At 46.5% G+C, this 130,000-nt stretch overlaps 11 protein-coding genes across 17 annotated transcripts in view; 7 read left to right on the top strand and 4 right to left on the bottom strand.

The window, feature by feature from the left end:
* LOC311313277 (WD repeat-containing protein 37-like) overlaps positions 1-10,265 on the bottom strand; it is a 28,987-nt gene extending 18,722 nt beyond the window's left edge. For 2 of the 3 annotated variants that reach the window (XM_084443387.1, XM_084443389.1), the window contains exons 1-3: positions 10,175-10,265; positions 9,107-9,295; positions 3,093-3,189 (exon numbers count right to left, since the gene is read on the bottom strand). In XM_084443387.1, coding sequence (XP_084299513.1) covers positions 3,093-3,189; positions 9,107-9,247 — 238 coding nt within the window. In that variant the 5' untranslated portion in view covers positions 9,248-9,295; positions 10,175-10,265. Of the gene's footprint in view, positions 1-3,092; positions 3,190-9,106; positions 9,353-10,174 lie in introns of all 3 variants that reach the window. The other variant, XM_084443388.1, reaches the window with a different exon arrangement.
* A 343-nt stretch (positions 10,266-10,608) lies between these two features.
* idi1 (isopentenyl-diphosphate delta isomerase 1) lies at positions 10,609-13,551 on the top strand. Its single transcript, XM_084443041.1, has 5 exons — positions 10,609-10,747; positions 11,022-11,194; positions 12,198-12,290; positions 12,453-12,583; positions 13,068-13,551. The coding sequence occupies exons 1-5, from the start codon at positions 10,617-10,619 to the stop codon at positions 13,383-13,385; spliced, it is 846 nt and encodes a 281-aa protein (XP_084299167.1). The 5' UTR covers positions 10,609-10,616; the 3' UTR covers positions 13,386-13,551.
* A 2,865-nt stretch (positions 13,552-16,416) lies between these two features.
* On the top strand, positions 16,417-22,559 carry sec22c (SEC22 homolog C, vesicle trafficking protein). The gene is made up of 8 exons (XM_084443064.1): positions 16,417-16,536; positions 16,815-17,068; positions 17,289-17,503; positions 17,947-18,110; positions 18,570-18,752; positions 19,259-19,377; positions 19,844-19,909; positions 21,413-22,559. Exons 3-8 carry the CDS (start codon positions 17,322-17,324, stop codon positions 21,611-21,613), a joined length of 915 nt encoding a protein of 304 aa, XP_084299190.1. The 5' UTR covers positions 16,417-16,536; positions 16,815-17,068; positions 17,289-17,321; the 3' UTR covers positions 21,614-22,559.
* A 3,286-nt stretch (positions 22,560-25,845) lies between these two features.
* Positions 25,846-28,224, top strand: LOC311313041 (peroxiredoxin-like). The gene is made up of 8 exons (XM_084443065.1): positions 25,846-26,006; positions 26,187-26,319; positions 26,514-26,630; positions 26,765-26,887; positions 27,069-27,199; positions 27,668-27,702; positions 27,900-27,946; positions 28,137-28,224. The coding sequence occupies exons 1-8, from the start codon at positions 25,874-25,876 to the stop codon at positions 28,138-28,140; spliced, it is 723 nt and encodes a 240-aa protein (XP_084299191.1). The 5' UTR covers positions 25,846-25,873; the 3' UTR covers positions 28,141-28,224.
* A 1,550-nt stretch (positions 28,225-29,774) lies between these two features.
* On the bottom strand, positions 29,775-36,509 carry acot9.1 (acyl-CoA thioesterase 9, tandem duplicate 1). The gene is made up of 16 exons (XM_084443696.1): positions 36,433-36,509; positions 35,670-35,764; positions 34,880-34,906; positions 34,007-34,052; positions 33,379-33,549; positions 33,258-33,295; positions 33,027-33,110; positions 32,573-32,676; positions 32,374-32,447; positions 32,034-32,101; positions 31,773-31,884; positions 31,046-31,136; positions 30,861-30,946; positions 30,683-30,770; positions 30,373-30,523; positions 29,775-29,865 (listed from the first exon to the last, which is right to left on the bottom strand). Exons 1-16 carry the CDS (start codon positions 36,444-36,446, stop codon positions 29,807-29,809), a joined length of 1,308 nt encoding a protein of 435 aa, XP_084299822.1. The 5' UTR covers positions 36,447-36,509; the 3' UTR covers positions 29,775-29,806.
* An 8,390-nt stretch (positions 36,510-44,899) lies between these two features.
* LOC311313079 (diamine acetyltransferase 1-like) lies at positions 44,900-47,642 on the top strand. Its single transcript, XM_084443115.1, has 6 exons — positions 44,900-45,125; positions 45,488-45,539; positions 45,637-45,717; positions 46,205-46,306; positions 46,405-46,445; positions 46,910-47,642. The coding sequence occupies exons 1-6, from the start codon at positions 45,060-45,062 to the stop codon at positions 47,084-47,086; spliced, it is 519 nt and encodes a 172-aa protein (XP_084299241.1). The 5' UTR covers positions 44,900-45,059; the 3' UTR covers positions 47,087-47,642.
* A 1,241-nt stretch (positions 47,643-48,883) lies between these two features.
* Positions 48,884-58,856, bottom strand: apoob (apolipoprotein O, b). The gene is made up of 8 exons (XM_084443045.1): positions 58,815-58,856; positions 58,307-58,411; positions 57,871-57,993; positions 57,700-57,732; positions 55,584-55,734; positions 51,338-51,429; positions 50,051-50,137; positions 48,884-49,580 (listed from the first exon to the last, which is right to left on the bottom strand). Exons 1-8 carry the CDS (start codon positions 58,833-58,835, stop codon positions 49,536-49,538), a joined length of 657 nt encoding a protein of 218 aa, XP_084299171.1. The 5' UTR covers positions 58,836-58,856; the 3' UTR covers positions 48,884-49,535.
* Positions 58,857-61,439: 2,583 nt separating this feature from the next.
* Positions 61,440-68,003, bottom strand: klhl15 (kelch-like family member 15). Of its 5 annotated transcripts, none has more exons than XM_084443032.1 (9): positions 67,856-68,003; positions 67,113-67,212; positions 65,851-65,989; positions 65,377-65,565; positions 64,561-64,785; positions 63,897-64,058; positions 63,604-63,813; positions 62,503-62,693; positions 61,440-62,391 (listed from the first exon to the last, which is right to left on the bottom strand). In XM_084443032.1, the coding sequence occupies exons 1-9, from the start codon at positions 67,914-67,916 to the stop codon at positions 61,593-61,595; spliced, it is 2,076 nt and encodes a 691-aa protein (XP_084299158.1). In that variant the 5' UTR covers positions 67,917-68,003; the 3' UTR covers positions 61,440-61,592. The 5 variants fall into 5 exon arrangements, with proteins under 5 accessions (XP_084299158.1, XP_084299161.1, XP_084299159.1 ...); XM_084443035.1 differs by having other exon boundaries at positions 67,140-67,212; XM_084443033.1 differs by having other exon boundaries at positions 65,851-66,024; positions 67,160-67,212.
* A 2,271-nt stretch (positions 68,004-70,274) lies between these two features.
* Positions 70,275-75,491, top strand: eif2s3 (eukaryotic translation initiation factor 2, subunit 3 gamma; the record flags this gene model as incomplete). The annotated part of the gene is made up of 12 exons (XM_084443052.1): positions 70,275-70,343; positions 70,841-70,904; positions 71,017-71,144; positions 71,323-71,444; positions 71,672-71,766; positions 72,074-72,232; positions 73,105-73,239; positions 73,372-73,466; positions 73,582-73,726; positions 73,926-74,095; positions 74,464-74,636; positions 74,794-75,491. 12 exons carry the CDS (start codon positions 70,275-70,277, stop codon positions 74,855-74,857), a joined length of 1,419 nt encoding a protein of 472 aa, XP_084299178.1. The 3' UTR covers positions 74,858-75,491.
* A 610-nt stretch (positions 75,492-76,101) lies between these two features.
* On the top strand, positions 76,102-80,879 carry lrrc31 (leucine rich repeat containing 31; the record flags this gene model as incomplete). Its single annotated transcript, XM_084442809.1, has 10 exons — positions 76,102-76,114; positions 76,474-76,662; positions 76,783-76,938; positions 77,341-77,508; positions 77,633-77,797; positions 78,357-78,545; positions 78,673-78,840; positions 79,003-79,167; positions 79,319-79,474; positions 80,506-80,879. The coding sequence occupies 10 exons, from the start codon at positions 76,102-76,104 to the stop codon at positions 80,877-80,879; spliced, it is 1,743 nt and encodes a 580-aa protein (XP_084298935.1).
* A 16,384-nt stretch (positions 80,880-97,263) lies between these two features.
* cul2 (cullin 2) lies at positions 97,264-110,798 on the top strand. Its single transcript, XM_084443188.1, has 21 exons — positions 97,264-97,358; positions 98,717-98,875; positions 99,094-99,196; positions 99,307-99,401; positions 99,611-99,716; positions 99,919-100,001; positions 100,245-100,341; positions 100,643-100,753; positions 101,716-101,878; positions 102,375-102,499; positions 103,655-103,762; positions 104,206-104,265; positions 104,404-104,532; positions 105,616-105,702; positions 106,298-106,450; positions 107,203-107,280; positions 107,372-107,438; positions 107,971-108,173; positions 108,389-108,490; positions 108,666-108,782; positions 110,163-110,798. The coding sequence occupies exons 2-21, from the start codon at positions 98,757-98,759 to the stop codon at positions 110,292-110,294; spliced, it is 2,238 nt and encodes a 745-aa protein (XP_084299314.1). The 5' UTR covers positions 97,264-97,358; positions 98,717-98,756; the 3' UTR covers positions 110,295-110,798.
* The last annotated feature ends 19,202 nt before the right edge of the window (positions 110,799-130,000 follow it).

The following is a 130,000-nucleotide window of genomic DNA, read 5'->3' as shown; positions in this document are numbered from 1 at the left end:
TAGGCAGAATAATGACCTGAAAGGGATAGCGGTTGGAAATGAAGTACACATCATTGGGCTTTTTGCTGATGATGTGATATGTTATTTAGAGGATCCCGATATAAGTCTTCCTATTCTAATCAGTCAGCTTAAAATGTTTGGTTTCTACTCTGGATAGAAATTGAATTTAGCAAAGACACAGATTTTGACTTTGAATTACCGCCCATCCACAATAACTCGACTAAAATATGATTTGAATTGGAGTTCTGAGAAGATGAGATATCTTGGGGTTACTATAACAAAAGGGATTGATAAATTATATAAAGCTAATTACATCAAAGTAGATCAGGATATCAGGAGGGATATTGAGAGGTGGGCTGTGCTTCCGCTGGACTTCAGCTCTCGAATAGACACTATAAAGATGAACATACTTCCTCGTCTGCTCTACTTATTCCAAGCACTACCAGTTGAGATCCCTGAGAAACAGTTTAGAACCTGGAATAAATTGATTTCAAGGTTTGTTTGGAATGGTCAGAGACCGAGAGTTAGGTTCGAAACATTACAGATTGGTAAACATCAAGGAGGTATGGCGCTGCCCAACCTTAGGGAGTATTACCATGCAGCACAGATTAGACCAGTCATTTATTGGTGTGCTACAGACTGTGAGGCGAAATGGAAAATGTTTGAGAGTTATGTAGAGGGAAGGGAGATTCAAAGCATTATAGGAGACAGGGAGGTGGCGAAAGATCTTTTTGAAAAGGTAGATGCTGTGACTCGATTCACATTAAAATTATGGTTTCATCTAGTAGAAAAATATAAGCTGGGGAAAGAACTCAGACTTCTTAGATGGATAGCCTATGACAGACAGTTTACACCGAGCATTCTTGATCAGAGGTTCAAACATTGGATTACTTGTGGTATAACAGCACTGAGTACGGTACTAAAGGACGGGGGAATAATGAGTTTTCAGGAGCTGAAAGAGAACTTCTCATTGACCAATCAGGACTTCTTTAGATATCTCTAACTTAGGGATTATTATGATAAGGAAATACGACACAACATGAATCTGGATGGGAATGGAGTAATTAAGGTCATAACTGAGGTTTACAAATCAAAGAAACACAGAATAATATCTACACTATACCAACAGTTAATGGAGAGAAGAGGTGTTTCAACATTATATGTTAAGTGTAAATGGGAAAAGGAACTAGATATTAGTATTGCAGATGATGAATGGTTGGATATCTGGGAAACCCAACAATCTACAACATCCTCACGTACATGGAGAGAACACTGTTGGAAAAATGTAATAAAATTCTTTATTACTCCCAAAATTAAGAGCAAATGCTTATCTAGAACACAACCATGTTGGAGACTATGTGGGACGATGAATGTAGATCACTCTCATGTATTCTGGCTCTGTCCTGAAATTGTGCAATTTTGGAGGAACGTTCATGAAACAATTGTAAAAGTTCTGAGATATGGTATACCAATGTCCTGTAAAGTGTTGTATTTTGGGAAGATGACTGAGGATACTGTGAGGAAGGAGGACAGATACCTGTTGAAAATCCTCTTGGCAGCCTGTAAGAAGGCTATTACTAGGAGATGGCACAACACAGACTCTCCTACACTTGAAGAATGGGTGAGGATTGTGGACGAAATATATGGCATGGAACTGTTGACTCACAGGATAAGAACACAGGAGGAGCGATGTGAAGGACAGTGGATGAAGTGGACAGAGTTCAAATACGGAATATGAAACTACGGGACTAGTCAGACTTTCTCATGTTAAGAATCACATGTCAACGACCAGTTACAGATACCTTTTGATCAATGTACATAATATGACTTTTTTGTGGAGAAAGCAATCCAAACCCTGGTTCTTTTGTATTTACTTTTCTTTGTGTATGTGTGTATTTGTATGTTACTGATAAAACAAGAAAAATAAAGTGTTAAAAAAAACAAAACATGAATGACAGAGCCATATTATGGAATTTATTCATCTCACCCTGTTAACAGCTAATCTTTACCCCCGATTGTGTGATCTTGTTATGCGTGAACCTATGATAAACAGCCTAATACAGTATCTTTTAACTGTGTGACTCCTTTGACTGACCAGTCCTTTGACCACCTAGTGCTGTAACCAGGTGTGAAGTTCCATGTTTTGAACTATTGGAGTGTAATAAATGAAGTGTTTGACCATATTATGACCGTCTGCCAACTGACAGTCTGAAAGGGGGCTTGAGGGAGTTTGAGAGCCAGCCTGTATGAAACACAAACTGTACCTCCTTGTCTCTTCTAGCTTGTATCCTTTTTTTAGGGAGTTTAGCATGTTATAATCTTAGAAGGCCGAGATTAACAGCAAACGCTTCCCTCAGCGTCTCGTCAGTGACAAGTTGCTTCAGACTGATAAGTGAGTTGTTGACATCCACCTGTTCGGGTGAGTGTGCATTCCTCACAGTGGGTCTAAGATTACTGTTGGTCTCTTGTATAAATACATGCTAAAACTGTTATCACTTTTGGAGCACTTCTGAACTCTGCGTAGTGATGACTTGCTTCCTGTGAGCTCACATTAAAGACTCAGACTGGCGTCTGGTTGGTATCTCTCATTTTATTGATTGATTGGCCTCAACAGCCACCAACACCATCTCAGTATCATCAAAAACAATTTAAACGGGTCAAAGGTGGGGTTCCATTGTCCTGCTTTGATTAATACTGCTGACTATCTAAATATATAAATAGTAAATTTAAAATTAAGTAATAAGTAAAATAACAAAGCCTTTAGCCTTTCCTACTCTTACTCTGAAAATGTAATTTAATGTAATTTATTGCTTTATAAATGTTCTTAGCCGTTAGACAAACAGGGTCAGGGAAGAATTTTTCCAGCTCACTTTTCTGGTCCCCGGGTGATACTGTTTTTTTTGCTTCCCTCTGGAATATGTAGAGGTGGGTCGTATGCCCACCTCCCTTGTTCTCTGTAAAGCGCATTGTGTTGCCTCTGTGTATGAAATGTACTATATAAATAAAGCTTTGATTGATTTGATTGATTGAACAAAGGCCCACATTTGTATTCAACAAAACCAACAGTCGTCATTGATTTTCATATAACTTACAGTCTAAGTTTTCGATGTAGAGATTCTCAAACTCGCGCTCAATCTGGCCAAACAGGTCAAGTAGATTGTTCCGCAAAGACAGAGGCAGCTTGGAATCCTGCACACAGGGAAAAACACAAAGACACACACACACACACACACACACACACACACACACACACACACACACACACACACACACCAACTGTCAAATATCTTTCTACTGTCAGCCTACGCAGTCTGATTTTGAAAAAATAAGCAATTGTTTGACTTCATATGAATGAAATTCATTAATATTATGTTTTTTTTAATTAATTTTAAAAAAGCGCTATATAAGTGGTCCATTTAGCACTGTAAAACAATGAGTAAACAAGCCAGGAATCCTTTTCTTTTATCAAAAATCTGGATTTGAAAAGTAGAAGTGTCCCTCAATAGAATAGACTATCCATCCATCCATCCATCTTCATCCGATCATCCGGGGTCGGGTCGCGGAGGCAGCAGTTCCAGCAGGGGGCCCCATACATCCCTTTCCCTGGAGGCATCAACCACCTCTGCCTGGGGAATCTTTAGCCACTCCCAGGCCAGTGCGGAGATGTAATCCCGCCACCTGGTCCTGGGTCTATAGAATAGACTATACTTTTACTGAAATACATAGCATACTAGTTTCACTGCTCAAATCTTAATGTACTGGCAATGGGAAAAACAACTTATAACGAGTACTACTATGTGAGCTCTAACCAGCTCATGTGGTTGATGATGCTGGTCAAGCTAAAAAGCCCCTGGCTAGAATGGAGAGTGCCTACACTGAGACACTTACAGTTTTTTGTGTAGAAAGCAACGACGGATGAGCGCCTTTTTAATGGTAAATGGTAAATGGACTGCACTTATATAGCGCTTTTATCCAAAGCGCTTTACAATGAAGGCCTCTCATTCACCCATTCACACACACATACACACAGCTGCCATGAAAGGTGCTCGTCTGCTCATTGGGAGGTTCAATTTGGGGTTTAGTGTCTTGCTCAAGGACAATTCGACATGTCGTCAGGAAGAGCTGGGATTCGAACCGCCGAGCCTACGATCATTGGACGACCCGCTCTACCTCCTGAGCTATACAGCCGCCATATAACAGCCAACAAGTCCATGCACCTGTATGGTCAAAAGTTCTATAAGGGATGTTGAAATACAGACATATCTACTAATGTCTAGTTACTAGTGCTACTAATGTCACATCATGTGTATCAATGATTGACCAAAGTAAGCTCTCTAAAAACCATGGTAGAGTGAATAAGAGGACAATAATGTCTCCTACCATAACGTCATCTAGTGGGCAAACAAGTCCATGCACCTATATGGTCAAAAGTCCTATAATGAATGTTGAAATACAGACATATCTAGCTCTACTAAACACCTCAAGCTCTACCCTCTGTGGATGTAGAAAGGACATGGTTTCCCTAGTCTAGACTATACTGAGACACCAAGCATAGTTTTTGATGTAAAAATCTAAATGTACTTGTCAATGGAAACATGCATTGGAAAGGCGGCGCTTTTGTGGTGGATTCTGGTACTACGGGGAGACTGACTGGCTGACTGACTGACTGGCTGACTGACTGGCTGACTGACTGACTGACGACTGACTGACTGACTGACTGACTGACTGACTGACTGGCTGACTGGCTGACTGGCTGACTGACGAACGGACGACATGACACCTCTCTCTCTCTCCAGAGCGGTAGCCTGGGTCCAGACTTTCAAATACAGTATGCCCATTGCCCACTCCACCGAAGTTGACTGATTCTTGAAGATTACAGGAGTGTAACAAGCTGACATTCTGTCTGATATCAGACTACCACACACCACCTCCCCACAACAATATATATTATTTAGTAGCATGGTCATCGCCTGATATCACATTGACGTAACTTACCGAAAAAGTAAGTTACGTCAATGTAGCGGTTACCGCAAGTGTGATTTCAGTTGGGAGTCAAGCTGAGCTGAGCTGTGCACTCCAGGCCATGCTGTCATCACAGCTTATAGGCTCTACCCTTGACCTAACTTTGAGGACATCTACAGTACCGCAACGTGTGAAAACTCCTTTTCAACACTTAGAAACGTTTTTTCCTGGGCATCAGCATAATATGTTGCACAAACACAAGTTCAACGTAGCATCAACCTCTGGTTGCAAAAGAGCAAAAAGGAGAGCAAAAGAGCTCAGTATAATAAGGATGCATCAGTGCTGCACAAATACAATGATAGTATTATCAGAATGATAGTATTATCAGAAATTGTTAATAATAATTGTCATTGGCTCTGCCTAGCGACCGCTGGCGGAGGGTATCTTTTCGGTCGTGTGTTATTTCGTTCGTTTGTTTGTTCGTTCGTTCGTTCGTCACATAGCAAGATTATACAAAAACAAGAGTGATTTTCATGAAACTCGATGGAGGGGTGTAGCATGGGCTAAGTTAGAACACATTAAATACACATTAAATTTTAGTGCGGCTCAGAATCACTGGGCGGATACACAAATTAAAAGAAAACATTTGCCATACTTGGACCGGCTTCCTTCCCTTTATGTCTACTTCTCCTGCCGGGTTTAATACACCACCGGTGGCCGAGCGGTCGTATGTATCTGTATCAGTCAAACAATGCTGTTTGAGAGTTTAACATGTTTTTGAAAGATTTTTCAAGGTGCCCACCCACATCCATTGTATGACCAAAACGGTGGTAGAGCAATTATCAGACTTTCTCAAAGGTGCTAGTTTTGTCAACTTTTTGATCTGAACCATTGTATATGATCATAAGTAACCTTAAAACAGGGCTGAACATGATTTTTTTTTACTACTCCTTTAATGATCTTAACATAGGCCAGTTTCAAGCTTTTTTTCCTCACCCGTTTTTCACACCACAAACAGTAACAATTGTACACATTTTATGGCTTCTATGACACTTAATTTGCTATCTCTTTTAATCATTTGTGAATCATTATGTTTCAAGAATGAGTGAGTTAGCTCCGCTAACGTGAGAGTTGTGAATGTGTGCGAATAAACCTAGCCTATTGGTTTATTTAAAAACAGTATTAGTTTTCATTAAATATGATGGCCTTTTACAATATTATTTAAACATATTTTTGATACATTTAACAAAAATACCATTAAAAAAAATCTTTAAACACTTTCCCAAAGACCCCTGTAATTATGCAAGGGACCACAGGAGGTCCATGGACCCCTGGTTGAGAAACACTGGTCTAGAAAATGAGTCATGGTTATAGCCCTAAAACAAACTGAGTAGAAAAACTAGCCGCAATCCATCCTCCTTTCCTGTTTAGTCTGACTGACTGACGGACTGCCTGACTGACTGACTGACTGATAAAAATTATCAAATTATCAACTAGTTTGGAGGACAGGTTTTTTATCAGTGCTGCTACACCAGTAGAGTTGTTTAGCTAGGTCTCAACTAAAAACATACAATGAAAATTATTTTCAACTAGCCTATCAGATCCATAACTAAAAAGGAATTGTTAGCCAATGAGATTCAGATACAACACATTTCCTGATCACCATAATAAATGGTGGAACAACCTGAAACAAAGGGACCTTCTCTAAAGGGAAAGTCAATGAAGCATTTGGAATACAGTCCAAAACACAACGAATTGACACCAGCATTAAGCATTGTTATACTGCAGGGAGTCTGTAACAAGACACAGACAGAGATCTTTGGATCACACTGCCACTGAACAAGCTAGGTTACTGACCAAAACTAGCAAAGACATTGAACTATAATATTGTGTCACTTAACAACAACCACAACAACAACACAACATAATTCAGACTCACCTCCATAATCTACGTGTGAAAGGTCCCAGTAATGTGTTTTACAGGCAGTCTACAGAGTATGCACAAACAACAAAAGCAGTCCACCATGACGACAATGGATTCAAACCTGGTTTTGACAGCTTGCTCTGAGTGTTCCTGTCACTGTACCTTCACTGACAGACACATGATGATTATCTCTCTCTCCCTCTCTCTCTCTCTCTCTCTCTCTCCCTCCCTCTCATTCTCTCTCTCTCCCTCCCTCTCACTCTCTCTCCCCCTCTCTCTCTCAAAATAATGCCTAAAGCACCAGTGTTTTTGAACAAGGTTTACCGTTCTCCATTCTGTCAGCGTCATGTAAACACACACTGAAAAAAAGAGGCAATTAGCAAACAACAGACCGCCCCTTCTTCTGTCAAAGCTGCTCAATCATGTGCCTAAAAAGTAAAGATCTCCTTGGTTACTGGACATAATGACTGCATTGAGAGAGTGGAAGGCCAACAGGCCTAATCACTATGGGCAGTCTAGTGTGCGTGTGTTTGCACACGCGTGTGTGTGTGTGTGTGTGTGTGTGTGTGTGTGTGTGTGTGTGTGTGTAGGAGGTACAGTACTGTCCCCCCAATGTACTGCCGATGGATAAAGAGGCCTGATGAAAGGAATAATCAGACCTGAACAGCCACCCTGTATTAAAAGTTGATGAGCAGCGGTCTAATGCTTCTCTGCTGCCCCATGCACACTATCCTATCCACAGGTGTTCCCATGGTCTGTTATCTAATACTCATCCAATAACTGCTAGTTTCAGTGGCCCAAGCGATTTCAGAAAAAGCACAACCGAGAATGTAACCACTATACACTGTTCCTCTTTCCCAGTGTACAGTACAGTAGTTTCAATAACGCAACACACAGTGCATGTTTAGGTTTCTCTAGATGCTGTGTTGCTGGCCTCTCCTCGCGGCTAACAGACCGATATCCTGGGTGAACCTTGATCAAACAGAGAGAGGCTGTTCTATTATGGCACCACGCGGACACAGGACAGACGCCAGTGTTGGTTTGCATCGGGAGCGGCCGCTTATCAACTGGGCTCGTCTCCATCTCTCGGTCTCTAAGCATTTCCTTGCGCATGGCGTCTGTGCCAAGTCACTCCGAACACCAGCGCCTCCTTCCCTAGTCTGTTGGTGAGGGTTGGTTAATGGTTCATCTCTAATTTGGCTTTAGCAGAATCGATCATTTTTTTCCGAACTGAGACAGCTCCCTTTGTTAATGAACAATCAAAAATGTATAGGAAATACTAGAACCACGTCTGCACGCCAAACAGCTTCTTCCCTACGGCCATCAGCCTCTTCAACAGGGCCCTCTGACCACCCCCACCCCCCCCCCCCACCCCCAACACGGACTCCAGCACCGTTGAGAAACACTGTCAGTAGACACTAGCACATGACCTGAATGTATGTATAGGACGCTCCGCACTCACACATCACGCCACACACACACACACACTCGGCATACTCGCTGTACATACACTGACTGCACTACTTTTTCTTAGCTTATCCTTTTCCGCATTTTGTACTCGCCCTTTGCACTCTCCTGTCTTTGCACTGTCCTGTCTCGTCCCTGCACCCTGTCCAAAGTTGTCTCCATGTTATGCACCACGACCAAAAGTAAATTGCTTGTACGTTTTAAAACTGCATAGTAACAAATGCATTCTGGTTCTGGTTCTGATAACAAAATCAATTTAATTACATTTCAGTAGTATCATCGGGTACAAAACACTCTGCAAGGGCTAGTTATACCATACCTATAGGCCTAAACCAAGCTAAACACACAGACCAATGTGTCAACAACACTTTCTCTCAGAAAGTACAGCTCCTAGCCTAAACATAGTATGCTAGTTCCATTAATATGTTGCAACACCAGATAGGAAACCTCAGCAATGTTGAAAAACCAGCTCGTACTGTACTCTCCCCCACAGAAACCACGCATACAACAGAGTGATGATCAAAATACTAAGCAGCTGTATGCTGTTTATAATAATAATAATAATAATGATAATAATAAATAATAATAATAATAATAATAATAATAACATACATAAATAAAGTTGATGATTATTATTATAAGTGGCACACCAGCGAAAATTACATATATAGGTTGTATGTGTGTGTGTGTGTGTGTGTGTGTGTGTGTGTGTGTGTGCGTGTGTATGTGTGTATGTGCGCCCGCGTCGCTTACCTGCCCCTCCAGCATGTCTCTCTGCATGCCCGCCCTATCCTGCTCCGTGCTGTTGCTGCGTCGTAAGGACAGGCTGTGGGACTTGCGCTTGTGCTTGGGGTGGCGGCCAGTGGCACTGCCGCTCCCACTCTCTCCGGGCATCTCCTCTGTGGGCCGGCCCCCTTACTCACCACCACCTCCTTCCTGGGGCTGGGCAAACACACACACACACACACACACACAGCAGGCCGGGGGTTAACCCAACCTCTGACACACACACACACACACATACATACACACACACACACACACCTCTGCTGTAGTGCTGGCGCTGAGGTCTGGCTGGTATAGACTGGCTCCATTGTTCACGCTCTGCAGTGGTTAAACAAGGCCCCCACAGGTACTGACAGTCTGTTTGCTGATCTTAAGACCTCTGGTTGATAGGATATTGATCAAAATGGGCAGGTATGAATGCAAAGATCAGCCTAGGTCGTCTGGTTACAACGGACTTTGTATTTGGAAGGGTATGCCACTGATTAAGCAGGTTAGTGAATGTGCTGTCTGCTTTACACAGCAGGTGTGGAAAACATTGTCCACACAGAGTAATTGTCTTACTAAGAAATTACATTATTCGTGGTTATTCAGACACACTAAATGCTTGTCCCTAATGTGGACAGTCGCCGCAAAGTGGTGTCTACCAGTTGATCTATCCGCGGACAGGAAACCACACTATAGATGCCCTTCAAAAAATCTCAAATTTAAGATGTGGAAAATGGTGGTACATAGGAAGATACTGTACCAATCCGCTCAAATGACAGCTTCTGTCACAGCCAGATTCCCATCCAAGTCAACCCAGCACTTATCTACAGTATCATATGCACTATCAGAGATGACGTGTCTATGAAAAGGGAAGTATTTGGCACTAGCTAAGCGTATTGGAATTATCGGTTGACCTTTCGAGAGCTAAAGTTAGCTAACGTTATACTCCCTTCAAAAACAGAATGCGCAAAATATGGAACGCCATACGCTAAGGCCCTTGGCTTGGGTCATGGCTATCGAGACAGAATCAAGCGAAATAATTCAAATTACCGGATTGCAGTAAAGCAGACTAATTTGTTTGTCTAGTTAGATATCCTCCAGGCTGTTACATGGCATCATTTTTGGTCCTGTTGTCATTCCGTGCCACATGGCATCTGTGAGCCAATCAGAACGCCGCTACCGTCACAGCCAATGAACGACTTTGGCGTCACACAGTCACGCCCATGCGGAAGTGGGCTCATCATCGTCGTCATCCTCGTCAGCAAAATTACACGAAATACATTGAAAACATCCATCATAAAACTTGAGATACGACTGGAATTTTGAAAGCAATCGCACCCTCTTATCGGCGGTGCAGTGGAGTAAGATCCCACCTGGGGGTAAAACACTATCTTACATTCAATCCCCTTTGAGAGAAGCTGGGTGGTTCGATGGCGCGTTGCCGCCTCCAGACGGCGTGATTGGTGTGATTGGTCCGGCCTGTAGTCTGGCGATGCTGGGGGCTGTGCTCCGGACGGTGTCCTGTGAGGGACCTGCTTTATTCAAGCTGAACAGACTGGTGTCGAGAGGCAGAATAAGACGGCTATTCCTTCCCGCAACTATTTCTTCGAGACATTTATCAGGGTAGGTTTTTAATGGTTTCATTCATCGCGTTTTCGTTATCTTCTATTGCAGTGTTTAGACCAACTCTAGCTAGCTATGGTTAGCTAATCTCATTTAATCTGCGACTACAGTATTAACATGGTCTATTGATGGAACGCTTAGCCAGAGACCATGGCTTCATGGCTCACTTTAGGCTAATGTTGTTACATGTTTAGTTTTTGGCTATTTTTTCATAGATAGATAACAGTTCATGTCCAATGATTTGCCCACCCATCTAATATTATTCTGTTTACAGACAAGCGAAAGATCTGCGAACTGCTGCCAGGATGCCCGAAATAAACACCGACAATCTGGACGAGAAGCAGGTGCAGCTCTTGGCAGAGATGTGCATCCTCATCGACGAGAACGACCGCAAGACAGGAGCGGACAGCAAGAAAAACTGTCACCTCAATTCAAATATTGACAAAGGTACCTGTCTGCAAGGTTATAATAGTTTTGCTTTTGTCATTAGTCTTTATTTTTATATCGTTTTAACTTTTTGTTTTCAATTTCAGTTTAGTTTTGATTAGTTTTAAAGCAGGTTTGCTAGTTTAGTTTCGTTTTTATTTTTGGAAAATGCTTAGTTTTAGTTTAGTTTTTATTAGTTTCAGTATTAGTTTTCTTTTTTTTTCTTCTGCGCTAGCCTCATGAGACTATCCTGATCTCGCGAGCTCACATTGTTTCACTCCGTGTGAAACAAGCCATCTGGCGCACGTCAGGTTACTTCTGCGCAGGGGCACAGCTAAGAAAAAATGGAGGATAGATTTCATATCCACCCAAAATATTAGGCTTATGTATGAAATGAAAAAGACTAAAACTAAGGACATTTTCTCAATAATTTTAGTTTATTTTAGTTAGTTTTGTAAACACACAATACAGTTTTAGTTAGTTATCGTTTTTTTGTAATGTCTAGTTTTTATTTTTATTTCAGTTAACTTAAATGTTTTTTCACACCTAGTTTTAGTTTTTTAGTTAGTTTTCGTTAACTATAATAACCTTGCCTGTCTGACAACGATAAGTACAAAGTAACATACAACCTTTCTCTCTCTTTCTTGGTCCAAGCATAACATATTGTAGCAGCCCACTTGGTCGTTTGTGTTCTGTGTTCTTGTGTGCTGTTAGGTCATTATTATAATTATTATAAGTCTCCTGTAGTTGGTGGGACAGAGTGGGGCTGGGCACCATGTATCAATCTCCTTGCTTCGCATTGTCCTGTCTCGTCTCTGGGTTCGGTTATCCAACTAATAGGTTCCGAACCGAGTTGTTTTGCCACAGGCTGCATTTAAACAGTAGCCTGTTCAGTTACTTGAATAAACCAGTGGGATTGAGAACGCTGTCCAGACCTTCTGTTACTCATGAACACATTAACAGAGGTCATTACAATTTGCTACACAACTAAATAATTATAATCACCTGATTATTTATGTTCCAGGTTTACTGCATCGTGCGTTTAGCGTCTTCCTGTTCAACAGTGAAAACAAGCTGCTTTTACAACAGAGGTCTGATGCTAAGATCACCTTTCCAGGTGAGGCACGAACCTTAGCCTAGAGAGCCTTATCTCAAACTCCGTCAAACAGACATTTATGACTAGCAGTTCAGTATTGATACAGTGACCTTTCCATTCTGTGTGTGTGTGTGTGTGTGTGTGTGTGTGTGTGTGTGTGTGTGTGTGTGTGTGTGTGTATAGGGTGTTTTACCAACACTTGCTGCAGTCATCCCTTGCACACAGCCAGTGAGCTGGAGGAGCAGGATACTATTGGGGTGAGGAGAGCCGCACAAAGACGACTCAAAGCTGAACTGGGAATCCCCATGGATCAGGTAACGTGTGTGTGTGTGTGTGTGTGTGTGTGTGTGTGTGTGTGTGTGTGTGTGTGTGTGTGTGTGTGTGTGTGTGTGCATGCTCCTGTCCTGTATGCAGTGTGCACGTTCCTTTAACAATTCAGAACAAATGTCTCTTTAAGCTTTCATTTATTATTTTTTTTATTTTTTTTTAAAGGATATCACAATAGATGTTTAAACGTGTTTGCTAGCACCTTTGCTCACCATTGGGAGATGGAACAGTCGACCTGGTTCCTCAGATAGGGAGCGGTAGATAGCTCAGTGGTTGGAGCACCCAACCAGCGACCGAAAGGAGTTTGAGACCGGGCCAGGCCATTTGACATGTGATTTCTCATCAGTCATTGCCTACCATTGTGCTCTTTGAGCAAAGTCGCTTGCCCCCAACACTAACTCAGTCAGTAAGTCACTTTGGATGAGCAGTACAGTGTTAACCCTCTATGATCTCTGGCGTTCTCATCCTCAGGTTCCCCCAGAAGAGATGACCTACCTGACCCGGATCCACTACAAGGCCCAGTCGGACGGCGTGTGGGGCGAGCACGAGATCGACTACATCCTGTTCATGCAGAAGGACGTGTCGCTGGACCCGGACGCCAACGAGATCCAGAGCCACTGCTACGTCACCAAGGAGGAGTTGAAGGACATGCTGGAGAAGGCCAAGAGTGGAGAGCTGTTGATCACGCCCTGGTTCAGCCTAATCGCAGAGACCTTCCTCTTCAAGTGGTGGGACAACCTCCAGAACCTGAAGCAGTTCATGGACCACGACAACATCCACCGCATGTGATGATAACAGTGATGATGGTGTTGTCATTGTTAGTGTAGTAGGCCCCTGTTGGAATACTATTAAAAAGAACATCTTTAATTCTCAACCCTTCCTTTAGTGAAACTCTGCTCTGGTGTGATTGTACTGGTGAAGGCGTGGTCTATGCAGCTGTTACCAGTCAGACGGTATTCCCTCAGTGATGTATCAAAGAACTGTGGAGGGAAGGGGGGGGGCGGGGGGTGTTATGACTATTCAGGTGGAGTCTAGGTTTTGAGGCTACTAATGAGAGACATAGAGGGGCACTTCTCCAAGTCAAGCTGGTTCTGTTGTCTGTTCATTTTTCAGTTTATCAATCAATTGACCAGAATGTAAGCTTTTACCAGTCAAGCCCTTAGAGACTTAAGTTGAAATGACTGAAGTGGAATTAGACCGTTTTGACCTTGAGTGGTTACAAGACTGGCTATTGGAAGACATGTTTCATATTGATTACTCCTTGTATTATATAGCATATTTTTATATAGAAGCTCTCTATATAAAGTGCCTGATAATCAAAGGAACTATGCTGTGAGAAATGTTTTATGTACAGTACAAACTTAAATTCCGAAAAAGTTGGAATGCAATGTAAAAATCTAAAATATCAATAAAAACAATGCAATGCAATGATTTGCAATTCATTTTGGCGTATATTCAGTTGAATACAGTACTGTCACAAACCGGCCCGTGTATGGCCGTGACAAAGGAGGGGGACGCACACCAAACTAAGGATTAACAATAGGATTTAATTAAACTAAATGCAAACAATACATGAAGTACATAAACCAAACATGGGATGTGCGGTCAGTCATCAGTGGTGTAAGTGAGTGCATGAGTGAGTGAAGGGTGTATGAGTACAGTGTTGAGTAGTGAAGAGTGTACAGGTGCAGTGTTGAGTAGTGCAAAACCAGGTTCAAACTACAAAGCAAGACAAAGCAATCAGTGTCCCCCCGGGAGGAGGAAGGGCAGCAACTGAGCTCCCAGCTCTTCTGGGAGAGCCCTGACACCGGGCCCAGGTGTGCCAGGGTAGCTGCTGATGACGGCCACGCCCACCTCAGGAACCTGCTAGGACAGACACACTGAACAGACAGTGAACACACGACACACCCAGACAGGCAAATGGAGTAGGCGAGGCTGTCACAGTACAAAGACAATTTTAATGTTCAAAATGATGAACTTTATTGTTTTTTTTGTGTAAATATACACTCATTTCTGAATCTGATGCCTGCAACATGTTCTCAAAAAGTTGGGACAAGGGCATGTTTACCACTGTGTTCCATCACCTTTTCTTTTAACAAAACTCGTTTGGGAACTGAGGACACTATAACATGTTTTTTAACGTTTTGAAACCAACCCCTACCTTCACGAAGAGCTGTGCCATGTGAAACAGAAACAACCGATGACTCACTTGAAGTTCATGGAGACACTCACTGCTGAACTTCTGGTTGTTTGTTGGACGACATACATGCCCCACTATCTACACACCATCTACACTACATCTACACACCATCTACACCATCTACACACCATCTACACACCATCTACACACCATATACACACCATCTACACACCATCTACAACATCTATGCACCATCTACACCATCTACACACCATCTACACACCATCTACACACCATCTACAACATCTACACACCATCTACACACCATCTACACCATCTACACACCATCTACACACCATCTACACACCATCTACACCATCTACACACCATATACACACCATCTACACACCATCTACACACCATCTACACCATCTACACCATCTACACACCATCTACACCATCTACACACCATCTACACCATCTACACACCATCTACAACATCTACACCATCTACACACCATCTACACACCATATACACACCATCTACACACCATCTACACACCATCTACAACATCTACACACCATCTACACACCATCTACACACCATCTACACACCATATACACACCATCTACACACCATCTACACACCATCTACAACATCTACACACCATCTACACACCATCTACACACCATCTACAACATCTACACACCATCTACACACCATCTACACACCATCTACACACCATATACACACCATCTACACACCATCTACACCATCTACAACATCTACACACCATCTACACACCATTTACACCATCTACACCATCTACACACCATCTACACCATCTACACACCATCTACACCATCTACACACCATCTACACACCATCTACACACCATCTACACCATCTTCACCATCTACACACCATCTACACACCATCTACACACCATCTACACCATCTATACCACCTACACACCATCTACACACCATCTACACACCATCTACACCATCTACACACCATCTACGCACCATCTACACACCATCCACACCATCCACACCATCTACACACCATCTACACACAATCTACACACCATCTGTGGCTATAGACCCAGATGCGTGGAAGTGGAAAAAGGCCTCAGAAGGAAGACTTTCCTGTGTTCAGTGCAAAAACAAAGACATGCATGGAAGTGTAGGCAGTGTGCCTGTTTTTAAACAGAACCTGCTTTGTTGACCAGTACGACTGGTGCCTCTGCATTGTGAAATGGCTTCCTAGAGTTGATGTGCACATTAGTGTGTAGAGAAACCTGTAGAATACCTAGTGAAGAGGTTGGTTTTTCCAACACTTGTGGGCACTCAGAAAAATGACTTCTTTTTTTTTTAAAATTTTTGTAACATAAATTATCAAGGAAATTCAACTAGCGTTTTTTTAAATGATATTATAAGTGTTATACTATACAAAATACATGTTTGAGTTCTCCCTAAAGGGGAGTGGTGCAGGTGCAGTGAAAAATGAGCCCACGGTGTGGCAGGCTACCTCACTGTCTGGACAAATCCAGTTCATACTATCACCACCAGGTGGCAGCAAACAATCGCTTTGTAGGTGAACTAGCTAGGAAGTAAACAGAGCGCTAGCTAGCTATGCTAACGTTACAGCACCTGAGAATCTGGAGCTAGACCATTGATCTATCTGATGGGAATAATAATCGTCCAGTCAGCAAACGTTAGATAACCTGCACATTTTGCACCACACAAAACATATGAGCTCAGCAGCAATATCATACGTCAAAGGATGATGATCAGGTAAGGTAGTGCTGGGCTTGCTGTTTAGCTAGCGTATTAGTTGTTAGCATCGTTAGCATTAGGTTAACGTTATGAAAATGTAGCTAGCTAAAGTTCTAGTACTTGGTGTACTACAGGTGTGAATAAGTCAGCTAGCCAGTATTGCACATTATGGACATTTTGTAGCTATGTTAGCAGCACCTTTTCTAACAGATAGGTTGGGTCAGCAAGCTAGCTATTTTGTCCGAATCCAACAGTATTGACCTAACGTTAGGTACTGTACGTTTGTTTTGGTAAAGGTCCGTCCCGCGGTGCACAGGGCGATGGATACGCCCACCCGCGTGACGGGGCGGGGCCTTGGCCAGTCCCATCAGCAAGTGATTCGGTCAGGTTGCTATAGGACACGTCAACACTCAATAAATGTCCTAGCGTAGTTGTTAGGCACAAACTAGACGGCGTCACATCACATTGGAAACAGACCAACAATCCTTTATCTCTGGCCTGTCTGGATTTTTGTGACTGTTGACTGGCTGCCTAGCTATGCTAACTATTAGTAAGTAACTTACTGCTTATTCAGACCGCAGAGTCTTTGGTCACACCTTGGTCTTGTCCTCTAGTTTGTGCTGCCGACTGCTGAGAGTAAAACCGTATTCATCTTTAGTGGACTCTGCTGACCACCTGTGTGATTGGCACACCCTTGTGTTGACTCTACAGAAAATGACCATGCTGACAGTGATCTCTCTGGCCCCTCTCTCCCTCGGCCCCTCTCTCAGGCTGTGTGTCCCCCAGGGGCCCGCCGCTGGATCATGTCTCTGATCCTGTTCGCCTTCGTGGTGCGGGTCAGGGATGGGCTACCCCTCTCGGCCTCCACGGACTTCCAGCACGGCCGGGAGCTACAGGAGCGCAAGCAGCAGCTGAGGAGCATCTCCAAGGCTCTGGGCCTGTTCCCTGACCGAGGGACCGTCAAGGGCCGCGACCTCAACATCTAGTGAGGAGACCAACCCCCCCCCCCCCCCCCCCCCAAACAAAGACAAAACCACACCTTCTCACCAGTGCTGTTCTAAAACAGAAATCAAATCCCCCACACTTTCATTAGAATAAGACAATGAGTCAGAGCTGGAGAGTTTTTTAAACTAATCAACTCCTCTCCTCAACTCTCCCATCCCCTCTTCTCCTTAACTCTCCCCCCCTCTCCACACCTCTTCCCTCCCTTCCTCTCTTCTCCTCCCCTCCGCTCTCCACTCCTCTTCCCTCCTCTCTTCTCCTCTCCCCCCCTCTCCACACCTCTTCCCTCCCTTCCTCTCTTCTCCTCCCCTCCCCTCTCCACTCCTCTCCCCTCCTCTTCCCTCCTCTCTTCTCCTCCCCTCTCCACTCCTCTTCCCTCCCCTCCTCTTTTCTCCTCTCCCCTCCTCTCCTCCTCTCCTCCTGTAGCTTCATCTGCTGTGAGGGTGTGTCCTACATGACGGTGTGTCACTGCAGTCTGCCGGCCGCCATGGCCTTCTGCTTCCTGGAGGACCTTCGCTGGGAGTTCTCAGCATGCTTCAACGCTGCCAAGGTCGCCATGGCGGCCAGGCCATACCCCTTCTTGGAATTTGGTAAGCTCCAGCAAAATGACAAGGAAGGGAATGTAAACATTGTGGGGTTTGGGATATAGAATAGAGCAAGAGTTAGAAAAATAGAATAATTATTAGTAGGTAGTGGTGGTGTTGGGGGTATACCAGCTATCTTGATATTAGATGTGGCGGCTGTATAGCTCAGGAGGTAGAGCGGGTCGTCCAATGATCACAGGATCGGAGGTTCGAATCCCAGCTCCTCCTGACAACATGTCGAAGTGTCCTTGGGTGAGACAATGAACCCCAAAGAGCAGGCTACCACCTTGCCATTGGTGTGTGTATGTGTGTGTGAATGGGTGAATCAGAGGCCTTCATTGTAAAGCGCTTTGGATCAAAGCGCAGATCTAAGTGCAGTCCATTTACCATATGTGAGCAATTGATTCAGATCGCCCCAAAGCTCTTTAAACAAATAATGTCCGATCAATGTCTCGTGACGGACAGACGGCACCGTCCAGAAGCTGAAGCAGCAGTACAACCAGAACGGCGGGCCGGCCCTGGACATCACGCTGGCCGAGGTGCAGGAGGACCTCAGGACACGCCCCCCGCAGGTGCTCACCCTGGAGGAGGTGGAGCTTACCAATGGAGCGACCAATGGGCACGTCTCACAACAGCTTCCTGGTTCAGGTGAGAGAGATTTCTAAGTGTTTAGCAATGTGAAATATAAGGCTGTACAATAGGGATGTTAACAGTTAAACGACTATCGATTAATTGTCGATAAGAATTTACTCGACTCGACTAATTGCTTGTTAATGGAACAGAACTTTTTTTTTTTGAACGAACGTTATCAACGGGAGTTGTGTGAAATGTAATCATGATTTAAGGTTCTGACTGTAGTGAAAGCTAATTGGGATGCCGGGAAATTTCAACGACACAGCGGAAGAAGACAAAAAAATGAAGCGAGCAAAGCGCAGTCCAGCGCGGGACGTTCTTATCAATTAATCGACTATCGTTTGTTAAGGTTAACAGTTATCGATTAATGAAATTCCTTGAAATTTGCAACCCTACTGTGCAATAAAATCGATACAGCAATACATTGCAATACTTCTAAAATGTATCAACCCCCTTTCATAATAGCATGAACTTTGCTACATTGAAGCAGTTGAACAGTGTGTTTGTGTGTCCTCGTCCAGGTCAGACCCAGAGACTGGAGCGCGTCACGGCTCCCGGCATCCTGTCCATGGTCCTGAACATCATGTGTGCTTCTCTGAACCTGATCCGGGGCATCCACCTCATAGAGTACACATTCCAGGTATTAACCTGTACCACCAGAGACCACCTCATAGAGTACACATTCCAGGTATTAACCTGTACCACCAGAGACCACCTCATAGAGTACACATTCCAGGTATTAACCTGTACCACCAGAGACCACCTCATAGAGTACACATTCCAGGTATTATACCGCCAGAGAACACCTCATAGAGTACACATTCCAGGTATTAACCTGTACCACCAGAGACCACCTCATAGAGTACACATTCTAGGTATTAATCTGTACCACCAGAGACCACCTCATAGAGTACACATTCCGGGTATTAACCTGTACCACCAGAGACTCCTTCATAATCACTTGAAAACAAGTTTGTCGGTATTAGCTGTTTCCTAATCCCTACGACGGCGGTGGGGGGCATTAAGATTATTGCTGAATGTTGTAACTTTGACATATTTTTATTGTCAGATTTGCCACTTTTTTTTCTGTTGTATTTTTTGCACAGGATGACTATGAAGGGATCTGGAATGTTGTGGCGTTTCTGATGGCGTTTGTCTGCTGTGTTTGTCAGGTAAGTGTTTCCTACACGCTCAACACACTCTGATCTCGTCTTTCATCACAGTCAGTCAAGATTCAAGATTAACTTTATTGTTCCAAGGATTGAACATTTGTCTTGGTCTTTCACTCAAGCTGCATCCGTAAAAGACAAGCATGCACATACAATACAGATAATACAAATATGTTGGTACATAAAAGTGCATCCATGCCAACATGAGACAGTTCAAATACAATACGCAATACAAATACATTGCGAAGACACCCCTGTAAGGACTATAAATATCCTCATCTCCCCTGTTCTTGTCACTACTTCATCTGCCGCTATTTAAATGTTTTACCGACACAGGGATAAACAAATTCTTATATGTATTCAGTCTGCAGTGAGGAACCCTGACCCTCCTCCCAGGGGGCAGTAGCTGGTACTCAACAGTGCAGAGCGTGGGAGGGGTCAGAAACAATGTTATTGGTTTGCCTTAGGGTCGCCTGTTCATAGGTACAGTAGACTGCAGGGATGGATGCTCCTTTACTTCTAGAATTGTCCATGTAGTTTGCATCAGTCGGACTAGATGCACTGAAGGATTACTGAACCAAGCTGTGAGGTCATATCTGATAAGGCTCTCTACGACTGCCTGATAAAACATCAACTTTTGGTCAAGCCCATGGACCTGTATTTGTATGATGTGACCTGTGCGATGGTTTCGTGGTGGACAACCACAGGTCAGTCGTGAGCTGTGCTAGTTGACCAAACTATGCTCGTCCATCGTTATGGTTACCTAATGGTCAGCTGTCTGAGCTGTTCTTCTGTGTTTGGACAGTGTTCTTCTGTGTTTGGACAGTGTTTTTATGGACAGTGTTCTTCTGTGTTTGGACAGTGTTTTTATGGACAGTGTTCTTCTGTGTTTGGACAGTGTTCTTCTATGTTTGGACAGTGTTCTTCTGTGGTTGGACAGTGTTTTTCTGGACAGTGTTTTTCTGTGTTTGGACAGTGTTCTTCTATGTTTGGACAGTGTTCTTCTATGTTTGGACAGTGTTCTTCTATGTTTGGACAGTGTTCTTCTATGTTTGGACAGTGTTCTTCTGTGGTTGGACAGTGTTCTTCTGTGGTTGGACAGTGTTTTTCTGTGTTTGGACAGTGTTCTTCTGTGGTTGGACAGTGTTCTTCTGTGGTTGGACAGTGTTCTTCTATGTTTGGACAGTGTTCTTCTATGTTTGGACAGTGTTCTTCTATGTTTGGACAGTGTTCTTCTATGTTTGGACAGTGTTCTTCTGTGGTTGGACAGTGTTCTTCTGTGTTTGGACAGTGTTCTTCTGTGTTTGGACAGTGTTCTTCTGTGTTTGGACAGTGTTTTTCTGGACAGTGTTTTTCTGTGTTTGGACAGTGTTTGGACAGTGTTTTTCTGTGTTTGGACAGTGTTTTTCTGTGTTTGGACAGTGTTCTTCTGTGTTTGGACAGTGTTTTTCTGTGTTTGGACAGTGTTTTTCTCTGTTTGGACAGTGTTTTTCTGTGTTTGGACAGTGCCACCTGTACCTGTTCCACTCGTCTCTGAAGAAGGTCAAGTCCTTCAGCCTGCTGAGTGTGATCATCCTCTGCAACGTCTTCCTCTATGGCCTGAGGAACATCTGGCAGCTGCTCTTCCACATGTCCGTGGCCTCTCTCTCCACCCTCCTCACACTCGCCCGCAAACTCCAGGACAGAACCAATGACTGCAGGGTCTGACGGACAGGGGACCGTTGAGTAGGGTGCACCATTTCCTCTAAATCCTTGCCTGTGTAAGTGAACGAGGAAGGAGTAGACACTCGATCCACATTAAGACATCAGCCTAAACCCACTGGAATGTGGCTTTTTAAGAAGAAAGTAATTTGATTATTTAGATTATTAGTTGTTTGATAGGGCCAGAAAATAATCTTTCCTTTGTTTACATTGTGTCCAAAACTCGTATGAAGAATAGGACAGGGTAAACTCTGGAATGTTGTCTGACACTAACCGTCAGACCTTCTCTTAGAAATGGAAGTTAATAATTTAGAGTGAATCAATGTAGACTTGAGATACTGATAGGCTAAGGACTTAGTAAAGGGAATTTGTGTGATTTACAGTGATCAATATTGGAAGGTACCGTCATGGTCTTTTCTCCATCCGGCCGAACAAGAGCTTCCCAGGCGCTCGGTAACTAACAGACTGGGTGTGCTGAGCACCGGGATGTTTCATCAGCATTTCTCACCAAAGTTGTCTTTTTTTATTTGTTGAAAGTGTTACACTTTTCACAAGGGTAGTGCTTGGCCATGACCATGTTCTACAAGCGGACATATTTCCCTTCAGGCTGGTGAGTTTTATGTTTTTGCAGTTCACGGTTTGTCAGAGTTTACATTGCTAAGTGAGGTACCATTATTGATGCACTATATCAATTTGAAGTACATTATTGCAAAATATTGAACAGTTGTTATATTGCAGTTTTATGTATATTGCTTTGTTGCTCATTGTTTACTCCAAAAGTGGTGGACATAAAGCTACATAATATATCATGCCTTACTGTATCACTGCAGACATCTATAATACTATAATATCTCTCTAGTTCTTTAAAGGAAAATGCTCGTTTTTGACAACCTGGACCTTATTTACGACATATTATAAGAAGTTTGACTCACCCAGATCACTTTTGTGTTGTTCGGAGGCCTGTAGAAGAAATTTAAAATCCAGCGCGAGCCAGTATATCCATGTAATGGCGGCGCACGGGGCAAAGGGAATGCAGTTTCTCAAAATCCATTTTCGGCCGCTAAACGGTTGTTTTCATCAATCAGATTGCATGAATCGACAGTAGAGATTCCTCTACGCGAGCCATTCTTTCGGTTTTCAAATACGTGGTCTGTAGCCTCTGTAATATGATCTTTACACTGGCTATTCTCCCTCACATTCTCTGCGCTACGATCGGATTGTTGCTGACGAATGACGACGACAATATTCTCGGCACCAACTACGATCGTAGCGCAGAGAATGTGAGGGAGAATATCCAGTCTGCGCGCTGGCCTGTGCGCATGCGTGCTGGAGCAAGTGGGGGAGAGGCGTGTAAAGATCATATTACAGAGGCTACAGACCACGTATTTGAAAACCGAAAGAATGGCTCGCGTAGAGGAATCTCTACTGTCGATTCATGCAATCTGATTGATGAAAACAACCGTTTAGCGGCCGAAAATGGATTTTGAGAAACTGCATTCTCAGTGCCCCGTGCGCCGCCATTACATGGATATACTGGCTCGCGCTGGATTTTAAATTTCTTCTACAGGCCTCCGAACAACACAAAAGTGATCTGGGTGAGTCAAACTTCTTATAATATGTCGTAAATAAGGTCCAGGTTGTCAAAAACGAGCATTTTCCTTTAAGTTGAGCTGTTGTAACAAGGTCACAGGTTGAGGTCAGATTCACTGCCTAGTGCTTGGCCTGTTTATTTCCCATGTAAGGGCTCTTTTCTTATTGAAAGACATAGACTGAAAGATATCTTGTGCACAGGAGATGCATGCAGTGAAAATTCGCAGCAAGTGCTTCTCTTTAAGTATTTTTTATCTGGAAAGTCATGATCAAATGGCTAAAAAACACTTTTTGCTCGATGAAAATTTTGTAAATGATGCGGCCCCTTTGTACTGAAACCCACACAGCGCTCTTAAGCCGAAGGTTTAGATGCTTGAAAGTTGTACTGGTTAGTAACTTGTTAGATAAAGGGAACTCTAATATTTCTATATCTGAGTAGGTCTACAATGACTTTGCACTACTGGTAGATTTATAATGTGAGCTACTGACGAGACTGCAGAAATGACTTTTAATTCTGGTAATGAAATTGATTGTAGTGTAATGTAATCTAACCATGAGTTCATCTTTTTTCACTGTCCTTATCAATCAGATGTAGACAATGTTGCTGCTAGAATTACTAGACCAATGTTGATGTCTTTTAATTTATTTATGTTCGATTTTAAGCATATTTTGTATAAACGTCTACCTAGTTCTTTAGAGTTCGATTTGAATCAAGGACTTGTGTATGAGAGAATAATGTATACTACCATTTCAATCAAAAGCATTACAATTTATATACGGTTGAGCTTTTCTGACAGCATATCAAATATACCAGTGTATCTTTCGTGATGTTTCAATGGTGTAGCCGTGGTTACTACTATTGTAATGTGCATAACCATTATGCTGACCAAATGAATGACGCTAGTGATCGTTGCCATAAGGATGCATGTCCACCGACAAGCTGTATTTTAGAGCTGGCGCTGTTTTCTCGTTGTTTCTGCGCTCTGGAGACGAGAGCTGTGGTCCAAGCGCTTTTAGCGCAGCGCCATGAGCTCTAGGCTTTTTGCGGTTGAAAAAAAATAGAGGAAATTTTGTAACTCTGTAAAACGCTGTTCTGATGACGAGGACGATCGGTTTTGGGCAAACCCAAATCGGTAGCCTAGCCAGCTCTAAACTCCAGCTCTAGTGTACGGAAGAGCATTAGGGCCAACAACTGAGTTTATTATTTGTTTAAGCTTCTCAGTTTAAAGTCAGAATTTCTGACTTTAAAGTCAGAATTTCTGACTTTAAAGTCAGAATTTCTGAGAAAAAAGTCAGAAATAACTTCTGAGATAGAAGTCAGAATTTCTGAGAAAAGAACTCGGAATTTCTGAGAAAAAAGTCTGAAATAACTTCTGAGAAAAAAGTCAGAATTTCTGACTTTAAACTCAGAAGCTTAAAAAAAAAAACTCTGCAGTTGGCCCTAATGCTCTTCCGTACTAGTGCGCTCTATGCAGCTGTAAACCTGGCGCTGTTCAGCTACATAGGCTACAGCTTGCCGGTGGACACACCCCGAAATACTACATTTAGAACCCAGTCATGAGGTGGAGAATTTTAGACTCCTGGTAAATATATGAGTATATAATAACAGTTATTTATATTGTTCTGATTGCAATGCTTTTTTTAAATGAAGGGTGAAAATTATTGCTTAATGCATACAGCGTGACAGTAATTGAAATATGTATTTGATTGCACTGTAGACTAATTGTGTGTTCAGCAGGAACATGTTGTTCTGGAAGTTCCCTTTTGTATCTCCCTCGAATGTCTTAATTGAACAAAAAGATGAACAAATTAGTCTGTAAATTCAGACTAGTGCTGTCAATTTGACTAGTTGAAAATGTGGGTACATTTCCTGGATGTAGTGCCTGACCGGAACTGAAATGGCTCCAGTGAGAGGGAGCTCAGCCTGGATCTCATGTTCGGAAGAGGTCTCCTCTCCCAATTAGGCAAAACAAACAATTGGGAGGAGAGAAGATATTGTTTTGTAATCAAATCATGCTTTATTAACTACTTTCCCATGAAAATATTATTAAGGAACTTTTGGGAGACAAAGTAGGCTAGCTGGTGGTTTTGTAGTCAGTCCGGTCACTGTAACTGCCAAATACACAGACGTTGACTTGGCTTGATGTTATTCCTCTATTGGCTAAATTGACATGTCATTAATAAATACAGCATCTTTTTGCACATGTGGATATTATTTTTCTCCTGATGTTTATATTGTTCAATTGACACACATGACAGACAGAGAAGGTATACAATTAACCCTAGGTTTTCTGGATAAAAGGTTATATCACCGGAATACAGGTGAAGACAGTTTCCTTCTACTGCAAATGAAATCAATGAGCGTTGATACTGGAGGGGAATCAGACGGTCTGCTCTCACCTGCAATGTGAGCTCGGCGGAAAAAGGAAGCCAGAAAAGAGACACGGCTCAAAGTCCAGGGAAAAAATCTATATTTCCCCAGCTGCTGCCGCCACCAAGCGCACGTCCCCTGTTAGTTCTCAGTGTGTCCAGCAGCGTTAGTTCTCTGTGTCCAGCAGCGTTAGTTCTCTGTGTCCAGCAGCGTTAGTTCTCTGTGTCCAGCAGTGTTAGTTCTGTCCAGCAGCGTTAGTTCTCTGTGTCCAGCAGTGTTGGTTCGTGTGTCCAGCAGCCTCAGACATGGCGTTCCGTCTGCGCTGTGCGACCTGTTCGCTGCTTCTGCAAATTCAGCTCGTTGCCACGGCGACGGGGACCCAAAGGGAACTTGGCAGTCACCCCAGAGAGCCCTCGCCGCACCCGAGCACGGCAGAGAGTAGGCCGCACACCTGCAACCTCACACTGTAGTGTCAAGAGACAGATCAGACTGAGAGAATTACTTATGATGCCAGGTGGGAATGGAGTATGGGTTTGTTAATATTCTCTCTCTCTCTCTCTCTCTCTCTCTCTCTCTCTCTCCCTCTCTCCCTCCCTCCCTCCCTCCCTCTCTCTCTAGTCTCCCTCCCTCTAGTCTCCAGGCCTGCTCCTGACTGGGAGGCTACAGCCGTGATCGAAGGGGAGTTCAAACGTTTGCGTCTGTCTGACTACAGAGGGAGATACCTTGTCCTCCTCTTCTACCCTCTGGACTTGTGAGTAGCGCAAACCAGCGTGTCCGAACCGCGCCCTTTACCTCCGGAGCGAACACCGCCACGGACGCCAGCAAGCAAACGCCTCCATCTGGACCAAGCACATGCGCATCATTCATTAGTGAAATACGCGTTGTAATAAAAGTGTTCTAAGTATGTCATGGATGGTTAATATACATCTTTTGTCTGTTCTACAGCTCGTTTGTCTGCCCCACGGAGGTGATATCGTTCAGCGAGCGCGTGCAGGAGTTCAGGGATACAGGGGCTGAGGTGGTCGCTTGCTCCACAGACTCCCAGTACTCACACCTGGCCTGGTACCCCTCACCTCTCACCCTTCACCTTTCACCTTTCTCACATGAAGGCCTCTACCTGATGGTTTCGTTGTTTGACAGATTTACATTGTGTTTCTGTCCTCTGCGGTTTGATTGGCCTTTTCTTTGCCCAACAGGATCAACACGCCCAGGAGGCAGGGCGGTCTCGGACCAATGAGAATCCCGCTTCTTTCTGACCTCACACATCAGATCGCCAAGGACTACGGAGTATACATGGAGGACGCGGGGCACTCGCTGAGGTAAGACACACACAGTTTGTTTTTATATCCTCGTGGGGCCCCATAAACCAAAATGTAGCCATAAAACGTAAACCTAATCCTAAACATAACCTTTGACCCCTAAGCTTAACCACACACACACGCACTGGCCTCTCTCTCTGTCCATCTCTATGTGACTACTACTCCACCTCCTCTTCTTCAGGGGCCTCTTCATCATAGATGGCCGTGGGGTTGTGAGGCAGGTGACCCTGAACGACCTGCCGGTGGGGCGATCTGTGGAGGAGACTCTGCGCCTGGTCCAGGCCCTGCAGCACACCGACAAACACGGGACAGGTGGGTTTATTTATAAACAGAGGCAGCCCACAGAGATTGTTAATCTATAGGGCCCAGAATTTTGTGGAACGCCCCTGCAGACAGGTGCAGTGAAGGCTCACTGATAGCCCTTTTCCACCAAAGTAACTGGTTCGTGAACCGGTTCGGTTCAGAATTCTTGGAACCTTGGTTCTATCTAGGCCGGGAACGGGACCGCGTTTCGACTAGTTTTGAGCGGAACCGTTGTACGTCATTATATCATCACGGTTCGCGCTGAAAAACCTATTTTTTGGTGCCGGTTCGGAACCGACTTTGGGGTTCCCGAACTCATTTATTTTTGGTCGAAATGATTGGAACCGTTCAAAATTAGGTTTGCGAACCGTCACTGAACCGGTTCCTTCTTGGTGGAAAAGGGCTATGAGGGGACAGCCAAGTTCCCTCTGGTGGGTCCTCTTCTATGTCCATGTATCTCTCACTTTCTTGTTGCAGTGTGTCCAGCTGGATGGAAGCCAGGTGAAGACACAGTGAGTACAGTTACTAATACACATTACACAATGTATTGGGATTTATATTGGATTTATATTCGATTTATATTCAATTTATATTCAAGATATTTATTTAATCAGAAACTATGCCAGAGATACACAGCAGCCCGGGGTGTGTTCTGAACATTATGTTGTTATGTATAAAAACAGTACCATTTCATTTCTTAAACAATCAGATTCGCCGTGAGGAAGCTTTGAGATCCAGATGGCCAAAGCAGGAACTGTGAGTTAAACAGTAAAATGGTCCAGTGGTTATAAGAATCCTGTCATGATCTTCCGTCCCCTTTTGTCATCTGCATTTACCCCACACCACCACAAGGTGGCAGTATTTCTTTGGTCAGTTATTTGATGACATGGCAATGTTGCGTCAGTCTACTGTAAATATTTTTTCACTCACCATGGTGTCTTCACAGATAATCCCAGATCATTTCATAAAGATGGAGTTACCGAACCGAACGTATCACACCAGAAGACCAACTGCAATTCCTCCCACTGTCATCATCACTCTCAACTCAGACTCAACAACCTAAATAAATCCAACTTAATCAAACTCAGTTTGGATCTATTGCTGTTATGTATGATATGTTGCTCTTATGTATCTGAATTAAGATTTTGTTAAGTGTGTTAGTGCACAAGTCTCGTAAATTTGAAACTGGCATCAGGTGTCCGGTAGGAGGGATTGATGAAGGAGCAGAGAACCGGCACTCATGGAACAAATAGTATTTATATTTTTATAGGGCAGGTGTTTCAACCTCAAGATGCTTATGATGGCTTAAGGACGGAACATGTCCGTTATAAAAATATAAAACCATTTGTTCTGTGAGTGCCAGGCCTCTGCTCCTTCCTGGATCTGTGTTCTGTGTGGAGACTAAACAAAGTTAAATGCGAGGAAAATAATGTATACATTTATACTGTAGGTTAAATATCAGTTCATTTATTGCATTTCAACAACATTATCATGAATGAATCCTGCAAATATGGCACCTCCACTCAGCTCACACACACGCACGCACGCACACACACAGTACATGAGTATAAAATGTAAAATTAAACTCAAACACAAGAAATAAAGGATTAATAATAAAGATTATTGGTAGCTGCAAAAGATACATTTGTGCACATAAGGTTCAGGCGAAGACCGCGTACTGGCAAAGGCATGTCATGGCTTGTGAGGTACAGTGGGGGAAATAAGTATTGAACACATCAACATTTTTCCCAATAAATGTATTTCCAATGAGGCCATTCAAGTGAAGTCCATATGTAAATAAAGTTGTCTGGTGCAAATTTCACTTGAATGGCCTCATTGGAAATACATTTATTGGGAAAAATGTTAATGTGTTCAATACTTATTGCCCCCATTGTATATCCCTCTAACAATTATTCCCAAAATGTAAACATGCACCAGGAAAATAAGTAATAAATGTGTAATAAATGTACTCCAAACCGTTGTCATGCATATACAATGTACATAGTGTTTATAAAAAAAACAATAGTTGAGTGATCATCTGCTCTCTCTCACACACACACACGCACACTATGGCCGGATTCATAGTCGACGCAAACTACATAAGCGCAAGCAACGCAAGCTTCGCAAGGCCACGCAAGATCTCGTTGCGTCCTTGCGTGTGTCATGCCGAAATTTGTCACTTGACGCAAGCAATAGTGCAATTCCTTGCGTTTCCACAAAACAAAACAGAACGCAAGCTCTCGAGTCATGTTGGAGCTTGCGTTCACAACGTAGCTTGTGTTGTTTACGTCGACTATGAATCAGGCCTATCTCTCTCTCTCTCTCTCTCTCTCTCACACACACACACACACACACACACAAACACACCAAGTTAGGGAGGGCCTGTGCATAGGTTCCTGGATAGATTAAAGCCTGCGGTATACTTGCTGTTTAGCAACGCGTACGCATAGACGTGCGCATATATTGTGGCACGTTAATTTCTGCGTACTCAGCCGACGCTCCAGCGGAACGCAGGAAGATGCGTGGGAGACTCGCACGCATAGATACCAGCGAGGATACCGCGGGCTCAAGGCTTCGGCAGGCAGTTCTGTTGGTTCCATCAGAGCCCGTCTGGTCTCAGCGGGACTCTATGGTCTGGTTAAAGTGCCTCTTCCCATCCAGGTACAGCATGGACTCTACAGAGATAAAAACGTTACAGCAACGTTAGATGGACTCTACAGAGATAAACGTTACAGCAACGTTAGATGGACTCTACAGAGATAAACGTTACAGCAACGTTAGATGGACTCTACAGAGATAAACGTTACAGCAACGTTAGATGGACTCTACAGAGATAAACGTTACAGCAGCGTTACATGGACTCTACAGAGATAAACGTTACAGCAACGTTAGATGGACTCTACAGAGCGCAGATAAATGTTACAGCCACGTTACATGGACTCTACAGAGATAGTCTAAAAACGTTACAGTAACATTAGATGAACCCTACAGAGATAAACGTTACAGTAATGTTAGATGGAGATCAGATTAAAGGGTAACGTTTGAGTAACATTAGAATAAATAAGACAAAAATCCTTACAATAATATACCAAGAGAATCTACAAATACAAAATGTGGACAGCCACGGTTAGGGGTTCGAGAGGCTGTTGAAGTGGAGCGAGGTGAAAGGTCGGGGGACTGACCTCCGTAGCTCTGGGGGACGATGTTGGGGACGTCCCTTTCGGAGGCAAAGGTGAAGTGAAAGACATTGGTGGTGTTGTGCTGCCGGGTCAGGGGGTCGAGCACCTCTGTGTGAACTCTGACCTGGATGAACTTCCCCTCGGTGTAGCACACCTGGAGACGGAAGTGGCTGTTATCATGAGAACTGATAACTCTGTGAAGGCTGAGTGGTTATCACATACAATAGGTGCTTGCGCATGCACACGCACGCTCACACGCACACACACACACATACACGCTCACACACGCTCACACACGCTCACACACACTAACCTGTGAGGACAGCAGTAACAGGGAGCCGATTTCTACTGGCTTCTGGAACAGGATATCGTCAACAGCAAGCAGGCTGGGTCTACTCCCACTACAAGACAGACAGAATAAAAAGTTATTTCTATATAGGTGGAGGTGAACTAGCACGCACGCACATGCGCACACACACACACACACTTACCCATAAGCACAGGCGTTAGCCCAGCCCAGCTCGTAGGCTTTCCTCATCAGGAAACCTCCAAAGATCCTGTTGAAGATGTTCCTCTCCTGCCGAGCACACAGACAGACTGGGCATCACACACTGCCCGCACACGCGCACACACACACACACACGCTCACACCCTCCTCTCTTCCAGCTTGCCTCACCTGTGGGTGGCAGATCTCCAGGCCTTTCACCTTGGCCTCCTCCATCCAGACAGAGTTAGGAGGCAGAACTCTGCTACGAAAACTCACCGTCCTACAAGAGAGAGGACACAAAGTCTTTAGAAATGTATACAAGGCCATCAGAGGAAAGCTTCCCCTATAACCTTGTAGCCTAGTTTGCTTTTCCTCTAGTAGCTACCACACCAGGTCCGCTACTAGATGGCTACTTCTAAACAGTAGGCTACTCTATGTTTTGGTGTTTTTATGGGATGAATTGCATATTTTATTGTTGCTGTTGTCTTGTTGCTGAGACCTGGCCAGGTCTCCCTTGTAAAAGAGAGCTGGTATCTCTTGGACTTCCTGGATAAATAAAGGTTAAGAAACATTGAACGATCGTATTGCTTCAGCTTATCCTCACAGAGTGTCATTTCCAAAGGTCAGGCGCAACCCCAGAAGTGAACTACTACCAACTAGTTTGGCCACTGCCTCGCGCATAGTGTAGATTGTTTGATAACCCCCCCCAAAAAACATGTATGCTTGCAACCCAGTCTCACACACAGGCTTCAACACTTTAAGGGGATTTATTTCATCTGCATCCTGACATGTCAGAAAGACCACATACTGAACAATCGTATTGCTTCGGCATTTTTTGCCAAGTCTGCGGAGTTGTGGCACACGCATCATCGGGTGTATGAACTAGAGTGTGTGTGTGTGTGAGTGTGTGTCGTACTTGGGGTCCAGAGTGTTGAGGAACAGGCTGTGAATGATCTTCCTCTCCTCAGCGGTGGGAGCCACCTTCAGTAGAGACGCTGTACTCAGCTCCACCCGACGGGTCTTATTGACTAGAGGGGAGAGGGGAAACGATTACACACACACACTCGCACACACACACACACACACACGCACACACGCACACACAACCACGCACACTTGTACAAATCATTGACCCACAGACGTGATGACATGATTATGTGTGATCTCTCTCTCTTACTCTCTCCCTCCTGGAAGAGTCTCTCCTCCTCCGGACCCTCGGGTTTCAGCGGGTTCACAAACGCCGCCCTGGGAGGGAGAGACGTTCCAAGTACAGGTCATCTAAACTAAATGGCTCCAATTATGAAACGCTTAGGAAGACAGAGATATACATTACAAACTGGATGGATGGATGGATGGATGGATGGATGGATGGATGGGTGGGTGGGTGGATGGATGGATGGGTGGGTGGGTGGGTGGGAGGGAGGGGTGGGTGGGTGGGAGGGAGGGATGGATGGGTGGGAGGGAGGGATGGGTGGGTGGGTGGGAGGGAGGGATAGATGGATGGAGCTGCATCCTACCTCTTGTTTTCTGGGTCTCGGGCCACCATGACGAAAGTAGCATCCAGAACAGGAGAGTAGGCCCCGTCATGATACTACACAAAGCGACACAAGTATATTCCTCAAACCACTGTACTGGAAAACCTACTGTAGCTTCTCCATGGTTCTGTGTGTGTGTGTGTGTGTGTGTGTGTGTGTGTGTGTGTGTGTGTGTGTGTACCTGAGACATGTGCATCTTTGCCTCGATGGATGTCTTCCCAACCCACGTCACGTGACCGGTGAACTTAATGTCGCAGTCCGGATAGATGATGTTTTTCCTCATGTCTGTGACATCACAAACAGAACTGTCGTCACGTTCCATCAACACAATCTTAACAGCTGCACAATTAGCGATGGCAATTTCTGGTCCTAGAGATTGACAGAACTAGAATATCTGCTCCAGCCCAGCAGTGGCACACATTCTATTGTATTGTATTGCATATAGGAACATATTTTATTTTCCTCCCCTCTATTGTATTTTGCTCTGTCCGGTCTTGTCCCTTGCACCTTGGTTTTTTGTTGTCTGTCTATTGTTATGCACCAATAGTCCCCCAAAAAATCCTCATATGTGTGAAAACCTAGCTGGCCAAAATAAATCAGATATGTGATTTTGTGCTCCCTCCTGGGCGTCCTACCTATCTTGTCCACCAGGGCGGTGACTATGGACAGAGGGGACCTCTTCAGCGCCTCGTTGTGGGTGTGGGAGTAACAGATGAGCACTGGGGAGGAGGGCAGCAGAGAGACACTGTAGATCAGGATCAGCTGGATGAAGGTGCTGTACATAAGCCTGCAGTCAGGGTGGCATCAGCAATGTATGACATCACGCTGTGACACCTTCAGCAATATATGACATCACGCTGTGATACCTGCCAAACTGTCCAGGTCCTCCAGGATTCGTCCAAACCTGAGTAGAGAAAAGTATCAATTAGCGTGACACCACTGTAGTAGAGCCGTGTGTGTGTGTGCGCGCGTGTGTGTGTATTGTACCTGACACTGTTGAGGAAGGTGAGGTATTTCTCCCTGAGCTGTGGCTGTGTCCCCAGGGGCAGGTGAACCTCAATGTAGCTGTCCCTCATCCTCCTGGCGGGCAGCTCGTCCTGAGAGGCCGCCAGCTGAGAGGCCAGCGACAAGCGCTCGGCCAGCGCCTGCTGGTGGTCCCTACACAGAAAGGAGAAAAGACGGGGGCGTTTACACCTTCAGAACATGAGTCACAATCTGGATCATTTGTGATGTCACGATGGCTGTGGCGCGTCGGCTGTCATAATGTGCACGACAATCAAAAATGTTTCCGATGTCACAATGCATGCAGAAAAACACTGACGGAATGATATCTCAATGTTTGCACTGTCTGTGTTGTCATAATGAATGTGGAGTTCTATGGTGAATGATGTCACAACGCTGTACACACTACAATAGGATGAGGTCACAATATGTGCAAGTGTGGATTCTCACAATGTATAAACAAGGTAATATTGAGTGCATTTGGATCTGTATAGTGTTCACAAATATCTATGACTCGTAAACAAGTCTGTTTTTCTGAGAGTCCGGTATCAACCCCATGTTGTTGTGGTGGCCACAGTATTTATGGGATAAAAGCACAAAGTAGCTATGATACCTCCAGTTGGTGGATGCTCCCACGATCGCCCTCAGTCTGTTGCGCACTGAAAAACAACAATACCATGAGAACCCTGCACGCATGCGTGTGTGTGTGTGTGTGTGTGTGTGGGTGTGGACTGAGAACAGAACGTACCAGGATGAGTTTAATATTGTCTCAAACAGAATAACATCATTCTGTGAGCTGCTCTTAGTGACATGGCACAAACAGAATAGTAGGGCGTTCGTGTGGGTGGGGTGATGACAAACAGAATAGTAGGGCGTTCGTGTGGGTGGGGTGATGAGAAAGGTGGAGCTAATGTATATTGTCCCTGACACGCTATTCTCCATATTTTGAACAACTTGTGTCAGCGACCATTATAATCCCCCTATTAATGCCCTTTGAGATTTTGAAGTGCATTTTATATAATTCGATGATTCACCATCTGCATGGCTTTGCTGTGATGTCATAATGTTGAGACGATATTAAAGGAGACTGGCAGAGAGGTCACAGAGAGGTCACAGAGAGGGAGAGGCAGCCCTGAGTCACCGAGGCAGCGGCCAGACGACGACTACAGGGACATCTGTAGGCAAGCACAGTAGCTCTCAGAGTCTCCTATGAGCTGCCAGCACCTGTAAGAGGACCTGGCTCTTGTTGGCACAACGATGCGTTTACAGGAAACAGGAACTCCAGGCCAGCTCAACAGCGATACTAGAGAAGGGTGCTGGATGTGAGAAACTTTGTGTGAAAGTGTATTTAAGTGAAAGAGAGAGCGTGTGAAGCTATTAACTCAGCGAGTAACAATAACATGCGGACAGGATTGCACTGAATTAGGACTGAATTAGAAGGGTGGTTATATACTGTAAGGATTTGTCTTGGTTTACCAACACACACCATTGGTCACAAGCAAGTGCTCATTTCCTGTGGAGACACAAAACAGGGTCAGGGGTCAGGGGTGAGGGGTCAGGGCAGGAGACTGGATGGCGAGAGACTAAGGCCAGGTTCGCATACAACTGCTGAAGCGGCTTTAAGTCGTTTTACAACAAAATTCTATTGAAATTTGATTAAATTTGATGCCAATTTGGAATGTTGACATTTCTAAAACTGATGTTTTTAATTTAATTTAATTTAATCTAATGGAAAGACTCACAACAAGATGGACTGCCTAAAACTAGCACTTTGTCTCGGCTGTTGTATGTGAACATAGTCTACAATCATTCTTAGAACAAGTTGCTTAAATTGAGTGTGATGCTCTTGATCTACAACCTGTATATCTAGCCTAGTCTCTGGACCAAGTCTAAATGATAAATGGACTGCACTTATGTAGCACTTTTATCCAAAGCGCTTTACAATGGCCTCTCACTCACCCATTCACACACCAATGGGGGCAGCTGCCATGCAAGGTGCTAGCCTGCTCATTGGGAGCAATTTGGGTTCAGTGTCTTGCTCAAGGACACTTTGACATATGGACAGGAGGAGCCGGAATCGAACCTCCGACCCTACGATCACTGGGCGACCCTCTCTACCTCCTCAGCCACAGCCACCCCTACAAATCTCCATGCTATACTGATGTCAGGGGGCCAGGTCAGGGGTCAAAGAGGTTTATCATATTCACAACTGTTTCTAATCAATTAATCGAACACATACACAATCAATCAATCAATCAAGCCTGTGCGCCCCTTACCCTCCGCCATGTCTGGAGCCTTGCCCTGTGAGGACACGCCCCCCAGAGAGAGCGCCCTGGTCGCCATAGACGCCGCAGGCCTCAGTAACGGGATCCTGTGAAGTGGAAGGGACATGATGGTAGGTTACCTCACAACTCCACTGACAGGGAGTTCAGATTGCAACTGTCTGTACCTATTTATAAACTTCACTGGGCATCTCGGAAGACCCTGGCACATGGCCTGGAGATATGGGCCATGTTATGGTGCCAGCTTCTGGGGGGGACATGGGGTCAGTGGCAATTGCCTCAAAGGGCAGACAGGTCTTGTCAGCTGAGCGGGCTATCGTTGCAACGTGGGTTAGACAGTGTGCTACTGATTAGTGTACGATAAAGAAGTCATCCCGCTCGTTGAGTTGTGTTGTAACAAGACACGCCTTACTGTGTACACAAATCTCCACCCTAACTCTTGGGTTCCCAACAAAATAAGCTACCTAATGTTAGCCAGGTTAGCTGACCTCTTGGAAATGATCTAGCTAGGAAGCAGCACGTCGTCATTTGAACGTTAAGCAGAGCCGTATCAGCAATGACTGAACCACACTACAAGAGGATGCTGCAGCTAGAGCTCTATGTGACTATGGCTAGACAAGCTGGTGTTTTGGCTATGCTAGTGCTAGCTATAAGCTATAGCTAATCATACTCTAGTGAATTTGAAAGCTGTCACCAATGCAGCTGCCTTCCTTATCCCTGTAAGTGTGCTAGCCTATAGTAGACCTATAGCACTAACCTTGTTGAGAGCATTTCTATGTTCACTTGCTAGCAACAGTAGCTGGAGAGGTTTGTCGGCCCGGTGCAAACAGAGTGAGCGCAGCCTTCCGATGCCAGGGAGAGGGTTGAGGAGGTCGACCCTAGAATCCACTTCCTTGGTCGTAATTACGAACGTATACGTGCATCGTAATTCATAGTTTTCTGTCACGTGACTGGAGCCATGGAGGGTTCAGTAGGGGATAGTTGCTTCCAGTCAATATCCAGTCCCTTAAATATAGGCTAGCCTACTAAATGTTTTGTTGAGGTTGAATGTGGGATTCTATGTGTGAAATTATGTTACATGTAAAAGTAATGGTACGCATTTAGTGTGTGTGTGTGTGTGTGGGTGTGTGTGTGTGTGTGTGTGTGTGTGTGTGTGTGTGTGTGTGTGTGTGTCTCCATAGGTGTCTCGTCTCACTATGTGTGTGTGTGTGTGTGTGTGTGTGTGTGTGTGTGTGTGTGTGTGTGTGTGTGTGTGTGTGTGTGTTATAACAACATGACCAGGTAACATTAGCGAGATGATTGTGGACTTCAGGAAAGGAGGAAGGAGCCCCCCACCATCATCATTAACGGAGAGGAAGTGGAGAGAGTGAGCCTCTTCAAATTACTATGGGATGCAGTCAGACATAAATTACCTGACCTGGACATACAACACAGATGCCATCCTAAAGAAGGCACTTTCTGAGGTGCCTGCAGAGGTGGGGCATGGGCACACAAACACTTGAACTTCTACCGCAGCATCATTGAAACCTATACAATAAACACAATAACAATTTACTCTTGCCTATACAATAGACAATAACAACTGACTCAATGATTGATGTACAACTGTATACTTCAATCTTAATAATTGCACTGCCTGTATTACGGTCACTGTCATCCATGATTGGATGGAATAAGTAGACAAGGGTCAATTTGATAGACTGCTAGCCTACAGATTAGGAACCTTATTGATCAAGATCAAGATTCCTTTTATTGGTCACATGTAATGTACGGTGTACAGTCACAGTGAAATGTTGCACAGTGAAATAAACCAGGCCAGGTCCAGCCTGGCTTATGTGCGTGGCTGGCTTGTTTCTGTTCAGGACTGGTAGAACGGAAGCTAGTCATGCCACTGAAATAGCTGTGAATTGAAATGACATGAAATAATGTCTGATAAAATAAGATAGGTATTGTCGCCTGGACACATCAGTTTCAATGCTTTCAATGCTAATCCAGCACAATAAGAGAAGGATGAGCTCACAACAACTAGCAGCAGCTTCCATAACATTAATGGTAGCGGTCAGTGGCTAAAGCAGTTACACTGATGATTCCTGTAACATTAGCTATTTTGCTGCAATTGGTTCAACTTCTGTTTCTGGACAAAGGTAAAGGATAAAAAGTTTGGAGTGAAAGTATGAACGTGTGGAGGTTTGGGGTATAGTCCCATCAGTGGTGTATTTAGGCATGGGTGACATGGGCAGCCGCCCAGGGCGGCATCTCACAGGGGGCGGGAAAAGGAGCAGAAAAAGAAAACAGAAAAAAACAAAGTCAGCGAGAAAAAAACAAACTCCTCGTCCGTCCGTGAATATGTTTGTACGATGTGTACATTTGCAATTGTTTAATAAACACATTTTCAGCACTATTAACCCATGTCTGTCGCTCTATTTCAATGTATTGCTTTTTCATCTGTATGCAGCTGTGTGTGCTGCTATTTTGGCCAGGACTCACCTGAAAAAGAGATGTAAATCTCAGTGTGACTGGTTAAATTGCAGAACAACTGAACAACATACTTCCTGTTAAAATGCTATATGGCATGACTATATTCTTAGATGTTTGTCAAATTGGCATACCCATAGGGCCGTAGGGGATGGGTGGGTGACGGGGGTTTGCCCAGGGAGGCATATACGCTAGAAACGCCACTGAGCACCATAAAGTCACCCCCACCGGGGCCCTGAACCCCGGTCTCCCGGGTAGGATTCCTATGCCCTCACCACTACTCTACTTGTGCAGTGGAGATCGATGGGTTGGTTTTGGTGTCCTTCTTCCAGTCCCTAGTGTGGGTTGGGGTTAGAATAAGGGTTGGGGTTGGGATAGGATCTGACCTCTAAGGAAAGGAGTGTGGGAAAATAGAGATATATTACATTCTACTTGCAAAAAAAAAGTTCAACCTTTCAGATGGTGTTGTAGGAGTACTTTGGAGAAGAAAATATAGTGTTTAAAAAAAAAAAAGTTTTTGTAAGGTTTTATGGAAATGTTGTAATATTACAACGTTGGGTGAATCGGGTAGCAGAATTTCCTATAGGCCATTTTTACTCATTGTCAGAATAACATGGCAAATGTATATATACTTCACTAAAACAACTAAAGGGTTCATTTATATGGTTATGGTTTAGTGTTCATTATTTGGCCTCAGAACAGTATGCATTATGAATAATAACATCAATGTAAGCCATATTTTTAAGAATTGTGATTTTATTAAAAGAACAACAAAATGAAAAACAATACATACAATAAATGTACTAAAGAAACCTAATTACAATATATACACTGGTCACACAATACTGTCTGGCCAACTCTGATTATCATTGTTAAAGGGATGCAAACAGCCCTCCACCCAAGACCACAGCCTGAACATTCACACCTGCTCCACCCTCCCATCTTCCAAGTGACTGCAAATCACTTTGAACACCATTTAAAATCACTTGCTTATTTGCAGTGATAGTCCCAGAAACAGTTCCTGTCATCTGAAAAACACAGACGAACATCACACTTGTGGCATAGTGTGTTGGTGTTCCCTGGACAGCCACCATTCCTGCAGCGCCCTCTCTGTGTCTTCCATGGGAGATGTCCCACTTGATCCTTGCGCACATCCGATGGCGGATGTTGACGTGATGTCTTGGGTGGAGTGCGGTTTGGACTCTCTTCCAGTTGTCTCTTCTGAGCTGAAGATGGCCGTCCCCTCTTTGGCGTTTTGACTGCAGTGTCCACCTGATTAGAACAGAATAAATTAATGTACATGTCAAAGATTCATCAGGATACAAGTCTGAGATATTGCAAACATTTAAATATTAAAATGACAAATGGTAACCGAACTTGATTCTTACCAGAATGAGAGAGGACGCAAGCTGTGCCTGGAACAGTCTCAGTCCCAGGATGCCTTTCTGCGGGACCTTGAGAGCTTCGCAGTCACGTTTGTAGAGGAGCCAGGCGTTGACCACAGCAAGGGTGTTGGTGTGCCAGAAGATGTACATGTACCAGCGACGGGCTTTCAGGAGGAACTTGTACTTGGCTGTGAAGGAGTCCAACAAATCCACACCACCCATGTACTTGTAGGTACCCACAATGTACAGCCTTTGAACTTCAATGTAGGTCTTGTTGGCTTTGTCCCAGCGTTGAGTCGCCTCCACAGGTTCTGTTCCAGCAAAGGATGACACAAGTGTGAGCGCCTTGTTGTCATACCACTTGACCGCAGTGATGTTGTGGTTTTTCTCCACTCTGTAGTCAAAGGCACCTCTCCCCTTCTTCTTCAAGCTCTTCATCTTCGAGGTTGCAGTTGGGTAGGCGCACCTGAGTGATTGATTGAATGAATGAATGGTTTTATTAGTAAGTTTGGCATATGGTACAGAAGCACATATACAGAAGCAATACTAAAAGGATAACACAAAAAGCATAGGGCTTGTTTCCATTGTGGTCCTTACCTGCCAGGCTGTTCTCACATAATGGATGCCGTGACCAAGGAGCTTCTCTAGCAGTGGAACAGATGTAAAGAAGTTGTCTGCGTAGATTTTATATTTCTGACCCGTTGGCAGTGCTTCATCACAACATCCCCTGACAAGCCAAGTTCAGATTTGGCTCGTATTCCATCGCTGCTCCCTTGGTAAACATCAAAGTGTTATGGTTCGGGCCGGGTCCACCCCGGCTCACCCCCTGCTCCCAGTCTGGACCCGCGTCCCTGCCCCAGACCGCTGATTCGCCCCGGACCTCTGGTTCGCCCCGGACCCCTGTGTTCGGTCTTGTGTTCGTTGTCTTGTCTGTTGTCTTGTCTTCTATGTTGGTTTGTGTCTTCCCAGCTCTAGACACCTGTCCCCTCACTAGTCTCACGTCACTCCTGGCCCTCTAGTTCCCCCCTCTAGTTCTATGTCCCAGCCTCGTTCCCTGTTCCCTTCCCTTGTGTCCTTGTTCCTCTGTCCTTGTGTTGGTGTGTTGTTGGTATCCCTCCATGTCCTTGTCTGGGTGATTGTCTGCACCTGTGTCTCGTTATGTCTTGTTGCACACCTGTACGTTGTTCCTTGATTGTTCTCCCAGAGTATACAGGATATGCCCTCCTGTTTCCTTTGTTCTCTGTCGGTTCATTGTCAATGTTAGTGTTTCCTCCCGGTGTTCCTCTGTTTTTTGGTTATTAAAACCTATATTTTGAACCTGCGCTGCTTGCCTGCCGTCTGCTTATGGGTCCTACCTCCATCTACCAGCCTCAAACCCTAACACAAAGTCACACATCATGCCAGATATGCCAGTTGTCACCCATACTTTGAAGCCCCATGGGTGTGGCTTGCCTCGCATGTATTGCTTGATGCTGCTGAATCTCCTCTTGAACGGTATCATCATCTCATCCACAGAGTTGTGCTCTTCTGGTACCACCTGGCACTTCTCTCTGAACGAATCAAGCCAGGGTCTGATTTTCCAGAGTTTGTCCTTCTTTTCCCTCTCTGGCACTGTCAAGTTGTCAACTAGATGTAAGGACGTCAACACAGACTGAAATCTGTTGCGTGGCATCACATCAGCTACAGGGGCGTGTTGTGTGTCGGCTTCCCAGTACATTCGGCATCCATTCATTTGTACAAGGCCCATCTTCAGGTACATGCCCATCATTTGCTTTAATTTCTTTTCTACTTGTGTTTACTGATGTTCTTTTTGTTTGAAGGCTGTACACATTTGTGTTTGTTGTCAGATACTCAATCATGTCTTCGGACACAAACTGGCGGAAGTATTGCAGTGTGTGGCGAGAACTCACATCTTCAGTTAGAGGTGGACCAGAAAAATCTGTATTAGGGCTGTTTAAATTATTTTTCTGCCACTGATATCTTTCAAGGGGCTGGGCATGTTTGGCCGGTTGGGGTGGCTGAATGTTTGCATCTACTGGGCAGTCAGTGGGTTTAGTGGGTGCTTGATTTTCTCCACAGGCCTCTTCATCTGACTCTTCGTCAGTTTCAGTGAAGTCGATATCCACATCACTTTCTCTATTCTGTACAGCATCCAACACATCCCTTGCAGTAAAGCGAGGCTCGCTCCTTGCTTGTGGCATTCTGAAATGAAAATAAAAAACTTTAGTACATTAGGAGTGTTTACACATCTCAATGCAGTACACATTTCACAAGTCACACAATACTATCTGGCCGACCGATTGTGCTTTGCTTATCCTCACAAAGGGAGTGATGATGGTCCTAAGTGGGCGATCCCCACCAACCCTCACATGAACAGTGATGATGGTCCAAAGTGAGCAACACCCACATGAACATCACCACCTTTGCATCACAAAATGCAAATGGCTTCCTCCAGGAACTAACTTTAACCAACTGAAACATTATTTGATATCTACAAACAGAAGTAGATACTGATCTGTTGAAAGTGATTACTAAAACATTGTAAGCAATGCAATTTTATAAGCTAATGCAGTATATTTGTCTTCGAGTACAATTGGTTACAAATATTATTGGAAATTAGAAATTAAAGTAAAAATGCACATATAGCCTACATTATATATAATGAGGTATGCAATGTGGGGAAAATATGAATAACTGTATAAATGTATTGTGAAAACTATAAGACTCCACTTAGCCAGGTATGTAAACTAACAGTACCACATGGATATTTGCTACCACACTGTCCCATTGTTGTAAAAATGCAACAAATATAAAACATGCTCTAATTTACATTTGGGGGAAATGTTTCACAATAATAACATATGTACATGTTCTAGACATTCTAATGATCACCCAACAAATATTACAGGCATTTTACTTACTTATATGTGATGAATTCAGTCCAGTGAAACAGAGTTGTTGCTCAGTCAAGAATTTTGATGTTTCCTGGCCCTGTGGGGGGTACTTATATGCAAATATCCTGGCCAATAGCATTGCAAGACTAAACAATAGGATCCAATGACGATGTTTATGTGAAAAAAGAACAAGAAAACAAATTATTTATACCCTTTTTTAGATAAAATACGAATGTTGTAATATTACAACAGTGGGTCTTCCAGGGATAAAGGTTGGGGTTGGGACAGGATCTGACCTATAAGGCAAGGGGTAAAGGTCAGAGTGAAAGGATGAACATGTGGAGGTTTGGGGTATAGTCCCATAAAATCATCCCCACCGGGTCTTGATCCCCGGTCTCCTGTGGGAGTCCATTGCTCTCACCACTACTCTACGGCCCAGTCCCAATGTCCCCCCTAAACCCTCAAGCCCTGAGCCCTCACAGACTTATTGACGTCACCTGGTAAAGTGGTTGAGTGCGCGAGGCTGCAAGGGCTCGAAGTGGTATAAAAAGGAATGGGACAGCACTTGTGACATCACATTACGTTGACGTGAAAACATATGTCTTACTATTGTGGGTGTGGGGCTTTTTATCAATTTGTCAATTTTACATGTTTTTCTTGTAGGCCTTCATGTAAATTAATTTTGGCCTGAGTCAAATCCCCTTTACATTATCCGAAATCTGTGTTACCCTCAAAACATGTCTGTTCAACTTGTTGAAATCATTTCATTTTGTGGTCATATGCGAACTACATTACTGCCTGTGATTCTTGTTTGTGATGAATCCAAAAGTATTTACTTAAGAATGATAATACACGTTCCTGCACCTCACAACTCTTTCCATATTCATGTTGGAAATCTCAATTCAAAGAACACTGCACCGAAATGGGTGATTAATGTCATACTGCTTTTAACTGGGAAATCATATGATTTAGAGCAACAGAAATCGATGTAATTTATAACCATAGCCTACATATTTTTACACAAATCACATTATACAAACCCATGGGGTTAATAACCCATACTTAAAAATAATGAAACCAAAATAATTATAAGGCTACTTGTGCAGATAAGCAAGTCCAGCTAAAAACATGAAAACATTTTGTTTTGTAACGTGAACATTAGGGTTGGTTGATCTGTCCGTGCTTGTTTATTGGCTGTTCTTCAGGTAACCCCGTGTTTCACGTCACAACGATATGAACTGTGGGTAATTCCCTTAGGCTAAGTCTGCTGAAATGCAGACTTACGGGAAGGGGCCATAAAGGGCTCAAAATGGCTGCCGGAGAGCCCTCACGCACTTGCCGAGTTGACATTGGGACACCCCTAAGCCCTCGCGGACTTCGCGGGAGCGCGCTCTTAAGTCTGCGAGTCTGCAAGGGTGGACATTGGGACTGGGCCTACTTGTGCAGTGGAGATCGGCGAGTTGATTTTGGTGTCCTTCTTTATTTTGGTGTGCTGGGACTACTGCTTCTTGTGGTGCCAACCGAGAAATGCAGGTCAACATTTAACAGAGGGAGGGAGGGAGTGATAACCAGACAAACGCTATCCTAGGTGTGCTGGCTTACAGCCATGCACAAAAAGAGGGGGCATGGGTGAGCTATGTAGGCCTACATGCTATAGCTATAGTGAGGGGGGCTGCTCACCTTATTGGGAACCTTATGCTTATTCCTAGGAACTGGAATGAGGAATTAATTAGTGCCAATAAGATATTGTAAGGACAAGTAATAATAATTGCAGCTGTAGCTATCTGTCCTGGTAATATATGGAAAATAAACTTTGTATTCTATTATTTTCTATTCTGTGTGTGTGTGTGTGTGTGTGTGTGTGTGTGTGTGTGTGTGTGTGCGCGCGCGCGCGCGCGCGCGTGAGTGAGTGAGTGAGTGACTGACTGAAATCTCTATTAACACTTTCCACATTGTGCGAGCTATTTTGGTTTGGCTCTAGGGCTATGAGATCTCTACGTCGCTTTCGCATGAAGGTTACACGGGGTGAGTGCAATGAGATTTCACTAATGGAACGTTAGGTTCAAATAACATCTGCTTCCTGGATGAAACCAACACTATAGGCAAAGTGGGTCACCCCTCGACAAGACAATTAAACAGTGTAATTTTAGTAATTTTAAATGTGATTGAATAAATACATTAACACTTATTCCATACAGATACACTTGAAATGTGAAACATACTAGCCCTGTATGACCTCATTTATGTTTGGAGGATAGGGTCAACTTCGTGATATTATACACAGCAAAAACGTTTTTTTTTTCTCAAGCCTAAATTTAGTGTACGAGTTGTCGTTATTATTTATGCGGAGTGACGTACCGTCAACGCGCCGTTTCTATTGGCCTAAAACGGGACAGACTTTACCAACCCCCACCGGTCCGTATAAATGTGAAGTGAAAACAAAGGCCAGCTCAGTACAGCTGATTCAGACCCAGCCAGTCTTTGCTGCATGCAACTCTCCCGACAGCAGCGTCAGGATCCCAGACTGACTGCGGAGGATAAACTCCTGGGAAGCGAATGAAGAAACTTTTACTGCTTCACTTCACATACAGAGGATTAGTGAGAAAAGGAAAAAAGAGTAAAAGAAGAAAATGGCAAACTTTAAATTACGGAAAGCGGAACCCAAAGACGTGCCAGACCTATTGCGCCTCATAAAGGTAGGCCTTTGTCACAAGGCTGTTTAATTTAGGCTTGAAGTCGAATTTAAACGAGTTTTTAGGCCTAACGGTACATAAACGGTTAGTATAGTTAGAGGACAACCGTTCTGATCACTGCCTATGTTTTGTATTGAGGACGGATGTAGGCTTGGGGTGATGTATAACTACTGCACTGTAAAAACAGTTTCCGCTGGAAATCCGTCTGTCTTTATAGTTGGTCTGCACTGCGTCGGCAGGATAACCCGGTTTCCTCCGCTTTGATGATGCGTTGTCGTTAAATTAGCCTATTTTCTATTTATGGAAATGTCAAATCAACTAAGTGCGTTATATTCCTCGTTAACAATAACACTTTGTTTCTCTAGGAACTTGCGAAATATGAAGAAATGGAAGATCAAGTGTTACTGACTGAGAAAGGTGAGTCTGATTTGATTGATTTGAACTCAACTGGATGTGACGGTGTAGCGCAGCGCCTACTGTCTGCTCTCTTGATAAATCGTTAATCCGCTCTCAGACCTGCTGGAGGATGGATTCGGTGACCACCCGTTCTACCACTGCGTCGTGGCGGAGTTCACAGGAGAGCAGAGCAACAACGGTCAGTTATTTTCTGTGTCCAGTCATCAGGACACACGCACAACCTGCTTTCCTCGAATTTGTGAGTTTGGACAGATATTAACAGCAGCTCAGCTCTAACCCCCTCTGTTCATATCTGGGGCGTATGCCTGGCTTGTGTTCGCGGTGAATAGCCTACTTCCTGTGTAAAATATTAGAAACTGTATGTGAAGTGTCTGCATCTGTGGCGTGGTTTGCATTTTGAGATGCATGCATGCATGCATACATACACACACACACACACACACCAACTAACTTCCGGATACATACATATATACACACACACACACAAACCAACTTCCGGTATAGTTGTTTTTGTGGCTCAGCCTGTGCAGCTCAGCCTGTGCAGCAAGCGCCTCCTCCACACGCTCCCCCAACACGTATGTTCTCTCAGCGGGTGATATGTAACGGCTTGAGATGAAGGCTCCTGACTTTTTGCGTTGTGTGTGTGTATGCGTGCGCCTTCCTAGGTCCTGCAGTGATTGGCTTTGCCATGTACTACTTCACCTACGACCCCTGGATTGGAAAGCTGCTGTACCTGGAGGACTTCTTTGTGATGACGGAGTACAGGGGTGAGTTGCCCCCCTCCATCCCTCTTCATCTCTCACCTGATTTGATCGGTTCTCTTCAGTTCCTTCAACTTGATTTCTATTTTCTACCCCCCTTACAGGGTTTGGCATCGGATCTGAAATCTTGAAGCTCCTCAGTCATGTGAGTAGAATTGGATTTTGACTGATGGCATCATGTGACTTTAGCGTTGCTATACACTGGACCTTGGCCAGAGTCCCTCAGTTGAGTGAGGTGAAACGATTTTTAAAAAGGTGACTGCTTCGCTGCTTTGTGAGGAGCAGGGGAGCAGAACTGTGTGTCTGTCTGACTTGTTTTCTTTCATCTCTTCCCCTTTCACCTCCTCTGATGTTCCTCCCATCCCCTCCTCTCTCCCTCCTCTCTCTTCTTCCATTCCCCTCCTCTCCTCTCTGTTCCTCCTCTCTCTCTCTCTCTGTTCCTCCTCTCTCTCTCTGTTCCTCCTCTCTCTCTCTGTTCCTCCTCTCTCTCTCTCTCTCTGTTCCTCCTCTCTCTCTCTCTTTCTCTCTCTCTTTCTCTCTCTTTCTCTCTCTTTCTCTCTCTTTCTCTCTCTCTCTCTCTCTCTCTCTCTCTCTCTCTCTCTCTCACAGACAGCAGTGAAGACTCGCTGCAGCAGCATGCACTTCATCGTCGCCGAGGGCAACAAGGCGTCTATAGAGTTCTATAAGCGTCGCGGGGCTGCGGACCTCTCTCTGGAGGAGGGCTGGAGGCTCTTCAGGATCGACAAGGAGTGTCTCCTCAAGATGTCCTCCCCAGCAGAGGAGTGAGCTGGCCCCCGGCCCCAGCTACCGGGAGAGGGGAGAGGGAAAGGGGCCGGTCAGATTCAGACACGGGACGGAGAGTTTGGTCATCACTGTTACGAACGGCTTGACGGAAGCTCTGAAGCGGTTTAATTTTAAGGTCAGGTTCATGCCGCGTTTACGTTCTAAATTTGCAGAGCTTTACAGGCTCACTGGCCGAGTGGCCGGCGCTCTGTGGCGTTCTGTGGCTGGCCAAACTCTCTGCTGACTGCTCTGACCGGCACCTTTGCCTGTCTAGGTTCAGAGTGGAGACGGATATCATGTAGGTTCTTGTTCAGAAGCACATTCATTTTATTTGTGTGATCTCTTGATTTTAGTCTCTCAGCATTTATTCATATTTGGCTAAAAATACTTTCTGTACTCAAATCCATTTTCTTGTCTTCCACTTTCCTTATAGTTTAGGAGAAGTAACCCTGTGATACGAAGTGACCATTTTAATTTAATTGTGGTGCTTATAAACTCTAAATTGCACAGCTACGTTTCTTTTTGTTTGTAAAAAAACAATTAAAACTTAAACACTCTTCATCCTTGTTCCCTCTTTCACTTTGGAACCATTTCCGTGTGATGACATCATCAGGAAACTCATGACCACTGCCATGTCTTCTCTGTGAGGGGCCTGTGTGCTCTCAGTAAGAAGAGCTCATTTGAGAGACGCACAACACTGCTACATCTACTGCACTGACCCTGGAAAACACAACAATCTAGCACAAAGTATCTAGAACATTCTCTCGCACACATACGTTTACAAAGAGACTTTTCTAGAAATCAGTGTCTTTTCTCAGACTGAAACCACGCACACGTACACAATGAAACAAGTGATTCATCAACAGCCACGTACGTCAAGAGGCATTCATTGTTTAACAGCCATTAACTAGAAGGAGAATATGGAGGAAGACTATCCCATATTTACAGACAAATCACAATATTTTGGTCCCAGACTCCCATGTACACAACTGACCTTGGAACTGGTCTTGTTTGTGTTCTTAAACCGCTGGTTACTTATTAACCATTGGCTGAGGGGGGGCAGGTAATTAGGCAATGAGATGCCTAAATACCTCATGACACCGACACCATTTAGAATATATTTTACTATGACTAAAACGGTCTCAGGACAGTCTATATCACAGACTACTTAAGATATACAACCACAATAAATACATTTCTCAACTCAGAAACACGCACACCACCCCAGACACAATCTCTCACAAATGCCAACATGACACTGGATATACCCTTTCTGCGTTGAAAGGAATGCCACGGTCAAGGGGTTAAACTCCACTTCCCCTCTGAACTCCCTGACCAGGGTTTACGGTCTCGGGAGGGCGGTGGGGGTTGATGTCTGCAGTGTTCGCTGCACAGAGGCCCACTGCTCCTTTAACAGCAAGAAGAGGACAGCTCATTGTTACCCTGCCCTGTCAGACTAGTCTCAGTGCACCACACTCCTAGACTAAACTATGTTAGCCTAGGCTTGGACGCTTTCAGGAGGTAAACAGTGGATTCCATGTGGGTTGTACTTGGGCGTTCTAAACCAGACTTTTATCCAGGCCTCCTGTGTAACAATGAAACCATTCTACTTACATAACACTGGTATTATTGTCATCTACAGTGTGCCTGGATGATAACCAGATTGGAACCTGACTGAACACTGGAGTTCATAGTTACAGTGAATATGTGCAACTCACAATTATACTAAGTCACTATACTTTTGAAATAATAAAGACATTGACTCAGTCATACAGTATATTTTCATATTGGTTTGTTTGGTTTTATTTGGACCATATCTTGTACACTATACTACTGGGCAGCAGGAATTAAAACAATCAGTCATTCATTCAACAATTATATACATATATTACTGTAAGGACCACGGTGCTCTCTATTATGTATCAATGACAAGGAAGTGCTGTCTCAGTGAATAAATATACAAATACGGTCAAAGCAATGTAGGAGGACATTGGCCTGACATACTGTAACACCAGGAGGAAAAGGCATAATGTTGTTGGGCAGGTTTATGTGTTGGCACGGAGTGGGTGGTTCATGTAACACAGCAAAAAAAAAAAAAGAATTCCTGGAGGACAAAGCTCTTCAATCCATTGCAATTTGACCGGACAGTTGCTGTAGAAAGTTGAGTTAATCATTTTCAAGGTATTTCCCCCCATTCACGGAGCCACGTAAAGCGTCACGTTACAAATAACACTGGCATGACGACGTCACATCTGTGATATGAGGTGAAACTTAAAACCTGTATCCCAATGACTTTGACATTTGCTAAACTCAATGTGTGTCTCTCCGAGAGAGAGAAAGAGCTGTCCGGGTTCGATATCTACACAGGTCATAGACGTGCGTGGCAGACATGGGGACAGGTCACAGGTGGCCGTGTAGCGTGTGTGTGTGTGTGTCCGCTGGAGTCTCTCTTTCAGCTGGAAGGACTACTTCCATCTGTCTTCGCCTCCTTCGCAACCTGGGGGGTCAAACACGGTACACAAGCTCTGACTCTCATCCCATGACTCACAGCACTGTGGACACACACAGTATACAGTACACTAACTACCTAGTTTGCGGAAGTTTACACACGTATGTGCTGCGACTAAATAGTTTTATGCTAAATATTTAAAAAAGCCTTTCCAGATGATCTAGAATCTTACTTTATGGCGAATTATATGTCAGAACGCCAACTAACACCTCTGTGAGTTTCTTGTCTTTGAAATTGAGAGTTTAACATGTTTTTGAATGATTTTTCAAGGTGCCCACCCACATCCATTGTATGACCAAAACGGTGGTAGAGCAATTATCAGACTTTCTCAAAAGTGCTAGTTTTGTCAACTTTTTGATCTGAACCATTGTATATGATCATAAGTAACCTTAAAACAGGGCTAAACATGATTTTTCCCTTTACTACTCCTTTAACGAGACCTTGCTTGCCGGGCTCACCTTTTTACCAAATGGCTGCTGTTTCCATAGCGTCTCCATGGTAGCGCGTCCGCGCAAGCCCCAAGCGTACACAGAGTCTCTGCTCACCTGGGAGACAAAGAGAACAACGATGCTACTGATGCACCAGGAGAGAGCACGCACACGCACACACACACACACACACACAAGCTATAAAGAGGGCTAGAGCTAATGACTGTATGGAAACAAGCAGCATGAGAGAGGTCCGGAGGTCAAACTCACAATACAATCCAACACAAATCATCCATAAATAACCCAGTCCGCACCAATATTCCACACCGTCGCCAACATGAAATAGGCCACTAGCCGCCAATAAACTACAAAGCAACAGCCCAGCGGTCACATGTTTCCAACCCAAACCTTTGAGCTCCTGTGCAGTCATCACTTCTACATCCTCCTGTTCCTATTTTCATCCCATCTGTTTTCATATCTGCATCCTCCACTCTGTCTGGTGTCTGTGTGTGAGTGTGTGTGTGCTGTCTGGTGTGTGTGTGTGTGTGTGCAGGGCTTGACATTCAGGCATATTTGCAGAGCCAGAACCATTTGAAATTTTTCTGGTCGGAATGCGTAAATAAATGACTAGCCCAGGATCGTCTCTCTCTGAGGGTTAAGAGAACGGGAAACAGAGTTTGATCGATCCGTTTAGTCTCATACTGGGCCACAGCTTACAGTGTGTACTAGTGTGCATCTCAACATTGGCAACACCAGGCCCGGTAGGAATCTGCCTCCTCTACGTCCGCACTTCATACGTGTTTGTGTCATGTTCAGCGATGTGATGTGATCCTCTAGAGCTCTGTTCCACGATCAGGTGGCCCAGCTCACGAATATGCGGTCTGGCGCACAAAACCTTGGTGGAAATAACCGCGGGAGGAAATGACCCGAGGTCACTTCTCTAGCCCCGGTGGTTCTCCAACCTACGTCTGGCCAGCTGGCAAAATAGGTTGTCAAGCCTTGCTGTGTGTGTGTGTGTGTGTGTGTGTGTGTGTGTGATGGGTGTGCTGACTTTCACACCTATGTAAAGTTGAAAACACAGACCCGAAATATCCATCTCACACCTGGCTGACTGCGCAAGGCCAACGGGAAGAGGGCAAAGTAAAACACACACACACATGCCCGCACACACACACATGCACGCACACACACACACACACACACACATACACACGCACACACACACCTTCCTGCAGGAAACCGGCGCCCCTCCAGATAAGAGGAGGGGAACGCCCCACATCATCGCAAACACACACACCCATGCCGCGGGGCCGTTACCTTGGCGATTTGGGCAGCCTCCTGGGGGTAGAACATGGAGGCGCTGAGAGCCATCAGTCCCAGAGGAAACGCTAGCCGCTTCACCCTAGAGCCTGCCACGCAGAGACAACACCACAGAGGGGGGTCAAACGTCAATACCGGTCTCCTTAAACTAGTCACCCAACGTGTATCACATTACCGCAATCCATTTTCTGAAGTAAAGCTCATGTTAAAAGATGTTTGCATTTTCGTGTTTTACTTACATTTCAAAAGTTGAACATGACGGCTTTAAAACGTAATTTTTAAGTTGTTCCCTCGTTGCGCTGACAAACTCGTCCCAGTTACTTTCAAAACATTTTCAGTAGTTTTCATGTTATATTATTTTCGTTCGAATTCGTTGAACTCATGCGCTATATTCTCTAATCCACCTACGCTAGATTCTCTACCCAGCGCTCCTAGCAACGGCTGCCATGTAAACAGGAAGAAGACAGACCGTTGGCATAGGCCAGGCCCCAAGGATTCAAAATCTTAAGTGAAGCCCTATTGAACCACGCCATCTTTGACAAAAACACGTCACTGATACCTTTGACATGCGCAGTCAAAGGTATCAATTACGCGTTCTTGTAGTCCACGAACAGATTGCGTTCGTGTTCTCTCCCCGCTGAGTTAGCGATGAAAAGCGGCTTGCTTATTAATCTACTTTCGTCAAATATATCCGTTGGAAAACATATTTTGTCATCCAGGCATCTTAGTTTTAACAGTATAATTGTGACTCAACATGATTTGTTTGCTAGTAGGTGGTATTCATTCTGTTCACAACAATGCGATGGGCAGCCAGGCGAAAAGCTCCAGGGGACCTTGTCCCAGGCGAGTTGAACAGCTGTCCACCCAGAGACGGGATCTCTCGTTGCGGCATGAAGTTCGCGGCTAACCCACCGAGCTCGAAACAGAATGAATACCACCTACTAGCAAACAAAACATGTTGCGGACTAGCTCACATAACTTCCCTTTAAAATTCACCGCCACTGTTACTACTACTTTTCGTTTTCTGATTCCGTCTGGCAGAACATCAGAGGATCTTTGGTGTTTCCTGATTCCGTCTGGCAGAACGTCAGAGGATCTTTGTTGTTTTCTGATTCCGTCTGGCAGAACGTCAGAGGATCTTTGGTGTTTTCTGATTCCGTCTGGCAGAACGTCTGGGGATCTTTGGTGTTTTCTGATTCCGTCTGGCAGAACGTCAGAGGATCTTTGGTGTTTTCTGATTCCGTCTGGCAGAACGTCAGAGGATCTTTGGTGTTTTCTGATTCCGTCTGGCAGAACGTCAGAGGATCTGTGGTGTTTTCTGATTCCGTCTGGCAGAACGTCAGACACTACTCCAGCCCCCACCTCCTACTCCCAACTCCTCCCTTCTCCCTGATGATTTCGCCAACTTCTTTGACAAGAAAGTTAACGATATCAGATCCTCTTTCCCCCCTCCCCCGGTCAACGCTCCATGCACGAAACTCACCCCCCCATCCCCACCCTCTCTCCACTCCCTGCTCCCCCCCTCCTCTCCACGCCCAACCATATCCCACTTTTCTCCCCTCTCCCCCAACGAGGCCCTCAACCTTGTAACATCTAACCGCCCCACCACGTGCTCCCTAGACCCTGTTCCCTCGACTCTCCTTCAGTCTGTTACACCCGAACTCCTTCCCTTCCTAACCCACCTCATCAATGCATCTCTTGTATCAGGATGTTTTCCCTCTGCTTTCAAGACTGCCAGAGTCACCCCCCTCCTAAAGAAACCATCTCTCGACCCCTCTGATGTCAAAAACTACAGACCGGTTTCCCTTCTATCCTTTCTATCCAAAACACTTGAACATGCTATCTTTAACCAACTGTCTTCGTACCTCCACCAGAACGACCTCCTAGATCCCCACCAATCCGGGTTCAAGGCTGGCCACTCGACAGAGACAGCCCTCCTTGCAGTAACAGAGTCACTCCATGCCGCTAGAGCGAACTCTCTCTCCTCTGTCCTGTTACTCCTAGACCTGTCAGCAGCATTTGATACGGTAGACCACCAGATCCTCCTCTCCACCCTCGAGGAGAAAGGCATCGATGGCTCTGCACACTCCCTGTTTGCATCCTACCTGACGGGCCGCTCCTACCAGGTGACATGGAGAGGGTCGACGTCGGAACCGCGTAGTCTGACTACGGGGGTTCCACAAGGGTCTGTCCTGGGTCCTCTCCTGTTTTCCCTCTACACTACATCTCTGGGCTCTGTCATTCGCTCGCATGGCTTCTCCTATCACTGCTATGCCGATGACACCCAACTGGTTCTGTCATTTCCCCCTTCTGATACAGAAGTGGAGACACGCATAGCTGGGTGCTTGGCTGACATTTCGGAGTGGATGACGACACATCACCTCAAGCTCAATCTGGACAAGACTGAGCTGCTGTTCCTCCCGGGGAAGGGCTGTCCGCACCGGGACCTGGCCATCACCATTGAAGACACAGTGGTGACCCCGACTCGGACTGCGAGGAATCTGGGTGTGACCCTGGATGACCAACTGTCATTTTCCTCACATGTCACATCCGTCACACGTTCCTGCAGATTCATGCTCTACAACATCAGGAGGATTCGCCCTTTCCTCACTAATGAAACGGCGCAGGTACTCATCCAGGCCTTGGTCATCTCCCGCCTGGACTACTGCAACTCCCTCCTCGCGGGGGCACCGGCGTCAGCCATTAAACCTCTGGAACTTGTCCAGAAAGCTGCTGCTCGCCTGGTGTTCAACCACCCCAAATTCTCCCACACAACTTCCCTCCTCCGTTCCCTATTGATGAAAATGTATAGAGCTGGCTGTATCAAGAAATGTTCATCTGAATATGTGTAAGCCTGGTTATAGGGAGAGGACGTGTCTCCACCGGACAGATTTACATGTTACCTAGGTCAAGGGTGACATGCTCACATGTGGTGTACAAACACCGACTGTTTTAGATACTGGGGCGTCAGGCGCCTCATCCTATCTTTGCTTCAAGGCCGTCTTTCGAGAAGAGAGAGACAGCTTTGTGTAGAAGGAAGGAGGGGGGTGTGGGACACCCCCCCTTCTCCAAGTGTTAAAACCACTATTCAGTTTGCATATGCTTTGATTTGGGTTCAGACAGCATACAGAGAGGTCAACTGTACACTAGGCATGCCATCGTCTTTTGTATGTAAAACCTTCTGGAATAAACCGCGTTTGCTGAGGCTCAAATCCCGTGTTGGAGAGATTCATTTGGAACACCTGAGAAAGGAGACACTGGACTGTGTGGTATATCTAGAGATTGGGGGTCCGTCTTTTATTGGAAACGAGAAAACACAACGCAGAGCTAATCAAGGACAATAATAAAAGACAAAGAGATTCAACACTACACTGGCTCCCTGTAGCGGCTCGCATCCAGTTTAAAACTCTGGTGCTAACCTACAGGGCAATGAAAGGAACAGCCCCCTCCTACCTCCAGGCCATGGTCAAACCCTACATCCCCTCCCGACCACTACGCTCTGCTACCTCAGGGCGACTGGTTGCCCCGTCACTCCGAGGCTCCTGCGGTCGATCGACACGGTCACGGCTCTTCTCTGTCCTGGCCCCGCAGTGGTGGAATGAGCTGCCCACTGATGTCAGGACAGCAGAGTCGCTGCCCATCTTTCGTCGCAGGCTCAAAACTCATCTCTTCAAGAAGTACTACAACAATCCTCCCACCTAAGCACTTATTATATTGCACTGTACTTTAGATTGTGATTCTTGCACTTTGCCTTCAGCACTAGATTATGCTCTTAGTCACTTGTTTTAGAAAGAAGATGCACTTGTGAGTTCTGGCAAGTAGTAGTACATTGGCTCTTCCTACGTTAAATGCAATTATTGTTAGTCGCTTTGGATAAAAGCATCTGCTAAATGACTGTAATGTAATGTAAATTTAATGTAATGTCAGAGGATCTTTGGTGTTTTCTGATTCCGTCTGGCAGAACGTCAGAGGATCTTTGGTGTTTTTTGATTCCGTCTGGCAGAACGTCAGAGGATCTGTGGTGTTTTCTGATTCCGTCTGGCAGAACGTCAGAGGATCTTTGGTGTTTTCGTTGGGTATTATAGTCTGCATGCGCTCAAGGCCTAGGGAGACGCGTACAAACGACGCACCAAACGACCACGGGACACGCGAGGCAGCCATCTGGAGAATGCGTACACGTACTAGTGTGAAGTATATTTAAGCCGTCTTTACTGGTGTGTGTGTGTGTGTGTGTGTGTGTTACCTTTGGCCAGGTAGAGTCCCAGGATGCCAGAGAAGCCAACCACCCCAACACTGGGGTACAGGTCCTGAGGAGGATCGCTCAGGAACTCGTAGACTCCCGTCACGGTTTGAACACCGCCACTCACAGTGGGCTCCACGGTCCTGTAGACCTCCTGGGTGCAACAGGATATGACATCACAAAAGATGGGGGGGGTCAGAGGATGAGTAAGGTTCTATTAATACACCCATGGTAAGGTAAGGTTAGGTTAGGTTATAAGTGTCCTCCATTCTTCAAGTCCTCTCTACTTTTCTCCTCCTCAGAGCTACTTAGACAAGAGGAGATGATGGCGAGGAACCTCCAAATCTTCTTTTCCAACATTTGGTGGAGAGGGGGGGGAGAGAGGCGGTGAGGAATTTGAAGACATTTGAGACAGCACCACCTGAACTTACCTTATCTCTGATACTCAACCTGGAAAAAGACAAGACTTTGGGGCGAATTCACTAAAGGATTGCGCAGCTTTTCCTGACGCAAAGCCTGTGCAAATAAGTCAAAAATTATGTTTGCTATTCACAAAGCCCTCGCAAAGGGTGAAATACGGTGTTAACTGCGTTGCGTTCGTCATTGCGTTCCTCTGCGCCGGTGTTATTAGCTCATATTTAAATTAGGTAATATGGGCGGAGAATGTTCCCCTTTCTATGCAAATGAACATTATTGCAAAACCCGCCCAATTCACAAAGATCGGCGCAAATTGCCTCACGCAGTAAAAGTGAAATTAATACCGTTTTCAGAAACGTGGTGGTATTTAAGCGCAAGGGGTGTCATGGCCAGCCTTTCCACTGATCATGGCAGCAGTGATTGTTGCGAGGCGAATTCGGCATCGCAATGCCAGTCATGTTGTTCGTGAGAGAATATTTAGAAGAAGGTCACTTTTTGATTTAACACTAGAACCACCGTGGTAGCTGTTTGGACACCAGAGCGCGCAGCTCTTCAGCCAACTGGAGGAAGTCGCGTCTGGGGAGGCTCAGTTGACTATGCGTCTCTCCACCCGTCCCCAGCGAGTCCAAGCTCCCCCAATGAATAATAGGCTACTTATTTATAATAGCCTACATAGCGCGAAACTGTGCGTATAATAGTCTATACGCGAAACTGCGCATTCCCTATAGCTGTTCATTGAATATAGAATTTATACCGATATAGGTATAAATAAATAAAAACATAGCCTACACAATATTTTTTTTATTTGAATGGTCTTGAAAATATTTTGCTTTTGTATGACGGCAGGTATCATCTTCAGCCATGGATGATGACTCCCGTGCGTAATCCTTCCAACGTTGGAGAGGCGGCGTACAACCGGGCTCACATCAGGACGCGCGGTGTGATTGAGTGCACATTTGGAATCCTGAAAAGCCGTTTAGATGCCTAGATCGTACCGGTGGGGCAATGTTATACACTCCCCCAAAAGTATGCCAGATCATCGTGCTGCAACTTGCATAACATAAAATGACAATTTTTCCTTTGTTCGTCTTTTCAAATCATTCCACCTCCGTTTGCAGTCTTCCGCGTTTACACACACAAATGGCACTGACTGATTGGAAAATTAAACCCCAAATATGATTTTTTGCTGCAGTCGTGATATTTTTTGCGGAGAGCTGTGAGACATGTTTTTGAACCTCGTCCGTGAGGCCTTCAAGTTCGCTGTCTGAAAATCGTATCTTTCTTTTTCTGTCTGCCATCGTCCAATGATATGCTTTCGAGTTGTATGCGCTGTATGCGCAGTATTTATAGTCATTTCCTATATCAGCAGCAAATTGCACTCAGCCGCAAACACCGAATGGGCGTGTTTGCGCTGGGATATTATTAGCGCAATGTCTTTAGTGAATAGGTTTTTAAAACGGAGCACATAGCGGGCGCAACTGACGCGCAATATAATGGTGCAATTAGCGGGCGCAATTTGCTTTAGTGAATTCGCCCCTTTGAGTTCACCTGATGTTCTTCTTCTATGGTTTGCATGAGTATGTCAGTTCTTCTTCTATGTTTTGCATGAGTGGGTAGGGAAGGATACAGTCTAGCAGACAGCTGGACTGAATGTGTGTCTCATACAGTAGAATACGGATGTAACCGACAGCGTGTTACATACCTCGGCTTTCTCCAGAGCAGACACACCTGTTTCCTGAAAGAAAACAGAAAGACAAGTGAAACGTACTCACAGATGGATCTCTCCCTCTCTCAAATCTAACACACAAACCCCCAGGAACAAGTCAGGTTCCGGGGTGTACCTTATCCTGTAGAACGCCCTTGGGTATTATACCTGGCATTGATTTGTGTAAGGCTCCGCCCATTTTCTCAGTGATGCTACGCTCTGTTCCACTGGCCCCGCCTCTGGCTCCACGTAGCGGAACTGTGGCTCAGGCGCTGTGTAGAGGGAAGGTAGCTGCGAAACACACACACACACACACACACACACACATTATATTTATCAGCTCCAAAACCGCTCAGTGCATTCATTGTAAATCCCCGTCTACTCAGGACACACAAATTAATCGAACTTCAGCTAGGTTAGTGGATAACTTTACCCCCAGATCCCACCCCTGAAAAAGGCCTTGCCACCCCAGTTGCCGCCCTATTTGTATAGGGGAGATGACCTCTGCCCCCCCCCCCCCAGCTGGAACCCCCGCCACCCTCTTGCCACCCCAGGTGAAACTTGCAAGAACTGCTACTCCTAGGGTGAGCAGCGGCATAGCTACCTCCTCAAGACCCAAAGCCGCGGTTGTCTTCTTGACCTCCCCGGCGGCCCACACAGTCCCCGTCATCAACCCTAGGAGCCCAGGAACTGCGACCGGCAGCGCCATCTGGTGGTGGGAGATATGTACAACAGAGCGAGAGGTCACTGTTAGTCTGCCTGCCTCATGGTGCCGTTACACAATTAATCATCAACGAGAATGCTTAACGAGAGCCTCCGGAGAATGTAACATGGTATATTTGTGATCCGACAATAACTTCGATTTGCCTAGGCTAGAGTAGCCATCTCTGCCAGTGTGGTCCATCCTTAAGGTTAGCTAGCTAGTTAGCTAACATAACCCTTAGCTAGCGCGTTAGCTAGTCGGCTAGAAAGCCAAGGCAGGCTTTTCCAGGTGTGCACAACTGCCAAATATCAATTTGTCATTCTGTCGTCTGTCAACAGCAACTATCTGCTTCCCACTTAGAGTGTTCTGTAATTTAACTATTGAAATATACAGTAGCCAGTTAGCCTACCAGTTTCCCAAGGTTTGACATTTCCTTTCTGAAGATTTGATGCTTTTCTACGGCAAGACTGTAGGGGCAAAACACATTCTCGTGCATACGCGCATGATACAGACACACGCACACACAAAATAAGAGAGACCAATGGTGGAAAGTTGAACAATATGAACATTTATTTCCTTCAAGAAATTACAAATTGTTCCAAATGTATCCTACTCAGATTATACGTTATGTCGATTTGATTTCCTTTTTCTTTTTCAAATACAGTCATCGTACAGGGTATGATTTTATTTTTTATCCTTGATACTCTATTATTTTAACCTACTGAAATACGGAAGGAGGATGACAGAGGGTTAAAAATGCTGAGATATGACAGGCCGTGCCCCAAATAAAAATGACAGTAGTATTGGATGCACAGTTTGACCTGCAATAAGCAGTTTGAAGACTTGGGTTTTGGCATATATTATAGTTTGATATTGAGACAGTAATTCAGACATATTAACAAATAATGACACATAGGCGACATAAACAGGAAGGGGCTGATGACAGAAGGCCATTCTCTACCCAAACCTGCCTTCGCCATGTTAATGCAGTGTGTCTGATTACAAGCTGCTACTACCCGTGAACAGACATGTCACACTTACAGCCGAGGATATCCACCTGTGAGGGGGTTCAAGATAGTACAGTACTTTAACCAGTCAGCCATTTTCTTTGACCACAAATATATTAAGCACAGTGCTGGACTTGGGCAGGATCTCACCAGGGCAGAGCACCAACAGCTCAAATGTTCTACTGCTTGAGTTCCTGTTCCTATTAGAGAATATCAGCTCAACGGTACTGAGCTCCTGCGGCAAAATCAAAACAGCACTGGATGAGCACTATTTCAGTCCAAGTCAAGCACTGGATTAGCATGTTTAAATGGGACCGTGTGAACACTGCACTGCTGGTTTGATTAAATTAGCTTTGGCAGGAGGGATGACAAGACAAGAGCCATCCATCCAATCAACACCCACGCTGAGACGCTGAGGACAGGGGAGGAGAGGAAAGATGACTGAAGAGGTTTTGAAACACAAAATACAGAATCTCTCTTTTTTTTAAGTGTCACAAAGTCAGATGAATGATCTAGAAAGCGACATGTACAGGGACACTGATGCTGTTTAAGGCATCAAAACATGGATGACATAACTGCATTAGTATGTGATTTAGCCCTTTTCATAGTTGCTCAATGAAAAGTTGAATGAATGAGAGAGAGAGAGACAGACAGAGTGATGGCTCGGTCCTCCAGACACACATCTGCTGGATAAACTGGACTGGATTTTATGAAGAAGAATCTGAGCTAGCCGTCTTAAGACATGAAATGAAAAAGGCTCCAGCCCACTGTCTTCATTCAAACATTTTTCTTACTGACAAAGGTTCAAGTACCGGAGCGTTGCAGTAATACAATTTGTTAAAATTTACATCACAAGACGTGTGCAGGAGCCTTTTATCCTTAAATGCATTTCCCTCCAACGCACCTGTCCACAAGACAACTCAGGTGTGCATAGAACCCCCAAATCATTCATCACCATCACTTCAATCATATGCCCATATAAGGATACAATAACATTAAGAAAGACTATCCAGGAAAGTTAGCTCAAAGATCCTGCTGTAAAAGACAGACTCAAGGAGGCTCATCCAAACCCCACAGAGTAAGAAAAGCATAAATAACGTATATAAAGTAATCGTTCTGTGACAGGGGTCCTCTCAACACATCGAGTGACCCCTGAACTCTCACCTTTGACTTCTTCAATCTGAGTAACACCTGAACCCTCACCTTTGACCTCTGGACTCTTGAGTGACCCCTGAAACTTTGCCACTGACCTCTCGAGTCTAAGTGACCCCTGAACCCTCACCTCTGACCTCTTGACTCTGGCATACAGCAGCGGAAAAACATTGCAATAGTGCAGTCATGACATCATCATTCCCAGTATGAGGTCACTAAAACCTCACATGACCAGTAGTGTTTTTTCTCTTCTAATCTCTCAGCTGCACACACCCACATACACACCCCCACATACACGCGCGCACACCCCCACACACACACCCACATACACGCACGCACACCCCCCCACACACACCCCCACACACACACCCACGCACACCCACATACACACCCCCACATACACGCGCGCACACCCCCACACACACACCCACATACACGCGCGCACACCCCCCCACACACACCCCCACACACACACCCACGCACGCACGCACACCCACATACACGCGCGCACACCCACATACACACACACACACATACTTGCAAACACACACACACACATTTTAGCTACCCAAACTCAGACTCAAGGAGGTGGACATAGACTCCATGACATCACATGAACATGAACACATAGTGAATATATAGGGGTTTACAGGAGAGTAAGACTCCTAGAACTGACTGAATAAATACAGTAGAATAGGAAACTGACCATAGTCCAAAAATAAACTAGCAGAATGCAAACTTTTTTTTCCTCACTTTTTTTTTTTTAAACCGTTTTTTCTGACAAAGCTAATATCTTTGAAAAGAATCCACCACAACTTGACCACTAACGAAACACCGTTTCCCATCATCGAGGACAGAAAACTATGGCATGTTTGGTTTCATCTTTGTTCTTAAATAAGCACTGGTCTCTAGTTTTAAAAGCTTGAGCATTAGAGTATTAGTTTCACACCTGTAAACAATGGGAGGAGTCAGCCCTAAAAGTGGGAGTTCCTAGAGCAGAAAAAAAAGGAGGTTTGTTCAAACCGACTTCAGCTGCAACGCCTGACGTGCTCGAGCACATACTCTGGGAAGTGCAGACTGCACACCTGCAGCCCGTCCAGTTTGCAAGGCATTCTGGGATACTCGTCCTCCTTCCACTTGTTCTCTTCCGGGTCGAAGGTGAGGATGGAGTCACTGTAGTGGCCGTTGTAACACAGGCCGCCCAGCACCATGATCTGTCTGTCCAGCACGGCCACCCCGTGTCCGCTGCGCCCGATGGGCATGGATGCCAGGATGGTCCACTCGTCCGTCTCCGGGTCGTACACCTCGGTGGACGGGCAGCCCTGGGACTCGAAGGACGCCCTCAGGATCACGCACACGCCGCCGAACACGTAAAGCTTCCCATTGTGGGAGATCATCTTGTGGAAGCAGCGGGCGTAGTTCATCTTCGACTTGTTCTCCCAGCAGTTGGCGTGCGCGCTGGGGAGGAGCGGGCTGCGTCCCGCCCGCGTCCTGTGAGTGTCCGCTCCCCCCGAGCCCCCGACCCCCCCGCACACGCTCCCTCCCCCTCCCCCTCCCCCGCCGCCGCCGCCACCCCCCGCCTCCCGCCCGGGGTCGAACACGCACACCTGCTTGGAGGTGGAGGACGAAGTGATGCCGCCGGTGATGTACAGCTTGCCGTTGAGGACCGTCCCCTCGTGGCCGTACTTGTTGACCGGGTACGGGTCCACGAACTCCCAGCGGTCCTCGGTGATGTCGTAGCGCTCCGTGGAGTAGAAGGTCTCGTCGCGCGTGCGGCCCGCCACGGCGTAGATGAACTTGCCGATGACTCCCACGGCGAACTCCGACCTGGGAGATTGACACAAATGAAGAAGAAGAAGAGAGTTCGTCTTTTTAAGTCTGCTACGATGACCTGGTTTTTCGAAATCGAAATGAACGAAGCGCGGAGGCGGCGCGGACCTGGGCACGGACATGTCGGCCATGCGGAGCCAGGAGTTCTGGCGCGGGTCGTAGCGGTAGACCTTGGAGGAGGCGTGGAACTCGCCGTCTGGGCCCAGCTCCTCCCCGCCCAGCAGGAAGGCGAAGTTGTTGACGATGGCCAGGCAGTCCGGCCGCAGGGGCACCTGAGGACCCTCCAGCTCCCACCACACCTGGGGGAACACACACGCACACACACACACACACAACACCACGATCGGCGTCCATCATATTCTAAGTCATCTTCTATATCCTCAAAATCTGATAAATATTCAGGCATATTGAACACAACATTCCAGGCACCAACGTAGCGTAGAGAATGTGAGCCCCCAGTGTAGCCTACAGACGGAGAATAGCCAGTCTGCGCGTTGTGCGCATGCGTGCTGGAGCAAGTGGGGAAGCTAATTGGTTTCTAAAGACGTTTCTAAAGATCATATTACAGAGGCATGTGAAAAACCACAACAAGCCCTCGCTCTATGTAAGCACAACTAGCGATTCATAAAGACAGATTGATGAAAACCGTTTTGCGGCAGAAAATTGATTTTTTAGAAGCTGCATTCTCAGTGCCCCGTCCGCCGCCATTACATGGATATACTTGGCTCGCGCTGGATTTTAAATTTCTTCTACAGGCCTCCGAATTACACCAAAGTTATCTCGGTGAGTGAAACATCTTATAATATGCCGTAAATAAGGTCCAGGTTGTCAAAAACGAGCATTCTCCTTTAAGACATTGAGATGACACGCCAGAGATCATACGCCACACACACCAGACCACCCCCCCACCCCCCCGACACACACACACACACACACACCTCACCTTAAAACAAACCGCAGACCTTATTTCAAAAGATGTTAAGGCACTGAGATGACACGCCAAACACACCAGACCTACGGCGCGCACGCGCACACACACACACCACACCACACCACACCACACCACACCACACCACACCACACCACACACACCTTAATACAAACCGTAGACCTCATGATTTCAAAAGATGTAAAAATACAGAGGACACGCCACACACACCAGACCAATGCCACACACACACACACACGCACACACACACGCACACACACCTTGGGCCGGTGCAGGAGCAGGATCTTGCTGTTGACCATGCTGTGTCCGATCATGCCCCTGAACACGGCGGTCTGCGTCCGGAGCGAGCGGATGCGGTTGGAGCGCGTCTCCACCAGCGGCTGCTCATTGACGTCGTGGAAGTAGCTGAGCGCCTGGTCCACCTCCTGCCTCAGCTGCCGCGAGTAGCGGTAGAACTCCGAGGTCTTCACCTGCAAGGGTGCAGGGGTCGAAGGTCAAACTAACCCGGTACGTGGGGGGAAAAAATCAATTGCTGTGTGGGCGTGTCTTTCACCTTTTCAAAGACGTTGTTGGGGGTCATGAGACAGAAGCGCAGGGATTGGACGATGGTGTCGGTGTGCCTCCAGCGGCGCCGGTCGTGTCGTAGCCAGGCCTGCACCGCCTCGTACAGCTCGATCTCCGGGAAGCGGCTCAGAGCGTCGCTGTCGAGGTACGCCTGGCGAGAGGGAGGGAGAGATACAGCAGCCCTTACATGTGGTGATGTACATTCAGCTACATAATACTTCATACAAACACAACACGATACTACAAACTTTGGCAACTAATTAAGATTGCACATTCTTTATTTATGACTATGGACCAATACATCAAAATGGTAAATGGACTGCACTTATATACCACCTTAGCGGCACTCAAAGCGCTTTACAATGGCCTCTCGTTCACCCATTCACGCACCAATGGCGGTAGCTGCCATGCAAGGTGCTAACCAGCTCATTGGGAGCAATTTGGGGTTAGGCGTCTTGCTCAAGGACACTTCGACATGTGGACAGTCGGAGCTGGGATTCGAACCGCTGACCCTTCGATCATTGAACGACCCGCTCTACCGACTGAGCTACAGCCGCCCCGTAATAGTGTCAGAAGTAGGAATTCTAGAGCAGACAGAAGAGAGAGAATCCAAACCGATCTGGGACGCCAACGCCAACTACAACTCTCCGCACCTGCAGTCTCTCCAGGCTCAGGTAGGACAGGAAGTCAGGCCTGCTCATCAGCGGGACGAAGTTCTCCAGCAGGAAGTTGTCGAGCTGCTCCTGGACGCCCTCCACGCCGACGCTGAAGTCCTCCAGGAGGCGCATGACCTCGGCGCAGTTCTCCAGGCAGATCTTGGCCAGCAGGAAGGAGCAGCAGAACTCCACCGCCTCGGTCAGCTGCACGTACATGGCCGCCTGGGGGGGGGGGGGGGGATGGATGGAGAGATGGATGGACGGAGGGAGGGAGGGGGGGAGAGGGAGGGATGGATAGAGGGATTGATGGATGGATGGAGGAGGGTGGAGGGATGGATGACGGGAGAGATGGAGGGAGGGGGGGTGGAGGGATGGATGTAAGGAGAGATGGATGGAGGGAGGGAGGGAGGGAGGGGGGGTGGAGGGAGGGAGGGAGGGAGGGAGGGAAGGGGGTGGATGGAGGGAGGGAGGGAGGGAGGGGGGGTGGAGGGAGGGAGGGAGGAAGGGAGGGAGGGAGGGAAGGGGGTGGAGGGAGAGATGGAGGGAGGGATGGATGGACAGAGGGAGGGGATGGAGGGATGGATGGAGGGATTGATGGAGGGATGGATGGACGAATGGAGAGATGGAGGGAGGGGAGAGATAAAGAGAGAAATAAGCATGGTGAACTTCCCCACTGTATACTGTCTAATGTTAGTGTACAGCGCTTTGTGTCTGACAAAACCGCCAACTGAATTCAATGTATTCCCCCTCTTATTACTGAGGTGTGTGTGCGCTTGTGTGTGTGCGCGTGCGTGTGTGTGTGGTGTACAGCACCTGTAGGATCTCCTGGACCGTAGGCATGCTGAGCTCCAGGGAGCCGTAGTACATGAACCTCAGGACGTGGCCGAAGCCGGCGGCCGTCAGGCCCTTCATGTGGATCTTGTCCTGGTCCCTCTCCCGCATGTCTGCCGTGAACATGACCCGGAAGTAGTCGCTCTGGGTGGCCAGCAGGGCCTTGTGGGCCTGGGAACGAGGAGGGCCAAGCGTTAACGCAACGTTATTTGACATTTACACCATATATGTACACATAACCGCCATGACTTCTCACTGTGTTCTTCTACTGTATGTACTATGTATGTTACACCTGTCTGGTGTAGTGTTTGTGTTTTGACTGAGTGTGTGTGTGTGTGTGTGTGTGTTGTGTACGAGTGTGTGTGAATGTGCATGTGCGTTTTGTGTGTGTGTTTTGTGAGTGTGTATGTGTGTGTTTTGAGTGTGTGTGGGGGGGGGGGGCGTGGCCATTGCTACCTGGAAGTGGTGCTCTTCGATCAGCAACGTGACGTCCAGCAAAAGACGCTCCTCGTACAGCGCCCTGAACCCCGAGGACACACTCCCATCATGCACCTGGGACAGGTACACCTCCACATCCCCCCCCGACATCACACACCTGGACAGGGGGCCGGACGAAGCAGGGGGAGACGCAAGAGGAGAGAGAATGAGGGAGAGGATGAGGGGGAGGATGAGGGAGAGGAGGTGTCAGGACAAGTCAGAGGAAGCAGTGATCTGGGTCCCCGTTTACGCTTGCTCATCATCTTAAGATTTTGTGTGTGGGTGTTTGGGTGTGCGCGTTTGCGTGCATGTGTGTGAATATCTCTATTTCACACCTCAGCCCTTCGGTAGCGGCAAACGTAAATTCTCTCTCACTGTCACACACCCATTCACACATTATTAGACACGCGTGCAAACTCTCGCACATTAGCAGCACACAAACGCTACTACACACTGACAGACAGACATGCCTGCAGACGCATATGGTTCCACAAACCAGAACATAGGCTATATATAACCTACACAAACACCTGCATGCACAATCACCTGTGTACTACACACACACAAACACACACGCGCATACACACGCGTGACAAACACACAAACGCATGCATATACACACACAATGCACACTCACCTCTGATTGGCCACGGGCATGTCAGAGGGGGGTGTCCGAGCCAATCAGAGGACAGTGCCCCTTGTGTCCGGGAGAAACTAACAATGGCACTTTTCTGAGGAGTGAATCACCTAGACAACAAACCCAACACAACCCCCCCCCCTCCCCATATTAAAGCATGAATGTCTGCAGTCATAAAAAAATATATATATATATATATATATATATATATATATATATAAAAAACCTTAATGTGTTGAAATCAAGCACCTACCCTGGTTTACACACTGATTACACGTGATTCTCTTAAATCATAACCTCTGAACCTATACCCTAGCCAGGCAAGTTGTGTTTAGATAGAAATCCAAGCAGGAAAGATAGCCCTTGCTCCTGACATAACTAGGTAAGAGACAGACAATATGATGGAAGCCCTAGTTGAGAGGGGATGCATTCACACCAGAAAACATCTGAATATCACCTATACAAAGCATTATAGTTCAACTAAAATTATATGAATGAAGTCCTGCACACTCCATGCAGTGTTCACCTTTCTAATTAGGCTATGTCAAGTGAGTGGCGTTTCTAGTTTTGGAAGGGGGGACTGAGGGAGAGGTGATGATAAAACGTATGGTCAGCTGTTACCTTTTTGGGCCCGGGTGGACAGGGCTTCACAGACAGCGCGCTGAGGGGCCGCTCACATTTCCTCTGCTTGTGTTTGCCTTGATCTGGTGAGAGAGAGAGCGATCAAACTAGTGAGGACAAGGGCACCCTGCCACGAGTTCTTCTAGACCGGTACAGTAATACTCACGCCACACATAAAACAATAAGATGTTGGCTGTCTACAACTCTGACAGACAACTGGAACACATGAAGTGAATTCGAGTGTGGTCATACAAAGTGGTGACATTCAATCAATAAAGCCGCCACCGCGCAAGGAAAACAAAGGCGTTAATATGCTACACTTTTCAATTCCGTGGGATCATTTGCACAATGCCGTAGAGCTGACGATGCTTTAGCAAGCTAACAGCAATGAACGGCATTTTCCGCCAAGCTAGATATCTCTGCTTGAGCTCACGACTGGCTAAGCACTGTGCACTTTAACTATCATTAACATTAATTAGCTGCCACTGACATTAACTAGCTAGGTAGCTAGCTAAGCTGGCTAGCGGCAGATTTCTCTTTTCACAAGGCCATTCGTGGGATATTCAGTGTAGTATGACATGCAACTAGCTAGACAGTCTGATGATACAAGACACTTGTATTGTGTTATTGCACACACGAACCGTAACGGTGACGAGTTACAAATGTGTCCAGACGGCATCCTGATCTTTGGTAGTCGCCTACTAGCTGGCTGGCTAAAGGTCTCACCTCGGCGATGCGAGTCCCCACAACCCCTCTTCGACCAGGCAGCTCTGGGTCCTTCGGACATGGGTTGTGGGTCTGAATCCGGGATCAAGAAAACGGACAGTAAAAACGCATTTCCTTATAGTCAATTAGAACACTCCATATTCTTCAATTTGGCTTTAATTGTATTCAATATCAACACACTACTTGTCTACGGAGTCTATATCCATCGCCGACGCCATATTATTCTCTGCACTAGCGTCATATCCCGTTGGAACGGAACTGAAGGGCGTTGTGCTGCAGTGAACCTGCTGTCCATCTCAACTCTTCAACTGGTCAACATCAGGACCAGTCACAATAATGATGAATAGACTGGTTACTGCCAGGTGAATGAGACAATTCTCTACTGTTGAGCAAGCTAAATTTAGGCGTTAGCGCATAAACGTCATGCAATCAATGGCATCTTGGCTTTGTTCCAAGAGTGTATTGCAGTTTGCTAGTGATGCTGCTTTGATGCCAGTGCTGGTGTCATCGCATACAGCGCTAGACTGATCCTGGGTCTGGAAGGAGCTATGAGCCTCCTCCATAACGGATTTACATCCTTAAATCTGATGTCAATCGATGTCGCAAACCATGTAGCAAACCATTTATTAATCAAACGTGGATGCTTGATATGGAAATGCAGACCATAACAGAAATCACACCACACATTGGAAAGGCCAGCCCTAGAATTAGATGACCAACAGGCTCCACAAAACTGGGAGGGGCCTCCTGTAATCTGAGGAAGCTAAATTAGATGGTGTTCAAGTTTTTATTTTTCATATGCAACAAGTAGGCCTACATGTAAATTGGAATTATTAGCCCTGCTCCTCTCCACAGTTGCTTATTAGTTCCTAAATTCCTGACTAAACAATATACTATAAAAATGGAAGATGCTCGCACACTGACATGAGACAAAGAGAATGTCCACACTGAGGGATGCAAAAATATATTCTCATTATTTTCAAAATACGGTGCTGTACAAAAAATTTGTGCTACCAAAGAGTGAGAAAAAAGAGAGACGGGAAACGTTTCGATAGGATTACCTTCGTCAGTCTGCAATTAAGGCAGGGCACAAACCATCCCTATTTATCCCAGCAGGGCTACCAATTAGCAGGTTCTTAAAGGTACAGGACCAAGAGCAATGACCAATGGCAAAGGGATAATGATCCAGTTACAATGTTACAGGGCATAACAATAATAGATCGCCACACAGAAAAAAGTAGGCTATTTTCAAGTCTCAATATAGGCTACTGTATGCAGTAGCCTAAATGAATGAGGTAGGCTACAGCAGTAAATGAATGTACTTAGCCTACTTACAACATAGTCACAATATATAGCCTAATCTTTAGCATTATCGATTGTTATTTCAAAAGAGGCAGCACCCAGTTCAGTGACTTGCACATAATGATTTAGGAGTGTTACCAACAACAGAACAGTAAATGTAGGTTAAATGTATTAAATCAAGAAGTTTCAATAACAGCTTGTCATTAAGGCATGCAAGGTGAAGCGTTTTGAAAATCCATTTGCACTCAGCCTGTAGCAGACGTTGCACCTTCCATTTTTATCTTATATGCTTTTGGCTCACACACCTGATAAATAAAAATATATGTATTTTGTATATATAAGTTGAAAAGAGTGCAAACTATTTTTCTACTTTTTAAACAATATAATATAAATGTGAAAAAATATATAATATTAACTTTAACCTAAAAATAAAGACTAGATATGAATAGGCTATAATACAGTTATATCCTAACCCCAATAGGTCTATATAAATATTAACCTGAATCTAAAAAAAATACCTAAACCTAAGTCTAAATCTAAAAATATTATAAGGATATGAATATAATACAGCAACTGCAGGCTACATGTGCAACGTCATGTTATTTATTATCTTATTGTAATGTAATTATAGTCCAGAATCTGGGAAAACTCATGATGGCCCAAAAGGACCAGCAGTAGGCAGCAGAAAACTAAACTACAAATTCATTTTGATGACATCACCACAAAGGGACGGACCCGACACACGTACCCGTTGTTCTCCTTATTTATTTTCTGATAAAGAAATTAAACAAATATATCCACACGTGCATTCGTATTTTATATCACAGTTTTGCACTGCCCGAAGTCAGTAAGACCTTTTATTCTGTAAAGAATTTGTGAAATAAGAATATTGCATCATCCATTAAGAAAGGACCCCTGTCCTCTCTTTCATTCATCAGTTTAGGAACACATTATACACCTCGTTCAAAATATATTATATGATTTATATAACCATTTATTACAACTAGCCATTTGTAAATACTGAGGTTTCCGAGAAAATTACACGCGGATGATATTGTTGTTCATTAAATGATTGAGGCAATCGCTGCTGCCTGCTCAAATTCCTTTTTCGTTCAAGATGGCGGGCGACGAGTCTGGAATAACGCTGGGTCAGCCTCATCTTTCCAAACAAGATCTAAGTACTCTGGTGAGTGTTCATCTATTTGTTATCGATCCTATGGATGGCAGGGATTAGGTATCAATAAACTCGACAGAGAAACACGAGTTGCCGTGTAGTTGCCAGGCTCCGGGAAGCCGGTGTAGAACCACCGCCCGGCACATGACAGCAGTGGACGGCGTGCGGATGCTATTAGCTATTCCCGTTCATTGTCAGTGGCGGTAGCTACTGGCTAGCATAACGTTAGTAGTAAGCTAACGTCATCATGTACATTTTAATCGTTATCCCAAAGACCGATGATTTGGCTAGTTTTAACAGTTGTTTACGTGTAGTTGTCAAACCTTACTAAGTAAAGCAGCTGTTCACTGTTTATAATCTTGACTTCTTCAGAGTATTGTCAAATTAGCCACAACTCGAACCAGCCTGGCTGTGTCTTTGCCACACACACACATTGCGATGTTTCAGTAATTTATCTTAACACATTTAGAAATCATGCAAATATAATACTTTTTTTTCTCTCAAATCAGGATGTTTCCAAACTGACCCCACTCTCGCAAGAGATCATTAGCAGACAGGCCACTATCAATATTGGTAAGAGAATCTCACCACTTCCCTAATTATTCCACTCCCCATGCACACCTTTTACTTTTCCAAAATGTCCCACTGAACACTCCTCCTCACCTGTGTCCCCGTCTCCCCGTAGGCACCATCGGTCATGTGGCCCACGGGAAGTCTACTGTGGTCAAGGCCATCTCAGGCGTGCACACGGTCAGGTTCAAGAATGAACTGGAGAGGAACATCACCATCAAGCTAGGCTATGCTAATGCAAAGGTAAGCGCTGACGGAAGGTAATTTCACAGATAATTAAAATGCTCTTAACCGGCATAATTATATACTCAACAGATCAATCCGAAATGTCACTTGAATTTACCTCTTCGAAAATGTTCCTTTCCTTTGCCGTCTTCCCTCCGTGTCCTCGTCCCCTCCCTCTCTCCTCCACCCCTCTCAGGTGTATAAGCTGGACGACCCCGGCTGTCCCAGGCCAGAGTGCTACAGGTCATGTGGTAGCAGCACTCCTGATGAGTTCCCCACAGACATCCCCGGCACCAAGGGCAACTTCAAACTGGTCAGGTAAGACTCAACAGAAAGACAGCTTGACATGCTGCACAAATGGAGGACTGAGCTTTCATGTAACTGAGATCTTTGTTTTCATGTTAACATACTGAACATATGACCTCATGAAAATGTGGAAAAAAGGTCTAGTTGTGAAAAAGCTTCCTTTCAGTAACATCCTACCCGCCATCTCCCATCTCTCTCTCTCTCTCTCTCTCTCTCTCTCTCTGTATCGACCCCCCTAGGCATGTGTCCTTCGTGGACTGTCCTGGTCACGACATTCTGATGGCCACCATGTTGAACGGCGCCGCTGTCATGGACGCAGCTCTCCTCCTGATTGGTGAGACTTCCCCCCCGGATCTATAGACATCTAACCCTCATCGGTGGCAGTAGGCCTAACTCCGTTGACGGCTGCCCTGTGAATGAGGATCCATTTCTAGAATTGGTACATGGCTGACTTTGAATATTTCACTGCAAAAAAGGTCTCACGATCTCAAGCGTCGTTCTTATCATTGAAGAGGATTTCGGGCTCAGGTTTTATTTGTTGCATGTAACGTACAGTGTACAATCACAGTAAAATGCTGGATCTGTCCTGTCCTCCTCTCCCCTCTGCCCCCCTGCTCTCTCTCCTCTCCCCCCTCTCTCAGCGGGGAACGAGTCGTGTCCCCAGCCCCAGACGTCGGAGCACCTGGCGGCCATAGAGATCATGAAGCTCAAGCACATTCTGATCCTGCAGAACAAGATCGACCTGGTGAAGGAGAGCCAGGCCAAGGAGCAGTACGAACAGATCCTCGCCTTCGTACAGGGTCAGCGCGCTCACGCTTTCATAAACACTTGAAACACGCTCAGTTGTGTGTGTGTGTGTGTGTGTGTGTGTGTGTGTTCAAAGAATTTCATTAATCGATAACTGTTTACCTTAACAAAGAATAGTCGATTAATTGATAAGAACGTCCCACGCTGGACTGCGCTTTGCTAGCTTCATTTTTGTTTCTTCTTCCACTGTTTTGTTGAAATTTCCCGGCATCCCAATTAGCCTCCACTACATGGTGTGGCGCCCTCATCTGCAGTCAGACCCTAAATCATGATTACATTTCACGCAACTCCTGTTAATAACGTCTGTTCGTTCAAAGAAAAAAAGCTCCATTCCAATAACAAACAATTAATCGAGTAACCAAATCTTAATCGAGTAAATTCTTATCGGCAATTAATCGATAGTCGATTAACTGTTAACATCCCTACCTTTGAGTATGCTTGCCATCCCTACCTTTGAGTATGCTTGCCCCCTCACTCCAGGCCTTTCTCATTGAAACACTGCTCTTTGTGTGCATGCCTCCTCTCTGCCATGCTTTGTTTATCCCATGTTCACCCAATTTTCTAGCCTATTGACCCTGACAATCCTCCCCCCACTACTAACTGTTGTTGGTGTCGGGGATGCGAAGGAGAGAGACGACTCTTTCAGCTCATGTGATTCCACCACCAGACAGGGTCGCCGTAGCGCGGCCAACCCCTCGAGCCGAGGTCAGACTAACCATCCTCAGGGAGCGGCCACACTCGGATCTGGCGAGACCGGGGCGCCAACCGCAGGTCCCCGGGGGGAGGGCGGCCGCACCGAAACCGCCGCCGCCGCGCTCGTCTGCGCACGCGTGTAACCCGTCACCTCCGTCTCCTCTCTCCGCAGGGACCGTGGCGGAGGGCGCTCCTATCATTCCCATCTCCGCCCAGCTCAAATACAACATCGAGGTGGTGTGCGAGTACATCGTCAAAAAGATCCCAGTGCCCATCAGAGACTTCACCTCCGAGCCCAGACTCATCGGTAAGAACCTGTGTGTGTGCGCGCGCAGTCAGCCGAGTACCCGTCTACTAAATCAAATCAAAATGTATTTATGAAGCATGTTTTGTTGCACTACTGCGTGTCTTGGAAGCTTATGGAATGCGTGTGTTGTAGTGATCAGATCGTTTGACGTGAACAAGCCGGGATGTGAGGTGGATGACCTGAAAGGGGGCGTGGCAGGAGGCAGTATTCTGAAGGGAGTGTTGAAGGTGAGATCACTCTTCCCCTGGACAGTCACAAAAGTAGGGATTTCATTTCAGGCACACTTTTAAAAAAACATTTTTTATTTTATTAAACTTGCCTCTCTGTCTCGGTGTCCCCCAGGTGGGTCAGGAGTTGGAGGTGCGTCCCGGCATCGTGTCCAAAGACCACGAGGGGAAGCTCATGTGTAAACCCATCTTCTCCAAGATCGTCTCTCTGTTTGCCGAGCACAACGACCTGCAGTACGCTGCACCAGGGGGACTCATCGGTACGAGTTCTCTGTCTGTCTGTCTTTTCTCTGTCTGTCTGTCTGATCATTACGCATGACAGGTGCATCTCTGGGTGCAGTCTGGGATTTTTCTGCCGATTGACGTTCTGCGGGGTTGTGATTCCCGTGTGTATGCTCTGGTGGGATGCCAGGTTCAGTCGCGTGGATGTGTACTTCTAAGTCGCTGTGTGTGTTCCAGGCGTGGGCACCAAGATCGACCCGACGCTGTGCCGAGCGGACCGCATGGTGGGCCAGGTGCTGGGCGCGGTCGGGGCGCTGCCAGAGATATTCACCGAGCTGGAGATCTCGTACTTCCTGCTCAGGAGGCTGCTGGGAGTCCGCACGGAGGGGGACAAAAAGGCCGCCAAGGTGAGCGGTGCATCCTGGGATCTGAAGTCGTTTGATTGATGAGCCTGTGAGGGCTTGAAACACATGAAGAAGAGCCTGCGAGGCCTCCAAACATATTTTTCGAAATGTTAGAATTTTATCCAAAAAAAATTGGGAGCTGCCAACATCGTTGCGAGACTTCCTGCATGACATCAGTTGCCTTTTTTGACTCGGCACCTGGAAAAGAGATGTGCATGTATACTCTGATTTCTCTGAAAAGGAGAAGGAGTACAATTTGGGGGTTTTGTGAGTGGTTCTTCTGGTTTCTGAATGAGGCAGATGGATGTAGAGAGGGATTGAGAGGCTGAGCAGCTCTCACTGTGTGTGTGTGTGCGCGTGTGCCCCTGCAGGTCCAGAAGCTGTCTAAAAACGAGGTGCTGATGGTGAACATCGGCTCACTGTCAACAGGCGGCCGCGTCAGTGCCGTGAAGGCCGACCTCGGCAAGATCGTACTGACCAACCCGGTCTGCACCGAGGTGGGCGAGAAGATCGCCCTCAGCCGCCGTGTGGAGAAACATTGGCGGTGAGTCTAGGAGGGAGAGGCCTCTTCATACAATTCAACTTGGGCACAATGTTGTACACACACACACACACACACTGATGTATAGACACAATTTTTATAGAAGTATCCTGAGCCCTTTTCATGCTTGTGTCTCATTGGCCCTCTCCTCACTCTCTAGTCTGATTGGCTGGGGCCAGATCAGGAGGGGCGTGACCATCACACCCACAGTGGACGATGACTGAGTAGCCAATCAGGGAGTTTGTGTCACCATGGCGACGCTCCTTTCAACGGAATGACACACCCATCTTCACACTTCATTCTTGCTGCCGACGGACGTAGGGAGGGCGGAAACGCGAGGGTCTTTCTCAGTAGTCTACAGCGGTTTCCTCGCTTTGTCTCCATTCCTGCATCAGGCTTGAAGCATCACAGACTGGCTCGGAATCAATTCCGCCGACTCTAGGCTAGGTTGCTTTCACTTGTCCTGTGTTTTCGGACAAGTCCAGAGGAAGGAGTAGACAAATTGAGGAGGCCACCCACGACTATTGAGATGTTCCCTCAGGAGGGGGGTGTATGGCAGGTCCTGGGTTTTTAAGAGGAGTATCTCCCAAAGCAGTGCTTGGGCCTACTCTGTTGGAAGCAACGCTCACATCATTGGACCGAAATGCAGCTTATAGGGCCTATATTATTCACCATTTATTCTGCATGAGAATTGTATCGGTTCTACTATTATGCTGCATTTCTATCCAAATGTTCTGTAACATTGCACCCACCAGTGTAGGCCTATGGTCTGGTTTCTACTTAACACAGACGAGAGGGGAACCAGTGCTCTTTATGCTGTGCTGTCTACAGCTTTCAGTGGAATCTAATAAAATACATTTGGAAGAAATGTCTGTCTTTGTGGTCTGTCCAGCTCTGTGAATCGTCTATAAAATATATTTTTTTATTTATTTTGACAATCATATTCGTGAGGTGGTCCCGTTATTTACATACCGCCATGGTTGTTTACCAAAGGAGTTGAGAAGTTTGAACACTTCCGGGAGGATCCACCTGAGGAGCACGAGACGGGCCGACGTCACTGGTGAAGAAGCTCTGCTCGCTCTTTGATACTAACGTTACCGCTGATCATCTTGTCCATATTTGGACAAAATTGCACGCTCAATTCACCTGAGGAGGTACTTGATTAATGCATTATAGGCTATTTGACGCTAGTTTTGTCTTATCCGACTTCGCTGTTACTGGGCTTAGTGCAGGCGTGCGCGGTTACGGCATCAAAGTCCGATTTGCACGAGTACCGAAGAAACAGCGAAACGGGTTCAGCTGACTACTGGTCTCTGATGTTTTTTTATGACCTTTTAATTCCTGGTTTGTGTGCAGATGCTCTCAATATTGTCACTACACTTTTAAACATTCTGTAGCCTAGGCTACAGTGAGAGATTCAAATGCTGGTGTTGTCGCTGCAGGGCGCTGCCAAGGTGGAGGTTGGAGAATGGAGTCTGCAGGTATGTTGAACTCTTCAAAAATAAGAAGAGTTAAACCTTCCTTGTGCTATGAATATTATGGAGATTTAAGTCTTCATATTTTGATTTGTGCTTGCTTTGACCAGCACCTCCCTCCATGGATAACGAGTGCTCTCTCTTTGCTCTTAGACAACTGGCTACGTCATCATCCATCAGTAATAAGTAACCTGTTAATAAGTATATAAATAGAAGATGGGTCTAGGATTGTTTCCAAATTCATAGTGTGGAAAAACGGACTCAAAAGCAACTGCTTCCATACACCCCCATCACCTCAGGGTCTGTGCCGTTGTCAAGGTCAGTCACGTGATTTGTGATGGGCTCGTCTAACTCTGATTGGTCAGATGGGCAGCGAGGGAAGGAGGCGGGCCAGAAGCGTTCTCCCTTCGACCTCATCATGAACCAGATCCGCCGCAAGCGCCCCAGCTCTGACAGGAAGACGCCCTCCTCCTCCGGCCGCTTCCTGTCCCGCCTGGCGGAGGGCGGAGCGCTTCCTGAGGACGCGGAGGAGAAAGAACGAGGAGAGGGGACAGGTGAGAGGAGGAGGGAGGAGGAGAGAAGGGAGACGTGATAGTGTCCTGAATTATGGGATTATCATACAAACTCTGATTATACACAACGATAATCAGTCATATTTCGTCAATGTGTCCCAGGTGTCTCTCCGGACGCGGCGGACACACAGGAGAGTGTTTACGCCAGAGGATGGGGGCGTGTCTGTGTGTTTGTCCAGAGGCTGGGGAAGAAAGCTGACAGCGGGAGTCTGAGTCTGGCTCACTGTGACCTCACTGCTACGGACACACTGGAGCTGGGTGAGTTATGTACACACACACACACACATATACATACAGGACAAGAGTCATACATTAGTTTCACGCGTTAATATGTTTTCGATAACTCTTTATTTGAAGGTGTGTGCATAAGACTGACATGACACTTTTTTTGTGCGCGTGCGTGAGGCAAACCGTGCACATGAACGATTCATGCCCACAACAGGGCTTGAGACTGTGACCATAATGGTTGCACATGCAAGAGTGTGCAAGTAAAAAACGCGAGTGCACAATGATCGTGGCTGTTTTCGTGCATATTTCCATATCAGAAGATTCCTACATGGGTCATGTCATGGTTATGACAGTGTCATGACAGTCTTCAAATAAAGTTTTCTAGCCAGACTTTACTCATCATTTGTGCTCTGTTTCCTCCCCCTCTCTCAGCTACGCTACTCCAGTTCTTGCCTCAGCTGGAAGAGATGGACCTGTCCTGGAATGAACTGGTTGGAGGTTCACTGCGGGCCGTGACCTCTCACCTCCAGAGTGTGGGCGGGCTCAGAACGCTGAGGCTTTGCAGCTGTAGGCTGAATGATGATGACATCAGTGCTCTGGGTGGGGCTAAAAACTCTGATCACACTTTTACATAACGTGTTTAATTGACGGCATAAAATTGTCTTTGCATGTGGATAAACCCACGTGTGTGTCTGTGTGCGCGCGTGTGTGCGCCTGTGTGTAGGGGATGCTCTGGAATATGTCCCTTTATTGGAGGCTGTGGACCTATCCTGGAACATTGGTGTTGGGGGCGGGACTTTGCCAGGCTTATTGGGTAAACTCCCCCCATCTCTGAGAGAGCTCCATCTGGTGGCCTGCCAACTCACTGCAGCTGACACAACAGCACTGGGTAGGAGACCCGAACCTACTTGGGTATATACATGAAAGCCAAAATGTCACATTGCTTTAAATGTGATATAGATAACATTTTTATGTAGACTAATCATTAAAAAATATATATAAATATAGATTTTCTTTAATCCACAGAGCTTTTAGAGAATAGAGCATTTAGAAAGAATTGGAATAAAAGTATTGCTTCCCCCCCCCCAAGAAATGCTTGACTATTAATCATTTAAAAAAAATGGATAGGTCCAGTATGAATGTTGTGTTTATCTGTCTGAGATACAAGGCTTGTTAGCCAATAGTGTTACACCGTTGGTACCCACACGGTATCTCTGTGTCGGGAGCGATCATGTTTCCTAATACTAGTCTTGTTAGAGTTTTTTTTTATTAATTAATTTTTTTAAATTTATGATTGTCTATATAAGAGCGTTATCTACTGTGTATCACCTGTAAGGACCAGCACAGGACATTGCTCTTCTTTCTCAAGCTGTATGGTTAATGATCTCTATAATATATATCTAGTATCAACCGTTCTCTCTCTCTCTCTCTCTCTCTTCCTGATCTAGGTGGTATGGGAAGTGGTTTTCCCGACCTGTGTGTGTTAGACGTGTCCTGTAACCCTCTACTGGTTGAGACAGAGGACGGAGATGCTGGGGGTGTGGGGGGGCTCGCCTCCTTCCTCTCTCACTCTCCCTCGCTCACAACCCTGCGATTACACGCTTGTGGCCTGACACCAAACACCTTAAACATTCTGGGTAAGGGGCCAGTTATTCTGTGTTTGAGAGTATGAATGAATCCTCTTATATTATGAATGTATAGATAGGAAAGCCTCAGTAATCCTAAAATGCTGTGACGGATGTTGTTTGCCCCACTTTCGCAAAGGTGGTTCGCTCCACTGCCTCCCCTCCCTGCGGGAGTTGGACCTGTCCAGTAACAAGTACCTGGCAGGAGGGTTGTCACTTCTTACCCCTCACCTGGCGCACCTCACACACCTTGAGAGCCTCAACCTACACCTCTGCTGTCTCACAAACGCAGACCTGGGTTCCCTAAGTGAGTCTGGTTTGTGTGTTTGTGTGTGTGCGCGCTTGTGTTTGTGTGTGTGCGCGCGCTTGTGCGCCTCTGTGAAAGAGAAAGTCTGTATGTGTATGTACCAAAACTTCCCACTTCGAATGTACACTCATATGTGAGCAAGCCTATTGTTTTGGTCTGTAGTCCAGGTGCTCCCCTCTCTCTCAGAGTTGACAGAGCTGGATGTGTCGTCCAATAAGGAGGTCGGAGGGGCGGTCAGCTCTCTGGTCTCCACCCTACCGCTGTTACAGATGAGACGCCTCCCACTCAACAGCTGCTGCCTAAACGAGGATTCCTTCACCGCACTCGGTACTCACCTAGCAATGTCTGAATTATTTTCAGATTTATTCAAAGATCTCCAAGCACCTGGATTTACGTAATATGCTACAGATGTGTCTCAACAACATACATATTCTTCAGATCTCATATCAGTGTATGTGTGTGTGTGTGTGTGTGACAGCCTTGGCAGTACCACATCTGCGAGCGGTGGATGTTTCTTGGTGTAAGGTGGTGGGGGGACGCCTCGCGCTGCTGTTGGGCTCCCTGCAACCGTCGGCCATCCAGGAGCTAGGCCTCAGCAGCTGTGACCTCACCACCAGCGACCTGCATCAGCTAGGTGACACGAACACACCCAGTCACACACACTCCTCAACAATGCACACACCCAGTCACACACACTCCTCAACAACGCACACACCCAGTCACACACACTCCTCAACAACGAACACACCCAGTCACACACACTCCTCAACAACGAACACACCCAGTCACACACACTCCTCAACAACGCACACACCCAGTCACACACACTCCTTAACAACGCACACACTCAGTCACACACACTCCTCAACAACGCACACACCCAGTCACACACACTCCTCAACAACGCACACACCCAGTCACACACACTCCTCAACAACGCACACACCCAGTCACACACACTCCTCAACAACGAACACACTCAGTCACACACACTCCTCAACAACGAACACACTCAGTCACACACACTCCTCAACAACGAACACACCCAGTCACACACACACCTTAACAACGAACACACCCAGTCACACACACTCCTCAACAACGAACACACCCAGTCACACACACTCCTCAACAACGCACACACCCAGTCACACACACTCCTCAACAACGAACACACCCAGTCACACACACTCCTCAACAACGAACACACCCAGTCACACACACTCCTCAACAACGAACACACCCAGTCACACACACTCCTCAACAACGCACACACCCAGTCACACACACTCCTCAACAACGAACACACCCAGTCACACACACTCCTCAACAACGCACACACCCAGTCACACACACTCCTCAACAACGAACACACCCAGTCACACACACTCCTCAACAACGCACACACCCAGTCACACACACTCCTCAACAACGCACACACCCAGTCACACACACTCCTCAACAACGCACACACCCAGTCACACACACTCCTCAACAACGAACACACCCAGTCACACACACTCCTCAACAACGCACACACCCAGTCACACACACTCCTCAACAACGCACACACCCAGTCACACACACTCTTCAACATTCGTTCTAGTCTCCGCTACTCTAATCTCGCGTGTCTCTCCACCTCCCATCTTCCTCCCGTCTCTGCAGCGGCCGTGGGTAGGCGGGGCTGTCTCTCCTCCCTCCGCGTGTTGGACCTCTCCTATAACGGCAAGGTGAGGGACGAGGGCTGGGCGGCGCTGTTCGGGGCAGGCGGGGGCCTGGGGTCACTGGAGGAGCTCGACCTCAGCCTACGACCTCTGGCCTCTGCCCCCGCTACGACCTGGCTCCCCTCGCTGCTCTGCGCTCTGCCACGCCTCGCGGCGCTGGCTCGTCTGGGCATGCAGCGGTGGACCCTGACAGCCCAGGGGAGGGACCGGCTAAGCCACGCCCTCAGGAAGAGGAGCATCCTATTAGAGTGGGACACGCCCATGTCGTCCTCGTCCGTTAAGGACGGGCTGGATGAGATGCACACAGAAGAGTAGGGAGAGAGCACCTGGCTATGATTTGAAATAGAATAGATGTTTTTTTTCCACATTTGTCACTTAACGCTGATCACATATATGAGATTCTTATTAACACCCAAGTAATATAATTATACAAAATGCATGCACTTATTTTCATACACATCACAATTTTCACTGTAATGGATTTACCGATACTTGTTTGTCTGTGCCGACATTTGAAAAGTTTATTATTATGTAATGCAAAAATAAATATAACTGATTGTTACTGAACCAAGCGTGTTCTTATCTTATTGATGACTGCTAAATGTACATCTCACCAGTGTAGTGCAGCTGCTGCAGGAGTCTAATAAAGTTGAACCTACAAAGGCATGAAGGACAGGTAGCCTACTGTAAGTGTGTCTCACAGGATTTAAAGGTCAGTGACAATCCATACCCTTCACTAAGCTCACAGTAAATGTCCAGGCCAGGTATAGACAAAACATTAAAAACTATATATCTATATATAAAAAATATATAAAATAAATAACACCTACTTTATAGCCTGCTGCTAGCCTGGTATGACCATCCCGATCTAGCGAGCTCACTGCTTGGGTCCGCAATATCGGTCTGGCCTCCGCCCCATAGAGAGCGATTTCGTGGGTGGGTGTACTTGCCTTGACAGAAAAACACCTTCAGCCAATCAGCGTTCAGCAAACTTTTGCCAAATAGCTTTTATACTAAGTTAGAAATTGCAAGGCTACGTTTGAATTAACGGACAATTACTTCTATCAGCCGCAGCCGGCCCCGTTACGGGGAGACGCCGAGATCTGCGCTCAGTGCTTGAACGTAGCCTACCGATAACCATGCGAACCCCTTCGCGCCTCTTCGTTCATTCCCGCGACGTCCGCGTTTGTTCTCCCTGGACCTCTGCCACGGAGGGCATGGGCATGTTATGTACATGCTACAGCTATAATAAATAATCACGAGGGATTGACGTTTGCATTTGTGGTTATGTTATGTACACTGGATGCTCTAGATTGAGTCATTCAGGTGTCGGATGGCTTGCGAGAAGAAGTGTTTATCCCATCCTCAAGGGGAAGCCATCGTTCATGGCGCCCGGGGACCAAGTCCTGGGGCCTCATTTATCATTGAGGTACGCCTTCTTTTACACGGTCTTTTTCGCGATTTCAGGCGTACGCCATTTGCCCCCCCCACATTGCGATTTATCAAGCCGAAAGGGCGGAAATTTAGTCGCCTTTCTCCGCGCTTTTGTACGACACCTCTCAAGTTGTCGTACCGATTTACACGGTGTTCTACGCCCTCTTTGAACACAGGGGGAACTGGCGACGCAGGTGGTGCGTCGGTGAATTACTATGTTTGACGGAGAGAATAAGAGCGACAGTTCATGAACGCACAAACATGTAGGCTAATAGCCCAATTCAGCACAAACATATATCGCAATGCAAGATTAGACGTGTCCTCTAACCGGCTCATTCATGCTCCGATATGGATTTGTTCCCCAAACTCAACCTATGCGCTGTCCCAAACCCTTCCGCGCTATATGTCACACACTTAATGCAGGCACTCCATCAAACGGCAATAATTGACCAATTAGATTGTCATCAATATGTGATCATGTGCAGCTGTTTGCTGCCCGCTAGGCATATAAATGACAGTCCCCCTGTGCGTAAAGCTAGACAACATGAATCCTGCACTACTAGTACTGCTAGTTGAGAATGCACGCGCCGATGGTGGGAGGAGGAGGATTAGGAGGGAGCGGGTGTTCCGCGACCAACACGATCTGCTGGCCCATGATGATGACTGGCTAATAAGCCGATATAGACTACCAAGAGCCGTGCTCTTGGAGCTATGTGCTGAACTGGGTCCAGCATTGGAACGGAGCACCCGGCGCACCCACGCAACATCCGTGCCAACACAGGTAGGCCTACGGACCACATACCATATAGAATAATGATGCCAAGGCAGCACTCCCAATAATAATGAAGAATGTGCTGTGAACATTTGGACATGATGAAGTGATGTAAATCCACTTGTCCTGGCACAGGTACTGACCACGCTGGGTTTCCTGGCAACCGGGACATACCAGCGGGAACTAGCCGACAGGTGTGTAATGTGTCTGATAACTCAACATTAGTTTGCTCATCCTTGGCCCCTGCTGGGTATGATCTAATCCTGCTAAATATTTCCCCCATAGGTCTGGAATATCTCAGCCGTCACTGAGCGCCATCATGCCTGCAGTCTGGGATGGCATCCTCAGGATGCACGCTAGGTACATCCGGTTCCCTTACTCTGTGGAGGAGCAGGCCGACACCAAAAGGCGATTTGCAGCAATGGCCGGTCTCCCCAATGTGATTGGGGCCATTGACTGCACCCACATATTGATAAGGGCACCATCCAATAATGAATACGTCTATGTGAATCGGAAAAATGTGCACACCATAAATGCCCAAATCATATGTGACGCCGACATGATCATCACAGGTGTAGTGGCACGGTGGCCTGGCTCCACACATGATTCGTTCATCCTGGCACACAGCAGGGTAGGGGCTAGACTGGAGGCAGGCGCTGCGCGTGACGGCTGGCTTGTCGGTGAGTGCATATGCCAATATACATATTCAAACCTGATAAGAATGAGAACCAGTTCTGACTGATGATTCTGTCACCCACAGGCGACAGTGGCTACTACCTGAGGGAGTGGCTGCTGGTTCCCTTCCCGGCCCCTCAGACTGAGCAGGAGACCCAGTTCAATGAGGTACATGCCCGGACACGGAATGTCGTGGAGCGCACCATCGGCCTCCTCAAGGGCCGATGGCGCTGCCTGGATTCGTCGGGTGGTAGACTCCTCTACCACCCGACCAAGGTCTGTACCATCATCCGGGCATGTACCATCCTCCACAACGTGGCAGTACGGCGCGGAGTGCACCTCCCTCCGGCCCTCCTCCCACGCCAGAATGTGGACCCAGCCCCTCTGCCTCCTCCACGTCATGAGGGGTACCAGCGGGGCCAAAGGGCCCGCGCTGAGGCAATGCAACAACTATGACCACCTGACAAGTAAGATTCACATTAACCATTTTATTGGGGGTTGGTGAGTGACTGTGTGAGGTGTGTGAGTGCCTTTGTGAGTGACTGTGTGAGGTCTGTGAGTGTGGCAGTGAGTGACTGTGAGGTCCGTGAGTGTGGAAGTGACTGACTGTGTGTGGGCTGTGACAGCATGTGTGAGTGTATGAAGTGCAGTGAGAATGTCCTGTTGGCCCTGGTGGAGAACTGTTGTGACCTCCACCAACTGCTGCACAACCGCCCCAATCCCTTCTGCCATGTCCCTCTGGGCCCCTAGGGCGTCCGTCTGGGCCTCCAGCACCGCGTCAGAGAGGGAGCCCAGACGGTCTTCCCCAGGGACAGGGACGCTGGCAGCAGGGACCGGGGCGCTGGAGCCAGTGGTGGAGGTGTGGACCGGGAAGTGGAGGCGTGGATGTGGGCGGTGGAGGCGTGGACCGGGCGGTGGAGGCGTGGACCGGGCGGTGGAGGCGTGGACCGGGCGGGGGAGGCGTGGACCGGGCGGTGGAGGCATGGACCAGGCGGTGGAGCCAGAGGTGGAGGCGTGGGCGGTGAAGGACGCCATGCTGGAGACGGAGGCGCTGGAGGCACTGGTGGTGGAGATGGCACTGGAGGTGGAGGCCGGCGCGCTGGAGGTGGAGGCTGCAACCGGCGGGGGCACGACCGTCAGGTCCAGGATCATTGCAGACTCCCCCTCCTCTGAGTCCCACCCCACGTCAGAGTCTGGGAAAACATGATTTAATTTAGTTGGGGTTTTTCAGTTAACCTTATTTACCAAGACACCTATGGTGAAGCCATATGTATTAGTTATGTTTGTCTGTTGCCAGCTTAATAAATGGTTAAGTGTGATTTACCGGGGTCGTCTGCAGTGACTGTCCTGTCCGACTCCTCCCCCTCCCCCTCGTCCGCCGGGACGACACCATCCGTGCATTCACGGCCATCCGTGCATTCACGGCCTATGATCACCTCGATGGTGTCGTCCAACGGCGTGGGAGGGGGTGCTGCCGGGCCCCCACCGGTGCGCACTACTGCCTGTCTGTAGTCAGTAATGCGCTTCTTGGCCTCCCTCTGTAACAATGCTAGTGTTAACATTGCACTACACACGTTGTGGTAGGAGGGTACACATGGGTATGAGATTAGATGTAGGCTATTACAGGAATGACACCCACCTTCAGGTCCGTCCACTTCTTCCTGACCTCCGTGGCACTCCTCCCTGTGGCGCCGGCCTCGTTGACCGCCCTCGCCACCTCCAACCACTCAGTGCCTTTGCGCTTGTTGGTGAGGCCCGGGCCATAGCTGATTAGTTGGGAGAGTATTAATCTCCCATGGGGGACAATGTCTAATGTGGTCCAACATTATGAAGTGATCATCTGGGGTTATTGTTCCATGTTTGTGGTCCTAAATCAATCATAGCCGGCCACATGATGTTGGGAATGTTTGCTTCCCTCGCAGCCACATGTTACAGTATGTCCGTGTATGCCCAATCCTAGATGCACAACACGTAGCTAAACTAGGCTACTAAGCTGTAGGAGCAAACAGACAAAGGTAGGCGATTTATACCTTCCGAAGAGGATTGCCTTCCTCGCGTGGACCTCACCAACTAGCACATGCACCTCCGTCTCCGAAAACTTCCGCTTTTTACCCCTTCGTTCCATGTTTCAATGTCCCGCCTGGGTGCTCCACGCTAGCCTTTTAAGCCGATTCCTTCCGGGAAACCACGTTTGGCCACTCATGGTTTTGACCATATATGGTTGGATTAGGGCGTGGCGAGGGCGGAACACGGGGCGCGTGCGCGTACGCTCTCTTCCCCGCCAGTCTCGGATTTCTCGTGCAGAAAAGGGCGTACGACCTTTTTGATAGATCCGAAAAGCGTGTATATATTCTCGTCGTACGCTCGATTTCGCATTTTCCGCGTTTTCGTCGTACGCCCTCTTTTACACCGGAATTTACACGCTCTTTGATAAATGAGGCCCCTGGTTTGTTTTGATTCTGTTTGATGTTTGTCCTTTAGTTATGTTACATGTGAAGCTTCTGTATTTTGTTGTCCATTTACCTTAGTTGTCAGCCTACTTTAGTTGTGTTATGTTTGTTAAATCTCTTGTTTTTGCACACAGGGACAAGTGAGAATAGGAAGATACCCTGGGGTCTACATCTTAACATCACGTAGGTTTACCTGTTGTTACAACCCTAGGTTAGAGTGAGCACCACCCACTGTACTTAAGGGTGCTTAGCACCTGCCAAGGGGGGTGGGGTTATTATTTCTTTTTGTCTTTTCTTTGGTGCCACTGATAGTTCTCCTTGATCCCTGTCTTGCTGATTACATTATATTAATACACCTTCTTGATTTATTATTGGTTTCTTTTTGTGTTGCTGCACCCTCACCTGCTATCTGTTGCCTTATGTTGCGCCCTTCCTCCCCGAGCCACCTTGTGGGGGCGTAACAGACCTGCTACTACAACAACCACAACAGGTGAAAGAGGCACTTGAATACTAATTGTTCTGAGCCATTCAGACCGGGAGGGAGTGATACTGCTCAACAATAAGCGTGATGGCGAAATTAACACATCTGGCTACTATCATTTTTTAAATATGATCCAAATGTCTTAGCCCCTCATGTGTTTGCCCTAGAATCAAGATGCAAGATTTATTTGTCACATGTAACGTAGGCCTACGTGTACAGTCACTAGGTGTGTAACGATACACTAATCTCACGATACGATACACGATATTGGGTTGACGATAACAATACGATACGATACACCAAGGGCAGGTGTGAAGCGTTGCAGTAGTGCTGCTGTTCACACCAATAGTGCATTTCTCCACATTTCTACTCCAATACACTTTGTGAATTTAGAGCTTAACTGTTGTAATATCATGGATAGGCCTAGAAAAAAGACGTGTTTGTTACCAACGTTGTATAACCAGTGTTCACTGATATACAATAAACATATCACAATATTGTTTTCACCTTGACGATACGTATTGTGACCTTTCTGTATCGTGATAAATTGTGGAACGATATATTGTTACACCCCTAATGTGATGTGAATCAAGATGCAAGATTTCTTTATTTGTCACATGTAACGTAGGCCTACGTGTACAGTCACAGTGAAATGTTGCTGCCGATTCCAAGATGATGCTCAATAACAGATACACTCCAATACTCAATTTACAAATGTACAAATAACACAGTAAATACAATTTCTATACAGTATAAACGGAGTAAGATAGATACCGGTCTGGATGGATTATGTGCATGCTATATATGGATATGAATGGACTTTAGTCATTTATATGGACTTTAGTCAACACGTTACTGGAGCCACTCACAACCGAGGTCACACCCTTTACCTTGTGATCACAAAGGGGTCTTACGACTGTGGTATCTTCTATCAGTCAATCAATCAATCAATCAAAGCTTTATTTGTATAGCGCATTTCATACCCAGAGGCAACACAATGCGCTTTACAGAGAACAAGGGAGGTGGGCATACGACCCACCCCTACATATTCCAGAGGGAAGCAAAAAACCAGTATCACCCGGGGGCCAGATAAGTGAGCTGTAAAAATCCTTCCCTGACCCCTCTCAACAAGGCGATCGAGCAAGCTCCAGGAGTATGTTTGTCTACCGGCTAAGAACATTTATAAAGCAATACATTGCATTAAATTACATTTCAGAGTAAGAGAAGCTAAAAGCATCATAGGAGAGAGAATATTCTACGGACATGCTACATCATCCACAGCAGACACAGGGGTATCTATCGGACTCCGGGAGGTCTGCTGGTGACAGTGGGGCATCCACTGGACCTGGTTAGAAGATAGGAGGGAGAGAGAGAGGCACTAGGGAGAGGGAAGGCAGAGGGAAGGCAGAGCAGGGTTAGTAGCACATAGAGCCATACAGACCACACAGTAATTGAAACAGGCAACCTGGGGCAAGCTCCTGGAATATATTTGTCTAATGGCTAAGAACATTTAAAGAACAATAAATAACATTAAATAAAATTTTAGGAGCAAGAAAGGCTAAGAGCATCAGGTCCAGGCCTAAGCCGGATGTGGACTGATGTGTGTCTGTTTGTACGTGTGTGTGTGTACTAAATACTACGATATCCACAGCTCCGCAGCTGACACTGGACCTGGTTAGAGGATAGGAGGGAGAGAGAGAGGCACAATGTATACAGAGGACCTTGGCGATCAGTGACCTTGGCGTTACTGAGTACTTTTGCATTTTCTTCACAGCACCGATTCCCAAAGATGAGATTAGCACACAACGCTTTCCAAACTCGGTAGCAGCAAATATTGATGAACTCAAATAGTGTAACAACACTCGAAGTGGGGCTTTCACATCTTAATAATCTAGTGGCCACTTTTCATACCAAATTGAATGCTGCCATTGACTCTGTAGCACCTTTGAAACTGAAAAAGGTTGCGGCCAAACAGAATGCTCCATGGAGGAATGAGGAGATCAATCAACTTAAGAGAACATGCAGAAGAGCTGAGAGCACAGGAAGGAAGACAAAGCTGCAGGTTCACCATGACATTCTCAAAGAACATCTCTTTATAGAATGCTAGGAGAGATCACTTCTTGAAATTGATCTCCAGAAATCATAAGAATTACAGGGTGTTTTTCTCAACAATTGACAGCTTGACAAGTGCGGTGAGTTTCTTGTCTTTGAAATCAAGAGTTTAACATGTTTTTGAAAGGTTTTTCAAGGTGCCCATCCACATCCATTGTATGACCAAAACGGTGGTAGAGCAATTATCAGACTTTCTCAAAAGTTCTAGTTTTGATCGTTTTGATCTGAACCATTGTATATGATCATAAGTAACCTTAAAACAGGGCTAAACATGCATTTCCCCTTTACTACTCCTTTAATATTGTAACTCAATTTTAGTCAGTGTCCAATTACTTTTTCTTAGATTCACTTTATCCTCTCCTTTTGTCAATGATGATAGTATTGATGTACTTTGATATAAGGGGTATTTTTCTCTGGTTGCACAACAATTCTATAAGAATGAATGAGTCTATTCACTTGTTAATGATGGGAGGTACTGGTGTACTAATCGAATATCAACTAGGATGAAATAATCCAGCGTTTCATGACTTGGGTCATCTTGACCCAAGCGGCAGCTAATTGGAGCTGTGTAGGCCTGAGCACAGTGGAGGTGCAGTTGAAGATGTGTCCACAAGGGGAAGGGCATTCCCTAAAAATCAAAACATTCATCAGTCTGGTACAATAGGCTCTGTGCACCAGCTCCGCTACTTCCTGAAAGGAAGTGGGCATCTTTATTTCCTGTCCTATACTATTGGATTAAGTGATTGATCAGGTGTGCGGCACACCCAGTGCACACCTGATAAATCACTTAATCCAATAGTATAGGACAGGAAATAAAGATGCCAACTTCCTTTCAGGAAGTAGTGGAGCTGGTGCACAGAGCCTATGACCACTAGAATGACTCACAGCCTACATTTTAGTATTTTTTTTAAAATTAAATTCAAACTGTTTCAAGTTTACATTAGTTTACCTCAGAAAGCCAGCAGCGTACCGCGATACAGGCCTATATTTTCTTCAGGAAATGTAATTTTCTTACGGTGTGTGTAGGGTTGTTTCCATCCCCGGAGAGGGCACCACTCACGTCTTTTGTCTCCAGACAGAGTGGAGGTCCAGTGTGTTTCGGGGCAGGAAGCCTGTCTCACAAAGGTGTCCTTGTGTGTAAAGTCTGTTCTGCCTGAGGAAGTCCTCGACCAGAGACCCTTCCTCTCCAGCGGGCTCCACTGAGTCACCATGTGACCTCTTCACATGTCCTCTCACTGTCTCCTCTCACATGTCCTCTCACTCTGTCTCCTCTCACATGCACATGTCCCCTCACTCTGTCTCCTCTCACATGTCCTCTCACTCTGTCTCCTCTCACATGTCCTCTAACTCTGTCTCCTCTCACATGTCCTCTCACTCTGTCTCTTCACGTCCTCTCACTCTGTCTCCTCTCACATCTCCTCTCACTGTCTCCTCTCACATGCACATGTCCTCTCACTCCCTCTCCTCTCACATGTCCTCTCACTCCCTCTCCTCTCACATGCACATGTCCCCTCACTCTGTCTCCTCTCACATGTCCTCTCAGTCTGTCTCCTCTCACATGTCCTCTCACTCTGTCTCCTCTCACATGTCCCCTCACTCTGTCTCCTCTCACATGTCCTCTCACTCTGTCTCCTCTCACATGTCCTCTCACTCTGTCTCCTCTCACATGTCCTCTCACTCTGTCTCCTCTCACATGTCCTTTCACTCTGTCTCCTCTCACATGCACATGTCCCCTCTCACATGTCCTCTCACATGTCCTCTCACTCTGTCTCCTCTCACATGTCCTCTCACTCTGTCTCCTCTCACATGTCCTCTCACTCTGTCTCCTCTCACATGTCCTCTCACTCCGTCTCCTCTCACATGTCCTCTCACTCTGTCTCCTCTTCACATGTCCTCTCACTCCGTCTCCTCTCACATGTCCTCTCACTCTGCCTCCTCCCACATGCACATGTCCTCTCACTCCGTCTCCTCTCACATGTCCTCTCACTCTGCCTCCTCCCACATGCACATGTCCTCTCACTCCGTCTCCTCTCACATGTCCTCTCACTCCGTCTCCTCTCACATGTCCTCTCACTCTGTCTCCTCTCACATGTACAAGGGCGCATGTTAAACCTCACAGCACAGGCCCAGGACTAACGAACTCCTTCGGTAATCTCAACCCACATGGTTTTTAGAACTATGCTTAATCCGTTGCATGGAGACTGGCACCACACTCAGTTTGTGCATATAAAGATTAGTATGCTCATACATTGTTCATAGAGAGCACAGCAGAGTGGCTATACTGTAAAGGATTGTAGTAAACAGGGGAGGGGTGGAGATGACCTCTGTGTTCATGACAGCCAGTGACCTTCACAGCACTACAATCAAGCCAGTCCATTCAGAGCAGCACAACATGTACTGCCAAGAAGACCGTCTGTCAAGAAAACCAAGGTTGAGAATCAGAGTTGAACATCCTCCACCCAACTCAACATGCAGTAGGAATACATAAGAAAGTTTTGAGGCAGAACATGTTTAGTTCCTAGATGAATAACTTTGTTTTTACTGAACAATACAATATGCATTATATACAATTAGCATGCTATATGTTCTGTTGAGTGGTTGTATGTCTGATCACAGTATCCATTAGGCAAACACACAAAGAGTAAAATCAGAATGCTAGGCACACATTTGGTTTATTTCAAATTGTACAATCAATGCAATATGAAACATGTTTGAATTAAAAGTGGACCATTTCATCTAAATCCAACAGAACATACATGCCTATTATCCAAACACAGAGAGAAAGATGTCCATATGGTCTCAGCATGTTGTGATGAGAATTGTGCTCTGTGACATTGTAGAAATACATTCCTCTACATTCAGACAAGAAGTCTAATTTTTGGATAGAACATTCAGAAACACACCCAAATGCAAATACAGAATCTATAATGTTAAAGCTTTATAACACTGACAGACAACCAAATAAATATTCATTCAATAGAACAATAATATTTTTCAAAAGATTAGACCTCTTCCTTTGGCTTTGCACCAAAGACTTTCTGGTAGTACTGAAGGTTCTCCATCAGCTTCTTATTGGCCACCTTCAGCATGGTGAGGCGACTCTCCAGAAGGCAGATGTACTCCCTCTTCCTCCTCCGACACTCTTTGGCAGCCTCCCTGAAAAAGAGCACCCCATAATACTCACTGACTCCAGAGCTGACCACAAGGTCTAGTATTGCAAATCATGGTCAGACACATGGACACACTGTACAATCATTATCTCAGCCCAAAGAACAGACCGTGTTTGTGGTTTGTGTGTGTGTGTGTGTTGGTGTGTGTGACTGTACTGATGTTGGACATAAAGTGGATTCTCCCAGAGGACCCTTGTGGCGGTGTGTAAACGGCACGCACACCAAAGACCTCAGCAGTCTATAAATCACACAGGACCGGACCCATGGTCACTCGGGCTTGTGGCGATAGTTGCCTTTCAGAGCTCTGAGTTCCTCAATGAGAGTCTTATTTTGGGTTTCGAGCACAGCAACGCGGTTTTCCAGACATTTCACATATTCCTTCTTCTTCCTCCGACAGTCCCGGGCGGCCTCTCTGAAAGTGACAACAGACAGCGGCCGTGAGCAGACGGCTCTCCACGCCGAGGCCCAGACCTTCACAGCACAGCGACAGCCAGAGACAAGTCACACGCGCCCAGTGGATAACACAACATGCGGCTGGGAATGCAAGCTATAGCCAGCTATTACGACACAGCACTACAATGCGCCGATCGCAAAACACAACCACAAGCCTAGTGAACAAAGGAAAAGCGCCATGCGAGAGACTAGAACAGCAGATCTATCAGCCCATGCGGAATCGTCAAAGAAAGGATGGCCAGATGGTAGTTATTTACCACCAAACAAAGTGCACTAAAAAGGTCCAAGCACAAGAAAAGCAAACCTGCTCCTGGGCCAGAGGAGCACAAGGCACACGCGACTGTTAGCTACTCAACAGAGACGAGGGCGGAGAGTGAAGCGGACAGGCGAGGGAGGGAGGTCCAATCAGAATACCCGGGCAGCAGCGGCGTACAGAGAGCGAGTGGAGCTGTTAGCGCTGTTGACCGTTGGCGGCGGACCCCCCCGAGCGGTGATGCGGTGTGAGGGCGAGCGGGGCGGAATGAGGCGGTGGTTCTGAGGCGGGGCGTCGCCGTCCCTCTACCTGTTCTTCATCAGGCGGAGCTCCCTCTTGCGCCTGGCCTCCTCTCCCAGCGGCGAGGGGTTGTGCGGGGCTCGGGGGGAACCCGCCATCACCACGCCCTGGGGCAGGTTGGAGGTGGGTGGGCACAGCTGGTAGCCCGACATCTCACCTGTGGCAGGTGGGGAACACACAAAGGGGGTCAGTGCACAGGTAGGGTTGGCATACAAGTTATTATTATTATTATTACTACAGCGGCAGGAGGAGTGCCCTGCCCCAATCTGAAGAGTTGCAGACTGCAAGCAAGCTGCGGACCGACATGCAGAAGCCTATTCCATTGGGAGAACGACGTTAAGATCACAGACCGCAGACATAATGTGAGAGCTTTGAAGACTGTGACACACATATGATGACCTCAGACCGTTCCCTGTGTAATTGATGGTTTATAAGCTAACTGCAAAGATGCGTATTGACAGTGGATTACACAGTGAAGTTATGCTGTTAGGTGTGAACGCTGATGTTAAAGTTTAAACAATCTTTATACATTCCCTGAAGACACACTGTGATGTGTCTTTGCACTGTCAATGCAAATGAAGATTTATGTAATGTGTGTGATAAGTACTGTAATACATACGACAATAGTAGTCAATCTCATGCTGTATTCAAAAACATTTGTATGTCATTGTTTAATGAAAACAAAACACCCAGCATTGTGATATTCCTCTTATTCTAATGACTTGGTTTTAAGTAAGTTCAGACAAGGTTGTTTCAGTCCACAGGACCAGCTACTGAAAGAGCTGTTCTGATTAGAGTCAACAGTAGATTTGATCATCCTTATCTGTTTCCCCAGTACCGGGGAGCTGCACATCACCACCTAACATGGTGAGTCACTCTGTAACGTCTTGCTTTCGCAAAAGGAACTGCTTGTAATCACAGCGTGGTGGGGACTGACGTCAACGTGCGTCTCACTGCCTGGTTGGCTTCCCTGCTGGGGGCCTGTTCCAGGAAAGACAGTGACGTCAGCCACTGTGTGCTTTGAGTGGGCAGAGCATTATAGCATTTCACAGAGAGAGAGAGAGAGAGAGAGAGAGAGGGGGGAGAGAGAGAGGGAGAGAGAGGAGCTGAGCTGAAACTGAAAATATTTTCAATCATGTTCACCCAGTTAGTCATAATTCTATCTCTAAAAGAATAAGGCGATTTATCAAGTGCTGATTTTCTGTATAACTAACTAACCAAGATCAGCGCTCTATGATCTTCCTTGCCAAAGAAAATCCCATGTGCAATTCAACACATTCTCCACACATCAACAGCATCTGTGGTATGAAAAGCCAAGCTCTCAGGATATCATCGGCTGTTCCTCTGTTGTTCTTATACCTCTATGAATGGTATGTTTGCAATCTATTTCACCCATTCAATAAACTAATAGTGAAGTAACCAGAGACAATGAACTAAGATACCTATCATGAGTAGATAGCTCTCTCTACAGTTAAACATTATTATTCAAAAAGATGTGAGACTTCACTGAGCGAACACACAGTGTATAGCAATAATAGAGGAATTGTACCTTTACAATATAAATAAAGTCCAGTTAGACATACCTGACTCTGTGTCATCCCCAGTCACAGCCATATCTACTGTCAAGTGTTCAAAGAGGAATCCTCTCCTCTCTGGTGGAAATATTTCCAAAAGCAGCAGCTACGTGTCCAATTACAATTATGGGCATTGACATCACTATGACATCATTGGTCTCCGTCAGTGCCATGACTAGCTGTGTGAGCCCTCCCCCTACTTTGGTCAAAAGCTCTGGCTGTTAGTCTTGGCTCTCTACAGATGTGTTTGCTAGAGATCATTATTAAATAAATTTAGGACCTCTTTCTTACCAACCGCGTGGCCAGATAGCTTATTTCCAAGACTTCAGCATGTTCACAGCATGAGGAGTGATTATCCAATTGTTGTAGGTCAAATTTGAAAGAAGTCTCTGTTATCTTGTCTCTGTTATTATCCTATGTTATGTTTGCCAAAGAGAACATGCATATTATATCACAGGGAAGAACTTAATGAAGACTAATAAAAATATCATAGTGATTCCACATCAATGATGAGTATGTGGCTCCCTCTGCTGGCATATAATATATATATATATATATATATATATATATATATATATATATATATATATATATATATATATATTATATAAAGGGAAAGTAGGGAAAATATAAAGGGAAAGTGGGAAAATTAATGTATGTTCAAGGCCTGAATGACCATGCCTGAATTATTGTAAAATATATACATTTTAATTGATGTAGTAAATAAGGTGGAACATGGATATTACATGGATAGCTCAGGAAGTAGAGCAGCCGACTGGGAATCACAAGGTCCCCGGTTCAATCCCAGCAGTGTGCCAAAGTGTCCTTGAGCAAGACACTGAACCCCAAAATCGCTCACGGTGGTGCAGTACCTAGTACTGTCGCCTCACATCAAGAAGGTTTCCAGGCCTTTCTGTGCATTTTCTCCTTCCCAAGATCCCAATACAAGAAACATGCAGAAGAACAGATGCTCTTCAGTCCTGTCCCTGACTTGGACTGAGCACTTGGTCCCCGGGCACCATGAACGACGGCTGCCCGCTGCCCCTGGAGGAGGACGGCTTGGCAACCCCCGGAGTTGTGTGTGTTGTGTGCTATGTTATCACTCACTGTGTGTCAAGGTGTGGCCAATTAAAGCCCCGCCCCCCTCAGGTCCTCTAATTATGAATGACAGACCTAAAATGCCTTGCCCTGGAATAGCTGGCACCTGACCCAACAAGCTACTGTAGTAATGTTCAGTGTTTGGCCCACCTTGTACCATCACCTTGTTGCCCGGCATATCATATAACTGCTGAGCGCCATCTCTTGGCTGTCCTGGGCTGGTCATGGCCAGAGAAATCTCAGAAATATAATTGGCACCTCCCGGAGTGAACACAACTATAAGTAAACAAAAATAAGCACAAACAAACAATACATATTTTAAGGTATAACATGTGCTATAGGCATTTAAACAAGCAATAATTTATATGATAATTGAGAGGGATCAGTCAATGAGGTCCTCCGCGAAAACCTCTGCTACAGAAATTTCTAAAATTCCCAGAATTTATTGTTAGAATTAGTGCAGGACGAAGGGTTGGCTAAAACTAACGATAGCCTGTGCCAAAAAACGACTGCACCCCCTTTCTCGGTATAGCAAGTCTGACATTGACCTAATTCGCTTTAAACCTACACTTGTCATTGTCAGCCTTTGCAATCCTGAGTTGGGGAGGGGGGGGGGGGGTTATTCCGGCGGTTGCTTGCTACCCTCCCCTTCCCAAATCAGGTTTGCGTGTTCTGAGTGGAGTGGACACACAACCAACACTAACTAACACTTAAGAAATAAGTATTCTTAGTAAGATGCTATATTATCAGGACAGCTTGAGACTGATCAGAATATGATCAGATCAGAAGTTATCAATTACGCTACCAGCTGACAAAATATAATCCGGCTCTAAATATTAGAATTGTCTGTGATTCGGCGTTCACGTCGGGTGCGCAGTCTTTTTTTCACCGCCAGGTGAAATGTAGCTAACGTAGAACCGCACTAACGAGATTATTTGATACAAATACCAACATACTTTTGGAGCTGGTAGGCTAATTCCTGTAGCTAGAGAAAATGTACTTGATTCTGATTCTAGGTTAGCTGGCGTTAGTAACGTTAACGTTAGCTACTCCCTAGCACTAGCTTAACTTACACAGCCGTTGACTTGCCATCCCTGTTATACAGGCCTAACCGTTATTATTCAAAAAAAGCGCGTGATGCATTGAAGGGCCTGTTTTGATTCAAAGTAAAAAATGATTGACAGTTGACCCGCCCCCTCGAAAGTCTCCGGGCCTGCAGAGATACCCTTCTCCGATCTTCTGTCGATACCACAAAAATATTATGGATCACTGACTAAAAAATAAATAAATAAATAATCATCACTATTACTACAAGGTTATTTTCTGGTCTTCACTTGATCTGAGTATTAGGTGTTGAATGGATATTGGATCCTATGTGCTATTTTAGGTGCACAAAAGTGCTTTAAATATCTACAAAAGGTGGGGGTGAAAGTCAAGTCACCTCGGAAAAAAGGCTTTCAGAGACCATGGATGTATTAGTCAGAGACGGACAAAAACGATATTCAATAGGAACGACGTTCCTATAACGTGAATCTTTCCGCAGTATAGGGCTCTTCACACACGCCCGCATAACGCTGCAAATTGTATTTTACACACCTTTGCACCATTTCCCAAACTGGTACGGGTACAGTATGTTAAACGCAACCACATTGAAAATGCGATTCAATAATTTGTTGATGGGCCCCCGTAGTTTTAGGGAAACGAAAACCAAAAAGTCTAAAATAGGGATGCCGGCTATTTACATGTTGTTTTAAAATACGTATTATAGTGTGCTTTCATAATAAATGTGACTACAACCCAAAGTTATGTGATATTGTGTGTGTTATTCGTTAAGTTTCTAAAAATCACGATAATTAACGTGAGGAGTCAAGTTGCGAAGTACGGAACTGTCCCATACACCCCTCCAGCTGATCCAAAGGTACAGTCCAAGTGGTAGGGTAATGGAAGATCTGTAAGTGGAAGAGATCAAGCTTGTGACAGCGGAGAAACTTGAGTTTTAATAACAAGTACAAATTGACTAGGGTATGTATCACACATAAATCCTCGCTTGACCTTGTGAACATGCATTTGTAAACAATAATACTATGTTGCTCTGTGTTGTCAGGAAAAAAAGAATGTAAGAAAGTCTGAGCAGGGAAGCTCGCTAAGCTAGGCTAGCCTAGCTAGTTAGTGCTACCGTAGCTAGCTAGCTAACTCGGTCGGTGCTCTCCACAAATTCGCATGACAGCGACTGGCTAGCTTGTAATGTTACTGATTGGAGAGCTAATGTTAGCTAGCTGTCGGGGATATAGCTGTGGAGTCTGTAGAGAAATACAAGAGAAAATGACTGCTCCGTTTTAGTGAGTAAGCAAAATGTAGCTTCAAATGTTGCAATGTTGTCTGGGACTGTTAGCTAGCCACCCAACTATGCTAGCTAGCTAGATTGTTTGAATGACGAATTGAATGATATTGGAGCTAGCACTAGCTGGCTAGCTAAACCAAACAGGCCCTCGGACATGATCTTCGCAGGTAAAGCGATAGCTACGCTCTGACGTTAGCTACATAGTTGGCTAATGCTAAACTCGCCTTCCTTCATATGACATCAAATCAACTACTTGCTCTTAAGCTAATGGTATGTTGAATAATGTAGGCTATAGCTCGCTAACTACGCAAATGGTAGATGTTAGTGAGGCCTATGCATTATACCCAAAAACAAGTCATAATGGCAGTACCATGACTTGGTACTGATTCGGCCAATGTTGACGCTCTTAAGTGGAGGGTCAGTGACAACCAATGAACAGTCTCAATGAACATGAACGTTAGCTAGCTAGCAGGCCGCTTGTTTTTACACTCACCACGAGCGAGAGAATGGAATGTAACGTTAATGTGTGTTTGTTTGTTTGATTTAGATCCCCATTAGCTTTTGCAAAGCAGCAGCTATTCATACTGGGGTATATATTCTTTCAACGTGACAATACAATGTTCAAATACACAGACAACATGAAAACACAATTACGTACTGTAAATACACAACACATTTACAAGGTCCCATCGCTGAATTTGTATCATGACAGCAATATAGCTATTGATTTGACTAACATTCGCTACATAGTTTGTGCAGGTACAGCTATACTGTACTTCTCCTTCCATTGGCTATCCATCAGCTGTCATATGTCTTGCGGACGAGCTATTTCATTGCTAAATCGTAACTGGCCGAATGTCGCCAGCTAATGCACGCCCATTTCCGTCCTACTGTATATCAACCATCCCCATCTTATCTGGATCTGCAACAGAGGTTGCCTTCAAACATAATTTCAGTATGTCTTGACACATAACGTGCCAATATAGATGCGCTTCACAGATATGTCATGAGCACCCCCTTTTTTTCTTCCCATGCCCAGCCATTTTCTCCCTACTGCAGCTTGAAGAAGAAGCCATAAGATGTCCTTGAAGCCACGGGTGGTGGATTTTGATGAGACTTGGAACAAGCTACTGACCACAATCAAGGCAGTTGTGATGCTTGACTATGTGGAGAGGGCCACGTGGAATGACCGTTTTTCGTATCCTTCTATCATTGCTTCTGCTTTTCGACAAGTTCTCCAATGTAACTAATCTGGCTCTGATGTGTGTATCAGTTACATTGTGAAGTCATGAAAGCTTTACTTTCCCCCCATGCAAAATCAGTTACCACATCTCAAATAGGGGAAGACCAAAGAGTTGATAACCTGCTTTTCCCACTAACACCAAAAGGTTTGCTTTCCTTAAACATTAATATCAGTGACATTTACGCCTTGTGTGTCGCTTACCCCGAGCCCCTGGGTGAAAGATTGTACACAGAGACCAAGGTGTTTCTGGAAAACCATGTCCGGCAGTTGTACAAGGTAAACATCGCTCATCATCCAGCAAAGTCCACCCCAGCTGTATGTTAGTAACATAGGCTCCTTTTTATGTTCTCTTGGTAACAGGTGTTGTTGCTTTCTCTGTGTTTCAGAAAGTACTGGAGTCAGAGGAGAAGGTTTTAGTGATGTATCATAGATACTGGGAGGAGTACAGCAAGGGAGCAGACTACATGGATTGCTTGTACAGGTAATATCCCAAAAATTGTATATAATATTTGAATGTGATACTTGTCAGCTTTTTCTGAAACCTCCTCCTTTACATGGCGGCAGCCTAGTGGACATGGGGGGGGTTCGAACTGGCGCATTGGTGGTGATTCTTACATTAGGGAGTGTTATTACTGTGATATTACATGTCAGGGATCGATGTCTCACTGTCCCCTCCCCTTTCTGATTCAGGTACCTCAACACACAGTTCATTAAGAAGAATAAACTCACCGAGGCAGACTTGCAGTACGGCTACGGCGGGGTTGACATGAACGAGCCACTCATGGAGATTGGGGAGGTAAACTATTCTGCCCTTTAGTTGTCGGCCACCAACGGCTACAAACCAGCAGCAGCTTCATTTACCCTGTGAGGAACGCGTGCTGTTCCCGATGAGAGTGGAGACTTACTGCACATAGACTGTACTGTATGGAGACTTACTGCACATAGACTGCACTGTATGGAAGTGATTTGTGTGTTTGTGATCCCATGTGACATTGCAGCTAGCCCTAGACATGTGGAGGAAACTGATGATCGAGCCCCTTCAAGCTGTCCTGATAAGGATGCTACTGAACGAAATCAAGAAGTTAGTTCATGATTCTTCATATTCTGTGTTGGTTAGTTAGCCCTTAACTGCCTGATGAAGGGCTTAAAGAAAGGTGATACTCAATTTTGGGATGCGCATAACAGATAAACAGTGAATTTTCTTTTGGAAAACATGTCTGCCTTTACTGTGATATTTTACTTTGATGACCCCTTATTGCAAATGCTTAGCATTTTTGTACAGTCAATCACCCTTAAAAAATACCTGTTTTATCTCTCCTACCAGTGACCGTTGTGGTGAAGACCCAAACCAGAAGGTCATCCATGGGGTTATCAACTCCTTTGTTCATGTTGAACAGTACAAGAAAAAGTTTCCCCTAAAGGTAAGACAATGTAATCAACATCACAAAACAAATATGATACTCCTGATCCAATCAAGACTATTTACCATGATTAAGAGGCCTGTACTTTTCTATTCTGAGGATAAGGATCCTAGACTGTTTACACTTAGTTTGCACTAATTGTGTAGTTTACACGTAATTGTGTAAAACTTACACTTAATTGAGTATCCTGGCATATTCTTACCAGTGGCTTAAAGTTTAAAATGCAGGCCTGTATCAGAACAGGGCAGTACGTGTGTATTCTCTCTATTCACTTGCGACGCGCTCTCTTTTCCTGTTCTAGTTTTATCAGGAAATCTTCGAAGGGCCATTTTTGACGAAAACAGGGGAGTACTACAAACAGGAAGCCTCCAATTTACTGCAAGAGTCCAACTGTTCACAGTATATGGAAAAGGTAAGATGGCAGTGGTTAGTTGTGTTCCTGTTTTTACCTGCTGCTCTCTTGGTCCATTGAGCTCATATCAGGAGTTGATCACTGGTAACAAACCAGTTTGTTTTTTGGCATTTTACTAGTATTTGCATGTGTCTGTTTTTTCTGTTCTTATTTCATGTTTGAGACCCCTTTGATTTTCAGACCAGCTTTGCGCAGTCAGCGTTCTGAGGAAACCTGCGGAGCAACCAGCTGTTGTCTCTTATGGGGAAGTGTGTGTGTGTGCGTGTGCGTGTGTGTGTGTGTGCGCGTGTGTGTGTGTGTGTGCGTGTGTGTGTGTGTGTGTGTGCGTGTGTGCGTGTGTGGGAGGGGGGGGCAGGAGGCCCAATCCATTACCATAAGGTTTCATAATTGGGCGCTGAGTGCGGTTAAGTGTGGCCCTGCTGTGAAGCAAGGGTGTTTGAGAGGTTGTGATATGAAGCCCAGATCTGTGGATCACAGTGCCTGTATAGACAGAGACCCCAACCCCCTTAGGTCAGGGCCTGTATAGACAGAGACCCCCAACCCCCCTTAAGTCAGTTCACAAACATGGCTGCCAGCTATCTGTCCTCACACGACACCACCTGTAAACCATAGCCAATGATCAGATTCATCCACCAGCCCTTTAAGGGGGATAATCACCCAGGCAGGTTAGGATGGAGCTGGGGAGGCACATACCTCGTTGGGTAGAGCAGCCGGCTGGGGGTCGGAAGGTCCCCGGTTCGCCCCTAGCTGACGGCAGTGCGTCGTAGCGTCCTTGAGCAAGACACTGCGCCCCAAATGACCCGTGGTTGGCACAGTGGCTCGGCGCGTCGCCTCACAGCAAGAAGGTCCTGGGTTCGATTCCCGCATGGGGCCTCCCGATCTCCCGGGCCTTTCTGTGTTGAATTGGCCCGTTCTGCCCCTGCTCACTCGGGTTCCCTCCTTCCTCCCGGCCTCCCTCGCAGGTTTTGGGACGGTTGAAAGACGAGGAGGTGCGATGCCGGAAGTACCTGCACCCCAGCTCCTACGCCAAAGTCATCCACGAAGGCCAGCAGAGGATGGTGGCCGACCACCTGCACTTCCTCCACGGGGAGTGCCAGAACATCATTAGGCAGGAGAAGAGAGAAGGTGAGTCACACACACACACACACACACACACACACACACACACACACACACTCTCTCTCTCTCTCCCCCCCCCCCCCCCTCTCTCTCTCTCTCTCTCTCTCACACACACTTTATACAGTTGTATGATCTTACATGCCCTCGTAATTTTGGTTTTCTGTAGACACCTAATGTTGTGTACTTATATTTTGCTACTCTTGCACTTTGGCTTCAGCACTAGATTACACTCTTAGTCACTTGTTTAGAATGATGATGCACTTGAGTCCTGGCAAGTAGTAGTACATTGACTGTCTACGTTAAATGCTATTATTGTAAGTCGCTTTGGGTAAGAGTGTCTGCTAAATGACTAATGTAGTGAGTTGTGTTGTGAGCTGTGTTCATTGGCAAACGACACACACACACACACACACACACACACACACACACACACACACACTCCTTATCTAGTTGTGTGATCTAACTACCTCAGCTGCTGTGTGCGTGTGTGTGTTTCCTGCAGACATGGCTAATATGTACACCCTACTGCGAGCCGTGTCGAGCGGCTTACCTCACATGATCCAGGAGCTGCAGGTCCACATTCACGACGAGGGCCTCCGAGCCACCAGTAACCTCTCTCAGGAAAACGTCAGTCTGTCCCCCGCCCCAGCTCACCTGCACACACACTGTCACTCTCTCTGTCCCCCGCCCTAGCTCACCTGCACACACACTGTCACTCTCTCTGTCCCCTACCCCAGCTCACCTGCACACACACTGTCACTCTCTCTGTCCCCCGCCCTAGCTCACCTGCACACACACTGTCACTCTCTCTGTCCCCTACCCCAGCTCACCTGCACACACACTGTCACTCTCTCTGTCCCCTACCCCAGCTCACCTGCACACACACTGTCACTCTCTCTGTCCCCCGCCCTAGCTCACCTGCACACACACTGTCACACTCTGTCCCCTACCCCAGCTCACCTGCACACACACTGTCACACTCTCTGTCCCCTACCCCAGCTCACCTGCACACACACTGTCACACTCTGTCCCCTACCCCAGCTCACCTGCACACACACTGTCACACTCTGTCCCCTACCCCAGCTCACCTGCACACACACTGTCACACCCTGTCCCCTGCCCCAGCTCACCTGCACACACACTGTCACACTCTGTCCCCTACCCCAGCTCACCTGCACACACACTGTCACACTCTCTGTCCCCTACCCCAGCTCACCTGCACACACACTGTCACACTCTCTGTCCCCTACCCCAGCTCACCTGCACACACACTGTCACACCCTGTCCCCTGCCCCAGCTCACCTGCACACACACTGTCACACTCTGCCAGTGACAGGAACACGCTATCAACACACTGGGCAAGGCAAAGACCCACTTAAGAATTATAGACGCGTTATGTTACAAAGGTGTAGCTATACTTGATTTGATGCCAAATATGTTTCCATAACTTCAGATGAACAACATGTTTTAAATTAAATCTCTTCGTTATTCTACATGTACTGAATGCCCCCCACACTCCTCTTTTATAGTTATAGTTTGCTATTTTAGAGCTTTTATTGTAATTTTATAGTTCTTATCATAATGTTTATAGTTAACATCTATCATTTGTACACTGCTATTGCGTTTGTTTATATATTAATTATGTGCTCTTGATTCTTGTTCTTATTCTGCACTTATTCTGCACTTCTGTCTTTTTTGTGCTGCTGTAATACTGGTGATTATTACTGCTGTAATACTGGTGATTATTAAAGTCTTATCTTTCCCCCTCCCCTGTCCCCCCAGATGCCAACCCTGTTCGTGGAGTCCGTGTTGGAGGTTCACAGTAAATTCGTTCAGCTCATTAACACCGTGCTGAACGGGGATCAACACTTCATGAGTGCCCTTGATAAGGTATTATTAGTAGGTAGCCCAGTGGTTCCAGCATCTGACCAGTAACCAGAAGGTTGCTGGTCAAGAACGCGCCAGACCACTTGCCTATCGATAAATATGCATCTGTATGCGCCGTTGTGCAAGGTATAACACTAGCTCAAAACATTTTAAGGTGCAGAAAAGTGTCAACTAAATAAACTCATTTTAAATGAAAATAGCGTATTGGAATAAAGGCAGAACACCTCTGTCCAGTAGAGGGCGCCAATGAGAGAGTTGCATATTATTGAGTTAACGTTAGCTATGCCACATCTAAAGATCCCTATATAATCTATGCATTCAAAAACATGTTTGCAGTATATAATCGATTAATTCATACATGTATTTTAACTGAATGCCTTGTCTGGATATATATGAGCTTTTCATTGTTCCTGTGTAAAGATTGCTGTGTTGTTTTCTTCTCCAAGGCTTTGACCTCAGTGGTGAACTACAGGGAGCCCAAATCCATCTGCAAAGCCCCTGAACTGGTGAGTGGTCACACACGCACACACACACACACACACACACACACACACACACACACACACACACACACACACACACACACACACACACACACACACACACACAGCATTCCCCAGTGACATGTTGTTTTCCTTGCACAGCTGGCCAAGTACTGTGACAATCTGCTGAAGAAGTCGGCGAAGGGAATGACAGAGAATGAGGTGGAGGACAAGCTGAGCAGCTTCATCACAGTGTTCAAGTACATAGACGACAAGGATGTGTTCCAGAAGGTGACTGTCCTGTCACCGCCACTCTTATCACACCCTCTCTCACAGTCACAACCACTTCATAGGCCAGGTAGTTTTACACATACTAGGAATTTGTTCTTGTCAGTTGATGCATAACGCTGACGGAGACATACAGTATAGTATATGTACAGAGTATATAATGTGTGAGATGTTTTCTATATATACAGGGTGTGTGCCGTTGTGATATGTGTGGGTGCATTGAGAGCCCATGTCCAGAACAGTCAGCGGTCGTGTGCAAGTGGTGCAGAGGGGACAGAGTCAGACGGCACAGAGTCAGAGGGGACAGAGTCAGAGGGGACAGAGTCAGAGGGGACAGAGTCAGAGGGGACAGATTCAGAGGGGACAGTCAGAGGGGACAGAGTCAGGGGGGACGGGGACAGAGTCAGAGAGGACACAGTCAGAGAGGACACAGTCAGAGAGGACACAGTCAGAGAGGACACAGTCAGAGAGGACACAGTCAGAGGGGACAGAGTCAGAGGGGACAGAGTCAGAGGGGACAGAGTCAGAGGGGACAGAGTCAGAGGGGACAGAGTCAGAGGGGACAGAGTCAGAGGGGACAGAGTCAGAGGGGACAGAGTCAGAGAGGACAGAGTCAGAGAGGACAGAGTCAGAGAGGACAGAGTCAGAGAGGACAGAGTCAGAGAGGACAGAGTCAGAGAGGACAGAGTCAGAGAGGACAGAGTCCGAGGGGGACAGAGTCAGCTCAGTTACATGGGCATCGTTGTTGTTGTCGCCATCACTTTCCCAATTTGAAAGTTCTCTCCATATCTTCCCTTTTGCCTCGGGCGCTGGTTTGTGTGTTTTTCTCGATAAAGACAAGGCCACTCAGTGGTGGTTATTCGGAATGAACCCCCCCCCCCCCCCACCCCCCATCTCAGACGTCCCTGACTATCTTCTGCCAAGGGCCTTGTGTATCTTTTCAGGAGCCGTGGCGGCCGTGACTGATGCTGTCATTTTGTTTCTCTCTCTCTCTCTCTCCCTCTCTCTCTCTCTCTCTCTCCCCCCCTCTCTCTGTCTCTCTCTCCCTCTCTCTCTCTCTCTCTCTCTCTCTCCCTCCCCCTGCAGTTTTACGCCAGAATGCTGGCGAAGAGGTTAATACACGGCCTGTCTCTGTCCATGGACTCAGAAGAAGCCATGATCAACAAGCTGAAGGTGTGCTTTTCAACCATGCTGTCATGGACCCCGGTTCTGGTGGCACTGCCAGTTTAGCCTATAGGAGCCCGGCCCACATAGCACTGAGACCGGTGCTCTGAGCATGGGACTCGGCCTGTAGTTAAAGGTGTGGAGCTGACGGATTATTAACGTGCTTATTAAACTACATGCCTCTACTCCTCCCTCCTCTCTCTCTCCCTCCTCTCTCTCCCTCCTATCTCTCTCCCTCTCTCTCTCTCTTTCCCTCTCTCTCTCCCTCCCCCCTCTCTCTCCCTCCTCTCTCTCCCTCTCTCTCTCTCTCTCCCTCCTCTCTCTCTCCCTCTTCCCTCTCTCTCTCTCTCTCTCTCTCCATCCTCTCTCTCCCTCCCTCCTCTCCCTTCCTCCTCTCTCCCTCCTCTCCCTCCTCTCCCTCCCTCCTCTCTCCCTCCTCTCTCCCTCCTCTCTCCCTCCCTCCTCTCTCCCTCTCTCTCCCTCTCCCTCCTCTCTCCCTCCCTCCTCTCTCCCTCTCTCTCTCTCTCGCTCTCCCTCCCTCCCTCTCTTTCTCCTGCACTCTGCGCAACCCTGTGGTCTTGCTCTCTCTCTCTCTCCTCTGCAGCAAGCGTGCGGCTACGAGTTCACAAGCAAGCTCCACCGAATGTACACAGACATGAGCGTCAGCGCCGACCTCAACAACAAATTCAACAACTTCATCAAGACCCAGGAGACGGTGGTGGACCTGGGCATCAGCTTCCAGATCTACGTATTACAGGTGAGGGATGGAGGCTAACCTTCACTGTCAATAGCAGAGGCTGTGTGGAACAGCTAGCTAGCAGAGGTTCTGAAATGACACAATATTGCCTTGGAATTCATTTTTGTTCTAGTGGTAGATCTTGGGGTTCCCACGCGTAAGGTGGGACATTAACACCTGTTGCAAAAAGGCAAAAACTTCTTTATTTGATCAAATTTCAATCCACAGTAATTTGTCTAAATGTTCTGTGTTGAGGGTCCGGCCCATCTTTCTTTCTACCTCTCCATCAGTGGAATGATCTCAGAAGCCACCGAGGTGTTTTTCACACGCATACGGGCTGTTGTTGTCACAGTCATGGTGGGGGACATTCATGTACTTTCCCACACTTCACTACGGGGATCGGAAAGGTTACCCAACTCCCGGCAAGTTTGTAATGTGATGCTCAGGGCTATAAAGGTGGAGTCTCACTCTGTGTGTGTGTGTGTGTGCGTGTGTGCGTGTGTGTGCGTGTGTGTGTGTGTGTGCGTGTGTGTGCGTGTGTGTGCGTGTGTGGGTGTGTGGGTGTGTGTGCGTGTGTGTGTGGGTGTGGGTGGGTGGGGGTTTGTGTGGGTGTGTGTGTGTGTGGATGTGTTTGTGGATGTGTGTGTGGGTGTGTGGATGTGTGTGTGTGTCTGTGTGCGTGTGTGTGGTGGGGTGTGTGTGTGTGCGTGTGTTTGTGTGTGTGTGTGTGTGTGTGTGGTGTGTGTGCGGTCGTGGGTGTCATGTCATTGCAGGCAGGAGCCTGGCCACTCACACACGTCCCCTCCTCCACCTTCGCCATCCCCCAGGAGCTGGAGAAGAGTGTTCAGATGGTGAGCTCCTGTTCTCCGCTGGGTTCAAGCTCCGCCTGAGATTTTGATAAGGATGTTGTTACTGACGATGTGGTGCAATGTTTCCCAACAGTTCGAGATGTTCTATAATCAACACTTCAGCGGGAGAAAGTTGACCTGGCTGCACTATCTCTGCACAGGTAAACGCGCGCACACACACACACACACACACACACACACACACACACACACACACACACACACACACACACACACACACACACACACTGGCTGCACTGTCTCTGTACAGGAAAACACACAAACAGTACACAATCCCAATCAGTGTGACGTCTTGTGAGACACCATGTTGTGTTAGCGTCAGCGGTTCTACCCAACGATGCACCTGGAAGTTCTTGATAATCCATCCAATCACAGAGCAGTAATCCTGGGACAGCGTTCTCCCCGGGCGCAGCCCCCTCTAACACTGCAATTAAAGGATTGGGGCCTAATCCCAACACATTCGAGAATGCCTGAGGACCACATTGGAAGGGGGGGATTACGGTGTCTGGTCGGTTCCAGGTCTGAAACAGCCAATCAGAAGGGGCTGTTTTCGGTTATATTAGCATAATGTTACAGAAAGACTGTTCACGGTGTAATGATTATGACGATGATGAAGACCGATATGCTGTGGATGTTGATGTTGTCGCCCCTGTCTCGCCCCCCCCCCCCCAGGTGAGGTGAAGATGAATTACCTGTCCAAGCCCTATGTGGCCATGGTGACCACGTACCAGATGGCGGTGTTGCTGGCCTTCAACAACAGCCAGATCGTGGGCTACAAGGAGCTGCAGGACAGCACCCAGATGAACGAGAAGGAGCTACAGAAGACCATCAAGTCCCTGCTGGACGTCAAGATGCTCAACCACGACTCTGAAAAGGTCAGAGGTTAAGAGGTCGTCAGGCCCAGGAGACGGGATCTTTTTTTTTTCAGCTTCTAAACTGGAGGATTTAGGAAGTTGTTCTCGGGGCCCCGGTTTCCTGGTCACGCACACCAAGAGGCTATTCTCAGAATCCGAATCATAGACAATCTCCATCAGCTGTTATTTGATCAAAATGATTTAATTTGACACCACGTTCTCATCTTCACTCACAGGAAGAGATTGAGGCTGAATCCACGTTTTCACTAAATATGAGTTTCACCAGTAAAAGAACAAAATTCAAGATCACAACGTCAATGCAGAAAGACACACCACAGGTAACCACCTGTCCCTATGAGATCTTACATGTGTGCGTTTGGGGGTCTTATAGTGTGTTTATAACACCCTGTGTTTCTGTGTGTGCGTATGTGCGTATGCGTGTGTGTATGCGTGTGTGTGTGTGTGTGTGTATGCGTGCGTGCGTGTGTGTGTGTGCGTGTGTGTGACCGGCAGGAGATGGAGCAGACGAGGAGTGCCGTGGATGAGGACCGCAAAATGTATTTACAAGCTGCTATAGTGAGAATCATGAAGGCGCGCAAAGTGCTCCGACACAACGCCCTTATACAGGAGGTGAGTTGAGACCAAGAAAACAGCAACACAACGGAGTTCAGGTCGAAACGTCGGGGAACTGTAAACATGTCTGTCAGCCTGAACGAACACACACACGCGTCCTTCTGTGTTCGGGCGTCCTCCCAGGGCCATGCTCCTGGCTGTCCCTGTTTGAAGGGGTCCTTGTCTGTGTCATAGAGGTGAATACCAGGATGGGGGGTAAGGCGGCCTGGACAGAGCCTCTCTACTGGGAGGATGCTGGGACACGCTCAGCCACAACATGGCTCCTAGCTGCCAACTCTCACGCACGCGCACCATCACGCTCGCTCATACACGCTCACACAATCAATCTGGCTCTCACACGTGCACACACACACACACACACACACACACACACACAGGCTTGTTTGACTGATGTAGTGGCATCCCTTACCCTTCCACATACCTGTGCCTGAACATTCCAGACCAGAACCCCCTCTAGTGGACCAGGAACCTCTGGTACCCTGAGAGACACCTGAGGGAGACTCTGCTATGTTTATGGACCACCTCCTGAACTCCCTGACGGCCGTCTCAGCCTGTGTGTGTGTGTGTGTGTGTGTGTGTGTGTGTGCGTGTGCGTGCTTGCGCACACACCGATGAGACAGACCCAGATAAAGCCTCCGATCACAGCTAAGAAGAAGCTATCTATCTCTCTCTCCTCTCTCTCTCCTCTCTCTCTCTTCTTTCTCCTCTCTTCTCTCTCTCTCTCCCTCCCTCCTTCTCTCTCCTCTCTCTGTTTTTCTTCTTTCTCCTCCTCTCTCTTCTCTCTCTCTTTCTCTCTCTCTCTCTCTCTCTCTCTCTCTCTCTGTCTCTCTCTCTCTACAGGTGCATCTCAGAAAATTAGAATATTGTGGGAAGTTGCTTATTTTCCTTTATTTAATTCAAAAAGTGAATTTTATATTATATATTCATTACACATGAAGTGAAATATTTCAAGGCTGATTGCCTCCATGCCACGCTCCATGTTGATGCAGTAATTTGTGCCCCCACCAAGTACTATAAATAAACATACTGAACATACTGTACAATCATAAAGATGAAAACAAAAAAGGCTTGAAATATTCACTTTGTGTAATGGATCTATAATACATGAAAGTTTCACTGTTTGAATTAAATTATGGAAAATAATGGACTTTTTCACAATATTCAAATTTTCTGAGATGCACCTGTATCTGTCTGTCTGTCTGTCTGTCTGTCTGTCTGTCTGTCTGTCTGTCTGTCTGTCTGTCTGTCTGTCTATCCACCCATCTATGCATCCATGCAAAATGTTTTTTTTCTCAGTAGTAGTTTTTCCTCAGTCTTTTCATGGCAGAAGTATGTTGGTGCTGGTGCTGATAAAGACCCTGTCCTCCCTCTCCCCAGGTCATCAACCAGTCCAAAGCCCGGTTCAACCCCAGTATCAGCATGATCAAGAAGTGCATCGAGGTGCTGATCGACAAGCAGTACATTGAGCGCAGCCAGAGCTCGGCGGACGAGTACAGCTACGTGGCGTAGAGATGGCCCCGCCCCTGACCCGCCCCCGAGGCTACCGCAACACAAAACAAGAACATGGAGGGAAAGAAGAGAGACCATTCGTTTATTTTTGGGACTGTCGCTGTCTGGCGGGCTCCCGTGAGGGAGGAAGCAGGGCTGTGCCTCCATCTTGGAAAACGGTCACTGAGTCACACCGGACAGCCAACCGACACCACAACACAACGCCCCCCTCCGCCCTCCTAATACCCCTGGGACCACACACCCGGACCCCCCCCCGCCCTGGCCCCTCTTCTGATGATTTTATGCTGTTTACAACATCACCAGTGCCACGCACCTGTGCGTCAAAGAGAAAACGTCTATAGCTATTCGAGAGCAGAGCTGATAATACATTTTAGTCGACCTAATGGAAAATGAGCGGGAAAAGAGCGTTGGAGGAGACTAGATGGAAGACATGCTTTTTTTCTCACGTTTGCAGTTGTGTGCGTTTTTTTTCTTTTCATTTTCTTTTTCTTTTTTTTTAATGTATCGAAGTAAAAAAAAATATTGTAATAAAACTGGTATACTGATAACTGTATCTACTTTCAAATGTAAAGAAAAAAACAATTGAGGTGACAAACATGATCTTGCTGCTTGTCAAATAAATGAATAAAAACACTGATGGTTTTTATGGAAATGCTTAGAAGTGTGTGTTTGTGTGACAGGAGAAATGGAGGTATTGGTTGTGTGGGAATCTGTTAGTGAGCTACACCTCTAGGGGGAGTATCACACAGGTGCGTGTGTGTGTCTGTGTACAGACAGGCAAGTAAGTGTGTGCATGTTAGGATTTGGCAGCATATGTTCGCGTGCGTGCGCATGTGTGTTATGCCGCATCTGCCTTGCCCACTGGTGTCCCGCCCTGCCAAGCCGCTTCACAGCATCTGATCCAGATGTCTCCACCTTGTTGCATATGAGGTAGCAGACTACCATGAACATGTGCTTCAGATGTCTCTCCCTACCCCCGCTCCGGCTGAGCCAGACTGCCATCATGTTTATACTGTCCAGGCCTGGAGGCTGGACCCGGAGTATAGAGCGTTTTTAGCAGCTTAATTAAATTGGGTCATAATTAAAATCTTGTAGATATGTAATATAATTCAATATGCAGTGTGTATATGAATAGCCTATTGGGTGGCACCACACAGCTTTCAGACAGATGTGCCCTCTCTGTGACACTGACTGTGAGCTGTGAGAATAATAAGACTCACAGATGATTATAAGATATTTCTTACAGTTCATGTCTAGAAACACCAAACCAGAAACGCCTACAGTATCATACTGAATAGGACAGATGTGTGGGGAATTGTCGCCAAATTTCTCTGAGCCAGAACACATATTAAGTAGTAGGCCTACCATTAATGTACGTAAAGTAATAAACTACTGTTTTCCCTGGAGTCGCCCCAGTGCTGTAGCGTACATGGAGCGGGCTTGGGAAGTTTCGGTTTATGAGTCAACACTATTGCCGTAGTATAGACGGGCCTACTTGTGGTCACTAGCGCTGAGAGAGAGAGAGAGAGAGAGAGAGAGAGAGGGGGGAGAGAGAGTGTGAGAGAGAGAGAGAGAGAGAGAGAGAGAGAGAGAGAGAGGGAAGGAGAGAGAGAGAGAGAGAGAGGGGGGGGGGAGAGAGAGTGAGAGAGAGAGAGAGAGAGAGGGGGGGGGAGAGAGAGTGAGAGAGAGAGAGAGGGAAGGAGAGAGAGAGAGAGAGAGAGAGAGAGGGAGGGAGAGAGAGAGAGAGAGAGAGAGAGAGAGGGAAGGAGAGAGAGAGAGAGAGAGAGAGAGAGAGAGAGAGAGGGAGGGAGAGAGAGAGAGAGAGACGCCACCCAGCTCCGCGCTACCGCTTATGCTTCAGAGGAATCGGAGGACACGTTTCGGTGAATGAACAGGTGGTCAGAACCGTCGGTAAACGTTGACGGATATCAAGCGAGGATACTTTTCGCGCCGCACGCCTTCTTGGGATGTGATCTATTTGACTTCAAACGAATCTAATGATCTTTTTGAAGTAACGATACACCTCAGGGGGGTGTGGGGGGTACATCGGAAACTATGAAAGTGACCGTGTGTTTCGGAAGGACGCGGGTGGTCGTTCCATGTGGAAATGGGAATATTAAAATCCACAGTCTTATCGAGCAAGCGGCCATGAGATATAAAAAAGCTATTGCCAAGGTAAGTCCCGATGTTTTTCCACATTCTCTGGCTGAGTGTCTGCCCTGTGGAAACACTGTAGCCGATCCTCAGAGCGGCTAACGCAATATGGCGCATTTCTTGGAGAAAGAAGGGAATACCTAGCCGATCTATCGTCGCTGTGGATGAAGAATGATTGATCGTTGTGAATGACACTGGCGCGAAGCGCACGGCGACAACGTTCCAATGCTTAAAGTCGTAGAAGAACTTCTGTCTTTGAGATCTGAACTTAGCCGACGTTCATTTCACGATTGTAAACATGTTGATCATGAAGTATAGCCTACTAACCAGACCTGTCCCAAGTTATTTTATTGAGATGTTTGGTGGATGAATTTGAAAATAAGACAAGACCGTGAGTCTGCTTGTCTCCAAGCCTTTAGAATGGGGTTTTGACAGTGGGGAGAAATCTGTGCTCCTCGGTCCTTTATAACGTTGCAATATTGAAACGTACCATGAGAGAAGCCAGGCAAGTAAGCCTATGGCTGTAGCCTACATGTCATACGTGTATGCAAAGTTCCTGTCTGTCCGGTAATGTGTTGGATTACTTCATTCTTCCGTGTGAGTTGTAAGTGGATCGGTGCCAAGTCTGAACAGGCCTTGAAGGAGCGCTGATTGCGTCTCCTATTGTGGCATTTTAATGCTTCACTTAAGGCCCATTCAATTACTACTGAATTCATTAATTAACGTTTGTTACTGTTGCTACGGCCAGTTGCAACACTGGCCCGGCCCTTAGCAATGGGGCCATTACCATTGGAGTCACGTCATGGGGCTTTTTTTTTTCTCAAAAGCTTTGAATAGTTCGGTGAACCAAGGCTGGTACTATTGCCAAGATATTTCTTTAGAGAGAGCCACTCTTGCATGGAAAACTGTTCATCATTTTCCCCGTTCATTCCTGAGAAGTCCTGACAGGCTTTGCAGGGCAGAGATCTTGGTTATTCAGTGGAGCTCAGATAATGAAGCGGGACACCGGCATCTTAAACGTGTCCCCTCTCACACCCTCTTTCTCCTCTCCGCAGTAGGGTTATCCGACAGAAGGCCTATGATAAGAGCAGCCACTGTAGACAAACGCAAGGCTGTTTCGGATAGGAGGCGTCAGAGTTGTCCCCACTTGGCTCCACAACTCCAGCAGAGCGTATTTCATTCAGCTCACCTCATTCACTGCAGTTAAACATGTCACAGTCATAAATACAGGTACGTGGTAGTAGGGGATCCCGCCTAACACCGAGACACTCTCTCACTCCCACCGGGGCTGCTTCCACATACCTCAGCAGAACGCAGGCGACTGGCCCATTGATTAGGTAAGAGTAGAGTAGAGGTTTTCTCTGTGGAGTAGGGTTATACCGGGCTCTCAGTCTACACAGTCACCAGTTGGTTTGTTCTTGTTGTTGTCTCTTGTCTGTTTATTGCTCTGATGTAAAGCGACCTTGGGTTTCATGATAGGCGCTATATACATTTAAGTTATTATTATTATTATTATTATTATTATTATCATTATTATTATTATTATTATTACCAGCCCTTGAGCCCAGCCAAGGGCTTGGGTCTGCTGAAGCAGAGCTGTCGGAAGTCTTTGTCTGGTGCGGTAGATTCTGCTCTGTGTGTCCAGTCTTTCACGGTTCAGTCAGGCCATGTGTGTCCCTCTCTCTCACATGATGAGTGGGCTGTGTGAATGAGGGGGGTACGATTCAAAGATGTCCTTTTGGAACCCTGCTGTGTTGGGCCCTCTCACTGGCTGGCTCAGAGCGGACCACTCTGATTGGGCCGGTTGCTGGTTGGTTAACCCAATCAGAGTCATTGCTGCGGTCCCCCACTCAGCAGGACCCCCGGGCGTCTCGTCCTACTGCCTGTTGCTTTAGACCATCTCAACGACCAGACCAAACCTCAGGCTCAATGTACAGTATGCAGTCATGATGCAGGCTGCTTTGGGTTGAATTGATTTTCTGCTTGTTTTTTTTTTGTCTGGGCACATCTGTTATGAACGTGTTTATTTGTTATTGTTGTGGGTTGATCAGTGAACGACCAGTGACTATTTCCTCATAAGGGATGTGTCACATGTGTCCATCTGAGCTGCATGTGTCCGCTGACCTAGGGGCTGTGGAGAGAAGCCAGATCACTGAGATTCATTGCGATTTATCTTTTTGGTCTGTCATCTTCCGCTGAGCTCTGTAGAAGTTTGTCACCATGAGTCCTTCCGCGTTATGATTGGTTCAGATCTTTAGTCTGCTCATGGTTTTGTGGTCAACACGAAGGCAGATGAGCCTTTCACAAGGATTCGTCTCAGAATATAATTGGTTCCGGTTCAGATTCTCAGTCTTCTTTTGGATGAGTTTTGACCCTGAGTTCAACCTGTGGATCATCCAGTGAACTAGTGTTGTTATACTGTAATAGAACAGCATGTATCCCGTTTGATTGTGTAACTTTAATGAAAAGGCATGAACTGACTTGATGTGATCACTCACAATGAAGCAGCTCTTTAGGACTCAGTCATTCCTGGTGAAGAGTCTATGGTCTGTGCAGTCCAACTCCACTCCATAAAAGCCCCCCCCCCCTCCTCCCCCGCTGTGGGTCCCGCCCCCCTGTTCAGAAGCCCCTCATAACCCTGTCTCAGTGTGTGTTCTCCCCTGATGACCTCATGGCCCCCAGGGACCCTCCCTTTGTCCCATAAACTGACATACTTCTAACATCCTTTTCTGGTTGACTGGGCTCTGTCATCTCAGCCCCCCCATACACACACACCACACACACACACACACACACACACACACACACACACACACACACACACATCACACACACACACACACACACACACACACACACACACACACACCACACCTGACCTCCAACCTCCAGCTCCCGGTCCGACTGGCCCCTGCAGGCTCTCGGCTCAATGCAAATGTCCTGTGCAGGAATATCCTGGCTGGCACGCCTGACTGAACACAACAGCACCGGGCAGCACCGCCTCCCTGGGCTCACTAGGAACCCTCAGAGGGGCGCTCGGACCCGAGCAGCGCCTCCCTGGGCTCGCTAGGAACCCGGTCGGTCCCGACCGCCGCTTCATCACCCTTATTGAATTATACAGGAGAGCCAGCTGCTTCAGGAACACCACAAAGGGAATGTGGGGACGAGCCAGTGGAATGTGTACGTCGGGCTCTCGTTATCTGTGATGCATTGCAAAGCCCCCCCCCCCTCCTTTACGTAACCAGTTATGTCACGGCGTGAGAGGGCAAGAGCATCAAACTGGGATATTATTAGGGTAATGGATGACTGGGATAACTAAGGGGGCCTGATACCTCCAGCTCCCCCTAGAACTCCACACAGGGCCATCAGGACCATGATGAGTCCGGGTTGAGGTTAAGAGTGCTTTTATGGTGCCGTTGTAGTGGAACCCAGGTCATAATGTTCAGTACAGCTGGGAGGGATAGGGGGACAGTTACAACTTGAACCCAGCAGCCTCTCCCTCTCTCTCTCTCTCTGTCTCTTGCTCTCTCGCTCTCTCTCTTTCTCTACCTCTCACCTACTTTTCTCTCTCTCTCTCTCTCTCTCTCTCTCTCCTTTCTCTTTTTCTCTTCCTCTGTCCCTCTCCCTCTTGACCTCTCTCTCCCTCCCTCCCTCCCTCTCTCACACTTCCACCCCCCCCCCTCTCTCCCTCCAGCTGGTCCACAGTGCTGTTTTTCCACTGGGCTGATCTGAGCAGAGTGAGCTAGTCCTCTGTGTCTCTGATCTGAGCAGAGTGAGCTAGCCCTCTGTGTCTCTGATCTGAGCAGAGTGAGCTAGCCCTCTGTGTCTCTGATCTGAGCAGAGTGAGCTATCCCTCTGTGTCTCTGATCTGAGCAGAGTGAGCTAGTCCTCTGTGTCTCTGATCTGAGCAGAGTGAGCTAGTCCTCTGTGTCTCTGATGTGAGCCGAGTGAGCTAGCCCTCTGTGTCTCTGGCATCGCACGCCGCCTCTGCGGCGGCGCCCCGCCCCGCCCCATTCCCCACCGAGAGACTCTCCCAAACTTTGACGAGGGCCGATAAGCTCAGCGGACCGCGTTAAGTCTCGAGTTGAGTCTTGAGAAGAGCTATTTCCTTGAGTTGAGTCTTGAGAAGAGCTATTTCCTTGTCGGTGAGAATAGTGTTTAAACATGTTACTAGGGCTGTCAAAAGTGCCATGAAATTGAGTTAGAATATATTGGAATTAATTTAGTAGAGTTCAAACGATATTCAAATTTATAGCCTACATTAAAAAAAAAAGATTTTTCATGAATATAATAGCCTAATAAAATAACCCTTGACTGTAATGTTGTACTGTGAACACTGTTTCCCCTCGCTGACGTTTTAACTTTCATCTTTCGATAAGGTGCTGGGTCTGGATTATTGGATTATTGCCCGTAAATAAATTATAGCCTATAAATGTTCTGTTATTAATGTAAATCGCTGCATAATTTTTTATAAATAATATGATTTATTAATATTACAATATTCTAACTCTCAAATTTAGGTTGGAACTTCTTTAAAAAAAAGATATTTGAATTATTTTTGAACTTCGATTTTTTTTTGACAGCCCTACATTACGTTACCGCTGTAGGCGCCATCTGTGAAATACAGTAATATCAAAATAACAGACTCAGCACGGGGTTCAAGTAAGACAGGGGAAGTGGTTGTGCTGTGTGCAGATCCTGCGTTTGGTCTCAAGCACAGAGTCAGACAAAAGCATGTTTCGGTTGGAGGCCAGACAAACACAGCATAAGGTGTTTTGCCAACATACAACGACAATGAGCTCCAACTGGCACCGGTAAGATTAGCAATTTCTGTTGATGTAGGTTATTGTTGGCTTGAGTGTCCTGACTGCCCTGGGATACATGGGTATTATATACAGTACAACCACGACTGACTGACTGACTGACTGACTGACTGACTGGCTGACTGACTGACTGGTTGACTGACTGATTGACTGACTGACTGACTGACTGACTGACTGACTGACTGACTGACTGACTGGCTGACTGACTGACTGACTGACTGATTGACTGACTGACTGACTGACTGACTGACTGACTGACTGACTGACTGGCTGACTGACTGACTGGCTGACTGACTGACTGACTGACTGACTGACTGGCTGATTGACTGACTGACTGACTGACTGACTGACTGGCTGATTGACTGACTGACTGACTGACTGACTGACTGACTGACTGATTGACTGACTGACTGGCTGACTGACTGACTGACTGACTGACTGACTGATTGACTGACTGACTGACTGACTGACTGACTGACTGACTGACTGACTGACTGACTTGCTGGCTGGTTGTCCTGCTGAGTGGTTCCATCATATAACCATGTATAGGAGGATAAAGCATCATGCCATGTCCTTATCTCTCTGAACATATGCACACACACACACGCGCACCCACACACACACACACACACACACACACACACACACACACACACACACACACACACACACACACACACACACACACACACACACACTAATGACATCTAATGACTAAATGATGTGTTCTGTAGGATTGTAGTAACAATGAATACTATACCAGGTTAAGGGTTAGTCCCAGTGAGAGTCTTTATAAAATGTTATTACTACTGTTATTACTACTAATGTTCTTACTGCTTCCTCTAGCTGTAGCAGACCAGAACGTGACATGGGTGGAGACTATTCCACGTCTCCTATCACGGTTTTATCTGAGCTGTCACAGCAGCAACCCCGTCTCCATTGAGAAGGACCACTATTGATTTATTTAGTTTCTCTGGAAGGACACGTCCTTGGACGACCATGCCTGACCCACACTGGCTGTCCAGAGCAGTTGAGCGACCGAGCCAGCCTTGATAAAGACCGACAGCCCATTCGTCTTTTTTCTGGGTTTGTGTCGGTCTCTAAATTAGCTGTACGGAGGATTGCGTGGCGCCACAGACACCTGCGCTGTGTGACTGCTCGCCAGCATGCCAAAACAGGACCCCCAGCTAGCCCCCGCCTCGGTCTCTCTCCCCCCCTGGCCTGGTGTGATATGTCCGGCCCAGCCTTGCTCATAGGACCTCGTCGTCATTGGTCGAGACAGCTCACCTTTCTCTCCCTTCTCCCCCTCTCTTCCTGGTCAGACGCACCTTTCTCTCCCTCCTCCCCCTCTCTTCCTCTGGCCTTTCCACTCTCTCCCAGGGTTGCAACATTCCGGGAATATTCACAAACTTCCTTTTTTTAAACGAGTTTATGAGAATCAATGGGAATGAACAGGAATAAACTGGAAATTGATGGGAATTACCGGGAATAAATTCTGTTTTCCAGTTAATTCCCATGAATTCTCAAAAAAAGTTTGTGAATATTCCCGGATCTTGCAACCCCCACCTCTCTCCTCCCCTCCGTCTCTCTCTCTCTTCCTCTCCTTCCTGTGTTGCTCAGACCTGGCCTGTGTTTTCCCAGGTGAGTCATGGCCAGATAGTGTAGGTGTGTTTGGAGAGGTGGCTTCCTTCCTGTAACCCTAACCACGTGAGGAGAAACAGCTCAGCAGAGGCGAACGAGTAACACAAGCCTTTACGCACTCGCATAGCGCTGAAACAGAACCTGCCGCCCACACGGACACGCAGGCTTCAAATGCGCAACTTCACGTGGACTAGGCCAACTGGCTGAGGCCTTCTGCGTTTGCCGTTCTGCTCAGTTCAGGCTTCTGTTCTTCTGGGGGTTGGAGGTCGGTTCTTCTGGAGGTCGGGCTCCTTGGTGAACTCCATGCACGTGGTGGCAGTCGTCTTACCGGACGGACTTAAAGGAGTAGTAAAGGGAAAATGCATGTTTAGCCCTGTTTTAAGGTTACTTATGATCATATACAATGGTTCAGATCAAAACGTTGACAAAATTAGCACTTTTGAGAAAGTCTGATAATTGCTCTACCACCATTTTGGTCATACAATGGATGTTGGTGGGCACTGTGAAAAATCATTCAAAAAACATGTTAAACTCTCAATTTCAAAGACAAGAAACTCACCGAGGTGTTAGTTGGCGTTCTGACATATAATTCGCCATAAAGTTAGATTCTAGTTCATCTGGAAAGGCTTTTTAAAATATTAAGCATAGAACTATTTAGTCGCAGCACGTGTGTAAACCTCCGCTCGAACTGATTCCGATCTTTCGCAATGCCTTGAAGTAGTTCTGCTTCCTAAATCCCCTCTGCGGATTGATCTACACATCTACAACGGTCGCTTCAATACAAGTCAATGGGTTTCATAAAATGATCAATAAAACCTTACAGGATTCATACTTTGCGGCGAATTTGATGTCAGAACACCAATGGACACCAATTACCCCCTCGGTGAGCTTCTTGTCTTTGAAATCGAGAGTTTAACATGTTTTTGAAAGATTTTTCACAGTGCCCATCCACATCCATTGTATGACCTAAACGGTGGTAGAGCAATTATCAGACTTTCTCAAAAGTGCTAGTTTTGTCAACTTTTTGATCCATTCATCTGAGCCATTGTATATGATCATAAGTAACCATAAAACAGGGCTAAACATGCATTTTCCCTTTACTACTCCTTTAAACAGCAACAACAAACAAAAAAAACGGTCAAAACATCCTGTCTGGTCACGCCAGGGCTGTGGAGGTCTTAGAATGTTTGGCGTCTGCAACGTTCCCCTACTGAGAACAAATGAGTCCTTACAGAGGAGTGCATAGCTCATGTTTGTACCTGGAGGCTTTACATTGGAGCAGAGGATCTGTTGTGTGTGTGTTTTAGTAACAGCTAGTCCAGTACTGTGTTTGCTTAATGCATTAACACAGGAAATGTCTTGGATCGTTCATGACTCGCTCTCAAAGCCTGTTCTGACAGTTTGCCTGTTGACTTGACGCACAAATCTATTACCTCGGAAGCCCCCTGATCGGTGCCGACTGCCTTTGAGATGCACATGCTCACATTCCTGCTCTGTGGGCTGGCGGGCGCCGGCCCCTCCCCCCTGCCTGGGTCTGCCCCGGAGACGGGAGGCCCCTCCCCCCTGCCCGGCACGCTGCCTGGGTCTGCCCCGGAGACGGGAGGCCCCTCCCCCCTGCCCGGCACGCTGCCTGGGTCTGCCCCGGAGACGGGAGGCCCTCTGTCCAGCGCCGGTTACAGAACAGCTGGACAGCTCCCGCGGTGGACGGGCTGGACCACCGGACCACCGGACCCCAGCGCTGCTGACCACAGGCCCGCCTTCATCTGCACCGGCTGGCAGAGTCCTCCGCCGATCAACCATGACTGATCACGTGTCTCTCTACTGGCATAGAGATCAGCGTAGTGTCTCTCTACTGGCATAGATATCAACGTAGTGTCTCTCTACTGGCATAGATATCAGCGTAGTGTCTCTACTGGCATAGATATCAACGTAGTGTCTCTCTACTGGCATATATATCAACGTAGTGTCTCTCTACTGGCATAGATATCAACGTAGTGTCTCTCTACTGGCATAGATATCAGTGTAGTTTGATCACGTCTCTCTACTGGCATAGATATCAGCATAGTGTCTCTCTACTGGCATAGATATCAGCATAGTGTCTCTCTACTGGCATAGATATCAGTGTGGTTTGATCACATGTCTCTCTACTGGCATAGATATCAGCGTAGTGTCTCTCTACTGGCATAGAGATCAGTGTAGTGTCTCTCTACTGGCATAGATATCAGAGTAGTGTCTCTACTGGCATAGGTATCAGAGTAGTGTCTCTCTACTTGCATAGATATCAGTGTGGTTTGATCACATGTCTCTCTACTGGCATAGATATCAGCATAGTGTCTCTCTACTGGCATAGATATCAGCATAGTGTCTCTCTACTGGCATAGATATCAGCGTAGTGTCTCTACTGGCATAGAGATCAGTGTAGTGTCTCTCTACTGGCATAGATATCAGAGTAGTGTCTCTCTACTGGCATAGAGATCAGTGTAGTGTCTCTCTACTGGCATAGATATCAGTGTAGTTTGATTGATATAATATGCCCCTCTTTAATAAGCTGCAGTCTGCTTTGCTGTTCATACTTTCTGTGTTGTTTTTGTTTTGACTTGTTTAGAAAGGAGTTGTGTTTTTGGGTTCTGGCGAGTAGTACACTAACCACATACAGGATGTTAAATGCAATTATTGCAAGTTACTTTGGATAAAAGTGTCTGATAAATGACTGTAATGTAATGTTTTTATTGTTGTGTGGCCTTTGTGTTTTTACTACATGCTGTAAACCAAATTGCCACCTGGGGATATTGAAGACTCTTTTACTGTACTCTACTCTGCTCTACTCTACTTTACACTACTCTGCTCTACTCTGTTCTACTCTACTCTACAGTACTCTGCTCTACTCTACAGTACTCTGCTCTACTCTACTCTGCTCTACACTACTCTGCTCTACTCTACAGTACTCTGCTCTACTCTACTCTACTCTACTCTACTCTACTCTACAGTACTCTGCTCTACTCTACTCTGCTCTACACTACTCTGCTCTACTCTACTCTACAGTACTCTGCTCTACTCTACTCTGCTCTACACTACTCTGCTCTACTCTACTCTACAGTACTCTGCTCTACTCTACTCTGCTCTACACTACTCTGCTCTACTCTACAGTACTCTGCTCTACTCTACTCTGCTCTACACTACTCTGCTCTACTCTACTCTACTCTACTCTACTCTACTCTACTCTACTCTACTCTACTCTACTCTACTCTACAGTACTCTACTCTACTCTACTCTACTCTACTCTACTCTACTCTACTCTACAGTACTCTGCTCTGCTCTGCTCTGCTCTACTCTGCTCTACTCTACTCTACTCTACAGTACTCTACTCTACTCTACAGTACTCTGCTCTACTCTACACTACTCTACTCTACTCTGCTCTACTCTACTCTACTCTGCTCTGCTCTACTCTACTCTACTCTACTCTACTCTACTCTACTCTACTCTGCTCTACTCTACTCTACTCTACTCTACTCTACTCTACTCTGCTCTACTCTACTCTACTCTACTCTACTCTACTCTACTCTACTCTACTCTACTCTACTCTTTCCTAGTGAGCCACACAGCTCATAGGGGGGTTGTAGTGTTGGATCGTCCATCTCTGTTACGAGGCTGACCTAACGTGTCCTCCTACCCCAGTTCTTCAGTCTGACGCGGTGTTACGTCTGACAGAGTTCACTAGGATGGTCGGGGCGCTAGGTCCAGCCCACATGACTCCCAAAGGACATCAGTGAAAACCTCTATTTAGTTTGGGAGGAGCTCAGATCAGAACGCATGTGGCTGTTTTGTTGGCGTTCGTCTCTTAGGGCCTGGTCTTGTTGTTATAAACTGTAGATCTCATGACACGGAAACTGTTGCCTACAGCTGGAAACAAGTTGTAGCAAAGGCCAACTATGTGGCTGGCGGTGTCGTAACATGTTAGGTATAGCCTAGGTGTGTGTGTGTGTGTGTGTGTGTGTGTGATTCCCTAGCTTTTGCAGCCAGCAGCCAGAACCAAGTGTGACTGGTAAGGACAGTGTGTTTTACTGGTCCTTTGGGTCAGGCTCAGTAAACAGCTCTCTCTGAGTGGTCTCTCTCTGTGCTGGACTGGTCGGTACTGTCAGGCTCAGTAAACAGCTCTCTCTGAGTGGTCTCTCTCTGTGCTGGACTGGTCGGTACTGTCAGGCTCAGTAAACAGCTCTCTCTGAGTGGTCTCTCTCTGTGCTGGCTGGTCGGTACTGTCAGGCTCAGTAAACAGCTCTCTCTGAGTGGTCTCTCTCTGTGCTGGACTGGTCGGTACTGTCAGGCTCAGTAAACAGCTCTCTCTGAGTGGTCTCTCTCTGTGCTGGACTGGTCGGTACTGTCAGGCTCAGTAAACAGCTCTCTCTGAGTGGTCTCTCTCTGTGCTGGACTGGTCGGTACTGTCAGGCTCAGTAAACAGCTCTCTCTGAGTGGTCTCTCTCTGTGCTGGACTGGTCGGTACTGTCAGGCTCAGTAAACAGCTCTCTCTGAGAGGTCTCTCTGAGAGGGTCTTACATTCTCTTTCATCTGCCGCGTGTTTTTCCCTCTTCTCACGCTGTGGTTGTGAAGGGGAGCAGGTGCTGTTCCTCCACAGAAGCCCTCAGGCTAACGCCTCAGAGTACCTGTTTAGAGACTGTTAAAAACCGCCCCCTCTCCCCACACCCTCATTTACAGTATTGTGCCTCTTTTCGTGGTGGTCTTCCCGTGTGTGATTTTCCACTCAACTCTAGACTAGTCTCTTTCTCAGAGGTCTCTCTCTGTGAGCCTCTGCCAGGCTCCTGAGCTGAGACACGCTGGTGCTCCTTTTGCACAACCTCCTACTTTCGCTAGCTTTGCAAAACTCGGGAATATTCACAAACGTCTTATGGAAATTAATGGGAATTTATGGGAATTAATGGGAATTAGCGGGAATTAATTGGAAAACAGAATGTATTCCTGTTAATTCCCATACATTTCCAGTTTATTCCTGTTAATAACAATTGATTCCCATAAATTCCCACTGGGGATTTTGGGAAGTTTGTGAATGTTCCCAGAATTACGCAACGTAGACTGCCAAGAACCACAGGGCTGTATGACCTTGTGAATATGAAAATCCTCTGAAGATCCCTCTGAGCTATGCACAGTCTACAGACACATAGGTTCCTGTTCATATGTCTTAATGCCCAGGGTCCCAGCTCAGCCTGAGAGGGGGTTTCTACCCCAGTTTAATATGGATCAGGGGCGGAGCTAGCATCAGAAGGTATCGGGGTCCTGGGATCTGATTGGCTGGAGATCGTCGCTGATGTTCCCTGTGTCGTTCACCTCTCTGGCAGAGATGAGCACACAACAGCTCTCTGTAGTTCCTGGGAGTCAACAGTCAACACAAACAGTTGTGAGCTGCCAACGGTGCGGGGCGAGCCCTGAGCTTTTATCCAAGCAGACTGTGATCATGTCCTACATTCGCTCGTCACTTCATAGAGCACCGACGCAAAGGCTAACACAACACACGTAATGTAAATGTACACCTCGGAACATCAGAGGAAACTGGCCCACTTTGTTTTCAACTTCACTTCAGAAACTGCCAACTCCATGCTTTTCCCTTCCAGTTTTCTGTAAGAAAACAACGGAACTGAAACAGTCTGCTGCTCCAAGAAATAATTAGCAGACGGTTCACTGCTGTGTTGATTCAAAGCGTCTCTCCCTCCAGGACATTTTTACAACTATATCATTTCCATAAGCTCAGTTTTTCATTTTTAGACACAACAGTTCCCCAGTCTGAAACCAACCATTAATTGAACACTTGAACAAGTCCAAGTCCATGAGGTCGGTGCCGATCAGCGCCGGCTATGTATAGTTTCCCGGCGGCCTGTTCTCAATTACGTCATGAAATGAGAACATTGTTATTTTGTTGCGCTCGGGGGATCTGCGCTCCCCTTTGCCCAATGTTTGAACAGTCATTATTCCCTTCATGTACGCCATCGAAGACGGTCTCTCATTTGGAAGTCAGTGGTTTCTGGAGCTAACGCAACCTCTTATATTTCGCAACCAAAGCGCCACTCTCTTCCAGCGGCTCTCACTGCATCGTCTGTGTGTCCGTTCACGCTGTCTCACTGGGCTTCGTTGTTACGTAATAACTACATCTGCCGATGAGCTTACTGTATCCTACCGATGTTCTGGGGATGTCACGCGCCCTCACGTCTTCATAGCGGCCGCCCGGCGAACCAGAGATAATGTGTTCCAATCACAGAGGCTGTCTGTGGACAGGGCAGAGGGACACGAGGAGTTCGGGGGGGTTGGATTTGCACCTGAGGGGGCCGAGGTTTTAAGCAGGAGTACTAATTGACGGTTCTGGAAGCGTCTTTGGGATCTTGTTCTTAAGGGTTTATGCCGCTCAAAGGGTTTCCCTCAGTGGGAAACAGCTCAGCTCTGTTCTCAGAGCTCTGCTTAACACTGTTAAGGATTAGCAGACCATAGGAGTCCTGGACCTGAAACCTGCCAACACACACACACACACACACACACACACACTGAGGGAGGTACATACATACAGAATGGTGGCAGTAATTTTGTATGAACTATTTTTATTTTTATTTTATTTGTGTGAACTATTTATTTTTTGCTCTTGAAGGAGGACAAATCCACGTCACAATGCCCTACATCACCCCTGGGTCCTGAATCACCATGCCAACGACTCTGGTCAGGTGACAGGTCAGGTGACATGGGTCATTCCATCGGAGGTTGCGTTCCATTGAGTGAGACATCTTTGACAGGAAGTGACAGGATCCTGGGGGAGGAGGATGATTGGTTCACTGATTGGTTAACTAAGAATAAAAGGATATGAATCAAATACCTTTACATTTCAATACTACCAATTCACATTCCATTCCCTCCTCACCTCCTGGAGGATTATTAAAGTTGTATCTTCTTTTTCTTCCTAGCAGGGATCATGTGATGAAGATTAAGTCATTTCTGAACTGTTTTTGATGGAAGGTTCTCCATGTATTCGTTGTGACAAGCTTGAACAAATGCCGCCACTGTGGCTGTTAAGCAAGTGTCATTCGTTTTGATCAACTCAATTCATCTCACTCAAAGTGAATCTATCATGCTGGAACATCCAGTCCCTGACAAACAGATTATCTCTAAAATGACATTTTGCTGTGTTAAACAGGATGTTGACAGATACCGACTCACTGCATTAGAACCGTGAATCGGGTCATACAGTACAAACGTATCATTATCAGATCTGCTAAAAGGCAGTAGATACTGTAGTTTGCCAGAGTCATCATGTTCATCAGAAATCAGGGTGGTGTTTGTGTGTGTGTGTGTGTGTGTGTGTGTGTGTGTGTGTGTGTGTGTGTGTGCGTGTGTGTGTGTGTGTGTGAGGGGGAGAGAGGGCTGGGGGATGCACACATTTAGCTGCATATTTCATGCTCTCCAGCCTTTCTTGAGGCCAATAATCACAGGGTTGGAGATGTCTGGTCTGGACTGTGGCCTGCATGTCTGGGAGACAGCAGAGGAGGAGGAGGAGGAGGAGGAGGAGGAGGAGGAGGAGACATCCACACGCCGCAGTCATCTGTTATCAATATATCCCAGCAGCCCCCTCCTCTGGGGGCTGATACCACACCACGGTTTCCCCTGGAGCAGGGGTCAGCGAGGTCGCCTCATGCTCCTCCCTCTTTGTCAGATGAGTAGAGTTGAGCCATGCTGGATGAGCTAATGTACTGTGGATGATCCAGACAGCAGAGGGAAAAAAAAACAAAGTGAGACTGAACCCTGATGTAAAAAAAACAGTTTGCAGGCCGTGGTTGAGCTGAACCTTCTTCCTGGTGTGGTTCCCTCCACTACCCAAGATGCCTTGCCCCTCTCCAGACAAGTCACAGTACGTCACCCTCGACGACAGCTCCTCTCCTTTACCCCCGAGCGAACTAGTTTTCCCTCTCATCTCAGGAAGCCGCTCAAACAAACGGGCTCTCTTTTTCTCTCTTTCTCTCTCCGTCACGTTACCCATGTTGCTACTGGATCTGTCATTGTGCAACGCGTCTCACAAATGCCATTCCTCCCACGTACGTTCACGTTATTTATCGCCCGTGGTGTGTGACAGTGTAACGAGTGGAATTCAATTTGCACCACTTTGCAGTGATTTACGTCCTGAGCTCAACGGAAACGCTGACCGTTCTGTGTTAGGGTCCTGGACTGTTACAACTTCCCCTTTTATTTGACTAAACTGCGTCCTCCAGAAGGATATACAGTATATGATGGTGTGTGTATGTGTGTGTGTGTGTGTGTGTGTGTGTCAGGGCTGAGTCTGTGGTTTTAACTCTGGGCAAAGAACCTGCCTTGTCCGACCGGTTTGATGCTGTAAACCTCAAATCCATGAAAGTCAATTAAATCTTAATGCACCTTTTTACAAAAGCCAGCTCATGCCTGATAAATTGTCAAAGAACTGTTTAATGGAAGTGAATAATCTTCTGCTGCTACTAATGCAAATATCTTGAAATCATGTAGAAATTGTCTAGAGATTGAATCTGTTTACAGTGTGCTTACAGTACATGCACTAACCATGTGCCAAGAAAAAGATCTAATATTTGTGTACATTGTGTGGTTGGTGATGGACAGCTTTGCTAGCTTTCATCACATACAGGTTTCATGGGCAAGAGAATCGACCCCCCAAATGCACAATTAACCCAGCCACCTAACCTAACCAGTCTTCTCTCAACACTGGTCTTAACCTGCCACATATCCTAACCTGCCTCCTCTCAACAGCCTTGTGTTAAGGCTGACACGGCTGCGAACGCGGGCTCTACGCGAGCGCTAGCGCAAAGTTACACTTTTATTCACGACACTGCACGTGCAAGGATGCTGCCGCTAGCGTAGCGTAGCTGGTGTAGAGCATGAACGGGCCCTAACCCTGGCCCTAGTAGGTTAAAGGCCGTTTCAGACGAGGAGCGATATCCGCGCATTGTAATTCATTTTCAATGAGAGAGGCGAGCGGACAATTTGGGAGCCGCGGACAATCTGGGGCGGAGCGGCAAGCGGGCGCGACCCCGTGAAATTGTTGCGCGCGTGCTCGTTTCGTGCACACGCCCGCCCGCGACAAGAGCTGAATTGCAGTCAGCTTTCCCCCCTGCGCGCAGGACGCGTGCGTCCCCCGCTGATCCGAGCGAGAACGCAGGCGGAATGTCGCTCCCCCTCTGAAACGGCCTTAAAGGGCAATGCTCGTTTTTGACAACCTGGACCTTATTTACGACATATTATAAGAAGTTTGACTCACCGAGATCACTTTTGTGTAGTTCGGAGGCCTGTAGAAGATCGGATTGTTGCTGACGAATGACGACGACAATATTCTCGGCACCAACAACGATCGTAGCGCAGAGAATGTGAGCCGGAGAATAGCCAGTCTGCGCGCTGGCCTGTGCGCATGCGTGCTGGAGCAAGTGGGGAAAGGCGTGTAAAGATCATATTACAGAGGCTAAAGACCCCGTATTTGAAAACCACAACAATGGCTCGCGTTGAGGAATCTCAACTGTCGATTCATTCAATCTGATTGATGAAAACAACCGTTTAGCGGCCGAAAATAGATTTTTAGAAACTGCATTCTCGGTGCCCCGATCGCCGTCATTACATGGATATACTGGCTCGCGCTGGATTTTAAATTTCTTCTACCGGCCTCCGAACTACACCAAAGTGATCTCGGTGAGTCAAACTTCTTATAATATGTCGTAAATAAGGTCCAGGTTGTCAAAAACGAGCATTGCCCTTTAACACCGTGTCCTAACTACACGCGACGCGAGCGAGCGTCAGCGACAAAATGTTCCTATTTTCCTCCTGTCGCTCGCGTTGACAGGCGTTCGTTCTTTAACTGTCTTCAGTTGGGAATATAGACAAATGATGTAACAGAACAGGAAATTTAACGGTTTCAGTTAGGACAGCAAGCTGCGATGTCGCGTTCTGTTGCTCGCGTCGCAAGCAGTTAGGACACGGTGTTACCCTGCACAGTCCTGCCAAGCAGGACCAATGACAGCCTGGATCTCAGAGGCCAGGCTCTCCCACACACACACACACACACACACACACACACACACACACACACACACACACACACACACACACACACACACACACACACACACACACACACACACACACACACACAGGCACTCCACTCTGGTGGTCCAACAGCAACAGGGGGATTGATGGTGACACTCCATCCCCTGGTGACATTAATGGGCCCGGCCACAATGAGAAGGAGGTCGTAGCCAGACAGCAGGAAGACCGATGCTAGTGCTAGCACCTCCCTTTGTCTGACTGGCTGGCTGTTGATTGGTGGAATAGCTGGCTGGCTGGTTGATTGGTGGATTAGCTGGCTGGTTGATTGGTGGAATAGCTGGCTGGCTGGTTGATTGGTGGAATAGCTGGCTGGTTGATTGGTGGAATAGCTGGCTGGCTGGTTGATTGGTGGAATGGCTGGCTGGTTGATTGGTGGAATAGCTGGCTGGCTGGTTGATTGGTGGAAAAGCTGGCTGGTTGATTGGTGGAATAGCTGGCTGGCTGGTTGATTGGTGGAATAGCTGGCTGGCTGGTTGATTGGTGTATTAGCTGGCTGGTTGATTGGTGGATTAGCTGGCTGGTTGATTGCTGTATTAGCTGGCTGGTTGATTGGTGGATTAGCTGGCTGGTTGATTGATGGATTAGCTGGCTGGTTGATTGATGGATTAGCTGGCTGGTTGATTGGTGGATTAGCTGGCTGGTTGATTGGCGGATTAGCTGGCTGGTTGATTGGCGGATTAGCTGGCTGGTTGATTGGTGGATTAGCTGGCTGGTTGATTGGTGGATTAGCTGGCTGGTTAATTGATGGATTAGCTGGCTGGTTGATTGATGGATTAGCTGGCTGGTTGATTGATGGATTAGCTGGCTGGTTGATTGGCGGATTAGCTGGCTGGTTGATTGGTGGATTAGCTGGCTGGTTTGCTGGTTGGTTGAGTGGTCAGCTCACTGGATGCAGAATGCACAGCTGTTGTCGTCATCTGGATTTAGTTGAGATGTTTTTTAGTTGAGATGTTTTTTTCTCTTAGC

Source organism: Borostomias antarcticus, assembly GCF_949987555.1.
Source record: "Borostomias antarcticus genome assembly, chromosome: 9".
In the NCBI taxonomy this organism is placed as follows: domain Eukaryota; kingdom Metazoa; phylum Chordata; class Actinopteri; order Stomiiformes; family Stomiidae; genus Borostomias; species Borostomias antarcticus.
Note: the sequence above shows the minus strand (reverse complement) of the source record. Positions and strands in the feature narration are given on the sequence as shown.

What these genes read in the sequence shown, in the direction of transcription:
- idi1 (XM_084443041.1), top strand. Translation starts at nt 10,617, where the DNA reads ATGCTGGGGGCTGTGCTCCGGACGGTGTCCTGTGAGGGACCTGCTTTA. An exon ending in CAATTCAAATATTGACAAAG is followed by an intron (nt 11,195 to 12,197) that starts GTACCTGTCTGC and finishes TTTATGTTCCAG; the next exon opens with GTTTACTGCATCGTGCGTTT. An exon ending in TGCTAAGATCACCTTTCCAG is followed by an intron (nt 12,291 to 12,452) that starts GTGAGGCACGAA and finishes GTGTGTGTATAG; the next exon opens with GGTGTTTTACCAACACTTGC.
- sec22c (XM_084443064.1), top strand. Translation starts at nt 17,322, where the DNA reads ATGTCTCTGATCCTGTTCGCCTTCGTGGTGCGGGTCAGGGATGGGCTA. An exon ending in ATACCCCTTCTTGGAATTTG is followed by an intron (nt 18,111 to 18,569) that starts GTAAGCTCCAGC and finishes CGTGACGGACAG; the next exon opens with ACGGCACCGTCCAGAAGCTG. An exon ending in TCATAGAGTACACATTCCAG is followed by an intron (nt 19,378 to 19,843) that starts GTATTAACCTGT and finishes TTTTTTGCACAG; the next exon opens with GATGACTATGAAGGGATCTG.
- LOC311313041 (XM_084443065.1), top strand. Translation starts at nt 25,874, where the DNA reads ATGGCGTTCCGTCTGCGCTGTGCGACCTGTTCGCTGCTTCTGCAAATT. An exon ending in GACGCGGGGCACTCGCTGAG is followed by an intron (nt 26,888 to 27,068) that starts GTAAGACACACA and finishes CCTCTTCTTCAG; the next exon opens with GGGCCTCTTCATCATAGATG. An exon ending in CACCGACAAACACGGGACAG is followed by an intron (nt 27,200 to 27,667) that starts GTGGGTTTATTT and finishes TTCTTGTTGCAG; the next exon opens with TGTGTCCAGCTGGATGGAAG.
- acot9.1 (XM_084443696.1), bottom strand. An exon ending in CAAAGATGCACATGTCTCAG is followed by an intron (nt 32,448 to 32,572) that starts GTACACACACAC and finishes CGCTTTGTGTAG; the next exon opens with TATCATGACGGGGCCTACTC. An exon ending in CTCAACACTCTGGACCCCAA is followed by an intron (nt 31,137 to 31,772) that starts GTACGACACACA and finishes TCTCTCTTGTAG; the next exon opens with GACGGTGAGTTTTCGTAGCA.
- LOC311313079 (XM_084443115.1), top strand. Translation starts at nt 45,060, where the DNA reads ATGGCAAACTTTAAATTACGGAAAGCGGAACCCAAAGACGTGCCAGAC. An exon ending in AGTGTTACTGACTGAGAAAG is followed by an intron (nt 45,540 to 45,636) that starts GTGAGTCTGATT and finishes ATCCGCTCTCAG; the next exon opens with ACCTGCTGGAGGATGGATTC. An exon ending in TCTTGAAGCTCCTCAGTCAT is followed by an intron (nt 46,446 to 46,909) that starts GTGAGTAGAATT and finishes TCTCTCTCACAG; the next exon opens with ACAGCAGTGAAGACTCGCTG.
- apoob (XM_084443045.1), bottom strand. Translation starts at nt 58,835, where the DNA reads ATGTCAAACCTTGGGAAACTG. An exon ending in CTTACACAAATCAATGCCAG is followed by an intron (nt 57,733 to 57,870) that starts GTATAATACCCA and finishes GTTTTCTTTCAG; the next exon opens with GAAACAGGTGTGTCTGCTCT. An exon ending in GGGACTCTACCTGGCCAAAG is followed by an intron (nt 51,430 to 55,583) that starts GTAACACACACA and finishes TCTGCGTGGCAG; the next exon opens with GCTCTAGGGTGAAGCGGCTA.
- klhl15 (XM_084443032.1), bottom strand. Translation starts at nt 67,916, where the DNA reads ATGTCCGAAGGACCCAGAGCTGCCTGGTCGAAGAGGGGTTGTGGGGAC. An exon ending in AAGGTAACAGCTGACCATAC is followed by an intron (nt 65,990 to 67,112) that starts GTTTTATCATCA and finishes CCCCCTGTCCAG; the next exon opens with GTGTGTGATGTCGGGGGGGG. An exon ending in CCAACAACGTCTTTGAAAAG is followed by an intron (nt 63,814 to 63,896) that starts GTGAAAGACACG and finishes GCACCCTTGCAG; the next exon opens with GTGAAGACCTCGGAGTTCTA.
- cul2 (XM_084443188.1), top strand. Translation starts at nt 98,757, where the DNA reads ATGTCCTTGAAGCCACGGGTGGTGGATTTTGATGAGACTTGGAACAAG. An exon ending in ACGTGGAATGACCGTTTTTC is followed by an intron (nt 98,876 to 99,093) that starts GTATCCTTCTAT and finishes CATTAATATCAG; the next exon opens with TGACATTTACGCCTTGTGTG. An exon ending in TCTGCAAAGCCCCTGAACTG is followed by an intron (nt 104,266 to 104,403) that starts GTGAGTGGTCAC and finishes TTCCTTGCACAG; the next exon opens with CTGGCCAAGTACTGTGACAA.